This window comes from Arvicanthis niloticus, chromosome 7 (genome assembly GCF_011762505.2).
Source record: "Arvicanthis niloticus isolate mArvNil1 chromosome 7, mArvNil1.pat.X, whole genome shotgun sequence".
NCBI lineage: Eukaryota > Metazoa > Chordata > Mammalia > Rodentia > Muridae > Arvicanthis > Arvicanthis niloticus.
The window spans coordinates 77714188-77858366 of NC_047664.1; the positions used below are offsets into that span (position 1 = coordinate 77714188).

General features: G+C 44.7%; 2 protein-coding genes and 1 non-coding gene across 5 annotated transcripts; 2 read left to right on the forward strand and 1 right to left on the reverse strand.

The window, feature by feature from the left end:
* The first annotated feature begins 1331 nt into the window (after positions 1 to 1331).
* Spmap2l (sperm microtubule associated protein 2 like) lies at positions 1332 to 42900 on the forward strand. Of its 2 annotated transcripts, none has more exons than XM_034508701.2 (9): positions 1332 to 1935; positions 21390 to 21423; positions 25688 to 25753; positions 28969 to 29097; positions 34502 to 34639; positions 36038 to 36140; positions 39478 to 39609; positions 40846 to 41021; positions 41478 to 42900. In XM_034508701.2, the coding sequence occupies exons 1-9, from the start codon at positions 1461 to 1463 to the stop codon at positions 41590 to 41592; spliced, it is 1368 nt and encodes a 455-aa protein (XP_034364592.1). In that variant the 5' UTR covers positions 1332 to 1460; the 3' UTR covers positions 41593 to 42900. The 2 variants fall into 2 exon arrangements, with proteins under 2 accessions (XP_034364592.1, XP_076794818.1); XM_076938703.1 differs by lacking the exon at positions 1332 to 1935 and adding an exon at positions 16479 to 16717 and having other exon boundaries at positions 41478 to 41813.
* Positions 42901 to 64222: 21322 nt separating this feature from the next.
* On the reverse strand, positions 64223 to 90767 carry Hopx (HOP homeobox). Of its 2 annotated transcripts, none has more exons than XM_034509411.2 (3): positions 90442 to 90767; positions 71374 to 71530; positions 64223 to 65027 (listed from the first exon to the last, which is right to left on the reverse strand). In XM_034509411.2, the coding sequence occupies exons 2-3, from the start codon at positions 71515 to 71517 to the stop codon at positions 64950 to 64952; spliced, it is 222 nt and encodes a 73-aa protein (XP_034365302.1). In that variant the 5' UTR covers positions 71518 to 71530; positions 90442 to 90767; the 3' UTR covers positions 64223 to 64949. The 2 variants fall into 2 exon arrangements, with proteins under 2 accessions (XP_034365302.1, XP_034365300.1); XM_034509409.2 differs by lacking the exon at positions 90442 to 90767 and adding an exon at positions 71641 to 71767.
* LOC117713243 (small nucleolar RNA U13) lies at positions 68481 to 68584 on the forward strand. The gene has a single exon (XR_004607414.1). It is a non-coding gene; the product is annotated as a small nucleolar RNA U13 (small nucleolar RNA).
* Positions 90768 to 144179: the final 53412 nt, after the last annotated feature.

Below are 144179 nucleotides of genomic sequence, written 5' to 3' on the forward strand. Positions count from 1 at the left end.
AAAAAAGTAGGGAGGAGAGACTAGGGAGAGGAGGTGCCCTAACCAACAAGGCTACAAAAATCTTGGTATATTTCAGAAGTATCTCTATGAATAAATAGATGAACACACAACTGTACTGTTCACAAGATTAATTACATGATCAACAGGACTAATTTATCTGTAGTGATAGTCTAGGGGTCTTGGTCAAGTTCACTTAGCTCAGCAGTTAAGAGCACTAGCTGTTTGTTCTTCCAGAGGACTTGGGTTCAATTCCCAGCACCCACATAGCAGCTCACAACGATCTGTAACTCCAGTTCCAGGATATCTGATACACTCATACCAATGCATGTAAAAATAAAGTTAAATAAATTAAGAGGTTAAAAAAAAAAGAATTAACAGGCAGGAAAGTCTGCAGCAAAACAGACTACAGTAGACACATCACAAGCACCGTAGACTGAATTAGTAGTTGAAGAAAAGCATTTATTGGGGGCGAGGAAACACACACACACACACACACACACACACACACACACACACACAAGACCCTCTGCAGAGAGGGACTCCGGACTGGGGTCTTAAAGCCTCAGGACAGTTTTCCCTCCCTAATTTAGGGTTGGTCAGTTTGAAGAAAGCAAGGATGGTTGATCGGCCCAGAACTGCTGTGTGACACTTGAGCAGGTCTTGAACTTGTAGAGACAGTGTATCAGCAGGACATCTGTTGGTGGGAGATAAAAGCCTGAAAAGCTTTTGTCTCAAGTCAGGAGACTGAGGAAGCAGCCAGCCATCTTGGAAATTCACCACCTTTATTATCTAGTCATGGCCTCTCCCTATCTCACAGTCCAACGCCTAATCTCGGTTTTGATAGTGAGCCACAATGGTACACAAGAAGTCATTGAATGTGCATATGTATTTAGAACCTGTTGAAGTGTTTTGCTGTGAAGGCTTGCAGAATTTCATGTAAAGAAGCGGTTAAAGCTGAACACTATTCTGATAAATACTAAGCTTGGATCAAGTGCCCATTGATGTCCTCCCCTTCGCCACCTTCATTCCAACTGCAGAATTCTTACTGCCTTAGTGATGAGTGGTGGAATGGTCTTAAAAATCTCCTATCCACTCCCACGCTTTGTAAAGAGTCGGTGTTGGGAAACCTCGGAAACCTAACCAGTCAGGAAGCAGACTGGTCCCGCGCATTGAGTCTTCTCCCTTCACACCGGAAGCGGGAGCAGGAGCCCCCTCCCCAGGCTCTGTCTCCTGTGCTATGTCAACAGAGACGCACCCTAGGAGAGCATCATGTTTCCATAGCAACCAATGACCCGGCGCAGAGGCCGGACCGGCGGGGCGGGGCTAGTCGGCGGGGGTGGGGCTGAGTCTGTCCCAGGCAGGGCGCCGGCGGCCCCGAATCACACCTGTCCACTCCGCGGACTGAGCTTGGGCGGCTGGCGGAGAGTTTGAGCCCCGGGTAGCCGGAGCTTCTAACCGGAATGGAGGAAGGAGACTTCTCAGGTTCATCCGTGCGATCTGAGGTGACGGATGGGCGGAACACCACGACAACGATAGAAACACGCACAACCTCTGAACTCCAACCGAAGCCCCTTGTGCTCAGGCTCCTGGAGGTGCAGAATGGTGATGAGGCCAAAGCGGTTGGGGAGGAAGGACAAGAAGAGAACAAGGAAGCGTCCAAGACTCACAAATCCCATGAGGCCTCCGCATCCTTCAAGTCCCACAACTCCAGTGATGCCCGCAAGGTCAAGGATCCTCCCCAGCCCCGCAAGGCCAATGATCCCCTGGAGTCCCGCAAGGCCAGTGATTTCCTGTCCCCCAAGGACAGTGAGCTCTTTCAGTCATCGGAGAGCGAGGAGGATGGAAAAGATGACTTGTTTCCCAACGCAGTGATTACGACCTCCCCATCTTTGTTGGCCAGATACCTACCGCGGCTCCAGCTGGCTTCTCTGAGAGGTAGGTTTAGCCCTGACCCCGACGAAATCCAGCCATCTAGAACTCGGGAGTCTGCGCTAAATTTCCGCGTGTTTAAAGGAACGTGACGCCACCTGCTGCTTTGCAGCAACCTCCCTTTGCACTTCAAGGAATCCAAAGGGAAATCGACACCCTAATAATGACAGAAGCCACCACACACTTCCACGATTGAACCTAATGCTTGACACATACTAGGCAGGCATTCTGGGCCAGAAGCCTTTCATAATTCTTCGGTTCAGTACACCATTGCATCCTGCTAGGTTACACCTTAAGGTTTGGGGGTTTTGTTTGTTTGTTTTAAATTTTTAAAAAGTTTATTTATACAGTGTTTTCCTCCTGCATATATTCCTGTATGCCAGGAGAAGACGCCAAAATAACATCACAGATGGTTGTGAGCCACCATGTGGTTGCTGGGAATTGAACTCAGGACCTCTGGAAGAGCAGTAAACTTGGCTTAACCACTGAGCCATCTCTCCAATCCTTTGGCTTGTCTTTTAATAATTACTCTTACTCCCCAACCAAAGATAGATCCTCAAAGGGAGGATGTTTTTATCAGTGTCTGGTGCACCGGCCCAGGGAAAATCAAACATTCAGGGAACAAATACTGAAAGAATGAATGGAACAGGTCACCATCTGGTCAGACCCTCTCAAACGTACAAGATAACAAGGCTGACAGGACTTGAATGGAAACACCCCCACTGTTACCACTTGAGCTCACATCTGCTTCACCAGAGGCCGTTTGCACTGGACCAGCAATCCCATGTACTCCCTGTGGATTGCTTGGCAGCTGGCCTCAGTTCTATGGTTTATCACCTCAGTCACCCCTTACTACATCTCCCACCACTTCACTGGCTCTCGCTGGCCACCATACTTCTGACAGATTTCCAACCTTGGTAAACCGCAGCACTCCATATACCCTGAGCCCTTCACTCTTGCTATAAGAAGTTACATCATTGTCCTGATTGGTTTTATTTCAACCTCATTACTACAAATTGTACTGGGTGCTTTCTGGGGTAAGTTTCCCCAGGCTTTGACATGACTAAATGTATTCTTAAAAATTTTTTTATTTTTTATATATATATATAAATATATATATATATCTTCAGACACACCAGAAGAGGGCATCAGATCCACCATGGTGAGCCACCATGTGGTTGCTGGCAATTGAACTCAGGACCTCTGGAAGAGCAGTCGATGCTTTTAACCTCTGAGCCACCTCTCCAGCCCCCAACTACATTCTCTACTCTCCACCAACCTTCAATGGAAATTGTACCTTATATTTTAAGGTACCTTATATTTTAAGGTACCTTATATTTTATGAAGAAATAGATGCAATTGGTCACGAACTCACTTGGTTACCACCAGTTTGTTGGCCTCCTGACATGAATACTCAGAGTCTGCCTTTTCTCATCTTTCAGGAGAGACTTGTGCTTGTCTTTGATGAAGCCACGTTCTCCTTCTATGCCTCAGATTCCACTGTTTCCTGAAGAACTCAGTCCTTACGTCTGTCCCCACTCCTCTCTAGTGTCAGGTTCTCCTTTTCTGATGAATCACTCATACTCTTAACACACTCTTATCTTGAAATAACCTTTGACCCTATGCCTTCTTAGCTCCTCCCCCCACCCACCCATCCACCCACACACACATCCTCGGAACATCCACTTCCTCCTCTTTTTTTTTTTTTAAATTATGTATACAGCAGCCTCCTGCAGCCCTCACTTCTTCCTCTTATTTCCCTCTTGGCTACCTGCATAGGTCTCTCTCATCTCTTATGTCATCAATACTGCTGCCATGTACCCCATCCCTGTCCTGTGTGGGGGGACCCTGAGTATCCCTAGGATACTGAGCTACTGGATTTATCATTTTGATGTCCTCATTGGAAGGTTTTGCTCCCTCCCCTGCCACCTTAGGTCTCTCCTTCCCTCCCCCCACCCCAGCTCCTTTCAAGTGCTCTGCCATTTCAGAATCGGTTTGCAGCGCACTCTCCAGCTGCATCCTATAATAGACTCTCAATTCTTTGTCTCCTTTTTCCAAAATTTACTCAACAAGCACCTTTATCCTACTGATTCTACTGCCCTCTGGTTATGTGCTGCCGCTCCCTGTGTTCTGTTCTCTCCTTACCTGACCCTCCACAGCCCATTTTGTCCCTAGGTCACATCTAGAAATGTGTTCTCTTTCTGAAAGTCCCAGGCTGCCCTTGACTGGGATTCTCCTGAATCCTCTTTGTGCTGGGATTACAGACATATGCTGCTACCCTTAGCTATTTCTTCTGGGGACAGACAGAGAATACGAGAGGAAGCTAGACAACTGTGTGGACTAGTCTCTAAACTCATGACCTTGAAACTTCAAGTGGTCCCCTTACAATCTCGAACTACATTTCTAAATGTCTCAGAAGTCATTGCCAATGTCCACTTTCCTTATTTCCCTCTATCCCTTTCTTTAACACTGCGTCAACAAACATAGGAAACTGAGGCTAGAGAGTGGGAAAGAGGGCTTGTTGTATAAGTATGGGGACCTGAGTTTGGATCTCAGCACCTATGTCATGAATGTGGCTTTCTCCCCCTGTAAACTGCAGTGCAGGGGCCAGATGGGGGAGACAGACAGAAGGATCCCCCTGTGTCAATGGAATACAGTGGAGAATGATCAAACCCAATACCCAGCCATCCTTGCCTGGCCTCCTTGAGCAAATGTATGTGCATTCACATGCACACATGTGCACACACACACACATAAACACACACACACAAACACACACCTCACACTCATATTGTTTTTTTCTTGACCACAATGCTGCACCTAAAGAAACCCCTTTCTCCAGTCACCAATGGATGAACTGTCATTACATCTATTAATGGCTATTTGATCTCATCCCATCTAACTTTAATTTTTAAAAATTATTATATGTGTATGGATGTATACAAACGATGCATATATGTGGGGGTGTGTGTGTACCATGGTGATAAGGTGGAGTCAGAGAACTATTTTTCAGAGTCTATCTTTATGTGGGTTCTGTCAGGCCACACACCAGCCCCATCTAACCTCTCTCTGCTGCTTCATTTGGTCCTCTCTTTCCTGGACCATCCCCATTGGGATACAAATATTATACAATTACTGTACCTGAGAACTATCACAGACCTTTCCTCATCCCTGAGGACCCTTCCCTTCCAGGTATTACTCTATGTCTCTGCTTGACTTCGAGGGGGACCCCCAAAAATCTTCAAAGTAGTTAACATGGTTGCTTAAAAGTCATGATTTCAGTGTCCTCTTTTTCCGTTCTTTTTAAGAACTAGTTAAATTAAGATTTCATTCCCTCCACTTAGCCCAGGTTGCTTTTGTTGAGGTCACAATGATCTCTTCCTGCCCAAAGCATAGGTGAACCCTTCATTTGACACATTTCCTTTTGTCTCAGGAACCTGTCTTGTTTCCCAGAATACCAGCATCCCTGTTATCCTACCTCATAAATTCTTCATGACTCTATTTCCTTTGCTTGCAGTCATCTCTTCCCAGCCTTTAGGTTGAAGCCATGGATGATGGCTTAGTCCTCTCAGATTCTTCTAGAACTCCCCTTTATTCTCTGCATGATGTCATCGGTTCCATGGCCACATTGCCAGTCACTTTTCAAATTACTTACAGCTTTAACTTCTTCTTAGAACTCAATTATCTAGCGTTCCTGCTTGACTACCCACAGGAAACAAGCTCAGTGTATCAAAAAAAAAACCTTGACAGCTCTAAACCACAAATAAATCCTAAACTATATATTATGACTCTTTATTAGTATAAAAATTAATATTGTATTTTATATCGTCTATTACATTTATTGTATTATTGTTTTTATGTCTTGCCTAGTCATCCACAATGGCTTTCAGGTGGCCGTGTGCTTTGGTTCTTAGCCCTACCCTTCAGTTCATCGTTCACACAGGGGTCAGGGCCGTCTTCTAAAATATATATTACATGCAGATTTCCTGCTCCTAACCACCCGAGAGGTAGTTCCTTCCTTATGTGGCTCAATAATCTAAAGTCTAATTAGAGGGTCTCCAAACCTCGATTGAGCTAGCCTAAACATTAACCTGATTTTGGCTTTTGAGATAAATTTCCATTAGTTTAGGCTGGCTTCAAATTCATTATGTAGCAGAGGGTGACCCTAAATTTCTAATCCTTGTGTCTCCTCCACAGTGCTTGGAATTACAGGCACAGGCTGCCGTACTTGGTTTATGCTGGGCTGGAGATGGAAGCCAGCGCTTTGTGTATGACTGATGAGAGATACAGCTCCAGCTCACTAACCTGACCTTGAACTTGACCTGGCATGTCCTTAACTTTAGGACTCTCATTCTCCCTCCTACCTCAGAATCACGTCACCTTTCTTTGGCTAGGACACTCTCAGATCAAGTATTTGGTCTCTCCTCATACCAAAAATAATAATCTTTGATCTGCTAATTAAAAAAAAAAAAAACCCACACATATCCAACTCTAATACGTGTCTCTGTGTTTAGTTCTTTACATCATTGCACTCTCATGAATGTAAAACTTAATTTTTGTTGGATGAAGATGCTCTTTATTGACTTCTGTGTCAATGAAATCCAACGGGTCCTTTTGTGTCCTGGGTGTTGTAAGAAGATTCGGGGTTAATACCTGTGAGGGATGGAGAACAGATTTTGGTACCAGATATGCGTACAGTAGACACTAGTGCGAGTATCAGTAGTGGCTTATTTAATCTCTTGGTAGCATTTTATACATTTGGTTATTCCCTTGAGACATAGACCTCCTCATGTCCTCTGGGACAGCACATCCTTGTGAGAACAGGACTTAGGATGGGGGTGGGGGAGAGAGTGTCCAGAAGGTCACATGATGAGCCCCAGGAAGTCTGAGTCTGAAGACCAACATCAGGGTGCGGACCTGAGTTGATTGCCCAGCCCATAAGCTTATTATATATAGTGTTTGAGCCAATCCCAAGCTCCTAAATCCTTGGCCAATCGTATCTCGCCACATCATTACAGCGCTCTAATGAAAGCCCTGACTAATACTTAGAGGGGGGGGGGAGTATCATCACCTGTGGGGACTTCCATGAAATCGGGGTGGAGGGAGGGACGCCCTGGCCTCCATTACTTTTTTGCTGTCTCACACCAGGAGCCATCTTAGCTAATGCCCTGTGCTGTAGATCAGGACTGTCCGAGGAGTTGCAGGAGCCTGTGGCGCCTTGCTCTCCATCTTGGTTTTTTCCTTCACAAGGTTGACCCCCACATCGGCGTCACACCCTAGTTTGTTCCTCGGGCTCATTCACTGAATGCCCCCTGCATTCCCAAATTTTAACAGATACCTTCTTGATGCTATGTCTTATCTGTTCACTTAAAATAAAAATCTTAGTATGTAACGGAGACTGACCAGATTTCATAATCCTCCTGCCTCAGCCTCCTGGGGGCTGATATTGCAAGTGTGTGCAAGTGTGTGTTGTTCCAAGTATAGTTTTTTTTTTTTTTTTTTTTTTCTGGTGTTGAAAATAGTATAAGGTGCCTCAGACCAAGCTTAGGTCATCAAGCTTACATCAGATAACAATATCTCATGAGCATCTCAGCAGATATTTTATTGTTTTATTTTGACATAGAGTCTTGCTGCATCACCCAGACATGCCTTGAACTTGTGATTCCTCTACCTGGGCCTCCCTAGTAACTAGGATTATAGACCCGTGTTACCAAGCCCAGCAACAAGCTTAATGTTTCATATTCTCACTCTACTCTCTCTCCCACAATTCCAACTCATATATTTAATAGCCTACTGGACATCCACTCAGATAGGATATTGGTATCTCTATTACAAAGTACAGTACTATTATTTTCAGTCATTGATTGTGTGTGTGTGTGTGTGTGTGTGCATGCGAGTGTGTGATGTATTATGCATATATACACAATGCATATTGTGTACGTGCCAAGGCACACATGGGGAGGGTCAGAAAACAACTCTGTGGAGTTGGTTCTCCCCTTCCACCGTTAGTGGGTTGCTTGGATCCAGGTCACACCATCGGGCTTGCATCTGGTGCAGATGGCTAACCTGCTGCACCATCTTGCCAGCTCCATAATGTGCTTCCTGATGGAGTCTTCCTTCCCTCTCACCCCGGTTCTTCCCTGTGTGCTTTTCATCTAAGACAGTAGCACCTGCTTGCTTGAGCTAAAACAGTTTCCTGCTCTTCCCAAGTTCCTCTTTTTTCCTCACTCACAAAAACAATCATTCACAGCAATGCTAACCACCCCCTCTCCAGGGCTAGCGTTATTTCTCACCTGGATTCCTACTGTGGCTTCCAGAATCATCATCTTATTTTTATCCTCATGCTCTGAAGTCCCGTTGCCACCCCAGCTAGAGTAGTTATTTAAAAACCTAAGTGTTGTTCCATTTTCTCAGTCATTCCTGTGGCTTCCAATTGCTCTGAGAGTCAACCTCACAGCTCCTCCAGCTCCCAGGCCCCACCCCATCCCCCACCCCATCCTCATCCCCCATTACCCTTCTCCCCCCATCCCTCCTCTCCACTCTTCACCCTGTGTAGCTTCCCTGTCCTGCTTCAGTGTCTGCCTCATGCTGTTCCCTGCTGGAGCCCTTGTCTGCCCCCATCATCTCACAGTCAGTGTGGTGGTTTGAATATGCTTGGCCCAGGGAGTGGCACTATTAGGAGGTGTGGCCTGGTTGGAGGAAGTGTGTCATTGTGGGGTTGGGCTTTGAGAGCTTCCTCCTAGCTGCCCGAGGATACCAGTTTTCTCCTGTTTGCCTTCAGAATAAGATGTAGAACTCTCAGCTCCTTCTCTTGCACCATATCTGCCTGGACGCTGCCATGCTTAATGGCATGATGATAATGGACTGAATCTCTGAACCTATAAGCCAGCCCCAGTTAAATGTCCTTTATAAGAGTTGCCTTGGTCCTGCTGTCAGTTTCTGGCATTTGGGTCACAGCCCACATTCTGTAAACGTTGGAAAGCTCTTGTGTGGGAAGGTTGCCTCTGTTCGTACCTGAAGCAGATTTTTAGAAATAGCTTGATGAGTCTCCATAGAGTTTCTGGATCAACTTAGAAAACACTTCCTTAGGCTCCTAGACTTTTCTTGTCAATTCCAAATAACAATTTTTGTTCATTCTTATTTTAACATTTGGAATTTGTATATGCCAAGTATATTTAGGTAATATTTACACAAAGTAGTATAGACATGAAGCTGTATTTAGCCAGAATTTTACCATGTCCCTGCTCACTCAGTAATAACTCTTCTACCCAATGAACACTGTCTGTACCTATTTAGAAGGTGCTCTGTTGTGCCTGATGTACAATGAAGAATAAGGCACCTATCGAGATTCAAAGTGTTAGAACATATAAAGGGCTTCATCTACCATCAGATCACCTAACCATATAGCTATGACTAAAATTTATTAAATACTATATTCACATATAGGCTCTGGGAGGTGGGTGAGTGGCTATAATGTAGATTCCATTTTTGAGCTCCTAGCTATGTGGTTAGGGAGATTGGGTGTGTCGGTAGCAATAGCATATCCTTAGCATAAAAGGAAAGAGGACTGGTGTGTCTCACAGGACAGTGACTTGACTTTTCTGAGTTAGCAGACCACATAGCCTCCTTTTAAATAGAAGAAAAGGTAAGAAAAAAAAGCACACCCCAAAAGTGTTCCTTAAAGCCAGTCACCTGAAACAATGGCCTGAGCCTGCAGTGGTTCTCAACCTGTGGGCCACCACCCCTTTGGGATCAAATGACCCTTTCACAGAGGGTGCATATCAGATGCCCTGCATATTAGATAATTAATTACATTACAATTCATAACAGTAGCAAAATTGCAGTTATGAAGTAGCAATTAAATGATTTTATGATTGTGAGTCTCCACAACATGAGAACTGTATTAAAGGGTCACAGCATTAGGAAGGCTGAGAACCACTGACCTAGAGTATTTAACGTGGATTTAGGGAAGTGCTTTAAATAACATCTCAGAAGAGTATAGTAGGAAGTCACAGTGAGTGAGACCTTTCTCCTGCTCTCAGTGCCAGGGATCAAACCCACAGCTGGGCTGTCTCCTCACATCCTCGGTTCTATAGGGCAGCACTCACTATGTAACTATGTAACTCATGCTGGCCTTCGGCTCCAGAGCCGGAGCCTTCTGTTCGTACCTCCTAAGTGCCGGGATTACAGGCGTGCACTGCCACACCTTGCCAAGAATTGTCTAAATTTAAAACACTTAAAACTCATGGCTCAACAGATGAAAGACACATCACTAGACCCGACAACCTAAACTCAATCCTCAAGACCCGCATGGTAGACGAAACCAACTCCAGCAAGCAGATGGTTTGTTTTAGTACACACACACACAGACTCACACACACAGTGTAAATGCAATTTAAAATCTTTTAAAACGAGTTTGAAGTTTGTAAGACTTTCACAGGTCCAAAGGCTAGAGTCATACAAAAAGTACACATCTCAGCACTGTTCTGTTCTCTCCCAACTCTTCTCTGACGTTTTTACAGGGAACCACTAGTTTGCATATCTTTATAGAAACACAAGAACATTCTGTGCAAGTGTAAGGGTGATTTCCCGTTTCTTCCTCCATAGTAGCGCAGTACATGATTCTGCATTCTTTCTTCCACTGGACAATATAGCATTTCTTTCTCTTTTTTTGAAAAAAAAAATGCATATCTGCCAGGTATAGAAGGCAGAGGCAGGTAGATCTCTGAGTTTGAGGACAGCCTGGTTTACAGAGTGAATTCTAGGACAGTGAGACCCTGTCCAAAACAAAACAAAAGCATGTCACATCCGTTGTCTGATCCCTCACTGCTTTCAGGACCCAGCAGAAAAAAAGTCACGTATGACAGACACCCACACAGAAGCCATTGTCGCAGGTCTAGAAGCAGAATACAATTAGTGATTAAGAAAATGCGCCACACGCTTGCCTGTCTCAGCGTCTTATTGCTGCAGTGAGACACTATGGCCAGAAAGCAAGCTGGGGAGGAAAGGGCTCAGCTCACACTTCCACGCTGCTGTTCATCGCTGAAGGAAGTCAGGACCGGAACTCATATGGAGCAGGAGCTGATGCAGAGGCCATGGAGGAGTGCTGCTCACTGGATTGTTCCTCATGGCTTGCTCGACCTTCTTATAGAACCCAGGACCATCAGCCCAGGGATGGCACCACCCACAGCAGGTGAGGCCCTCGCCCATTGATCATTAATTGCTATATGGGGAGGCATTTCCTCAACGGAGGCTCCCTCCTCTCTGATGACTCTAGCTTGTGTCAAGTTGACACATAAACCCAGCCAGTTCAATGCCCAAAGGAGGCGATGCTTTTATTGTGGTTCCTCTTCCCAGGTGACTCTAGGTTTGTGTCCAGTTGACAGCTGAGCCTAATTGTGAGCACGGACATATATGTATTGCCACCAACTTATGTGCTATGCCGTCCACTCCTTTGAAGCTACTTACATGAATACACACAGGAATGCACCACAAAGAGATGTATCTGTTTTTAGAAATTAACAATTAACTGGAGGGAGGCAAGCACTGGTGGAGAAAGGAAAATAAAACAAACAAAAGCATAAGTAGCGAAGCCCAGCACAGTGTCATCTGGAACATTCTACCGCTGCAGGCACATACACAGCTTTCGAAAATACAGAAATCCCTTCTGTTCCTGGCACTTAGCAAATTTTCTTGGTAGAGTTCTTCCTTGCCTTGCCCTCCCTCACTGGTATGGATTTCTTAGAAGGCAGGCAGGGCCAGATGAAAATTTCTCCCATGTTGACATTTCATCTTCATTACCTTTAGCAAGGAATGACTGGGTCCCAAGTATTCGAGGGCCCGGAAGGCTCCCTCCAGAAGGTGGCAGTCTTGTCCACCGATGCCTCAGAGTCCCACACCATCGGCCTGTTGGCCAGCTGTAGAGACTATGCTAAAAACAATGGGGTTTGGTTCTATGAGGTAAAATTGAAACCTGGAGAGGGTATGATGGAAGCTGTACTGTTCTGATGGTCTCTGGGAGGAGGAAGAGCTCAGCCATCTTGCTCCAGATCCTTCAGCTGCACCTTGCTAGATCCCATAGAGCAGAAGCAAGCTCTCTCCAGGGTTGGAGGTCATCTGACTGAATCACAAAGCCCACAGGCCTTCCTCCTTGCTGTTTTCAGCCATGCTGTCCCCATGGCATTGCTGTGCCTATGACCCAATGACCCATGTCCTCCACAGGGCTTTTAGACTTTCTCTCCTGTAATGCTTTCTTAGAATTAATTCATCTTCTTCCACATCAGCAGGTATCTGGTACCTTCTCATCCACATTTCCTTCACACATCCCCCCCACCCCCCAACACACAGTTCAAGTATCAATTTCTCTAAAAGGATATTCCCAAACCATTCTTCCTAAAGTAGGCAACATCTTCTGCCCACCCAGCACATCATACGCATTCATCACTATCCTGGACCTAATTACTTGATTCTTGTCCATCTTTCTCTCTAGTGTATTAATCTACGTGAAGATGAGGCAGGGACTTTAGACTCCTGGGTTTTTTCTACTCGAAAGCTTGGAACAAGTGGATGAATGGAATATTTTATACGAATATTTCTGTTACCCTCTAGATTCAGGTGTCCATGGGGTGTTCTAAATATTTGACAGCATTTTGTTGTATCTTGAAGACAATCCGTTAGAGGAAGCACTATCTATGTGTCCACTTTACAGATGAACTAATTGGGACACAGGAGTTAAATGACTAACCAGAGGTCATGCACACAGTAACAGCGGATATTAAGCAGGGTAGTAAAACCCCATAGCCTTCTCTTCATCGTAACCATATTCTCTTCCTCACTTCATGGGGAAGTCCTAGGAGTGACCTAAGAGTAAAGATGACAGAGGATGAGCAGAAAGAGCCCGGCCTTATGCCATTGTAAGTGCTCAGTGTCATGGTTAGTGATAGTGAATCATGCCTAGTGCTTCCTTCCAGGAGTGGGACTTCTGCTTGACTGTGTGGTGTAAGGGTAGCAAGTAGAGTATTTCCTAAGTCATGTATAGGGTAAGAGAAATAAGAAGACACACAAAGCTGGAGCAGACTCTACAGCGCTGGTTCTCAGCCTCCCAATGCTGTGACCCTTTCATACAGTTCCTCATGTGGTGAACCCCAACCGTAAAATTATTTTCATTGCTACTTCATAACTGCAATTTTGTTACCATTATGAATTATGATGTAAATATCTGATGTGCAGAATGTCTGATATGCCATCCCTGTAAAAGGGTCATTCGACCCTAGGAATTGACTCCCACAAGTTGAGAACTGCTACTCCGAAGAGTCCAGACAAGTGATGTGGGATTCTGCTTGATCCCAAGTAGTCACTCTACTCCTTCCCCTGTCTGTCTCTGTCTGTCTGTCTGTCTGTCTGTCTGTCTCTGTCCCTGTCTCTCCCTCCTTCCTCCTTTCTTCTTTCTTTTAGTCTTCTTTTCCTCCTCCTCTTCTTCCTCCTCTTCCCTTCCTCTCTTCCTCCCTCCATTCTTCCCTCCCTCCCTCTCTCCCTCCCTCCCTCCCTCTCTCCCTCCCTCCCTCCCTCCCTCCCTGCCTCCCTCATTCCTTCTCTGTCTTTAGATTTTTGGTTTACAGATAAGGAATCTGAGACCTAGTACTTGGGACCAGCTTTCAAATCTGTACAAACACTTGTATTGACTGAGAGGACCGGCCTTGTGTGGGAGAAAGCCAAGAAAAGTGAGATGTTTCAGAGGCCGGGACCCATACTTTATTTGTGCTTCAAGTCGGCAAGCAAGAGGACAGACTGGATGCGTGAAGTCTTCCCTGCTGTTCCCAAAGAAACCCTGCTGCCCTTGAGTTATGGGGTTCTAGCTTAAGCATTCAGTTCTGAGAGGAGAAAGTCGGATACCATGGGAGAGAGCACTGAACCCACGAAGCAGGGAATAGGAATTTACTTTTGGCCTTAAATTTTTCTGTCTAAGGAGTGAGGTGGGTAGACTGGGGACCTTTATGGGGACCTTTTTTTTAAAATTTGTAGTATATGTATACACACACACACACACACACACACACACACACACACACACACACACGTTTTTGAGACAGAGTTTCTCTGTGTAGCCCTGACTGTCCTGGAACTAACTCACTTTGTAGATCAAACTCAGAGATTCACCTGCCTCTGCCTCTCGAGGACTGGGCTTACCACCTGGCCTATTTATTTATTTATTTGAATTTTTTCAAGACAACGTTCCTCATTTAGCTCTGGCTGTCCTGGAACTCACTCTGTAGACAAGTCTAGTTTCAAACTCACAAAGATCTGCCTGCTTCTGCCTCTTGAGTGCCGGAGTTAAAGGCATGCATCACCACTACGTGGCTTGGCTTGTTAATCACTGACTTACTTATTTAGTTTTTGGTGTTGTTTTATTTTTTAAGATAAAGTCTCACTACTAACTCAGACTAACCTCAAACTGGAACTCCTCCTGCCCCAGCCTCTTGAGTGGATACTTCAGGTGACCTATTTGATTTATTACTTAATTGAGGCCTTGCAGGGAGTTGTTTCCTCTGTACACACTGCTGCCAAAGTGTGTTGCCTATTTAAATATATAAGCTTTTAGAAACAAAATAGGCAAATGAATATTCATAATTGTCTTGATTTAGCTGTGCACATGAGACTAATGAGTAACATCATTAGAATTATTTTTCTTTTCCTGCTTTTTAAAAAAAAAAAAAAAATCCATCACCAGCCATAAGTTTCCTTGTTTGGAATTAGTTTTTGAAGCATTCAGACAATCATGCAGTGTGTGATACTCACGTTCACCTGCTACTGTCTCCTTCCATGAAGTACATGAACTCCGTGAGTGTAGGACAGGGACTTGTGGCCCCTGATTCATCTCTTTCCTAACTTCATGTCCTATTTTTCAAAATTGTTATCAATAAACCAGAGTCTACTTTGCTCATGGCCATGCCATCTACCAGCTTTCAGTCCCCAACTGCAGAATGATTACCACTCCATCAACTTCTGGTATCTTCTCTAATAGGGGTGGATTTGAGGCTCCTCCCCCATCCATGATGGGATTTTGACCGACTTGATGTGTTGGTCTGTGCCTGTACCCACAGCTGCTGAGTTGGTGTGTGAGATAGCTCTGTTCTATCCAGAAGCCAGCACATACCATCTCTCTACCCTGACTGCTCTTAATGTTCTTCCTGGGTGTTGGATAAACCAACCTACAACTGTTCAGTTACTTACATCTGTCCCTTTGACTAGTTTTAACTCTTTGTTTTAGTGTTCACCTACCACAAAAAGAAGCTTCTTGAACCAGTCTGACCATTTAACAAAACAAATGGTAGGTTCCCCTCGTGCCTAGGATCTTATGAGCTATGGGCTTTTGACCATGCTTATAGTATCAAGCGTGAAATAATTCCTATAGAAAAGGCTTCATATCCTCAGAGAGCAGCTGGCTCCTTCCATAACTATCAGGCCACTATTGCACTAGTGGGCGTGTATTGCCTGGCAGCTTGGAATTGTAGACCAGGCAGGGCTCAAAAAATATTTCTTATTTCTAGTATTTCATTTCAAAAGTTTTTTATTCTGCTCTTTTGTTAACAACCCTAGTGTCACTCTGAAAAGTTGAACACACTTTTTCAGGTCTTGGTTTGGGGATTTATGTTTGTTTGTTTTTAAAGAAATCCTTAAATACACAAAATAGTGTTATTAAAAAAACTTGTGCCAGGCAGTGGTGGCACACGCCTTTAATCCCAGCACTTGGGAGGCAGAGGCAGGTGGATTTCTGAGTTCGAGGCCAGCCTGGTCTACAGAGTGGAGTTCCAGGACAGCCAGGACTACACAGAGAAACTCTGTCTCAAAAAACCAAAAAAAAAAAAAAAAAACCCAAAAAACAAAAAAAAAAAACAAAAACAAAAACAAAAACAAAACAAAACCAACCAAAAAAACAAAACAAAACAAAACAAAACAAACAAAAAACAAATACATTAGGGAAGAATGAGCTGGGAATATCCTCGATGTTCTGAGTTTAATCTCATTTCACGAACTACCTCAAGAGTAACTTTTTGGAGCTGGAGAGGTGACTCATGCTCTTCCAGAGGACGGGAATTAGGATACCAGGGCCCAGCACCCAGGGCCAGCAAACCCTCAACTCGTGACTTGCCCTGGGCACCCCACACCCACTTCTGGCCTCTTTAGGCGTTTACACACTCACTTGCCCCATATAGATTAGAAAGTAAACTTTGAAGAAGAAACATAGAAATTCTGTTCACCTTTCCATGGTCAACACTACTTTAATCTGTGCCCTGCATGACGCCTTTAAGATCTCATAGGGCAAATTTTATGATGTCAGTGTCAATACTTGACCAACGGAAGGCGCTACCCAAACAAGCCCCGCCTTGCTCCCACCTCCTTCCCACCTCCTTCCTCCCTTGCTACCACAACCTCCCCGTCCCCCCACCCCCACCCCCCACCTCCCCCGACCCTGAGGCAGGGCACGACCTTAGACCTGCGCCTATGAAGTCACTGTGGGTGTCCTCTACCTGGCCGACACTGCTTGCTGCAGACAGAGATAGCTAAGCTCCACCACTCACAGCTTCTGGAGGCCCATGGCCAGGCGCCTCGGATGTTCAACAGTACCATCCTTCTCCATAAGAGCGTCCTTACCAAACAGTGCCAGCACATCTCAGACAAGGGAAGAGTCAACGCACCAGAGGCCACGGAGCCTCTCCTGTGTGCATGGAAGGAAAACGTAGAAAACCAAGACATTCACACAGACCTGCCCAGCAAAGTCCACAAACCGGTACAACCCTTGAACATCCTCCCGATTGTTTGAACTTTGATGATGTATGAGTTGTGGGTGGGCATTCAAATTAGGGCAAGGAGTGGGGTGTATGATCAAAATACAGTGTATACATGTACATAATTCTCAAAGAACTAGTAACATTATGTTATGAAAAAAAATCTGTCTATGAAGGAATAAAAACAAGAAATAAAACTGGTGAAGCCCTTGCAGCCCTCCAAAAGTCACCCCCATTTTAACGCAATAGTTCCCCTCTTGTCCGTAGGGAAGACATCCTAAGACATTCTCCAAGTGCCCGAGAGCAGACATTGTACTCAGTTGATGTACAGTATGGTTTTTAAAATTTATAATACCTATGATGAAGCCTGACTTAAATAAATTAGGTGTAATATGAGATTAAAACGAGAGTCTTACTGAACAATTGTAACGTGTTATAATGAAAGTTGTTTAAAATGTATGACTTGCTTACTTCTAGAAGTTTCTACTTAATATTTTCAGGCTTCGGTTGACCAGAAACCACCAAAAAACCAAATCAGGAATAAAGGGAATTTCTGTGTGAAGGAAAGCTAGTGTTTGTAGGGGCAGAATGTTGCATATGACACTGTGATGGGCGTTTCCATGTATTCTCTGGTTCTGTTTTAGTTTTTTTCTTCTCCCACTAGTGTTTGCCTCCCTCCTTAAATTATTAATTTTAAAAATAGAACATCTCTGTGGTATTTTCCTGTGTGTATTCATATAAGCATCCTCAAAAGTGTGGAAAACATATACACCTAAGTCAACGGAAATAAAAAGAAGGGCATGTTCACAATTCCATTTACAGTGCATTCTTTACTTTTTTAAGCTGTAGAAATTTAAACAGCATCTTCACTTACAAGTTTTGGAATGAACTATGGCTTCCATTTGCTGGATATTTACTGTTTAGGCGTGGTACAGCTCTTCTTGCATACAGTCTTATTTAACCTTCACTTACCTTGTGGACCTACTTCACCAAGTTACAGAGAGCAGGAGTCCACATGCTCAAGGTCAAAGCCTAGAGGCAGGCTTGGTTTCAGGCAGTCTGACTCCATAGCCATTGCTTTTAGCTATAACACAATGCTGTAAGAATCCCCAAGTCTATGGCCTTCAAAAATGCTGACACCTTTGTCCCATCACCAGAGATTGTGATTTAATTGATCTGAGATGTGGACTGAGACCCGGGACTTTTAAATAATCCCTCAGGTGAGTCTGATCTACAGACCACGTTGGAAATGATATAGTGGTGTTTTGCTTGGGACACTGCCTACCACTGGCCACTGCAGAGCTAGTCCATCCTGCCAGTGAACGAGGTAACCTTAAGGGAGTCCTTTACGAAAAGTGAAGCTCATTGAGAGACATAGCGTGAACGAGTAACGGTTTTGTTATGTGCTCCTGTGAACTGTATCTACAGATAATCCTTTAGGATGGAGTCAGCATTAAACTGGCATTGACCCGAGTGTCTGAAACTGAGAACCAGTTAGTAGCATAGGAAAAGCCCACAGGATGAGAGCCGCAGCTTCCGTGAATGGCAGCATCACGACTGTGTCGTAAAGCACCCTCTCCCTCTCCTTAGGTCAGAATGAGCCTAGCCTTAAAAGAAAAACCAGAAATGCCTGAGCGCCAGGGCCTGCCCCAGCCTTCATTGGAACAGGAACGGTACCAGGTGGGACACAGTGACAGACACAGGCCACAGACTGATGAACCCTGGCCTGATAATCTTACTATTTGTGCTTTAATAAGTGCTGATTTCTTTTCCCTTGGGTTCAAGGACCTTTTCTGTCCGGGCAAGAGGCTTGGAATTCTAACTCTTCATGAACCAGAGAGAAAACAAAGGAAAATTAAAAAAAAAAAAAAAAAAAAAAAAAGAAAGAAAGAAAGAAAAATCTTTTACACAGGCAACACATACAGACATATATACACATACTCTGGTCAGGGCTGACTGCTTGTCTCATCAACTCCACAAGTATTCATGCATACTTACGTACATGCACATATACCTACACACATATGTGTATACATACATATAGACAGACAGACATACACATGTGTACATTTGGTAGGTGGGGCTGATCCCCAAATGCCACACTTTAGTTCTTCTTTCTGGTCTTTTTTGTACCTTCTTAGACAAAAGTTCTTTAGAAAATTACCTCATAGATAAAATGTTACATAAAAGGGGAGTTACAGAAGGATTTCCATAGTAAGTTCAAAGCAGTGCTTCATTCTGTGAGGTCATTATAAGTTCACAGCCACAGTTTCACATGACCTTGCTTTATCACAGTGCACACCTGTGGCTCCATCATCCTTGGATCTAACCTAGAGTGAATGTATTTTCCTTGATCACAAGTTGGTCCCAAGCCCATTTGGCCTCTTAGTGTAATTATGAAAATTCACTATATTTCTTATTATGCAGCCTTTATTTGCTATTCTATGAGGAGTGGACACATTCTATTCTTGATTCTAACTTTATTATATCTTTCTGGCAAAACAACTAAAACCACCTCTTAAAACTTTCTTCCTAAAATTATTTTAGTTAAATCAGGAAATTCTATAAAATCATTAATTCATCTAAACAGCATTAATTCATCTTTATGTTGATCTTCAAGAAATCTGCCCAACTGGGTGGGCTGATGCCCAGGGATCATTATACTATGTAATAGTGATAGGAAAAAAGGCATATCAGCAGCGAGAAGCCATCCTTGGTGTCTTGGGACCTTGCCTCTCAGAGCTCACCCAATGTAGGCCTTGCATATGGGCCACCTCCAGGAAAGCCACCTGCTAGCCTCAGCCTCACCTACATGGCTCCTGACACTGAGTCTCATCTTTCTAGTTTACCAAGGATCTCCTCCACCAGGCTGCCACTGAGAGGACAGGTACTTTGACCTCCTCTGTTCTCTCCACATCCATCATACTTGCACATAAAAGCCAAAGCTGCAGTTGGCTGGAGCTTTCCTCTTTCACTCTTTCACAGTGATCTAATAGAGCCTTGGGTACACTAAAGTTGTAACTAGTAATTTAAATTACCATTCATATATACAAGGTGCTTTACATGCATGCACACCCATCAATTACTATGTATTATCTATGTCTGTCTGTCTGTCTGTCTGTCTGTCTACCTATCTATCTTTGATTTTTACACAGATCAAATTTACATGGATCTTTACATAAATTTTTACACAGATTTATTACCCTCCAGTATGAAAGACAGAAACTGAATCTTGCAACTTAATCTGATTGCTTAAGATCATGTAGTTGAACAACCAACAAAGCTGGCGTTGGAGCAGTATCTCCAGATGCCAGCACACACCTGCTCCCCTTTTTGGCAAACACTGCAGAGTGCAGAGTGTGCTCTCTCAGGGCCTTCAGATATGACTGAAAACTCTTCAGATGTGAAGAGACTCTGTCTGGAAAAGTCTGTCATTATGATGCCTATTTTGAAAGGTCTCCAGATATGGTGACCTTATAATCGACCACATTTTTCTACCCAAACCATGAACTTCTATGCATGCATTTTCATTTGCTTAATCAGGCCTCCTGGTTTAGAGATCTCCGGTTTACCAGTTTCTTACTGTCAAAGACATCACACGGAATCTTATTTTGCATACATCTTGGCCCACATTTGAAATGATCTCCTTAGGACACATGTCTCGAAACAGAATTGGGTCACGACATGTGAAGACTGCTGACTCACAACCCCGACTTACCCTTTACTGTGCACTAACTTAAAACCCATGCCCGCTGTGCACGGGATGTGCGACTCATTCACCTCCAGCAAAGAAACTGTCCTAGGTGCTGGAGAGGTGGCTCAGCAGTCTTCACATGTCGTGACCCAATTCTGCTGTTTTACTCTTGGTGCACGTTTCAGTATGGTTTTTGTTCTTACTTTTGTAGTCTTCAAATACTTAACGTTATTAAGCATTTATCCTTACTGTCTGACATTTATTGAATTTTCTGCTTCTTCTATAGATTTAAATTTTTTTTTACCCACAGAGTTAAAAAAATTGAAGTCAGCATGTAAAGCAATAGGCTGTAGTACTGCATCTGTGACATCTTTCTTCTTGATCCTCCTCAGTTTTCCCACAGGTCCATTTTCATGTCAGACTCTGACTGATAATGTAGTCGGTTGCCTCCTTTATCCCCTTCCTTAAGACTTCTTTTTTTTTTTTTTTTTCTACTATGGTTCCCTTTCTAATTTTATGGCAAATCCCACAGCCACACCCACATATAAAAATTAAGTATATGCATACGAGAGAAATGCGCTCTTGTCCTCATGAGTATCGGTTGCTTTGCTTAATACAATTCTGATTTTATTCATTTTCCTGCAAATATCATGATTTTATTTTTTTTTATAGCTGAATAATATTCTATTGGACACACATAAGGTTTAAAGTTTTAGATATTTTAATCTACTTGGTCAACTTTAACCCTAGAAAATTAAAATCCAGTGATTAAATGTTTTATTTCTTTTTTTTTTTCCAGCCCAGCTTTAGAAATCTTGAACCCCTTGATCTGTGTTCCGTGCATTTTAGTGCACGGCATGATGTATTCAACTCCAATATTATTTCCCCAATAGTTACTTTTGTGATCTCTTTTGATTTGTGACCTTATCTTGTATCTTTTATTCCTGTTGAATCTAATTTTTGCTTTTATTTTCTTTTAGCACACCCTGTTACCCGTGACCTTGTAAAGAAATGGTAAGACTGTGAGGATAATATTATTCTCATACCCTAAGTGGTGACCGGCAAAGTCAGATGCTAGACTCCTGGAGCAGAAACCTTGGGGCTTCTGAGGAGACTCCTTGTCTTCCCCTGCGACAGGCCCTTTTCAAATCACAGTTCCAAGGGGAAGAAGAAAGAAGACGAGCTGGGGAATGTAGCTTAATAGTAGTGTTTCCTTAAAACCAATTCACCACCAAAGTAAAAATGTAAGCACATAAGAAAGGGGCTGGAGAGATGGCTCAACACTTAAGAGGACTGGCTGCAATTTCACAGAACCCAGGTTCAATTCCAGCACCCATATGGCAGCTCACAACCATCTGTATCTCCATCTCCAAGGGATTTGACTCCCGCCGTCCCTATAGTCACACGGCACATAGACATACAAGCAGGCAAAACATTTATACACACAAAATCTAAAAAGTAATAAAACAGTAAACAGAGGAGAGAGACGCAGCAAGAAGTGACTGAGACCCCATGATTGGCACATTTCATACTCGACCTGCACTTTGTAGGGTTGTAGGTCCCCGCTGATAATCTTGTATCATGGACTGCACGAAACTGCAGGCAAGTAGATCTCAGTGTTCTTTGCTTCTAACGAAGGCACAGGAGCTAATGGAATAAACGAATACCTTCTGTGCAAGAGGAAAAAGGTGTGTGTGAGCACCAAATAAGTGCCCCATGAGGACAGACGCTAACTCCTGCTTTGACCAAGATGTAGTCTAGAATGGGAAGCAGTGGAATATTAAGGAGAAATACCAAGCATTTACAGCTGTAGTGCACATGGATGAGAAATAAATAATAATACTACATTGTAGTTTTATCTACTTTTTAAAAAAGGGTTAAAAGCATTCCTGTGTATTTTTAATCACAACCATTTCCAGCTATGCTTATTATTCAGACTTACTGTAAATTTTTCTATCTTCCGAACTTCTAGTTTCCCCCTTCTTTCTTTAGACAGTCAATATTCCTACCTTATTTGTGCGTGATGCTTTGCAGTTTAAAGATATCTTTTTGGGCTGGAGAGGTGGCTCAGAGGTTAAGAGCACTGTCTGCTCTTCCAGAGGTCCTGAGTTCAATTCCCAGCAACCACGTGGTGGCTCACAACCATCTGTAATGGGATCTGATCTCTCTTCTGGCCTGCAGGCACAAGTGCAGGCAGAACACTGTATACATAATGAACAAACAAACAAACAAATCTTTAAAAAATATTTTAAAGTGGTGCTTGCCTTTAATCCCAGCATTTGGAAGCTAAAGGCAGGAGGGCTATGAGTTTGAGGCCACCCCTGGAAACCTTGGCTGTATAGTGAGATCCTGTCTCAAGAACAAAACAAACAAAATGTACATTGCTCTAATCCTAATACCTGCTGAGCGCGAGCAAACTTCTCTGTGTCTAAACAGGCAGGGAAAATAATCTATACCTACTTTGTTGTTGTTTAAAAGATTTATTTACTTTTTATGTGTATGAATGTTTACCTGCATGTATGTGTGTGAATCACACACATGCCTATAGAGGCCAGAAGAAGGCACAAGATCCCCAGGAGCTGGAGTTACAGTCATGAGCCTCATGTGGGTGCCGGGAACTGAACTTGGGTCCTCTGCAAGAGCAACACATGCTCTTGACGGCTCGGCCATCTCTCCAAGTCCCCGGATCTACTTTTTTTTAATGGTTCAAAAAAATGTGAGGATTGGTTACAACTTTTTGCTGTTATTTATCACTGGTACTTGGCTTTGTTTGGTTGATGAATTATAGCCTCATTATGTATGGAAATTGTAGCATCCTCAGTAGCTGCTCATGTAATTTCTAACCACGTAGTTATTCATCCAAATGTATGTGTGGGTCCTGGGGATTAAACTCGGGTCACTAAGGTTTGCCCACAACTAACTTTACTCTAAACAATCTCTCTGGACATGTTTGTTTGTTTTCTGGCTTTTTTTTTCTTTTATTCTCTTTCATATTGCTAAGTAACATAGTATATACATACGCTATTTCATTTATGCATGAGTCTGTTTTATGCACCAGTGAGCATCTAACCCCAGGACACTATGGGTTGATAGAAAGTGAGTGATAACCATTTACTGGGTAATAGCCAGGCGTGGTCGTGCATGGGCCTGTAGTGCCAGCGCTTAAGAGGAAAAAGTAGGAGGATTGCCTTGAACTGGAGGCCAGTCTTGGCTACGTAGCAAGACCTTGTCTCAAGAAAATTATTGAATGAATGAACTGAGTTCACTGGCCATAAGAGACACTAAAACAGGCCAGTAAGATGGCTCAGTGGATAAAGGTGCCTGCTACCACAGCCAACCACCTGGGTTCGAACACTGGGATCCCCATGATGGAAGGACAGAAATGCTTCCTCCCAGCTATCCTCTGACCTCCACACATCTATCGTGGTCCGTGTACTACTTCATGTTTGTGTTTACACACACACACATACACACACACACACACACACACACAACCACTAGATAAACACATGTAAAAATTTTAAAGAGACCCCCAAACTACAAAAACCAGAAATCCACAGAAGGATAACTATTGGTTTAGAAAAAATCTGAGTATTTCAAAATGACTAGAAAGACACAACTCTCAACACATTAAAATGAGATAGAAGTGCCCATTACCCTAATATATTACATACTGTACCAATTCACTGTAACTACCACATAAAGAGGTACACACGTTATGCCTCAATAAAAATTGGCACAAGGAAAGTGGGCTTCATTTAAAAATAGTAAAACCCAGAATCCCCAAGGTGCTGGGATAATAACCTCTTAGGAGAACAGATTGGGTTTTAACCCTAGGTCCCCTAAGGTTTGTCACTGGCTGTCAGTGCTGGCATCCAGGGTAACACTGTATTGCTGCTCTGTTTATTTTAGGGTCCCCTTGTGGTCATGGGATCCTTGTTTGCACAACTCCTATAGCATAGCCCAAATGAGGCTCCGAGGACAAAATACTTTGTCAATAAAGAAAAACAAGCAAGAAGTTAAATCCACTGACTTGAGACAGGCAATCTGTTGTATGACTTTCAGCTTGTTCTCTGGTTAGATGGCTCAGGTTTCTGAGTGTTCAGCTTCGGGAGTTGCTAATTACCCATTGCCTCTTCCCACTTTCTAGAAGTGTGTCCCCATTAGTTAGTTCTGAAGTCCACATGTACAGTCCCTTCACCGAGTGTCACCAAGCCACCTACAACCGGATACACCAGCTATGCTTCCTTTCCTGTTGTCGAGTTACCCATTTTACCAAAGGAGTTTGTTCCTAGAGCCAGTGGGTCCTTTCCTTTGTTACGTATTCATGTCTTTATTGCGTATATATAATACATCGTATATCTTATTAGAAGTAACATCTATTTCTGTTTTGTTTTTCAAGACAGTTTCTATGTTTAGCCCTGGCTGTCTTAGAACCCAGGGATCCATCAGCCTCTGTCTCCTGAGTGCTGGGCTTAAAGGTGTGTGCCACCACCACCCATCTGGAAGCAAGACTTTTTTAGTCCGCAATATTTTAGCAACTTGGTATCTCTCAGGACAATTTTTAAAAAAGTATCCTTCACTTTTATAAAATGTCTTTATTATTATTATTCCCCTTTTTATTTTGAGATGGGGGTCTCCCAGTACAGCCCTGGGTGGCCCTAAACTCGCTATGCACACCAGATCAGCCTGCCTCTACCTTTGCAGTTCTGGGCTTAAAGGGGTGAGCCCCCAATGTCTCCACCTCCGCCCCTACGACCTCTGGCCTTCACATCCTTTCCAATCAGTGGTGCCTGCTAGAGTGCTGAATGACACTGAAGGTTTGATTTAGCGAATGTCACCATAGCTGCAGCAAATCCATCAGTGCAACAGCCAAGTTATGTCCTGAGAAGAGACAGGGGACATCTGGTGGCTATGGTGGAGATGGTAGAAAGGGGCTGGGTTTGTTTACTTTTTTCATTATGTGTAAATATCATTATGCAAATGTGAATACAGGTTCCCCTGGAGGCTCAGGTTCTCTGGGGCTGAATTCCCTGAAACTGGAGTTACAGGTAGTTGTGAACCACTGAACCTAGGTGCTGGTAACTTAACTCCCTGCAAGAACAGGGCACACTCTTAATCACTCCCCCAAGTCATCTCTTCAGACCCTCTCTCAGCAGCCGAAGGTGCCCCAAGTATGCACGTCCCCTCCCCAGAGAAAATGTCTTTACTAGGAGTCATCTGTTGTAAAAATATTTCTTAAGCATGCTCTGAATTAACTAGCTGGTATTTTTGTTAGTTTTTATTCTAGAAAAAGAGTTCAAGATCTTTCAAGACCGAAAAAGCAATGGGGAACTCCAGATAGGTAAGGCAATATTATATGGTTTTGTTTGCAATGACTGTGCTCGCCTCATCGATGACATAAATATTATTCTTAGTCAGTCATTACACCTGAATCTCAGGTGTAGCTGCCATCTCTTCTTACCTGGGTTCCCTTTGCCAATATTGTTAACCCAAGGGGACTCAACCTATGAAAAGCTAACCTTTGTCAGTGGTCCCCAAATTTGTCTGCATATTAGGATCATGTAGGGAGCTTTGATACTGATGAAAGACTGGATCCCATACCCAGAAATCTGATTAACTGAGTTTGGGGGTAGAGTTTTAGGAGTGTTCAGAAGCTCCCCCAGATGCTTCATATAAACAGAGTTTTGAGAAACACTGCCCCAGGGACGACTCTGACTCCCTTGAAACTCCTGCGTCCATCCTACAAGTCCACCTTGGCAGCCTCTTGGCACACTCTTGTTTAGACTCGAAGCCTTCGCCCAGGACATTCTCTGGGTCTCCAGCAGCCCAAACTGAAGTCTTTCATACTTGACTAACGGACTTCCTTTTTCTCTTCTTTGGCTCCTGAGTAAAGCCTGGTACGTTTTAGAGAAGTTTTAGATGTACAGGAAAATTGGGTGTAGTTACTCCTCTCCTCCGATCTTCCCTGCTATTCATTGTTTCTGTTAGTGTAGTTACATTGTTAATAATGTGCTTAATTGTTACAATTGAGGAGGCAACATCCATACATTCCTAGGGTTTATTTTTCATGTCCTATGGTTCTGTGGGGTTTGACAAATGCATAGTGGAAACCGAATAGTTCACTGCCCTAAAATCCACTTTGTGCTTTATTTCCTCCCTTCCCACTCTCCAAACCCGAAGCAGCCACTGAGTTCTTTCTGTTTCTGCAGTTTTGCCTTCTCTGGTGTGTCATACAGATAGAATCTTGAGATATGACTCCACAGGGGCTTGTTTGACTTGGCAAAAGACATTCTAGGCTTGTCCATGTATGTCGATGTTTTAAAATCTCATTTCTGGGGGCTGGAGAGATGGCTCAGTGGTTAAGAGCACTGAATGCTTTTCCAGAGGTCCTAAGTTTGATTCCCAGCAACCACATGGTGGCTCACAACCATCTGTAATGGGATCTGATGCCCTCTTCTGGTATGTCTGAAGACAGCTACAGTGTACTCATTAAGTAAAATAAATAAATCTTTTTTTTTTTTTTTAAATCTCATTTCCTTTCAACATATCCCAATGAACCCAGAAACACTCTTTTGTGTGGAAACCTCAGTTTATCAATGGACCTATAAAAAGGGTTGGTGCTAATATTTAGCAATTATGAACAAAGCTGTTTTAAAAGTTATGTACAGGTTTTGGTGTCTTTTAACTTGAGGTGGGGTAAGTGTCTGGGATTCAAGTATAGTTATTGAATCAGATGGTAAGTGTATACTTAGCATTGAAAGGGAATATAGGAGTCTCTTCCAGTGTGTCTGGATCGTTTTCTATTCTGATCTCCCGTGGATACGAGTCCCTGCTGTCTCTCATATTCCTGTCAGCTTTTGGTATTATCAGTATTTTTAGCTTTTTAGCCATTCTAAGAAGCTTGTAACCGTAGCTCGATGTATTAATGTGCAGATCCCTTACGACAGGATGTTGAACATGTTTTACAGCCTTCTTCGCTATTTCCTTTGATGAAGTATCTGTTTAAAACTCTTGACAAGTTTTCAGTGGTGGTTTTGTTATTGTTGTTGGGTGGGTTTTTTTGTTTTTGTTTTTGTTTGTTTTGTGATAGGGTTTCTTTGTGTAGCCTTGGCTGTCCAGAGATTCTTGACAAGTTTTAATTGGAGTCCTTGCTTTTTACTTAATCTCGAGTGCTTATTGTATTTTCTGGGAACTAGTCCTTTACCAGGTAAATACTGTCTTTCGGTCTGAGTTTGTCCTTTTATTCTCTCAGTGGTGTCTTTCACAGAGCAATGCTTTGATTTCAACTCAATTCAGCTTTATCGTTTTCTCTGTTATGAATTCTGTTATCTATAGACTAATTACCAAAGTCAGCATCTCTTGGATTTTCTCTTACTACTTTGAGACAGGGTTTCAAGTCTTCTAGGTTGGCTTCCAATACTCTATGTAGCCCAGGATGATCTTGAAGTCCTGATCCTTCTGCCTTCATCTCCCAACATCTCCTTCCACTCTGATGCAAACCTGCCTAGTTTAGGAAGTGATGGACTCCATTCCCAATTGCCACCCTTGCAGGCTGTGAGCTTTGATCTTGGCTGTTCACACCTTTTGCCTCTTCCTGTGGCACCTTCTCAAGGGCAACCTGTGCTGATGTCTCCTTTCTTCTTCAGCCTGGAACAGCAGGAATACCTGTTTCACAGGGCTAGTGGGACTAAATGTGGTAGGTGTCTTTAAACCACTCATCACCGGCCGGCACACTCAACACAGTAAATGTTCCACAAACGGTTGCAATTAACGTTATTCTGTTACCTTTTCATTGTATGACCTCCTGATACAGCATTTCACCCCAAAAGGCGTGGATGCTGGCATGCCCAACCTGATGACAATTATACTAACTCTATAGTGGCAAGACTGAACTATCTTATCTCTAACAGGTTCTTTTTAACCTATTAATTTTATTTAATTTAATCATTAATTTTATGATTATTATATTCTCTCCCTTTCCGTGTGTGTGTGTGTGTGTGTGTGTGTGTGTGTGTGTGTGTAGGTCAGAAGACACTTTGGGAGTCAGTTTGTTCTTTTACTGTGGGATCCAGGGTTCCAACTCAGGTTGCCAGGGTTGTGTGTCTATTGCCTTTTTACCAGCTGAGCCATCCCACTGGCCCAAGGTTACCATTTGCTCTTAAACACAGTAGACGAGGGTATCTAACTCCATTTTATTTTAATGTTCATTGCTTATTTCTTTCTGGTGTGCGGAAAATTATAAAAGTCTATGAGAGATGAGGATGGAGGGATGGCTCAGTGGGTGGGGGCACTTGCTGCTAAGGCTGACAACCTGAGTTTGATGCCCAGAACCAACACGGCGGAAGGAGAGACACAACCCCCGAGGTTGCCCTCACTTTCACATTCACGCCATCGGCATGTGTGTTAGCACGAATAAATAAAATGTAAGAAAAACAATTATAAAAGAGCGAGAATGTTCCTGAAGGCAAACTCATACAGGCATTAAGAGCCATCTTTGAGCTGCTTGCCGTCAGATTTTATTTAAAACTGTATTCTACCTTTCTGCCTCTTTAACAGGAGGCTGTTTTGGGGAAATCAAGATCCCATCCGCCCTGTGTCTGAGGCTGCTTTGAAAGCTCCGCTGAGCAAGAGGATCGAGGACCTTGCTCAGCCCAGGCTGGTCTCCCGACATTATGTCCCTAACAGGTTGGTGCCGGCATACCATGAGGGTGCTTCGTCAGGACTCCACAAGGAAAACAAACTTAGAGCCCGACTCTCTCATCAGCTGTAAACTGTTGAACTTGGAATCCAAACTTACTATGCTATAGGGTGGTATACTGTCTCATACTGTAAGCAAATATGAATCATTTCTATTAAATACTATAAAAACTTGTATTAGGACAAGGAATTAAGATATTTATGTCTCTCTCACCTTATAAGACTTGCAAATATTTTAATCCTTCCACCTAGTAAAACTTTAGTTTGCTCAAAATGATTCCTTCCCCTTCCTCCATTTCCTGTGCATCCATACTTTCCTGACTAGACAATTGAACGAGACTGTGAGGTCGGACCCCAGCCAATGGGGAAAAGACACAGACATCACATTAGAATAAAAATCAAATGCACTCCTGTCTCAGTGTGTTTGTGTTTTGGGCACTTCCTGTCCCAGTGTGTTTGTGCTTCCTGGGTGCTTCCTGTCCTGATGTGTTTGTGTTTCCTGGGCACTTCCTGTCCCAGTGTGTTTGTGCTTCCTGGGTACTTCCTGTCCTGATGTGTTTGTGTTTCCTGGGCACTTCCTGTCCCAGTGTGTTTGTGCTTCCTGGGCATACCCCTTTGAGCAAGAGCCTTGTCGACACTTCAGTTGGAATAGTGGTCTTTTTCTTTACAACCCCAAGCCTATTTCTAACAATACCACAGGCAAGTTTTTCAGGAACAAGATCAGCTCTAACAATAGCCTTGAAGATTTGCATTCTATTTCCTGATGCCTTGGTCTGTGTGGGCTTGTACATGTGTGCCTGTGTTATGTTCACATGGGGTGGGGGTTGCCTGTGTGTCTGGACAGAGGCCAGAGGAGGAGCTCAGGTGTCCTGTCTATCACTCCCTACTTTATTTTTCTGAAACTGGGTCTCTCATTGAACTTGGGACTAGGTTTGCTGCCAGCGAGGCCCAGGGACCTGCCTGTCTCTGCCACACCTAGTGCTGGGGCAATAGGCAGTGTAAGTGAACTGTCCTACCTTCTTAGGTGGGCACAGGACCCCAACTCAGGTCCTTTTGCAAACACATGCATCTTACCTTCTGTTTAAAGGATTTTCTTTTGAGGGGCTGGAGACATGGCTACGCGCTTAAGAGCACTTACTGCTCCAGCAGGAAGACCTGGGTTCAGTTCCCAGCACCTACACAGTAGCTCACAACCATCCTAAATTGTAGTTTCAGGGCATCCTACAACCCCTTCTGATCTCCATGGCACCAGGCATACACTTGATACACATACATACATGCAGGAAAACCACTTATACACAGAAAAAAAAAAAAAAAAACAGAAAAACTAAAGGTTTATTGGTTTTGTTTTTTCCTGGTCCTGGGTATTAAACCCAGGACATTTTCAGCAAGAGTTTCTATCATTGAATCACATATCCGGCCCCAGGATCTCTTTATAGTTAAGAAAACATCTTCTTAAGCTGTCTTTCAGGAATTCTTATAGAAGCTCTTAATTTTTCAAGTCAAGGACTTCTTTTATTTATTTTTTTAAGAAAGAACTTTTATCCTTTTGAGATTAACAATTAATATAATTACATCATTCTCTTTCCCTTTCCTCTCTCCAGACCCTCCCATATGCCCCAGCTTGCTCTGTTTTAAATTTTTGGCTTCTCAAGGCCGACAATAGACGTGCTGACATGGATGGAAATGGGGTGAAGTGGGTGGACACGAGGTCTCAGACCTACACAAAGAACTACTGGCAACTAAGGACCTGGAGAAATAGTCTTTCCCAGGAAAACATTTACCCAAATTGCTTTATGAGAGTCATTTTAGGAGTTGAAAGGATCTGTGGGATCTGTCCTCAGAGGACTGGCCATGCCCTTCCTCTTGCTGGTCTCAGGGGGTCTTAGATCTTTTCTGTCTGTGTTTCCGTCTTGTCTGCCATACCTGCTGCTCCCAAACAGCTTCTCTGGTTTCCCCCTGGGTGTCCTTCCCTAAACACATCTTCTTCTAAGGGTTTTGTTTCCTGACAATTGAGGCCTCCAAAATTTTATCTCTCTCTACTTACCTCAGGTTCACTGAATTCCCCGGATGGAGGTTGCCACACACAGCCCTTTCGCTCCACAGGACTCCTTCCCAATCTAATGTTGGCTGAAGTAGACTTTGTTTCAGAATGACATTTGTGTGGGCTGCACACATTGGTGTTTTTGTTTGTTTGTTTTTAAAGTTTCTAAACAGTTTTTCAAAATCCTCAAAGGAAATTATCTCATTTGTCTGAACAAGAGACTGTCAGTTATACATGGTTAATGTCATCTCTTCCAGCAAGTGGCATTTTCCCATCCTGTTTGTTTAACATATTATCACTAAATATAATTCAGCAAACTGTTGTGACATCTGTTGTAGGGACAAAGTGAGGTAAGACACAATGACTGTTTGGGGGGAGTCACCACCTTCTAGACATGCATTCAAGGTAAAACTATGACAAATCCATTTCTCTTCTGCAGGTCCAAAAGGAAAGACTCTGGAAGAGACCTGGAATGGGTTGAGGGGGAGGAAAAGGAAACCTTAATCTTTCAATCTCTAGACCTTCTTAAAAGTTTCCTAAAATTTCTTCAAGGAAAAAAAAAAAAAAGAATAGTTGGTGTGGTGGTACACTACTGTAATCCCAGGACTCAGGAAGCTGAGATAGGAGGATGCAGAGTTTGAGGCCAGCCTGGGCTACATAGCAAGACTTTATTTTTATTTTTTTAATTATATATACATTCACATATATGTAGCTTTCATCATTTATTTAGACAAAATAAATTGTTGGGGTTATGGTTTTGCCTTAACTGCTTTTTTTGTGTGTGTGTGTGTGTGGGGGGTTAAGATAGGGTCTCTATATAGCCCTGGCTGTCGTAGAACTTGCTCTATCTACCAAGTTGACCTCAAACTCAGAAAGCCACACCCCTTCCCCCTAGTGAGAGGATTAAAGGTATGTGCCACGGCACCAGCTAGTGTCTATGTTCTGTATGTGGCTTTCTTCTGGCAGAATCTCTGTCTGATTTTAGATATTTAAGGCTGAGTCCCCCACACTTGAGCCATTAATCTACTCTCTTCACAAGTTAGTGCATTCGTGCACCATCAAATTCTCTGGTCTAGGCCAGGTATGGTGGCAGATGCTTTTAATCCAGGCATTGTGGGGACAGAAGCAGGCAGGTAGGTCTCTGTGAGTTTGGAGCTCTATGAAAGACTAGTCTACATAGTCCCAGGCCATTCTAGGCTATGTAGTGAGACCCTATCTCAAAAATCAAAACCAAAAGACAATCTTTTTTAAAATATTTGAACTTAAGTGTACAATTGTCTACTGAAAACTTAGAAGAATTGAACTTCCTTCAATTCACTTAAATGTCCCATGCCCCTTTCAAATGTATGGCCTCATATATATGTGTGGAACAATAAATCGATGTGACTATAGCCCAATGAGCCCTTTAAAAGTTGTTCATATATGTTTTGTATTTAGGGCTGACATCTTGGAGTTGAGTAGCTTACCAGGGGGCTTGTCCATAAAGAAGATTGATTCCCCATCTCCTGTAAGCTCTTCATTTAGGGCTTGGGCTTTGTGACTTTTCCCCTATACACATTGACATGTTAGCTGGTGATGTCACTGGGAAGCTCTTGTTAAGGTTACCACAGTTTTGAGATGTCATGGACGGTCTCTCTGTCATATACAGAAGGCACAGCCTCACAGCAGACGGCCTGGTTGTCTGGTTTACACAGTCTTTCCTCTTCCATAGTGTCTCTTGAGCCCCAAGCTGGGGTTTCATTGTAGGTGTGGCAGTTGGGTTTGGGTTTGGCATTTTGGCCAGTTCCGTGATTGTCTCTGTTAGTTGCAAAAAGAAGTTTCCTTGGTAGAGGGGGAGAGCTGCACTTATCTTCCAGTGTCAGGATAAGGAGAATGCATTTCATTTTTGCTTCTTAAATCAGCCTTGTTCAAAGGGTTCTTTGAGTTCTCATATGACGGCCTCTGGTTTGTCCGTATAAGAGATCCTTGTGTCCTCTGTGTTGAGCATATAGGAGCGTATGAATTCTGTCAGTTCTAAGTCTCCATCTGATGGGATTCCATTCCTTATTCTCTTAAGTTTTCCTAGCAGTTCTACTGTCCTCAGCCGTGACTTGTTCCTTTGTGTTCCTCCTTTAAGGCCAAGTCACACAAGCCGGCTGTGGTGTGCGTATAGTCATCAGTGACATTTTGGTCAAATCAGGTTCATCTGCCCCTTTTTGCTCAGGAATCCTTGGTCTTGTTGTAACAGGGAAGGAAGTTCTTCTCTTGCTCAAAGGAGCCACCCTGTCTCTAACTCCAGACGGAGTGTGTGGTCTGCTAAGCTGCCAACCATCTTCAATGTTTCCCCGTCTAGTTCCTGCTTCCACTCCAGAAAACCACAAAAGGCAGAGTTTAACTGAGAACAGGCGAGAAGAAAGCCACTGGAGAAAAACCTGATGGGAGCACATGGTCTTCTAAAAGACAGTGAGCTACACAGCGTCCACTGCTGCACAGTGCTTGCTTCATCTTAGCGAATTCTTCTCTGGTGGTGGCCCCTGCCCCCTCTCCCACCTGCTCATCAGAGCAGACCAAAGTCTGAATTTGTAGAAATAGACAGATAAGGAGCTCGGCATAGTCTGTTGTCTCAGTTAGCGTATGGTACAGTCACCCAACGCCGTCTTCACGTTCTGTCACAGAAAGCTCGGAAGCATGGCCAGTGTAGCTTGGTGTGCACTGTCAACTTGACATTCTCTCTCATGGAGCACATCAGGTATGTCCACCTGAAGTAAGGATCCCCATGTAGGTTCACAGTCAGAGATGTCAGCCTTGCTCCACACCACTCGGACACCACCACTATAGGGCTGAGAAAGGGACATGGGGACAGGATACCCAGAAAGCAAGCCTGCAAACATGCCTACCTTCATTTCTCCCCTCCCTCCCTCTCTCCTTCCTTTTCTTCCTTTTTCCTTTCTTTCTTTTTTTTTTTTTTTTGCAATGGAGTGTTTGTATGTGTCTTGCCTAGCCTGGTTTCAAATGGAATCCTTCTGCCTCAGCCTCCAGAGCACAGGATTACGAGTGTGCACCACCACTCCTAGAAGTATTTGGCTTTAAAAAGAGCTAGCCATCTCCTTTCATCAGTATACCTTTTTATCCACTTGGAAGATACACAGGAAAACTACCTGTTTTAGAGTAAAATAATAGAAACTAACTGAAAACTTGACAGCTGTAACCGTTTCTAAAACAACGCACTTCTTCCCCGTGAGGAGAATTCCCCAGTAGCACACCTGTAAGCTTCCTGTCTGCTCTCCTAAGCCCGGGGATCAAGGCTGGAGAATACGGTAATGATTTGAATTCATATGTCACTGTTTTCTTCTCTTCTGCTACTTGCAGAGCTCAATATTACTACAGCTGTGGAAGAGAGTCTGTTATCTGGGAGATCTCTCCTCCTGCGCTGTTTACCCGGCCTTCCAAGCGGATCCAGAAGCTGGCCAAGCCCAACAGATTCAAAATGCAGTATCTGCCAAATAGGTGGAGTATCTTAAACTCTGCAGAAATCCCGATCTCGTTTGTTTAAGTGCCACAGCTCTAGTCTGCGTGAGTCTGAGCCTGAGTGGACATGGCTGTCCATGTCCAAAAGCACTGGGTAAAACTGCTGAATATCTGCAACAGGTGTGGGTGGTCAGAGGCCCGACAGCAGCAATCGCAGCTGACTGGGAGTGCTGGAGCAAAAATTCACAGTAAAGCTTCTCACTATTAGATAATTAAAGGAGTCTCTCAGCCTGGTATGATGCCTCCTGCTTGTAACCTACAGCATCCAGAAAAATCCAGTATACAACATAAAAGTTACAAAGCCACTATCCCCTGCAAATAGGCCCATTCGTGCATGCATTGCAGAATACTAGCAAGTCAAACCCAAACATACATTGAGCAATTTGTATCCTTGTCAAAAACCAGTTGACTAGAAGTGCAAACTTTTATTTCAGCCAGCCCTACTCCAGGTCCTAAATATCTTTATGCAATAACACACGATCACGATTGTCACCGTTTTTTTTAGTAGAATTTGAAACTGTGAACTGCTTTTGAATTTTGTTCTTCGTGTTCATGATCATTCTAGATTATTCTGGGTCTTTGTATGAGTATATGAATTTTGGTTTGGGGTTGATAAAAATACCCTCGGATTAATGCTGATTGTTGAACAGTGTGTGGATATTTTAGAAGCCACTTAGTTGTATACTTTGAAAGAGTAATTTTATGCATGTAATTATCTCAATTATAATAACAAAACCTACAGCTGTCTATCCTTAGGAAGTCACCACTTATTTGAGAAAAACTTTTTCCATGCTTAGTTTGTAGACTCGCTGATTGGTTGGTAAATCTGTGATCAGAGAAAGGGTGCACAGCCTGTGGTAACTGGCCAGGTGGCTGGGAGTTAAGACAAGGACTATCACACACCACACTACAGAGGAGAATGGTCCACAGAGCATCCTCAGTGGGGACTGAGGGGACTAATTATTTCAGGGAACTAATATGAGGTGTTGGTAGGAAGTGAGGTTTTTTTCTGCAGACAGTAGGCCAGAACCCATCCAAAATGAGACATATAATTCTAGGGTTTTTTTTCCTAGTGAAATCAAACTTTTGAGGAATTTAATCAGAATATGAGGCATAGAAGCAATGTCTTGGAATTTTGTTTTCTACATACAAGAATATTTGCATCCACTGTGACACATAAAATGTATCTCACACTGTGGATAAGTGAGAAACAGCAATCTGATCAAAACAAAACAAAAAAAAAAAAACCAAAACCCAGCCTCTCATGTGTGTGGGAAAAGAGCATGCGCACACCTGCAGGTTGGTTGTAGCAATGAGTTCTTACTGTTTTTCCAGCAAAGGTCACATTTTGTTTCCATTTGCATATCACCCCCTCAGAGAGAACTTACCAGGCACTCTTCATTTCTCTGATCCTTCTCCCCGGATTCTGCGACTCTCCATAGCCAAAGGCACAGACCCCAACTACATCCCTCCGAAGACTGTAAGTGACTGACCTCAGCGCTCAGCACTCTGTGCTGTTTTCTTCTTATCAAGTGGCCAAACACACGACAAGAGGCAAATTCGGGGAGGGTTTACCTGGGCTCGCCCGTTCGAAGCCTACAGTCCATCATGGCAGGGAGGCGTATCAACTGGTGGCAGCGGTATTGTAGGTGGAACTCCTGCCCTTCTGCCCGCCCCCTTCCAACCCCCTCCACACCCCTTACCCCCCATTCAGCGAGAACACAAAACAGGCCATTTTGAGAGTGCCAGGAATTGAACCCAGGTTCTGAACTCCATTCTCTGAGCAGGTTTTATTTCTCCAGTTCCAAATGAAGGGTTTTTTGTTGTTGTCTTTTTTTTTTTTTTTTTTTTTTTTTTAATTTTAATGTTCTAAGAATAAACACAAAAATCTTTATTTAAAGCCACAATCTTCACTCAGTTCCTCAATGATACATGTAATAGACCAAATTCTCTTAAATATTCACACTTAAGTATGCATCCAGATTTATACTAATAGTTTAAAACTTACTACAAATTATAAAAGTATCATTTTATTCCTTTATTAAACATACAGACTGGGCTGGAGAAGATGGCTCAGCAGTTAAGAGCACTGACTGCTCTTCCAGAGGTCCCGAGTTCAATTCCCAGCAACCACATGGTGGCTCACAACCATCTGTAATGGGATCTGATGCCCTCTTCTGGTGTGTCAGAAGATAGCTACAGTGTATTCCCATACATAAAATAAATAAATAAATCTTAAAACACACACACACACACAAACCAAGCAAACCAATAGAGAATAGAGCCATCAAGAGATAATTTTCGGTCACACTTTCGCTTACGTGTTGGCTGTTGCAGGCCTTCTGCATTCCACACAAGGCTTAGAATCCACTGACTTTCCGACTGTCGTGTTTTACTTTATGTAATTGACTAATGAGTGATTGTTTTAATCTGCTTTTGATTGAAAGGCTTAATTAAAAGCAGCGGTAGACATACTCCTTCAGTTCGCCTAGAGCCCTGTAGCGGACAAAGCTCTACTCATACGAGGTGCTTTAAATGCTTAATTAGGTCTCCATGGTGTTGAGACACGCACCATCCTCGGCCTGAATCCCAGCTTTGCCATCTTCTAATTATATAAACCTACACTATCAAGCCTCCAACGTCTTGGTGTTTCCATCAGCGAAGCAGGGATGGAAACAGTGAGCCAGGTGGGGAATACATTATTGAATGCATGTAAAATGCAGACACTTGACGACTTCCCCTTGTTGTCTTCACTTAAACAGCACAAGAACAAATTTGGAGGACAATTTACTACCCTTTCTGCCTGCGATTAAAGTGCTGTTTTGTTGCCATTGATTGATTGATACACCCCGCTTCGAACTCTTCAAACTTAATTTTAGACTTATTTTACTTTTTAAATATTAAATATTATTATGAAAAAAATGTTTATTTTATATTTATTACGTGTATGAGCATTTGCCTACATGTCTATATGTGCACCACTTACATGCTTGGTGCTAGCAAAGATCAGAAGAGGACAACAGATCTCCTGGAACTGGAATCATAGGCAGCTGTAACCACAGGTGTGGGCTAGAAATGGAACCCTGGTCCTTTATAAGAATAGCAAGTGCTTTTAACCACTGAATCAGCTCCCCGTCCCCTGCCTTCAAACTCAAATACAAGTAGTGTGAATAGACAGAGCTCATGATTTGAGCAAGTTTTCACAATTTAGATACTGATAAAGGACTCCCAGGTCTGTTGGAGGCAGTATCACGATCCTTTAGTTCCCTGGTGTCTGTGATCTCTGATTTAAGAGTTCAAACAGGACATAGAGAATACAGTGTGGGAGACAGACTGTGTTCTTAAATAAACTACAGTTTTGGAGTTGGAGGAATGGCTCAGTGGTTAAGAGCAGTTGTTCTTGCAGAAGTTAACTTCTACTGCCCACATGGTAACTCACGACCACCCATAACTCCTATTCCAGAGGACTTAACACCCTCTTGTGGCCTCCTCAGGGACCAGGCACACACAGGGTATAAAGACATACATGCAGACAAATACTCATACACATTGAAAAAAGAAAGAAGAAAAGAAAAAGAAAGAAGGAAGGAAGGAATGAAGGACAGAAGGAAGGAAGGAAGGAAGGAAGGAAGGAAGGAAAAATACAGTATACTTTCAAGGGCCGAGAACAGACTGTGGCCAAAGAGACCACTGTCTTTTATACTTCATGCAGGCTTTATTCTATTTTCAATAGTCTTTAGAATGAGCACCTTTTTCTGAGAGACACTGTCCTGATTTAAGAATTCAAACAAGCCAACGTGTGTCACTTAACTCTGAGGAGAGGCAGTAATAATAGTCTGTCTTTGGTCCACATCAGAGAGACTTTTGCTAGGTATTAATCCTATCAGGTTTATGGCTCCCAGATTCGGGTTTGGAGAGTTATTCATTAATGGCCTTCTGGCATTGTGTCTCTTCAGGGACAGAAGTAGGGACTCAGGTCTAATTCCTCTGATCCCTAAATGAGAGCCTTTCAGTCCTCTGTTTTAGTCTACTGACTATGACGGAGGGGTCATGCCCCAAAGCCCCACAAGCTTGCTGAACTCTTAACCAGCTGCCGAGCAGAGACACATGCGTCTGCTTTCTTCTTGGCTTTTACTACTTTTCTTACTTGTTCCAGTTAGAAGAGAGCAGCTTCAGCAAATGCCCTTCACTGTGGCGATATGTGATGTCAAAAGCCCCTTTCCTCAAAGGGTTAAAAAATTAGGACACAGTCTTCTCTCTGAGGTGTACACATGTGATACAGCCACCCCTTCTCTCGGCCAACTTCGTGTTTTATTTTTAATTTTTTTCATCACATCTATTTACTTATGTGTGGGTACACAGATGCATGTGAGCACGCACGCTCCAGCATGTGTGCAAGTGCCTGTGCACATGCAACCATGCCACGGCACACTTGTGGAAGTGAGGAGACAGCCCTATGGAGCCAGTTCTCTCCTTCCATCTTTATATGGGTTCTGGGGATGGAACGCAGGCCATCAGCTTTGTAAGGCAAGCACTTTTCCTGCCGAGCCATCTCACCAAGATCAGCGTCACCACGGATTTCTGAGTTAATCTGTAACCTCGATGGCTGTTTCTTCCATACCCGCCATGTAAAAATTAAATCTATGTATAGCTGGCCTAGAACCCATACAGTCCAGTTTGAGTGAGATGGAATTTGATCCTGTCCAGGATTACTGAAGGATTCCCACCCTTTCTGTTGAGTTATTGGAGCTCCGTCGAGAGCTTTACAATGCTGAACTGGGCGTGCACTTACGTACCGTTTTCTCTTTCCTTCCTAGATTGAAACCAAGATTTCCTTCTCTACCCTGAGTGCTGTTGCAAGTCCAAGGATTGTAGACCTGGCCCACCCTAGGATTAAGATAGAGGGCCTATGCTATGAAAGAGAAAGGAGTGAATTGCCCATCCGTCCTGTAAGCCACCCCGCCCCCCTCATCGGCTTTCTTTCTGATTGTTCCTAAGACGCTGTTTTGCTTCAACAAGGCCTAGGCCAAAATCATCAGAAGAGACAGTGTTGAAGGTGTCCTATAATGGGAAGGGAGGGCTAGCGACATGATGAGGAGGAAGTCGGAGGAGTTGAGGGCAAAGAATGTGGGCTTTGAAGTTATCGAGCTGGGTATGAGTCTTTGCTCTCCATGGGGAGGACTGGCTGGTCGCTATGCAACAGCCTTCTCGTTTTTTACCAATCAAGAAACAATATGGAAGGCATGCCTTTCAAAGTCAGACCAGAGGAGAATGGTCAGGCGACATGTATTCATTTGGCACCTATTAAGCAATAGGGCAAACAGTGTCCCCTGAGCAGTTCATACTGTAGTGGAAAAAGCAGATGATAGACGAGTTTGTGCTGTAGATACATATTATGAGGAAGATTAAGTGAGCCAGGCACGGTGAAACAAATGTGTTATCTCTGTGCTTAGGACACCTGAGGCAGGAGGATCTCAGATTTGAGGCAAAGTTGAGTTGTATTGCACGAGGCTTGTAAGACGGTCTCAGACAGACAAACAGGAAGATTAAATAAGTACTGTGGAGAATGGTCCATTAGAAAAGGTGATCTGTTTCTACAGGTCAGGGATCTCTCCATGAGGGTCTCAGTCTGAATCTAGAGACTCGGAAAATGTGTCTCAGCCAAGGCTAAGGAAAGATGTCTCAGGCAGAACTAGCAAGTGAAGAGGTCCCAAGGCAGAAAGAGCCAGAACAGAGGCCTTGTGTGGCTCCCAAGGGTCACAGTGTCCTGATGGGGAGGGGGGAAAGATAAGGTCAGAGATGTGAGGTTCCAATTTTATGGAGGTTCTGCAGATACAGGAAGGAACCTACTCCAGTGTCAGCAAAATGAGGGTTCCTCAGAGGAAGCTAACACCTGAGGGTGGTGTGCTCCAACTTAGCTTTAGAAAGTCCGTGCAGGGTGTGGGGCTGTGACAAAGGAGTGGGGATGGTGGAGGCAAGTTGCTCAGAGCCGTTTGTTCTCCAGCACCATCAGAGAAAGGCTGGGCTGCTTTGCCTAAGAGGGGAGACAAGGGGGTCAGCGGGTAGCACGACTGCAGCATTGCAGGAGAGAAGTGAGAGGGAGACGGGGGCACGGGGACTCCTGGGACGGCATTTGTGTCTTTGCTTTATTTGTGTTTGTTTGTTTGCTTGCTTGCTTGCTACAGGTAGCTCCTGCTGCCCTAGTTGCCAATCCTAGTGAAAGGACAATATTTCTAGCAAAGTCCAAACCTGTTCATGAAGATTATCAGCCTGTCCGAGACGCCCGATGGCCTGTATCTTATGCTGCGACTCATTCTCAGGTGTCTGACAGGATCCAAGAGCTAGCTAATCCACACATAAGGTAAAGTGAGATGGGAAGGGTTGGGGGCCTGGAAAAAGGGGGGGGGGGGAGTTGATATAAAGTTAAAAACAAAACCATAGCTTTTTTTTTGAAAAGAGCAAAACCTTTGGAACCTGACAGCTTGCAGACTCTAGATCATGCTTATAGCATCTTTTTTTTTTTTTTTTTTTTTTTAGACAGGGTTTCTCTGTGTAGCTCTAGCTGTCCTGGAACTCACTCAGTAGACCAGGCTGGCCTCGAACTCAAGTGCTGGGATTAAAGGCATGTGCCACCACTGCCCCGCAATGCTTATAGCATCTTTGACCCTTCGTTTTCTCATCTATTTAATGGAGGCCTTGAAATCTCAATGGGACGATAATATGCCCCTTCCTTAGAATGGGGGCGAGGGTGTGCTTAGGAAATGTCAATTCCTTTTCTGTTTTCCTCACATGTTGGTTTCTTTTTCTCCTATTCCAGGAGTCCAGCGCACCTTGTATATTACGACCCAGACGTCTTTAAAGTCAAGCCTTCTGCTTTGAAAGCACAGTGTTCCTCCAGGATCAAGGAGCTGGCGGAACCCATTGTGCGTTAACTACAGCAAGCCACCCAAGACAGACACGAGTTATGTATCTAGACCACGCGGAAGATAACTTTGTTCCCTGGCTTGGTGTCTGCATCTTACCAATCACCTCCCAAACATGAGGCTTCAAGAAACACCGCTGTGAGCGTCAGATAGCACTGTGTGTGATCTTGTCTTTACCAAGTTTGGGGACCTCACCCAGCAATAAAAGAGAAAGCAGTGCCTGCCTCATTATCCCTTCTCAGACTGGGATCTCAGTGCCCCGCCCCTTTCTGCACTGCACTGTGTTCCATCTCTCACGGGTACCCTTTGCTCTCCGATACCTCCTGAATTCTGTCTCCAGCCCTTCTCTACAAAGTCCTGGCCATCGAGGTCATTCTTATCACGGCCTTGTCTGTCTCCCTTCATCACCTACAAAAATGAGATACAGACAGCTTCTCTGGGTGGGATGAAAGGTTTTCATAGTTTTCGTTAGGGACCAGCTTACTTTAACTTCTTTACCGGTCTCTCCTGCCTCGCTCCACGCTCACAGCCGCTCACCATGAAGGAGAGAAAAGAGATATCTACATGGCATGCATCTATAATTCCAGCTACTCCGGGAGGCAGGGGAGGAGGGGATCACCTGAGCCCAAGAGTTCAAGAGCAGTGGGCAACAGTCAGTCACATGCTATCCCAAAAAGATAAATAAGTTTTAAAAAAGAAAAGGCTAGTGATGCCGTACGTGTCTGTTCCCAGCATTTGGGAGACAGAAGCAAAAGGATCTACTCCATAAAAAGACCGTGTCTTGGAGTGTGTATATGTGTGTGTGTGTGTGTGTGTGTGTGTGTGTGTGTGTGTGTGTATTTGTTTGTGTGTACATATTTGTGTGTATGTCTGTGTGCATGTGTGTATATATGTGTGTGTTTGTGTGTGTATGCATTGTTTTTAATAGCAAGCATAAAAAACTTTCTACCGAATTGTATCTGCTTAGAGTATTTGAATTTACTTCTTTCCATGTACCACTATTTAAAAATTTTAACTTTTATGGGACATACCTAGGTTTGCATGAAGACGAATTTACTCAGAATCTTATTTTACAGTGAAAGAGCTCCTGCGAATGGAAGGGTGTTGAGAGGCAGTATTATAGCAGTAGTTTTTTACTGTGTTTGCTGTCAGAGGGACCTGGGTTTGTACGCCTCCGGGGCCATTGACTGGGCTTTTGAGCTTAAACTAACTTCTTCACTCCCTATGTCTCAGTTTCATTATATATAAAGTAGGTCCTTCCACAGTGCTGTAAAGATTAAATAGAAAAATTCATATAATAAAGCATGAATTTGAATGAAAACGTACTGTGTTTGCTGGGAGGGAGGAACGGCATCATTAATACCTATGAGGAAAGTGGGTTGGGTTTTCCGTTGAGCAACTGTTTGTTGACTGTTTTTTTGACAAGGAGTGGGAGGTACAGCACAGCGAGCCAATCGGATGCCAGTTCTCTTATGGGAGGTTCAGCACAGCGAGCCAATCAGATGCCAGTTCTCTTATGGGAGGTACAGCACAGCGAGCCAATCAGATGCCAGTTTCTGCTCTTATGGCCTGCTCATCTCCATTACATCCACGTTACAAATAAGGGTAACACAGCCATAGTAATAACGCTATGACGTAATGTTGTGAAATTACAGAATAGAATGCTTCCGTCTCTTAGGAAAGTGAGGGAGGTTTTCTTTGAAGAGACAGCTGGACTAGAACCCAAACATTGAGTAGGGCCAAGTGATTGCAGAGTGGACAGCAAGGCATTCCACAGAGTGGACATGTGTGTTTCAGAGATGTATTGGAGTTTCTGGTCATCCTGCGATTTTCTTCCCTTTGGAGAGCTTCTTCCCTTTGGAGTTACCTTCAAGTTACTCAAGCTTTACACAGGGAGGGGGATGACACAGAGCTTGGGGTTGGGGGCAGCACTTGTCTAACGCGCAAGGCTCTGACCACGAACCCCATTCCCTATAATGTGAACAAATAAATAAGAGAGCTGGAGAGACGCTCCGGGGTTAAGAGCACTTGTTGCTTGCAGAGGACCCAGGTTCAGTGCCCAGCACTCACGGGGCAGCTCACAACTGCCTGTACTTCCAGTTCTACCATGTCTGAGCCCCTCTTCCGGCCACCTCAGGGAATGCGTGCACGAGGTCCAGTTCCGGTTCCGGTTCCGGTTCCAGTCAGGTTCCATATGTTACTGGCAAAGCCACCCACACATTTGAAATAAAAGTAAAATCTTTAAAAGAAAAAAAAAAAAAAAAACCCAAGTAACAAAGTTTATGGGGCTGGGTGTGGTGGCTCATGCCTTTAATTCCAGCACTTGGGAAATAGAAACAGAAAGATCTCTCTGAGTTTGAGGCCAACCCAGTATAAATATCAAGTTCCAGTTTACCAGGGTTATACAAGAGACTGTTCAAAAAAAAAAGTGACTTTTCTTCAAAGTGGCCTAGTGAAAGGATGGATATGTGACCAAGCCATCTGGGCCTAGTGGCCATTGTCCAAAACTTTGGGTCATGAGTAGAGGGCTGTAGGGGTAGGAGGTGACATCTGATGTGTTCCCACCTGTCACGATTGAGCGTCTCTTAGTCTCCTGGCCCTTGGCAAGTCCTCCGATTCAGGAACTCCCCATAGCCTTCTAGTAAATCCTTCATCACAGATGGGAGAGCACACCATAGGCTGAAAGAATGTCCGCATGGCCCTAAATGAAAGGTCTGTAAGATGTCAGGGGAAGCTGGGGGATGGGAGCCAGGCACTTGGAGCACCAGAGGTCAGGTCCACTATTTTAGTCTCCATCCTAAAGGCAATGGGAAGCTACTGAGTTTAGTTCATTAGAAAAGGGAACAGAGGATCTTTTGTCCTTTTAAGGCATGCCTGGACTGTAGACAGAGAGCGTACAAGGATTCTTGGGTAGCTTCTTAGTTTCAGCTCAATCAGTTTGTTATAAAAGTAACTCCCCGTTGTCCTTGGGTGATACATTCCAAGGCTCTGTGGACATCTGAAACTAAGGAACGTGCCAAACCATGTATATTTTTATATATACATGTATATATAAACCATATATATTTGTATGTATACTATACATGAGTAGATACGAGATAGTTTAATTTAAGATCATCACCATCACCTTCATCAACATTAATTTTACACAGGCTGTCCTGGAACTCACTATGAAGATAAAGCTGACCTCAGATTCATAATAGCTATCATTACAGCAGAACATTATAATGCAAACTGTTAGTGTGCCCCCCATAGCTTCATGCATAGTCCGTCATCCTTTTTGCGGTGGTATGAGATGGTCCCAAAGTCTCCATGACTAGACAAAGCTATAAGAACGACAGGCCTGTGACATAGCACTAGGCTACCATTAACCTTCTGCTATGTCAAAAGGGCATAAACTAGATCATTCTACATGTGTAGTGACACTTTTGGTTTCCTTAAAAACCACAGAAATATAAGAATATGCCTTCCTTTCAATCCCAGGTGTGGAATATGGGGCTACTTCAGCACCTGACTGTGACTTGCTTCATTCTCTAGCGGGGGCATGATTTACCAGTGGGAGATAGTTTCTGCGATTGTGTGACATTTAGAATTCTGGGGACATTTCAGAGGGCATACAAATGCTAGGGTCCTGCGAGGCAGCGAGGGTTATTGGCTGCTGGTTGGTTGCTGTTGGTTGAGGGCTGTTAAGTGGCCATGCACAAAGAAGAAAGAAGAAGAAATTAGTATCCTGATGGCGAAGATCAAACTTGCCCCAAGGAACGCGATGCCCCTACTCATCAGAAAGTAGTCTAATGATAATGTCACCCCTGCCCCTTTCTCCTGTATCCTTTTTTTCTCTCTTATCTAGTGTTAGGGGCTTGAAAGGGTGGGAAAAGAAAAAAAAAAGAACCCACAAAATAGCAGACGCTGGCTACACGCATGCAATCTTTTTCTTATTTAGTTAAAACTGTTTATCTTTTTGTTTAAAGGGAGCGTAGCACATATTCTCCTTAGCACATTTAAATCACATTTAAATTACCTGCCGCATTCTTGTATTTTGGGGAAATGATTAAGTAAAATTAGGATTTCCTGAAGACAAATACTCTGATACCCACAAGGGCAGTGCTAACCGACCTCATATTAAGTGACTTACAGATGGGTGACACATATGATTTACAAAGGTAAATCCCGTCTCAGGTCGGAGGAGAGGGGGATTAGGAGAGGTTATTTTGATAGTCAGAACAGCAGACAATGAGATACCTACAAACTGTTTATCTCAGGGATTCGCTAGTTAATAGCTTCAAAATATGACTGAATGCAGGCAACTGAAACTTTACAAAATGACGTCACAGATTACGGAGTTAGAATAAGTTAATGGAAAGGAAGACTGCAGATTGGCTTTGGCTCATCAAATGGGGAAACTGCAGTGGTTTGCCAGCTGTTGGCGGCTTTCCATGGGCTTGTGAACAGGTTTCTTACTTTGGTTAAAAAAAAAAAAAAAAAAAAAAAAAGAGCAGGTAATACTTCATTCGGGCCCCGCGCAGTTTACATATACCCACTCACAGTAAGGGCCTGTACAGTTTGAGTGGGGAAGCATGTGGGTCACGGCAGGACCTTCTCCCCAACCTTTGCTGACTCTTCTTGCCACCTTCAGAAGTCTGTGAGTTCTGAAGAGCCCATCTGAGGAGGTCCTGGCCCCTGGCAGCCTCGGCAACAGCTATCCCAGAGGCTGCCAGGAAAGGGCCTAGAGGCATCCATTCTTACAGACTTTGTGAGACTTTTCCTTTTCCACGTGGGAGGTGTTCCCGGTTGAAAGAACGTTTCCACTCACAGTGGCATGCGTCTGCCTGCTTGTTTGGTTCCTATAGCCAAGGTGTGTCCTGCTAGGACTTCCAGGATGATGGGCATTCTGAGTGGGATTGCAAGATAAGGTAGGCATGCAGCCAGGGATAGGGAAAGCTGGCTGCAGGGAATGGAGATCTGGGAGCAAGAGCCTTCAGGGTAAGAGGGCAGGGAGACACACCCAGATGCCAGGAACACAGCGCAGTGGGTAGGCAGCTTTGTGGAATGAACTGTACTGTGTAAGCTTGCAGACATTCTGTGGGACTTGGAGTGTTTGAAAAGTGCCACCCTCCTGGCTTTGGCAGACTTGAAACACAGCCAATGTCAGGGAGCCATTTTGAGACTTCTCTGGAATGAATGCCATGTGATTGGTTGGATCTAGGTTAAAATATAAATGACTGTATCATGTAACTTCAAACGTTAGAGGGAAGCAGTGTTTATCATTAATAAAGTGGAAGCAAGAATAATACTGTTATTAAATTCTGGCTCCCAAAGACCATCATGTAGCTTTGAAACAAAACAAAGCTGAGCTAATGGGTGGCTGAGGCACAGTGCATCAAAGCCACACTAAAGAATACAAAGATTTTCCCTCTTGGAGTGGTTTAGACCAAGAAGGAGCCCAAATTTAAATTCTCCTTTTACCGTGTCTTTTGTCTATCCTATTGTATGTTCCCCGTGGTTTGCGTGTCATCTGTTGTATGTGTCTGGTGTCAGTGCTGTCTACCTGTCTCAAACAAAAGGTTTTGCTCTATATGCATTGGGGCTGGCTTACAGTTCAAAGATCTAGTCCATTATCATCATGGCAGGAAGCGTGGTGTCACACAGGCAGACATGATGCCGGAGAAGCAGCTGAGAGTTCTATACCTGACTCTGGCAGGCAGCAGTCTACCTGTGCCTTGTGACACTGTGCCTTGCTTGAACGTCTGAAACAAAGCCCACACCTGGAGACACCCTGTTCCCTATAAGGCCACATCTACTCCAATAAGACCACATCTCCAATAACGCCTTACCCTATGAGTCTATGGGGGCCGTTTTTATTCAAACCATTCAAATTCAAACTATACAATTCATTCAAAGATTTTGCCAATTTTATTATTATTAATATTATTGCCATTTATCATTATTTATCAAAATTAATCATTGTTATTATTGATATCATCATCATCATCATCATTATTATTATTATTTTGGAGCCTGGGTCTCTATGTAGCCCTGTCTGGCCTGGAATTCAGCATGTAGACCAGGCTGGCCTTCATCTTATTGACCTCCCTTCTTCTGCCTCCTGAGTACTGGAATTAAAGATGTGCACCACCATGTTCAGAAAGATACTTTTTAACAGACCTCTAAACAGAGTTTTACAGGGAAAGAGACTGATGTACTGGTTACCCAGGATAACATAGGTTATTAAACAGGCTGAGTACCAGTAGGAAAACAGATCGAGTAGTTTTAAGTGGTCTCAAAGAATATTATTAATGCCAAAAGGTTGGGCAAAAGTACACGTTTCTGAAAGCCGTACATTTTTAGAAAAAGCTAATCCCAAAATACAGCAGCTTGGCTTTTGTAGCATGCACCAAGGGGAGGGCAGTGTGTGATATTTACGAGTTTTGAAGGGTCTGGTCTAAGGCAGACCTTTCAGGAGGAAGAGCTAATTAATATTAGACAAAGGACAAGATACTGCAAGGCGGGGACCGGAGGAGCCTTAAGAGAGCTGGCAAGGCTAATGAAATATTTTAGGATAGTAACAAAGGTTACTGGTAGTTTCATATTTGTGGGCAAGCTTCCCGGAGTCATATTTCTGAAGGGAAAAGTGGAAATCACGCTCACAGAGACAGTAAGCCGTGGGTGTCGTTGGTCTCAGTTCACATTCTCTCCACTTACCCTCAGCATTCCTGTGAAGATGAAGTAAGACAACGAGGATGCTGTAGGTCCAGTGTTTGTGCATGGTAAATCCTCACTGATTATTTCTATTCATAGTTATGGTCCTATCCAGATTCCATCTCTCTTACCAGCCTCCTGACGCTCAAAACTCCATCTCCAGAATTATTTTCCCATGACCTAAGGATTTACCTCTTTCAAAAATGCAAACACATTCAAAAGAAGACGTCTCGTTACATGTTAAAAACATTTGCACCTCAATAGAGTGCTGTTTACAAAATCCAAGTGGAGAGTCTAGAAACTTAGAATATAAGCCTTCCTAAGCCATTAGGAAAGACAGCACCAACAGTCCTTAAGCTGTCCTGGAGGAGCCTTGTCCACACCCACTTCGAGGCAAGACAAAGGACAACAGCACCAGACCCAGAGCCTCTGACTCTTACTTTTTTAAGATTTCTTTTTACTGGGACTGAAGACATGGCTAAGCAGCTATGAGCGCTTGTTGCTTTTTGCAGAGGACCCACGTTCAGTTCCCAGCACCCACATGGCAGCTTACAACCTCTGTAACTTCAGTTCTAGATGCCCCAACATCCACAGGCACTGCACACTCGTAGTGCACAGAAACACGTGCAAAGTACCCATAAACATAAAATAAAAATAAACAAATCTTTAAAACTGTTTAAGATTTATTCTCATTACTTTCTGTATGTGTATGGTCCTATGGTGGTTTGAATAAGAATGGCTCCCCATTGAGAAGGATTAGAAGGATTAAGAGGTATGACCTTGCTGGAGTAAGTGTGGCCTTGTTGGAGTAGGTGCAACATTAGGGATGGTCTTTGAGGTTCCAAAGCCAGTGGCACCATGCCCCCTGCCATGATGAGAATGGACTAAGCCTCTGAAACTGTAAGCTAGCCCCCAATTCAATACTTTCCTTTTTAGGAGTCACAATGGTCATGGTGTCTCCTCACAGCAATAGAACACTGACTAAAATATGACTCATGTATGCAGTTACCTACAGAGACTAAAGAGGGCATCAGAAGCCCTGATGCTATATGAAAGGTTTTATACTACATCATTTAGGGAATTGTGAAACCTGCAGGTCTTCAGGAAACACACTTTTATTTTTCCTCAAAAACATTTTCAAGCTGTGGTTGGTTGAATGTATGGATTTGGGACCCGGGATACTGGGGACTGACTGTATTTGCAAACCATGCAAGGTGACTACCTCTAAACTATGTGAGAGACTGCTGTAACTCACTTGTTAAAACAAAACAGCCAGTCTCATAGCCTTGGTATCTAAGAAGCAGCTGCTGCAGGATTCTCATGAAGAACATCATTTATTCTGCAGATTTAATGAGCTCTGCAGAATCACAGCTCAGACTGGATAGGTAGATTTCTGCAGCCTCCATAGGTTTCTACTCTCAACTTTCCTTTAGCCCAGAGGCTGTAAGTCCTCCGTGGGAAGTGGCTGGACAGGACCTCAGCATTGACAACCATGTATGCAAAGGAAAATCTCCCAAATAAGGACATAGCCCCTGAGAATCAGGCTGATTCTTGCACGACTCAGAGGAAACCCTGTTTAATTAATTGCTGTTGCCCAAGCCCTTGGGCCTTTCCATAAAGAGTGGGGTAAAGAAAATTTCAAGCATACATTCCAAAGGAGATTTAAAAAAAAATTATTATCTTTAAGATAAAGTCAGTTGTAGCTTAAAGGAGCAAAACATTCTCACAGTGTTTTTTAGATATGCGCACTTCAGTTGGGCTGGCTGGGGACTTCCATCTGCTGTGGACAAACGTTCTAAGCAATTCTGATCTGCTCATTTAAAGTAGTGTGGTATAAAATTGTGTTGTATTAATTTGTAAGCTTCTATCCATTCCTGCTGGCACCCAAGAGGCCCCCCTTAGCTTGTAAACTGTGACAGGCTTCATGCTCCAGGTCAGGACTCTGATATTTGAAAAGGGCTGAAACTTTCTGGGCTTAGTAGTCACTGCTTTGCTGTTCTGTTGCTGTTACTCCCTTGGAAAGATCATATCAATCCTAGAGAGATAACACTCCAGTAATGATGTGGCCAAAACTTCTGATGAAAAATGGGATTGTGAAGGAAAAAAAAAAAAATCCAGAGTAAATGTCTGATGTAATCAAATGTTCTGCACAAGGGGAACTAAGACTGTTCTCCTGGCTGGGTGGTGGTTGCTCGTGCCTTTAATCCCAGCACTCAGGATACAAAAGCATGCAACTCTCTGAGTTTGAGGACAGCTTGTTCTACAGAGGCAAGGCAGCTAGGGCTACACAGAGAAACCCTGTCTCAAAAGCAACACTAAAAACATTTAGTTCACAAGAGGGGAAAAAAAAATCAAGTTGTGTTCTAGTATTGGTTGCTTCTGTTGAAGAGCTAGGTCATTTCAAACTGTCAGAATGCATCCTTACACATGGTGAGAGAGTGCGTGTGTGGACTCTGCTAGAACCTAGAAATAGGGCTACCGTGTCACATGGATCCAAAGCCACTAGACTGTAAAATAACACACACAGCTGCGGAAATGCATCCCCTTGGCTGCTGATAAAGACTGGAGCATGAGGGCTGGAGAGATGGCTCAGAGGTTAAGAGGACCTGAGTTCAGTTCCCAGCAACCACATGGTGGCTCACAACCATCTATAATGTGATCTGAGGCCCTCTTCTGGTATGCAGGTGTACATACACTCATATATGTAAATAAATAAATTTTATTATTATTATTATTATTATTATTATTATTTTTTTTTTTTTTTTTTTAAAGACTGGAGCATAATTTAAAGAGATACAGTGAAAGACTGGGGGTGTGGCTCAGGGGTGGAACCTGGCTTCCCAGTACCAATAAATGATGCTTGGAGTCATTGGATTCCCATGATCTCTGGAGCGGTGTGATCAATAAAACCAAATTGGAGGTTTTCAGGCTGGAGGAACGAGGGAAGTGGGATGAGGGAAGGAGGGATAAGTAGAAGGAACACAGGTGCCTCGGTCCTTCTTAGGAGTAACAAAATACTCAAGGGAGCAAATATGGAGACAAAGTGTGGGACAGAAACTGAAGGAGGGCCGTCTGAAGACCATTCCACCTGGGTATCCATCCCATGTGCAGTCACCAAAGGTAGACGCTGATGTGGATGTCAGGAAGTGCATGCTGACAGAAGCCTGATATAGCTGTCTCCTTAGAGGTCTGCCAGAGTCTGACATATTCAGAGGCAGATGCTCACAGCTAACCATTGATCTGATTGATCAAGGGGTTCCCAATGGAGGAGTTAGAGAGAAGACTGGAGGAGCTGAAAGGGTTTGCAGCCCCATGAGGAGAGCAAAAATACCAACCAACCAGAGGGTCTAAACCACCAGCCTGGGAGCACATGGGGAGGGGCCCATGGCTCCAGCTGTATATGTAGGGGAGGATGGCCTTGTCAGGCATAGGTGGAAGAAGAGATCCTTGGTCCCATGAAGGCTGGTCGCCAAGTGTGGGGGAATTCGTGGGTGAGGAGAGGTGGGGGGGGGAGGGGAGGCACAGCCTCATAGAAGCAGGAGGAAGGGGGATGGTATAGGAGGTTCCTGGGCAGGGGGGGGAAATGGGGTAAGGGGATAAAATCTGAAATGTAAATAAAATATCCAATAAAAAAAAAAGAAAAAAGAAAAATATATATAAATATATGTATATATATATATATATATATATATATATATATATCTCAACATACACACCACACACACACACATACACACATATATATATATGAAGACTTTTAGAACAATGACTGCTCAAAATGATTCTGATGGACACTTGGCCACTACACAAAATGTACAACACCAAGAATAAAAACCTCAACAACTATGAACTTTAATTAATAACCTAACCATTTTGGCTCATCAATTACTTATCAACTGTATTTCACTAATGTAAGATGTTGTAGGTTTTGCCTAGTTTTTTTTTCCTCTGTAAACTTACAACGTCTCCAAAAAGAAAAAGAAAAACAAACAAATCTAGATTTTTCTTTTCTTTTCTTTTTAAGTAAACAGGCAGCAAAGAACACTGGCTGCATATTACTCCTGGGGAAATCTTGAATCATCCAACCAGGCCGAAACAAGCTTATTTGCAAGGCATAAAGATTAAGAACCAGATGTGAAAGAGACTTTGTATCCATTGCCAAAATCACTCCTTTAAGTGACTCCCATGAGTATCCTCTCCACATGGGCAGATGAATCAGTTTTACCTTTTAGGAACCGTTCCAAGCCTCCCTCAGCCTGTTTGTTAAGTAAACAGCGTATCTTAGCAATTCTCACCATAGGATTCATTCCACTAACAGACATATGTGAAGCTACTTAAGAAGCTGCTTTAAGTCATGACAACTGTATGGTGATTCATGCTTTTGAAAGCAATGGTAAGATCAGCATCGAGAAGCATGCATCCTTTTGATCTGAAGCAAGCGTTGCTTTGCTGACATACCTATGCGTTTGCAGAGAAATAGATAAGTCTATGGGTCCTTCTCTGTGGTGCTGGTTTGGTCAATCCAGGAGACTTTAGCCTGGCTAAATACCAACCTCCTGCAGCCCTGGGACACCTGCATCCTGTTCCTTCTGGCCACCAGACAACTTCCAGGTCTTGAAACCTGGGCACAAACTATGAAAAACAGGACTTTATAATTCTTGCTTTCTGACTTTGAGCCTTTTCCTACCCAGCTAGTGGGAAAATAGCTTCATATTCTTCTGGTGTTCCAGAAGTCTCCTCAATGCCAACATAATGTGTGGAGGGAATCGGGGGCTGGCCTATGGAATTAGGAAGACCGTTAGTCCTGGTCCACACTGGTTACTGCTGAGATGTGCTGTCCCCTCCCTGTGTTCCTGTTACGTCCTCTAGCTTTCTCGAGTTCTCTGCCCTGCCTGATATGTGGGATGTGTGACAGCTGTCACCAATCCTACCAGCCTGCACACAACCGCTTCTCTCTGGGGTTTTCTACCCTTTGTGTGACTGTGCTGCCAAGCCAGACTTCATCATTCTGTTCTTAGAGCCCACGCCCTCTCAGCTCCCTTTTCACTCCCCGCTATGGATGTCTGGTCCTAGTCTGGAAATGACACAGATTCGCTTCCTTTGGCCTCCTTCACAACACCTCAACCCTAGAATACTCGGAATATTTCAACTTTTGGAATCAGGAGCAAAACCACCTCCAAGCTGCACCCATTTCCTCTTGCTGCGTTCTTTCCCTGAGAGTTGCTGGCAGGGCTCGGTGGGAAGAGAAGGAATGGGAAAGGGAAAAAAAGGAGGAAACTCACACTTCAAAGGATCACTTGGCCATATATTTTATAATTGGCCTCTCTGTATCTGCAGATTCTGTAACTACAAATTCAACCAAACAGATGAAGCCATGTGGTCAAGCCTGGACTCTACATGCATATCCAACATCTGCATCTGTGCTGGACAGGCACAGACCCCTTTTGTGATTATTCCTTAAACAGCTATTTATAGCACTCACTTTGTATTAAGTGTTTTGAATAATCCAGAGGAGGTTTTAGGAATATGGGAGGATGAACATGGGTTGTACGCGAATACAACCATCAAGCATCCATTGGCTCAGATATCCACATGGAGCTTTGAAACCAAGCCCCATGGACACTGAGGGGCAATTGTATTATCGGTAGCTTTTTTTTCTCCCCTGGTAAATTTTAAGCTCTCTAGTAGTAGGGTGTTGTTGTTGTTGTTGTTGTTGTTGTTGTTTTTGCTGTTGTTTTTCTCAGCCTGGTAGAATTTGAGGTATGTTTCTTGGTGTGTCGCTCTCCGATGCCTTGGTCAGTTCTGAGTAAAGTTTAGGATTATCCCATGGTCAAAAGCCACACACTTGCTGCTAAATCCTAAGACTTTCCATCCCCGGCTCTGCCAACTATTGCATTCTTGGTCACCTCTGGAGACACTGGGTACCTTGGAACAAAAACTTCACCAGACTCGATGGAATTTTAAAACTGTTTTTTCATAAAATGGAAAGATTCTAGTCCAAGCCATTAAAAGGGGTGGCAGATATTTAAAAAAAACCACAGTACTGTGAGGAGGGAATTCGAGAGCTCACAAAGCATATACACCTTGAGCACAGGCACCAGATGCTCATCTTAGAGTCCAAGTGTGCTGCTTGCTGATGTCCTTATGTGAACTTGGGGATTGCTAAACAAGTGAACCCCCCCCCCCAAAGGTTGAGATGTGAAGCAGGTAAGTTTGGATGGGAAGAGGTGGGGATGGGAGGAGAAAAGACTGCAGACTCCCAGTGGGTGGGGATGGATGTGATTGTTAGGAGCTCACCCTGAAGCTCAATTTTGCCCAGTTCAGCCCTGCTCCTGCAGAGGCAATACTCTGGAAACCACTGCAATCTTTTTTTTTTTTTTTTGAGAGTTGTTCCATGAGAGCATTAGTCATTCCATACTCAATTGGGCATGGAGCCCAAAGCTGCATATTTATACTGGCATACAGTTCTCTGGGATTTCTGCTCACTCTGGGGGACAGAATCTCATGGTCCAGGCTGTGACCCATCACTAGGAGGAAAGAGTATCTGCTTTTTGCCCGGTCTTTCCACCACTCCTCACCCAGGGCTGCCGGAGTTCTCCAGCGCTTCAGCACTAAGCCTTTGAAGGTTGTTAATGCTTTTCTTCTAAGACTTCTAGCACCTTCCAAGGAAAGCATGATATGTAATCTTAACTTCACCTAGACAAACTTCTCTTGCCTACTGGGAATGGAGAACAGGAGAGTTGTGTCATAGGCATGGCCCCTGCACCTTCTAGTTAAGAGGCTCTGGGATGTATGGTGCGACCTGCCTAGGAGACACCACAAGGACATCTCAGCATACATGAGATAATGTTCTTCTGCCCTTCATACCTCTCAGTGAAAAGGGCTGAGGTCCTAACTCAAGTGTTCTACACTTCTGCATGGTCTTTACACTTTGTTCCATTCTGATGCTGCACACAACCCAGAGGAGCAACTGTACCAGTCAAGGCAGGGAAGGAACATGGGCTTTGTGTACTCAGCTTCAGTACAAAGGCCAGAGGCTGGGTGAGTCTGTGTGGTGAAAGCCTCCCTCAGCCCCACATCTCAGTGTCCAGCTCTGAATCTGCCACACTGAAGCCGTTCCGTCAATGTTTACTGAAATTAAAAGAAACTACATTCAATCTACTTGTAGCCTTTGGGTATCACTTACCACAACCCCAAATAAGTCTCAGGCTCCAAAGAGATAAACTAGTGTTATTAAATGATATAGATGTCCCTGGTGTTCTGAAGTTGGATTTCTTCTGTTGTTTCTTCTCCAAGGGCACAATAAGAGTGCAGAAAGCAGATTAGAAGGTCCTTGACCTCAGATGCTACGTGCCTTTTATGGGATAACTATTTTGTACCAGGAATAGACAACGCAATGGATTGCTTGCGAGAGAGGATGAAGGAATGAGCAGGAATGGCTTGGTTCACTCAGCCAGCTGCTCAGGTCCTGGCAGAGTCAGCTCCATCTGGGGCTGTGTTAGAGCCACCCCGGCTGGTGCTTTTCCTCTAGCAGGGCAAGTCCAGTGCTCTGAATCAGCTTCCTGGTTAGCGTTTACCACACCCAGCTGCAAGAGCTCGCAGGTTGCTGCTAGTGTTTTTGAACTCTCTTCGGAGATGATCTATGACTTCTTTAACCAGCGGCAAAGTCTCAAATGATGAGTAGAGTTTCCATTCATTAATGCTGGTGCTCCCTAAATGACTCAATAAAATAACAAAGCAACAAAAATTAAAAGCTATTTCTCTATATGGTTAAATAACATTTCTCCATGGGGCTTGGTAGTGTTCTGCCCGCTCATCACCTGAGAGCCATGGAGGGAGCCACAGTGTCAACCGGCCAGACCCCCCAGAGCTCCCAGGGACTGTACCACCAACCAAAGAGTACACATGGAGGGACCCATGGCTCTGGCCACATATGTGGCAGAGGATGGGCCTGTTGGACATAAGTGGAAGGACAGGCCCTTGGGCCTGAGGGGAGTCGATGCCCCAGTGTAGGGGGATGCCAGATGGGGGAAGACAGGAGTGAGCGGGTAGGTGTGGGGAGCACCTGCACAGAGGCAGAAGGAGGGAGGATGGGATAGGGGGTTTCAGAAGGGGAGACCTAGAAAGGGGAAAACATTTGAAATGTAAATAAAGAAAATATCTGCCGGGCGGTGGTGTCACACACCTTTAATCCCAGCACTTGGGAGGCAGAGGCAGGTGGATCTCTGAGTTAGAGGCCAGCCTGGTCTACAGAGTGAGTTCCAGGACAGCCAGGGCTATACAGAGAAACCTTGTCTCGAAAAACCAAAAAAAAAAAAAAGAAAGAAAGAAAATATCCAATTAAACAAAAAGAAAGGAAGGAAGGAAGGAAGAAAGAAAGAAAGAAAGAAAGAAAGAAAAGAAAGAAGGAAAGAAAGAAAGAGGAAATTCTGATTCTGACCCTAGTGGACCCAGAATCTCTACGGTAGGCTCAAGACCAAAAGCAGCTTTGAAAGCATCCTTGTGATTCTATTCTGTAGCCAAGTTGGGCATCACAGACCTGGAGCTTCACAGCCTACAGGTTGTACCCATTATGGAAATGATTTCTTAGTTTGGTTTGTTTCATTGTTGTGATTACTTTAGACAGGGTCTCATTATGTAGCCAGGGCTGGTCAGAACCTTCCTACATAGTCCAGGCTGGTCTGGAATGTGTGAGCCTTCTGACCAAACTCACTGAGTGTTGCCATCACAGGTGTGTGCTATTGTGTCTGATAAAGTGACCACTCTTGCTTCCTGTCTGCTACTTCCTGTCCTCTCCCAGCATTGTAGTGCTCACGGCTCACAGAATGGGTCCCTTTGCTCCTGCCCATTCGTGTTCTAACTTTCATGGGGAATTGGGATGTTCAATTATTTTGGAGGACCTGAATCTTAGGCTTTCCCTTGCCTCTTTGGATTCAATCATTGTGTTTCAACTGTGGGCCAACATTCATTTGTTCTGTGTTAGAACAAAAGTTGGGGTCCATCCAAGTGGGCTGGAACCCTCTGCTCTGCAAACCCCGGATTTTATAGTTTATGACATTCTAGGCAGAAATGCAAGATCTAAAGAGCCAAGAACATGCTAGTGCAAACACATGCCTGTGCGTCCTCTTTAATGATCTGACTCACACACCGTGGTTTGTTTAACAAGGCCTAACCTTGGCCTCTGTGGTCTTGGCCTCCGGTGTGCTATGTCCTCCCTTGCTAGCTTCTTACCAAGCCTGTTGGCTGCCATGTCTATAGTTTGGCATATATGTGTGGCTGAGATGACGGCCCAAACCACAGGGCCCTAGTCAAATCCACCCATTAAAGAAGGAACTTTTCTTATTCATTCTTCTTCAGAAGTCAGAGCCCGTGGGTGGAAAAGATTTGATGGAATAAAAACCAAGAAATCGGGAGGGCAAGGAACAACATGGAGAACAAAGTAGGCGTGGCTTCACTTTGAGGGGGTTTAGACTAATAGGGAGCTGTGCTTGCTGACGTTGGAGGACCACATAACAAAATACCTGATCCTTAGCAGCTTAGACAAAGAAAAACGTATTCGTCTTGCATTTCATCTCAGTTAGGTTTGGACTGGTGGGAGGATGGATGCTCTGTTCATGTGATCATCCTGGGAGCCAGTATCCTTTGGCAGTCTTCTGGATCCACAACACTTTGCCAGCAGACTAAAGACAGCCAGGAGATTGGTCTCTGTATGCAGGAGTCGGGAGGTAAGCCTTCTATCACTGGAGTGAATACACAAGGATTTATAAGCCAGCATGGTAACTATCGTAGTACTCAGAGGAAGGGCTCACCTGATAATACACGGGATAATACACGGAAATGAGGTCTACTCTATGTAGATGACGAATCTGGAAGAGAAGGATGTCTAAACTGAGGTTCCAAAGCATCTTTGTATGTCTTTTTTCTTTGCTGATGGGATACTTTTGCATGAACAGTTTCTCCAGCCTTACATTATTTTAGGTTTATTTTATTATTTTGTGTGTTGGTATTTTAAGGGATAAGAATTGAACCTGGGGCCTCTGGAGAGCAGCCAACATCTTCACCACTGAGCCATGTCTGCGTGCCCTTTCTATGATCTTAAGGCATTTTATTAACCTTTAGGAAACAGTAGCTTTTCCCCCTGAGCCATTCCCTGGTTTAAGAAGCAACAATGTTGCAAATGACTGCTCCTCTCATTCTTTAACTCCTCCTTAGGAAGAAAAAGGCAGTTTTCTCCAGTTATCAAACAATTGAATGTCCTAGGAGGATGGGCCCCCAGGAGCATGCTGTCTAAGAAAACCATGGTGGTCCTGGACGCTTTTTGTCCATTTATCAAATATTCAATAAGTTCCTACTATTAACACTAATTTTTCTGATTTGCCAGCTATAAGTATGGAGATGGGCACCTAACCCGATGCCTAACAATGAGAAGGAAGGATAAAAATGATGGGGAGATGCTTGGAAAGGCTTTCTTTCTCTGATAAAATAAGTGAAGAGATGTCTAATGAGGAAGCTGGGACTTTTCCTTGTGTTTGCACACTGACTACTGAGTGCAGGAAGCAGTGCTTGGAGCTGAAGCTATTATTGTGTGACCATAAGAAGAAAAGAAGAGTCTCAAGAACCTGAGTTGCCTAACTAAATCTGGAAACCCCTGCCTCCGTTGTAAAGGAAGCAGGAGTCAGATTTGCCATTCTCAGCTAAGATAGTCACTCGTAGTCAAAGCAGTCTAACAGACATGCACTATTTGTTTTCATTGTCTCTTTTGGGTAAGAATGAGTAAATACATCCATAAAGGAAGATAAAAATTAATACTTGGTTTCACTCCTGTCTTCCTTCCATTTCTTCTCTCTCTCTCTCTCTCTCTCTCTCTCTCTCTCTCTCTCTCTCTCTCTCTCTCTTCCTTCCTTTAAACCTATACCCACCCCTAAGGATTTGAGATCATAGTACCTATACCTCCCAAGGATTCTTCCTCTTAGGGGAAATGTCAAATTCCCATACAGAAAGATTAAATAAAAAGAAAGAAAGGAAGGAAGGAAGGAAGGAGAGAGAGAGAGAGAGAGAGAGAGAGAGAGAGAGAGAGAGAGAGAGAGAAAGGAAGGAAGGAAGGAAGGAAGGAAGGAAGGAAGGAAGGAAGGAAGGAAGAAAAAGAGAAAAAGACAGGAGTGAAAGGGAGCGTCCATCTGGAAGAAGAAGAAAGAGAATCTTCTACGTTGCTGCTCTGAACTCTACGGATGATTCATCCGGACTATGAGTCAGCTCATGGCTGTTTGCCGTTCTTCTTAGATGTGCTAGCTGAGTTGAGATTCAAATCTATGCTTCTTATGTTTTTGCAAGCTGAGGCAGCCGACTCTTACCAGAAGCACAGGTAACCTGAGTCTAGAGGAGCAGCCTCTTCAGGCAGGGCCTCTGTGTTCGGCGCATGATGAGAGGAAGGAAGCAGATCTTACGAACTGGTTTCCTTGTTTGCATGCTTGTTTATAGAGAGCGACACATCACAGCTCCAGGCCTCATAGCACCTGTCTGGCCTATGTAAGCAGTGGTTGCTCTCCTAAATCCTGGTCTGACATATTCCCTGGCCAGTTCTTCTCAGCACTCCATCACAGGAAGGAAGTGCAAAGTTTCCCTGTATTTTTATTATTCTCATGAGTAGGAGGCTCTAAGGTGGGAGGAGTAAGGAAAGGAAGAGGAGGAGTAAGGAGAGGAAGAGGAGGAGCTAGGAGGTGAGGGACAACGAGAGAGGGGGACATGGAGGCTGATGTTCACGTCTCTCTAGCAGTCAAAGGTAGTTGGTATATCTAGGCTGGGTATTGGGTTACACCTCTGATTGTATGGGCATCTTGTTATTGATCATTACCAAATTTATAAAGCCTTTAGGTAATCTAAACAGTAGAGTCTCATTTGTACCGAGCCCGTGTGGTTGGCAGGATGGTCTGGGCAATATCCAGCCTTGCAGAGACAGCGTGGAAGATTGGCAGAGCCATCTCTCACGCTGGCATCTCGTGGGTGGCAGGGCTGGTGTCTCTGGCCAGCCATTTCTAGCTGCTGCGGGCACATGGCCTCTGGCCCCTGAACATGGCGGCTGAGCTAGGCAGAGCCGCTGCAGCTTAGACAGTCGGCCTGACTGGTGGCCGTTTTTAAATAATTACTTCAACACTCATGGTTGCACATCATTTGGGGATTGAGTTTAGGCAGGGGTACATGTGAAACAGTTGGTATGAGGGGGTTTTGTTGTTGTTGTGAATCAGTTCTAATGCTTTGTTTTACTACATGAAAATCTGTGTGTCCAGATGCTGAGGGTCTCTGCACCCAATTGATTTTTGATTAATCAATAAAGTTATTAATGGACAATGGCTGAGCAGGTGGATAGAGGCCGGACTTTTAGGATTCCTGAACAAGAAACGCAGAGGAGGAAGGAGAAGCAGAATAACCATGATGGAGAAGCAGAAACATGAGAATTAAAAGTTCACTGACATGTAAGAATCTGGAAAAGTGGCCCCAGGGGCCACTCCCCTGATTGGTTCTGGGGTAGCAGAGATAAAATATAGATTTAGAAGTATTCAAGAATGTTGGAGGTGAGTGTGTGCTAACCTCAGGTAGGTTTGGAAGTGCCTAGCCTTGAGCTAGTCAAGGCATATCAAAATATAAAGGTTGTGTGTGTGCATAAATATTTATCACAACATTTTAAAATCATTTTCATTTATGTGCATGTGTGTGCCTACATAAATTTCTGTAGGCCACTTGCATGCTGGTGCCTTTAGAGGCCAGAGGGCAGTGGATCCCCTGAAACTGGAGTTAAAGGCAGGTGTGAGCCACTTGATATGGGTGTTAGGAATTGAACCCTGGTCCTCTGGAGGAGGATACATACATATACATACACATATACATATATGTGTGTGTTTGTCTCCACACATACATACATACATACACACACACATTCCTAAATATATAAATACAGCTTGCTCAGTCCATGTAATGTTACTTGTATGGGTATTTTGTTTGTGTTTATTGTGTGACTGCCTGACATTGAATAATCAGTTGGGGGGAGGAGCTCTTCCTTGGGGAAGACCATTTCTCCAGCTCTTAGTATCCTTAGTTGCCTGTAGTTCTTTGTCAAGGGTTGAGGCCTTGTGAACTTGTCCCCTTCTCCCTTGCTCAAGTCTCATTTAGGCAGCCATGTTGTTGAGACGTCTTGGGTCTTAGATTCCTTCATATTTCTCAGAGACAAAAATCTCATAGCAGATTTCCTATTCCTCTGGCTCTTACAATCTTTCTGCACAATCTTTCTCCACCCACTTCCTTGACTTGTGTTCCCTGAACCTTGGATGCAGTTGTGTTTAGATGGATCAGTAGGCACTCTAACCAGGAACTCTTGAGGTACAGGAGTTCCTAATGTCTAGTGGATCCTGAAGTCAAGGAAAGCCAGAGAGAAGCATTGTGAAGTCCCTGAACCCAGCACTCAGGACTCTCTCTGGTTCCCTTTGGAAGTAGCCGAGAAGTTGCTGAGTCAGCATTCCCTCTTTTCTGACTCTTGTCTTTCTTAAAATGTCCAAGTAGCCTAAAGTTCCCAGGACCACACTAAAGCCACCCAGCATCTTCCTCTTCTCTCCCTCCCTCTCCTCACTTCTTCCTCCTCCCCACAGTTCACCACTACATCAAGCTGTTTTCTCTAAACAAGAGCCAATCTCCCCCACCCCCCACCTTAGGAAGAATCTCTTCAATCTCTCAGGACAAAGGAAGGGTTTAAACTGCATAGCTCCTAGTATGTCTCCATGTATGTTATCACCCCCCATACATTGCAGTAAAACACTAAGGTTCATAAGAGGTTCCCTGTGGGTGGTGGGATCCTGGCTGCATTGCTGCTTTTCGTTTTCGGTGTTTGCTATCTTTGTTTCTGAAGTCAATGTCACTGGGTCAAGGCAAAGGACAGTGTCTGCTGCACACGGCTCTTCTAATCAAGAAATGTGAAATTGTTCCTTCAAACCCTGCCCCCAGGGTTCCACACTCTGACATCTCATCAAACCTTATGTAGCAAAACAAGCCATCTCCAGTCTTCTCCAAGACTTGTAGGGAGGATAATAGTTGCTTATTGCCTTTTTTCTTTTTAAAAAAATGCATATTGTTTTTACATGTTACAGTTTAAAAGAGAAGAAAAGGCCAACTCAAGTTGATTGGAACTTGCAACAAATTTACTTCTGAAGTGATCTTGTTGCCCCCCCCCCTCCCCCAGCACGTGCTATTCAAGGACTCTGGATGCTTGGGTGGTAGTCCTACCTAGCAAGACATACTTTGATTAACATTTCTGGTCCTGAATTGTTCTTGCTTACAGCATGGCTCAGATGTGCTTGAAAGATTTCTGACCTTTGGCCAGTGCGCTGGCCTGAAAGGTAAAGGTGATTGCAGCCAAACCAATGACCTGAGCTCATTATATGGTGGAAGAGGGGGAACCAACATCTGAAAGTTATCTTGTGAGGTTCCCAAGAGCATGGTGACCACCCCTACACACACACACACACACACACACACACACACACACTAATACATAAGTACACATAAGTACAAACTGGTTTCTGACCCAATCGTAGACCTTGTTGAAATCCCTCTCACTGCCCTTGGGCAGATCTGACCATGTCTGCTCCCCCATAGTCCTCTTGGCCGCTCTTCTTCTCCCACCATGAGCAGACAGCATCTAGGAGAATGTGTTGAAAAGGAAAACTTGTTCTCCATATGCTCTCTCTCCGTCATGTGTCCCCTCCTGCTTTGTCCCCGATTTTGCCCTTCTTGTTTTCCCAAAATATGTCGAAATTTAGCCTGGGTGCTGATGGCTGCTCAGAACGCTGGTTACAGGGCAGTGCGCCAGATGCCAGGCCATTCTGTTTAGGCTCACAGCTTATTTGTGGTTCATAGTGTATTTGTTTACAGAGGAACTGTTTTAAGGTAGAGGAAGAGGAAGCTGGCCAAAGATGTTTAATAGGATCTTGTAAACATTTGTATTAGCAAGGATTCTTGGTGTTCTACTCATGGGCTCTACTTTAAAGAAATGGAAAGACTGAGCCAGCATGGTAAGTGAGAGTACAGAAGTGTGGCCAGCATCACACTCGGATGGTCTAGTATGAATTTTAAAGGACCTTCTCAATCTCCATCCTTTCCTATTTTCTTTCCTTCCCAACCCTGATTCTGCTGCTCATGCTACCCACTTCAGCCAGTGAGATACAGGAGGAAGTTGCCAGAAAGCCTAGCTCTTGGCGGTGGAAGGCAAGAGGATCTTAGTTCAAGACCAACCTGGGCTACATAGTGAACCTGTCTCAAAACCGGTCAATCAGCCAACTAATCATTGTAAAGCATGTAGACAGAATGACCTTAAATCCCCAGTGACTTTATGGAGTTACTCCAACAGCCCAGAATTGCCAACCAGCTGGTGAGCTGATGCCTTTGTTTTGTTTTGTTTTGTTTTTTCAACACAGGGTTTCTCTGTGTTGTAGCCTTGTGTGTAGCCCTGGCTGTCATGGAACTCACCTTGAAATCAGAGTTCCATCTGCCTCTGCCCCACAGAGTGCTGGGATTAAAGGTGCAGTGTGTACCACCACACTGGGCTCACTGCTGCCTCTTTAAAAGTCAAGCAAACCAACATCCCCTGTGTGTCTAATTCACCGCAACCAAGTTACTCTTTTGTGTGATGGGACACACAACCACTCTCAAGGCTATCACATGCTGAGATAGTAAATGGACTGAGGTGGGGGTGGGGTTGAAACAGTGTGGCTCATGGGGGGAGGGAGGACCCCGGAGTCTGCAGGTCAGATTTTGCATGTCTCACAAGCTTACAGCTAATACTGATGGGGTAGATCCTGGACCACACTTGGAGATTTGGAAAATGAAGGTTCTTTCAGCCCTTGTCTCTTCATAAACATCCTATTTTGCTACAGAAAGAAAAAAAAGACTCCATGAATTTTCAACTTAAAGTTTTTTTATTTAGAATATAATTTTTAAGACAAAAAGCAGTTCATTTTATTCAGCAAAATAAATTTAATAAGTTCATTTAAATAAGGTAAATTCTAGACTGTATTTTTTTATTTATTTATTTTTAATTTTTTTAGCTACTAAACTAGCTACTCTGTAGCTGCTAAGCTAGGTTGCTTTCCAAGGTAACATAGATGTAAGAGAAGGAACTGTTTATATATATATAATTCAAATATACAAAATTTGAGTGACTCAACTGCACCTGCGTTCTCATTCAACCACCAGTGTGTCAAGTGAAGCAGAAGGAAAGGCACAGGGAAGTGGACCGAGGAGGTGTACCCCTGCCTGTTCTATTATCTTTTCAACAGAAGCCAGACAGCTCTGAAGTGGATGGTACGTGTGAATTGTTACTGGAAGGTGCTGGTCAAAGGCGAACAAAAAGTGTTCCCACTCATCTTTCATTAAAATTCAAAGGGAAATGCAAGCCACACCCCATTCCCAGTCCAACCAATGCTGTACACAGAACTGCATTAAAAATGCTTCCTATTATTTTTTTTTTTTTTAGTTATATACATTTTAAAAACACATTGTGTTAAATAGCACGACAACAAACAATGAGACATTCAACACTGCACTGAAACATCAAAACAGCCTGGGTAAGCTGAGACAAGGAAGAACAGATGGAGTTCCCGGAGCAAGCTCAAGGGCCTGGCTCCCTAGTCCGTTACAGATCTGCATTCCGAAGGCAAACCTTCTGACCGCCGCCACTCCGCCAGGCGCTGCTTAAACCATTTCTGAAAGAGAGATGCGAACAATTATCTATCACATACTGAAAGGTCAAAATGTTTTATTTCATCCCTGAGGAGACTGTGTGGTCCAACTGGGAAGGAGAGACGCAAAGGATGCTGGGATGGTTCTCGCACCATGACGCCAACCTTCCCTGCCTCAGGAAGTTCTTCATCTGATTCCCTCTCTCTCCTTTGGGTCTCAGCTTAAACCAGACCACTCTATTAAAAGCAGGCTCTCCTTATTTTCTGTTATAGTACTTTGCCAACGTCACACGACTTTCAACCTCATTGCTTTAATTGCACGAACAATCTTCTGGAATGGAAGGTCCAAGGAACCCCCGGGCTGTCATCTTACCGCCATGGCATCTTTAAGAATCACGACTCATCGGTGTTTGTTGAATGAATAAAAGGAACGGAAACAACACCTTGATGCCCCAGATGATCTCTAGTCTCTGGGTTTACTATCTTATGACTGGTGCTGACATAAGCACAGGCTTTGCTCATCAGCAGTGTTCTAGTAAAATTTTGTTCAGTAAACAACTCACAACTAAGCACTAAATGACTTTGGACCACGACATGTTAGGGAATCCACGGAGTGGACTGTTGAGCAGAAACAGAAGGTGTGCAGTGGGTTTACCCATGAATCAGAATTGTCTTGCTCAGTGTCATCACTCAAATATTTACCCCTAGCCAGTGTCAACACCGATTTCTGAGAGACGTCAGTGAGATGCTTCTAGGTTGGTGCTAAAGGAGGTTCAAGACATTCCTATAAGCTTTATTTTGTTTTCTTGTTGTTGTTGTCTTTTTTTTTCCAGGGCTGAGGACTGAACTAGGCAAGCGCTCTACCATTGAGCTAAATCCCCAACCCCTTCTATAAGCCTTAAAGTGATGTGGCACACACTAAACAACCAGGCTTGCCTTTACAATGTTACTTCAGATGGAGGGTCCTGGGACTAGACTACCTCTGAACCAGGTCAGAAGGAAACTGGGATTTGAAGAAACCAGTTGGAAGAGGCCCTGATGCAGAAACAGAAGCATCAGGTTCTATTCTCCGGGAAGATGGGATGGAGTTTCCCCTTGAGCCTGACACCTCACATGCCGTGGGGTACATCCATAATGGTCAGGTTATTGTAGCACTGGTCTAATTGATCAAACTGCTGGGATAAGTGAGTGGTGTAGGCACAGGCAATGGTCATCTCTATTGTCACTGACTAGCGGCAAGAAGCCCCTCAGAATAGTATCAGTCACTCAGCTCGTCTGTAGAGGATTCGGTCAGCTTTGGTGGCCTCTATTGTCCTTTGTGCATTTCTTAAGTCTAGGGGAAGGGGGAATGAAAGGGCAGGCAGTGAGGAAAAAAAGACAGTAGTGCTATGATATAGCCACACTGGGGTGTGCTGTATTACACAGAGATGTACTACAGACAGAGGTGGTCCGCTGGGAAACATCTATTTGACATTCGCTTTCAGCCTCACATCAGTAGCTGGGCCCTGTTGGAGAAGAGCCTGGGCTCTCTGTGATCTAAGGAGTTAGAGAAGAGTTTGAGCATAAGCCCAGAAGAATGTGAACCACAGGACAGAAGAGCCTCTAAATGGCAAGTGCTGGCGACAGGGTGTCTGTCATTCAGGACTGAGAAAGTCTCCCATTAATGCTTCGTGGGCTGAGCATGGGCTGTGTGAGGACACTACCCACCTGCAGACCCACGTGCTGAGCCTCGCCCTGGCCAGGAGCAGCTGTCTTCCCACCCTTATCCTGATGGTGGCAGCAAAGTAAAGCAACAGAAAGCCAAATGGTCTGACCACCAGAGTAAAACCTGCTCTGTAGGACTCACTCTTGGAAATAATAATAATAACAACTATTATTATTATTATTATTATTATTATTATTATTATTATTATTATTATTATTATTATTATTAATTTCTCCTCCCTTTTCCTGTTACTGCTTTTGAAACAGGCCCAAGTAGCACAGGCTAGCTTTGAGTTTATTATGCATCTGGAAGAGCTTGAACCTCTGATCCTCCTGTTTCTACCTCTCAGACACTGGGGTTACAGCCATTCACGGTGTCTGGTTTATGCAGTGCTGAAGATGGAGCTTATGACTTGTGCATGCTAGGCAAGCACCCTACCAATGAACCCCATCCGTATGGGCATCACTAATCTTAAGGAGAAGAGAAGGCTCATGTAATGTTGACTTCAACCTGACTCTGATTGTGAAGACTGGGCACATTTTCTTCTTTTAATCTGTATGTGTGGGTCTGGCTTGAGAGCAGCTCGGCACCAGCTTCATTAATGAGGTGACTGTGGGGGTTTCAAAGCTGCAAGTGCTGATTAAATAGGGTTTCCAGGGACTAGAGTAGAATAAGTGGCAGCCTTTAAAGACTAATTAAAACCTAGAAAGGAGGAAAAAAACCTCAGTTTCTATCAGGACTCATATCAAAGTGGTTAAGCTGGCCTCATTCTAAAGAGCCACCCGCACCTTCACATGCAGAGTATTGAGGGGTTATTACCCAAAATAGCTTCGACCTGGACCACATTTGTGAATTTGTAAAGTACAATCTAAATGCTTAATAAATTGAGCCCTGGCACTGAGGGTTAGGAGGAGGTGTGAGAACAGCTCAGCTGTTTTCTGGGGGAATCTTTCAATGAAGATTATATATCATAACTCAGCAGACAAGATGCTAGTGACAAAATGCACTCTCGCTAGCTTCTTTCCTGTCTAGCCCTGGATCTTGCAGCTTCTGACTCACATAAATACTAATTTTCCACCTGGCTTTGTCTGTCTCCCTTCTTTGTTGCAGCTGTCCCCTGGGAAAGACATTGATTCTGGCTTGCTCATGAATGGGTGCTCTCATTACCCGTTCATTGACGGAAACGTATTTACTTCGAGTGAACACATGATAATTGGACACTGAGGTAGGGAAGGCTTGGGGCAAAACAACATTGTTCTTGCTCTTTTCTCTTAACAACTAGCATTTCATTCATTTCAGAGGGAGACCTTTAGAGGTCTTATCCCACTGATAAAGCATCCAACAACTGAAAACACTGGATTCTGGGAACAAGTCCAGAACATCAAAAAGAGATTAAAAAAAAAAATACTGGGAACTTCTTCAAGAACCAATGCCAACTACACTGTACTTAAGTGTGTGTGTGTTGCGTACGTGAGGGTATATGAAGAATACTGTATTATTCCAGCCTCTCGGGGTGAAAAGGAGGGAATGTTCCCAGCCCCCTTTATCCTTTACATTGACTTCCAGACATTAAAAAACACAGGGAGTGGGATTTTGTAGGATTTCATTTAAATTAAACGTAGGAGACATACAGAACACTAGTGATGAGAAGCTCCTTTGGGGATCACAATAATGCAAGTCAAGTTCTCTAAGAGGCTCTCACTGCACTGGGTTCCTGCAGGTGCCTCCCCATAGCAGAGACTTTCATAGTAGGGCCGTTACAAGTTCTACAGATTCGTCTGTGACTCATCAACAGGATGACTGGCTTTTCACACCAATTTCTGAGATGTGCCTCCCTCGAGCCTTATAGGGATGTTGGTATGTTACCTAGTTCATGGACAGTGTGGGGAGAAAAAGAAAAGGAGGTCCACAAAGGTCCCCAGCCAGAAAGCTTCTCCTCCAGTCTTTCTCACCTTTGCCACAGTGTGAACAGCGTGAATTAGTAACTATCTCTCAAGAGTGGATGGTGCATATCTCTTTTAGTAACACAATACTTGTTTTAGGGAAAGAATGTGATGCTGGATGTTGTAATATCTGTCTGTAATCTCAACAGTCAGCAGGCTGAGGCAGAGGAGTTGTAGGTTCATGCCAGCTTGGACTACATAGGAAGACCCTGCCTGTCTCACTCTCTAAGAAAGAGAAAGGGCATGCATGGGTCTATCTCTGGAGGTGGCTGGATGGGAAGGGGATTCTGGCATACGTGATAAATCTCATTTTGTCTGGAAGAGGACCACACTAGAAGGGAGAGCGTCAGGGGCTGTGCTGACAGTAGAAATCACAGATTGGGAAGAACTTGGCCTCCACAAATTTCTGTTAAATATCCTTAAAGACCTGCTACAGATGAAAGCAATTGTTTTGCAATCTCATTACTGGACTTTGTATCTGCAGGACTTTTTTTTTTTTTTTTTTTTTTTTTTGTAGAAGACATCTTTTAAAATGTAAATGTTAGAGTAGCTTACAAATCACCTTCATATGCCAGTGCTCATGAAGGTGGTGCGTGGAGTTAGGAAGGATGGGGAGATGGGACTTGGGCAAGAGAGGACAGGGCAAGCAGAAGCCTTGTTCCTGAAGCTTGCTCTGCTGAGACTCTGAGCTCTGGGTTCCAGGCACTTTCCTGCAGGTCTAGACAGGAATGTGAGGGTAAGCTGAGCTGCAGCAGATCTCTGGAGGAAGAAGGTGTCGGCCTGTGGCAGGAAGAGGAAGCCAGGCCCTCCCATGAGGCTGACTCACCCACACCCACTCTTGTCAGGCTTGAGAATGGCAGAAGAGGGGAGACATAAGAACTGCTATAGGCATGACCCCTGTCATGTAGATTTCTGCACTGTTTGATCCTGACCACTGAAAGGCAGAGAGATGCCCTTTCTTCCAGCCCATGCTAGGTTACATTTCAATTCTCTAATAGCAGGTAAGTCCAGAGGAAAGATCACCAATAGCCTGGAATGAGCATTGCTTAATGCGTGGGTAAGCCGATCTTTCTGCCCTTCCTTCCCCCATCACCCCGTACAGCTGTTTCCAACCTTCCTCTGCAAGAATGGATAGGGGATAGGATGGAGAACGGGATGGAGGCCCAGAGTCTACAATTCGGAGGCAGGCTGTGCTCTGGCTTCAGTTTTAGTAACCTGAGCTCTCTGCATCAGTTCCTTTACTGAGCTGACGGTGCTTTCTCTCTTAAGAGAGTGACAAAACTAGCAGAGACTCAGCAAGTATCTGAAACAATGTATAACAGTTATCTATCACTCCAAAGGTCAGTACGGGACCGGTGGCACAGCTCAGTGGCAGTGTGCACTCAGCATGCTCAAGACCCTAGCTTTGATCTCCAACACCACAGGACAGAGACAAACATGGCGATTCTGCTGACTCCCTAGTTGGCACTGCATCCGTAACAGCCAGTAGTCTAGTTCTTAGACATGACACACATCTCTGCATCATTAAATATAGCATGGGGTTTAAAATGCTAATGCTCCAACAGCTTGCCTTTTGATGAGTTGCAAGAAATATGAGCTTTTAGACTTGGGTTACAATAAATCATCTTCTATTGGGTTCTGATTCTGGTTAAATGGCCTTTCTATTTGATCTGGGACCTATGGGTAAATTCTCCAAGTTGTCCCGGCTTAGCAAGGATCATCTAGGACTCAGGGCTCAGGATATTGGTTCCAGTATCCCAGGGAGCACTCATTACAAGGTTTTAAGCTTTAACTGAGCAGGGTGAAGTGAGGACAAAGCCCCTCCTCCTCCAGTGTATTAACTGGAGGGATAAGAATATCGCAGCTCAGGGTAGAACTGAACGGTGTGAAATGCTTTGAGAGAAACAGGATCGACTCCCAAATAGTTTGTCATGCGGAGCAAATCATCTTTCCACCACCCAAAGGGAATAAGAAAGAAGTCAGAGGTTAGACTGGACTGAAGGGAGGGTTGGCTCCAACACTGCGCCAGGCGGTACTGCGATCTCTGCCCTAAGCAATTTTTCGGGATAATGGGATAGCGAGGGACAGACAAATTATCATCATGCTAGGGGGTCGGGTACTGCGGCCATAGTGACTGAGGGCTACCTTCTTGGGAAACTCCAGAGAATGACTCTAAAGCTGAACCTGGAGGTCAGAATCTGAGCATTAATAAAAACAGCAACAAAACCTGAACCTGAAGGATGCCAGTGTGCCGGTTAGGTGCAGCGCCGAGATGTGGCGATGTGATGGGACCAGCGATTTAACGTCCCTGGCAGGTCCCGTCCCCCACCCCTATCCCTACGCCCGCACAACACTACCCTCGCCTTAGTTTCGTCTTTTGACAAACCCAAGGACCGAATTTACAGCTGATCGCTAACGTCCCTTTAAAAAACCGTGACAACCCGGATGAGAATAAACCTTCCTGAAGCACAGCGGGGAGAGTTAAGAGCTGGGAAACCGAAAGGAAAGCAGGCGACACGCTCCCACTACAGGAGGAGAAAGCAAGGGGCCGGCGGCTCTGGGAGGCAGTGGAAACCCAGAAAGAGGATGGTGGTGGGTGGAGGTGGACTGGGCGCTCAGAAAGCTGCGGAGTGATTTAGGGACTGAGATACACGTGATGGAGGCCCGCGGGAGGCGCGGGGACCCGCCAGTACCCGAGGATGCAAGAGGCTTGGGGACTCACCTGCGTCTCCTCCTCCGTGAGACCCGCCTCGGCCGCGATGAGGCACAGCGTGGTGGGGTCCGGGTACTTGTTGACCTTCTTGAAGTTGTACTCCAGGATCTCCAACTGGTCCTCCGTGGGGCCGCTCGCGGTCTGCGCCGACATGGTCCGTGCGCGTCTGCAGGGGAAGCAGATGCACCGGGTGAGCGAGGCCCGTCTGCCCCCTCCCACCGAGGCGCCCCGCGCTGCAGGAGTTTGGGGGCCTCCTTCCCCGGGACCGTCCCCAACCTGGCTAAGGATGGAGAGGAGGAAGAAGACGCCTCCCGCCTGCTACTCTGAGGGGACAGTAGAGGAAGCGCCTCAAGAGCTGTCTCCGGAGATCCGGAGCTGCCCTAGGGACTGAGGACACACGAGGGGCTGGGCTCGAGTCTCAGTGGGCACGCCTCCCGGGCCGCCACACCCCGCCTCCGCTGCGGGCTAGCACGTGGGGGCCTTGCCAGGGAGCGCTGAGCACCGCGCACTTTGGGGAAAGATGCCCACTGCACAAGTTGGAGAAATGGAGACCGCACTTAAAAACAACAATACCACCAATAGATATATACATTCCCCCCGCCCCAGCCCCGATTACAAAATGGCACGTGCTGTAGAAAATCTGAAGTATATTAAAATCACAGAGGGAAAATTCAACTGCCCGAAAATAACGGCTATAAAATTGTAGATGATACTTCACAGATATTTCCGATGTACATGTACAGAGATGGAAACGGTAACACAGAGGCAATGATTTACGATTTGCGGCCGGGTGGTGGCGTGAAGGAGGCTGAGCCACCAGCATGCAGAATGCACCTAAACCCCAGATTCCAAGCCTCCATCCCAAGAGCCTACCTGCCTCACTGCGTTCTCTTGTGTGTGGGTGATACCTTTCAAAATCTATCCAATTAAACAGAATCAAAAACAACTGTCATTTAAAACCTTAGACTTCTGCACAGAAAAATAGGTCCACCTCCTAGCGTGTCTTCGCTTTAAAGACAGATATTGTTGGAGTATTGCGACAACAACCTTCCTGTTGGGTTCTCACCACACCAGTGTAGCTTCAGACGTGGGGCCAAGAAAACAACCAGGTGTGTTCCCTTGCTCCCTGTTGAAAACTGGGAGGTAAAGAAGGCTGGTCTTCAAGATATTCTTGGCCGTAGATTCTGTACAGGCTTAGCCTTAGCTGATGTAAGAGCCGAGCAGAAGTGTGGGCATCACTCTGGCTTGTTAACAAACAATTGCAGAAACCCCCAGCAGAGTCCTGAGCCGGTTTTTGATGTGGTTTGTGCTTGGGGGTGAACTCTCTGTGCTCGGCTTCCAACCTTGTCACCTGTGACTTACACCTCTTACTTCCTAAATAAAGGTTTTTACCTGTCCTCTAGTTCCCTTGAGGAGATTTCACAGAGGAGGAGAAGCCTTTTGACTACGCGGGACTGGGGCTCAAAGCATTTGCCAAGTCACCAGCAAACCATTTTCAGGGAACTAGATGTCCCTCTAGTTAAAATTTGTACCAAGGATCCTCGTCTCTGCACCAAGGCGATGGAGAGTCCGGGTCAGAAATGCCTTCCCTGTTAGCACCCCCCCCCCCCATTTCTATGACACTCTCTTGAAAGTCATCTCACAGTCAGGGACATTGAGGCAGAGAATCCAAAGATTTTACCGATTTCAACAATGGCCAGAACTCTAGAGTGGAAATACTGAGTGTTGGTTCCAGGCCAGTGGTGTGCTAGCCCCCTTACAGTAAGTAAGGCAGTCTGTCTTCAGATTAGTAGGAGAAACTTAGGAGGGTAGCAGTGTGAGTGCAGGGAAGGGCTTGTCGCCATTTTCAAAGGGAGTGTATCTAGTTAGACACTAATCCCAGCCTAAGCTGTCCACCAAGGCCACCACTGTTCCATCTGTCAACTGAAAGGACATAGCAGAGGTGACAGCTGCCTCTGGTTTTACTTCTTGCCCTAGAAAGGTTTCTACCCATTCCATTTAATACGGTCCTGCTGGTTCTTCCACCAGAACCTCTGTTGAAGCCCTTTGGAATCCTCAGGCCTTCAGAAATATCACACTGCAGCAACGTGACCTGGACGTGTGCACTATGCTTTCCCAGTTTTTTGTAACTGCTGATTATATATATATATATATCATGGGTTGCTATGCAGGATCAAGTGCATTTTATTTTATTAGATTTCTGTGGTTTTCGGTTACCAAACTGAGTGGGGTTATATGGGGGAGGTCCTGGTTGATTTTAAAAGATTGCTACGGTGAGTTGGTGGAGGACCACTGGCCTTGGTTGGCTGCTAAGGAGACTGTGGGAGGGTCCTTTGCCAGCACCTAGCTTTCTGTGGGGATGCAAGAGCTCTATGTCAGGTTCTTTTGTTACTGCTCTGCAGAGCCCCGCACTGTTATTTCAGCCCTCCCTGGTAGGCAAATGTTTGCTGTTGCTCTGTTTCTCTCTTACTGTATGAATCAAACCACCCTGGTAACATTGGCCTCGTAAAGGTTCTCAACCGGTCCCAGTAAGGAAATAAAGTAGCCATTGAGAAGTTTCTCTGAACTTAGTCTAAACAGTTTCAGATACAAAGAACTGAGAGCTATTTGGAAGCCCTGTAAACTTTAATCTTAACACCAGTGTTACTGCCGCGGTCGCTCACATCTTGTGAAACACCTCGCAGAGCAATGTGTCCTGTCATTGCGGTTTTTCTTTTGGGGTTGGGGAAGTCATTGCACAAGCCTTTTCGAGAGTTCAAATGAAAACCTCTGGCCTTTTTTCTAAATCAGTTCCAAAGCCTGGGCTGACCGTGGTATGGCTCAAACAGCTTTACGTCCCTTGAGCCCGTGGTCCTTTGCTTTGAACATATCTACCTATATTAACTAGCTCATACAAAGTGCTATGAACTCTGTAAGCTTTGGCTGCCTTCTTAAACATCCCCCTCTCCCAGAATTATGACTTCTCCGTAATGTTACCAATACTCGATCAAGAGAGAAAGAAATTCTCCTCACCTCCATAAACCTATTCCAGTGGTTTGGAGTTGGCCACGGGAGTAAAGCAGATGGATTTTTTTTTTTTTTTTTTTGCCTAAGACAGGGTCTCATACTCGCTATATAGTTGGTAAAGATTTTGAACTTCTGAGCCTACCTACCATCTCTCTCTTTCTCTCTCTCTCTCTCTCTCTCTCTCTCTCTCTCTCTCTCTCTCTCTCTCTCTCTCTGTGTGTGTGTGTGTGTGTGTGTGTGTGTGTGTGTGTGTGTGTACCTGTGCCCATGTGTGCATCCTGGGAGTGTACCCAGGGTTGTATGCATTTTGGATAAGCATGCTACCAAGTGTGAGCTACATTGACAATCCAGGTGAATCCCTGCTCAGGGACATCTCCCAGTTTTCTTTGCCCATATTTTTCTTGTGTTCACTGTGAACTGCCTGTAAGCAATTGACTCTGCAAACATTTTGTATTTTCCCAAGTGAGAAAAAAACGCTGTGTGGCTACTTTTCCAAGAGAAGTGATGGGTCTCTGCTTTGGAAGAGGGGGATCTTCCTACTCACAGATTACTTAACTACCGCTTTACAGAAGATGAAGGGGGTTCACCCAAACTTTCAGTGTCTCTTAGAAACTAACAAAAAGGCAGACTGTGTGGTGGTTTGAAAGAGAATGTCCCCAGTGGGCTCATACATATGAATGCTTGGTTTCCCGTTGGTGGGTGGCTTAGGAAGTGTGGCCTTGTTGGAGAAAATATATCATCATGGGGTGGGCTTTGAGGTTTCAAACACCCACACTAGACCCAGTCTCTCTGTCTCTCTCCCTCCCTCTTCCTCTTCACCCCTCCCTGCTACTGCCTGCCACCAGGATTTAAGTTCTCAGCAACTGCTCCAGTGCCATGCTTACTGCTACATTCCCAACTATGATGTTCATGCACTCAGCCTCTGACACTGTAAGGAAGCCCTCAGTTAAATGCTTCCTTCCATAAGTTAGGTCATGGTGTCTTCTCACAGCAATAGAACAGTAACTAAAATATTTGGGGCATAGTATAGCTCAGTGGGTAGGACACTTACCTAGCACGCACAAGGTCCTAGGTTCTATCTCTAGCCCTAAATGGAACAATTGAAAAGAGAAGGCAGGATATTCATCTGCCCCTACATTCCAGTACCCATGACAGAAACGCCAGGAGAAGAGGTGTTCTTTAAAACAGAAGCCTTGTTACCACTGTCCTGGAGTGAAGAACAGTCATTGTCAAGCCTTGCAAAGTCTCAGGATCATCTGTGGCTATATCTAGGACTATTCTGCACCCCCCCCAAATGAGAACCACATTTTACAAACCCAGTGTGGGAGAGACAAGGGTAGTGTTCCAACTATGGTCATCTCTTACTGAAATTAACTGTGAGCGTTTGGAAACTCTTAGGGCTCGGCTCGTCTACCTGTTCTTGGCTCTGTGCCGTCTCAACGTCTGAGTAGGCAGTAAGCTGAGATGATTTTAGGGAAGTAAGTTTGAAAGATAAGTTTTAGTTTTTAAAAATAGTGTTATTTCTTTGGCAGTTCCAGGGGTTCTGAAATCCACCTGGGGTTGCTCTCTAGAGTGGTTACAAGGGCTGGACCTGTTGGCCTACAGGATGTACAGTTGTTTCTCTTTACAGGACATTTACATCAACATTTTCTTCCAAAGTAAAACTCCCCTGTGAGCCACAGCATCCTGCTTCTCTGCCTCTTCAGCAGCATTTGTGCGGTCCTTAATGCTTGCCAGAGCCTGTGCACTCTCTCTTGTCATCTGTGAATACAATCTAACCCTCTCTAAGCTATTTTTATCTCCAGCTTCTGTGACCCTGTAGGGTTAAAGGCCCCATCTGATGACTATTTACTGTGTGAAAGCATTTCCTGTTCCAGCCCAGAAGGGATTGGAAGTATTTTCCTTTTTAGAGTGTGGACTTTGTCCCCAGGCTAGCTTTGTGGCTTCCATTGATCATCAGAACAATGATGATCGATGGCTGGAAAGCTAATTACTAGGAATTCTCATCCCTGACTGCTATAAGTCTGACTGTTTTGCTTCTCCAGAGCTCTTGGAAGTCAGAAGTTGATTTTGCAATTTAAAATGGCTTAGTGAATTAAACAGACACACACACATGCACACACACAGACACACACACACACACACACACACACTCCACCACAACAATCAAGTATTAGTCCCCAGACGCGCACTCCAGGTCAGATGGAAAGATTCAGAAGCAGGGACAGAGACTGGGTGAGATTATTAGGCCGTGGAATAAGCAATGGAGATCATGGTGTGCTGAGATCTGGTTTTCTGTTGAGGTCATAGTTACTCTCAAAGCCCCCTTTTTGAAACCATAGTATAATTGGTCTTGTTTTGCAGTCAAGAAACATTAACTAACTTGTCTGCGGAGTCAGGGGAAGGCCAAACACTCTGCCTCTTATCTTAGTTTAGCTACAGGAAAGAGAAAAGGCACCTGATGGTTTCATGAGCATCAGGCTGATTTATGCCTCTAAATATAAGCTCCTTAAACTGTGCGGATATCACAAGTTACAGGCCATCAATGAATCATCCACAGAGTCTGTGACACTGTTGTAATCATCCATCACCTTTGGTGAAGAGTTAGTGTGGTGAGAACGGAAGATCCTTGTCAAAGTGACCCGGGCCATTGCTGACCTACTGGGTTCTCCAGCCTCATTCCCTTGGCTTCTGGGATGACGTTCACATAGACTTCTCTGCCTTTCTTTTTAAAACTCTTGTATTTACTTGACATTAATCAAAAGGGATAATGGAATGTAGCCCATTAAAACTTTGTTCTGACACCATCTGACATATGAAGAAGCTAAAGTTCACGTCTCTTGGAGATCTTGTCCAAGTGTATCCTGTAAGACAGGAGATCCTCTTCTCCTTTGACCAGTGTGACAGCTACAGCACAGGCAGAACCACTAATTCACAATGACGGGAATGCATGCATGCAATTCTAGAATATGCATCATATGACTCAAGGCAGAAAGACTGAGGTGACTACCTGAATCCATGCTGTCTCATCTGGTTGCTAGGGACCACACCAGGAGCCTCATGCCTACAAGGGCGGAGATGACATCATGCTGGGGTTCTGATATTTTGGACTTGCCATAGAATTGGGCATCTGTCATTGAGTCATCCAGGTCTTAAAAATATGAGATGCTGTCTTTTTCTTGGTTAGTCCTACATTTTCTGATCGTTCAGAAAGGTCCTGTGCTGTTCTCGATTCAGTTTGCTGTTTCCCAATGTTCTTTCTTCACATTTGCTTTCTTCTGCCTTAGAAATCCTACTGCTCTCAGAAATGGGAGAGGACTATGTTGGAAATGCGCTTGCTCTCAGATTTGAGGAACTGTGTTTGAATCCCCAGAACCCATGTAAAAAGCCAGATGTTGTGGTTAACACTTGTAATCCTGGTAATGTCAAGAAGGGAAGAGGAGACAAGGAAATCACTATGAGCTTGCTGCCTGATCTACTCTAGTCTACCTGTGAAGTTCCAAGAAAGGAAGCACCTGAAGACTATATAACCTGAGATTGTTCTCTGACTTCCACATGTACACACACACACACACACAAAACATGCACATACACATGCATGCAAATGCACACATACCAGTTTCAAAATGAAATTTGAGTTAATGTAGTTTTTAAAAATGTTCAAATACTTTGACATCTCAAGTGCTACTCAGTGGGAAATACTCTGTTCACTCCCATAAAGAGGAGACACACACACACACCTTACTCAAGCCAGTGCTGGGGTAACCTCCCTTGCTGTGTTCAAAGGCATTGCTCACAACTCTAAAGTGTGTCTTGTGTGGTTAAAGGGATGGAAGCTAAGAGTTCAGCAAGGTATGTCCTCATTAGACACCAAGAAAGAACCATTTATAATTTTCACTCTTTCTGGGTTACAATCTCTCTTTTTCAGCCTCTCAAGAATAGTAAAGCCCAATGCTGGAAATTAGAACCATTCCTCAAATGCTGAGGCCGTAGCTTCAGTGTGAGAAGATGCTGATGGGTGAGCTGGCGAGCCGGGTGAGGGTCGCTCACCTTCAGATTACCTTCTGTCTGTTACACATCGCTTGTGCCTTAAGTTGGCTAGCCAGCTACTCTAGTCTACCTTGTGAAGAAATAGAGAGTGAATTTCTGCTCATTCCCCACCACCATCTCCTCCTGGCTTTCTCTTTCTTCCCTGAGGCTACATTCATAGGATGGAGAAGAGGCTTGGGGGAGGGGGATGGATAAAAGTGCTGACTGACCTAAGTTCTATCCCCAGTCCCCACTTTTTACCCCAAAGGCTGATGTGGTGACATACATCTGTAATTCCAACAATTCCATGGCAAGATAGGAAACAGAGACAGGAGAATCACTTGGGTGCTTCAAATCTCAACTCTTTTAATTGACAGAGTGGAGCCTCAAACTCAGGAAGCCTGACTTCCCCACTTACACCCTTAACTACCGCACCATCTTTCCTCCCTGCTGAGTAGCGGAGTGAACAGATGGCCATTACTGGGGAGTTGTGGAAAAGGCAAAGTAGGGTTATGTGAAGCCACAGGATCATGTGCGAGGCCATGTCCTGTCTGCCTGTGGCATGACTCTTAGTGAGCAGACACAGCCTTGACCCAGCTGGACAAGCCAGGAAAATGAGCTCAAACCAACAGGCTCTCCTACCTCACATGCTCTTCTCTCATTGGTGCAGATATAGCTGAAAGACGCCACTGGTGAAGAACACGGGCGTACAAACCAGAACAAGTTGCAGCATTCAACAGAACAGAGTGCAGCTTACCTCTGGCAAGAGCAGCCGGGTGTACTTGTTGCTGTCACATCATAGATTCGACATTTGTGTTGAATCGATTGTGGAAGTTCCTGAAACGTATGTTGCTATGGTTTAGATTTTTCTATATCCTCTTCAGAAAACAGGAAGGCGTTATGAAAAACTACCAGGGGGTGGGGCAGGTGTCTGGGAATGGCTTCCAGCCGTGAGGCCATCTTTAGTTGATCCTTAACATACAATTCTTCTCACAGACACCGGGTGTCTTTTCATTGGGAGCCTGCTGACTGCCTGGCTGTTTCAGTCTCGTGTGTGGAGTCTGGGGGAGTGCCAAAGATCGTAGGAAAGCTTTAGGCTCCTCTGAGCTTGCTGGGAAGCAAGTGATGAGTTCAGCCAATCTATCTGGGAATAAACGGGCAAATGAGGGTGATGTGCACGTGTGAGCAGTCGAGCGGTCTGCCTTTTATAATGATGTTCATGAATTCAGAAAAGTTTTCTCCAGAATGAATATGAACTGTAGATAGACTCCCAGGCTAACAACTAGAGAAGAGCTAAAATGCAACTATAGGTGTAATTACTACTATCAAAGAAGATTATCCTGTCAAAATACCCCAGTGAAGCCATTTACTTATTTGGAAAGCAAATGATTTAAAAAAAAAAAAAAAAAAAAAAAAAAAACCAACCATTTTAATTAGAAACTGGCTTGGGAAATGAGGCTTTGATTCAGATATCAATGGGACTTGCAATAAACTTCTGAAGATTTGGGGGTTTATAGCACAATTTTGATTACGCCAGTCCCTGAAATGTTGTCAGGTGTTTTGTGAATTCTTATTGGAATTTATTTTCACTTCGAGAAGTATGACTTTCCTTCATCCTGACATGGAAACGTAATAGTTAAGGCTGTATTGCATCACCAATGGAAGAGAGCAGCAGAGGGGGAAGAGAGTAGACACGGGCTGCCTGGGACTTGATTAATTATGCTGTTAATCATGGGTGATAATGAAGAGGCCAAGTATTGCCAGATCTACTATGGCCTTGGTGGGGACAGAATGATATCGTTTCTGCCTCTGGAACAGGGCCAGCAGGCATGGGCCTCTATGAGTGTTCATGACTGCTGTAGGCATAAGGATTGTTTATATAATAGTGTGCATATTTTATGTTCCTCCTTCATGGAATGTCCTCCCTGCTAACATTAATGACTGTTAACATCAAAGACAGCACAAGTCCGAGAAGCAAGGGTGTGGCTAATGTCTTAGCAAAATGGTAAATACTGGGACCTTCGGGAAAGCCCTTAAGGCTATGGAAAAGAACTCTAAAAACATGAGTTTAAAAAATATATAATGCAAAATATAAGGATACAATATTAATTATAAAGGGCTTCATGAATCTAGAAGAACAGAGGCAGCTACACTATAAGCCAGTTTGACAGAAAGATACAAATGCAGGCAGATTCCTGAGTTCAAGGTCAGCCTGGGACAGAACTAATTTAGGTCCAGGTGTGGTAAAAATGGTAATTTTAGGACATGGTCCCACTGAGGTAGCTTATTGTTTGTGCTTAACAGAAGCAGACAGATCTCTGAATTCTTTTGAAATGTTAAAAGAAAATGTGTGCTTGCTGTCTCCTAAGAATAAAGGTCATGCTATGCTAATTCTTAGGCTAATCGAAAGGGAATCTGGAGTATTCGACTGGTTTAATATGTAAAATAAAAGACTGGGCAAGAGGTGAATTAGCCAGAGAATTTTTTTTAGAATAGCAAGGGAGAACTGTTTGGGAGAACATGCTGTCTCAAACACTGAATAGCAAGAGAAAGCTGTCTAGAGACAGAGCTGTCTGGAGATCTCCAGAAAAAGCAGAACAAAGAAAAGGCAGTCTGGAAAGCTGTCTCCAGCAGAGCACAGGCCACCAGCTTGGACCCACGATTTGACTTTGAGTCATTTGTTTTCACCATTCCCAGGCACCCCTTCTCTCAGAACCCCTCTCCAAGCCAAGGCAGATCCTCAGCAAGGGATCTTTGTATTTTCCTTTCTTTCTCATCCTACCTAAGACATCCAAGAGAAAGGCACAAGTTGCAGTTTTGTATCACATTCTCTTAGCAAGCCAAGTGGCACTATCAGATAAGGACAGCCTGGATGAGGGTTCAGGGCAGGCTAGAGAAAAGCAGAAACTAGGGGCCTTTGACTATGTAGCATGCATTACAGAGAGAACGCTCATGGGTTTGGACTGGATACATTGTAGAGGACACATTTAAATCCTCCTGACTGAATGAAAGGATTAACTAATGTGGACTGGTGAGCAGAACACTGACAGGGAGCCAGAGATCAATTCCCTTTTAAATTCTCCTCCCAGTTCCCATAGGAGCTTGGCTGTGTTATTATTTGAAACTTGGTTTTCTTCACAGTAAGGTGTATCTAAAAACTCTGCTCCTTGTTTGTATGCCCCAGTGATCAATGGTAATGAGATACTCATGAAGCGACTCCGAATCGTGTGAGATGACACACATTTCCACAGGACTGGAACTATGTCTTCATCCACAAAGACAAGGTTTGGGGCCAGAGAATTCTGGGATGATATCTCTTCTAAATTCCTGGTGATCTGAGTAGTATAGCCTTTGAATGGCCATACGATGGTCTTCCTCAATAATAGGTTACTGGTGCCAGTAATGGGAGAAAGAGGCCTAGTCTGAGGCCTACAGAGGCTTTGATTTGATGACTACACTGTGCCAAATTCCCACTCCAGAGGACGACTCAGTGGCCAATGGGACACCCTAATAACTTGGTGCCTTTTAATATTCAACCTGTGAAATTAAGGCAGCCATATAATTTCTCATCTAAGCTAGAACACATGTGTAAGATGGATGCTTTTAATAAGCACAGCTATACAGTAGGCCACAGTGGACACATCCCAAGCAAACTGGGGCGTCTGGCCTTCTTATTATCTGTCAGATGTGTCACTTAGGTAGGGGACAGGAGCTCCTTGTCTCTGATGCTTTTCGGATTAGCAAGATGTAGGCCACGGTAATGAGGATGAAGCCGGCTTTAACCCTTAGAGAAGCTTAAGACTGAAGGTCTGTGGTTAAAGGTAAGTCGATATTCCATGGCTTCACATCTCCTGAGCATTTGCTTCTTTTGCAGTTTATAGACTTTTGTCTGGGAGGAAGGGAAAGACTGGCTCAGGGCCTCTGCTTGCTGTGGGACCGAGAGCACAGCATGCTAAAGCTTAGTAAGGACAAAAATCCATTACATCAAAGAGTCAGTCCTGCCACCACATAGAAACAAAGGGCCCAAAGCATTCCATCCCAGAGACTCCCACCGGCATCCAGGTGTTCAGAGAACTTCAGATCAGAGAATTTTGAAAAAGGAGATACTTGTGCAATACGAAGACGGATCAAATTTCATCTTCACAAATACTCGATGTTTGATGCATCAGAGATTTTCATGGAACAAAATTCTCGTATTCCCTGAAGAGAACTATTAAAGCTAAAAATATTTGTACGACCAAGGTTGGAAACAAATAACAAACACATCAACTTTCTGCAGTTTGTAATGAAAAAAAAAAAATTGTCCCGAATACAACAAAAGGGCAGTCAACGAATTTCTTTATATGTTTTGGAGTATATTACTAAATTTGGTTGCTCATTTAATTCCCAAATTAAAGTGGCTTAGAAAAGTATTAATTAGCTTCATTAGATCACTAGCTTGCAAGTAGGGTGATGAATTTTTCAATGGAAAGTATAAGGGAGGCCAGAGTAAACGCAAGTGACAGAAGTCAGTCTCGTAACTAAAGACACATAATAAAGGTCTGGACTGTGGAGAGTGAAGCCGACGAGCCTCTCGTGTCCTGGAGCCGTTCAATCACAGTTTTCACTTTCAAATATTAAAATTAGAATATCTTTCTAAAAATGCCCTCAGTCTTATCGCTTGACCCTGAAGATGGTTGTGCATTTGTAATTCTGGAGATGTGGCGCCGTGATTTATTGATCTGTTCTGAGAAGCTGTATAGTGGTTCTACAGTATTTTTCCTCAACCCAAATTACATGGTAAGAAACAGTAAGTAGTTAGGGGCCTGTAATGTCGAAGGGATGACTATCAGGTGGTTAGGGCTCTGTCTGCATCCCCTTAGGCCATTGCACTCTGCCTGAAGGAATCAAGGATGCTCCCCAGATGGTTTGTACATTTTAAAAAGTCCAGGGGAAACTCTTTGACAAAATGGAGTTATCAGTTAGTTCAAACACAGTTTAATCAATTATTACTTTTTATGATCCAAATACCATCCTTACTTTATGACCATGATTAGGCAACAAAGAGACCGGCACCTTGTACAATGCCAAATTATGCCAAAGTCCAACTACCCAAGCTGCCTGTTGCCAGGATACTCAGTTATATGGGACTTTTTTTTTTTTTCACAGTTGAGCTGCTTCTATGAACAGGTGTTCAGCTAGTGGGACAAACAGCAGATGTAAAGCTTTAGCCTAGTCATCACCAGGAAACCTAAGAGGACAGATATACTAGAAAGTTCTGCTTGGGACAGAATGCTGAACCTAGAGTATTTCTCTAACCCTCGGACATGTTGCAGAAAGATACTAGGTGGAGCCTCAGGGAATCTGAACTTTGGGCTCTATAACTTCATCCCCATGGGACTTTGAACAGGTCACACTTGGTGTGGACCTCCACACCTTTAGTTGCTGCCACCCTATCCCCAGTTGTCTCGGGTCATTTTTGTAGGATTCAGTGAAATCTCTACGAACAACAAACAACAAAGACTATCATAAATTCAAGGTACAGATCCAGCTTTCCCAATGGCTCAAGATACAATGCTAGGTAACTGAATGACATCAAATTTTGAAATCGTTAAATGGCAAAATAATTTAAATATTTTTTTTTTACTCAAAACAAAAGGATGGACTGACTTCTTATAACTTTTTTTTTCTGTCTAGAAAACCTCTGCCCCATATGGAAATAGGAAATGTTTCTAGAATCTATTAGAATGACTGTCACTCAGCTTCTTATTAAAACACTAGGGAAGCACCTAGTTGTATATCATGTGTCTGTTTCTTCTAGTGGGCTCCACATTCCATGCAGCTTTAAGGAAACACAGGAATCTAACATCCCCTAGTCTCTTAACTGCCAGAAACTAGTGTGTGAACATACAATGAAGGATCATTACAGAATCATTTGTGGGGACTGGAGTCAGGAGAGACGGCCATGCAAGCTGTCAACACAAACTATGAATACACAGTTACAAATCTATATTAAAAACAGAAGCAGCAGACATAGTGCCTGTCAATAATACCAGCATTTGGGAGACTGAAACAGGAAGATCTTGAAACCAAGGTTAGCCTGTGCTATGTAATGAGACCCTGTTAGGAGAGAGAGAGAGAGAGAGAGAGAGAGAGAGAGAGAGAGAGAGAGAGAGAGAGAGAACAAAAGATAATCATCAGAAATAAGGATTTTAAAAACAGTTTTGAGTTAAAAACAGGAAAATCAGGAAACATAATATGTAAGACCTAAGGAAGGGTCTTGTGAGTATGAATCAATGGATGCCTAGTGTTTATTACTTTATTTTATTTTGTGTGTATGGATGTTTTGCCTGCATGTCTCTCTGTGCAGCATGTATGGATCTGGTGCCCAGAGAGGTGCCCAAGAAGAGCTGGATCTCCTAAAGCTGGAGTTACAGACGGTTGTAAGCTCCTGTGTGTGTTCTGGGGATTGAAACTGAGTTCCTTGGAAGAGCAGCTTGTGCTCTTAACTGCTGAGTCATCTCTCCAGCCCCTAGTTAACAGATGCCTTAGTCTTAATATAAGACCGAATTAAACAAACAAATGAACAAAGACGTAACAACTGAAAGACTGGCGATCAGTCTGTTTTCCAGACCTTGCCTGTGCATCTCTCTGTACCTTCGGATTCATCAGGGTGCGTCATGGCATACAATGTAATGTGCTTTGTGCTGTGGCCCCACACTCATCCCTGACCTTGAATGTTTTCCTTGAAGGTCAGAGTGAGCAACTAGCCGCTGGCTCCCATGCCTTCCAGCAGCAATGAAAGGAATTTTAGGCTTCTCTTAGCCAAGCTGCATAGCACTTGGTCCTCTTACGGCTTCTTACAGATCTGTCCCTGAGGCTGTCTAGTCATCCAGAAGCTCTTTGGAGTCTGAACTCTGACCCAGATTGAGCGTGCAAATGAAAAAGAGCCTCTTGCCTCCTTCCCTCCTGCGTCAGGATTCCCAGAATTCTCAGCTACCCCCCCCCCCCCCGAAAAGGATGAAGATTGAAAGGGTTGCTTGATGAAGTTACAGGTGCTTCAGAATCACTAATTTTATATATATATATATATATATATATATATATATATATATATATATATATAAAATTTCACTCCCAGCCACCAGTAGACTAGGAAGTTAGACACTGTGGAGGGAGCCTAGACACTAAGGAGAGCTGTTTATGTAAATTTCCTTAGGGAGGAGCCACACACGCAGGAAATGGAACTACATCAACAGAGACTACATTATGTAAGCAGATCTGTGATGACCTTAAGAATTCCAGGAAATTTCCATCTAGATTCATCTAGATCCAATGGCCAGCATGGCTCTCATTAGTTTCCTGCTTAGTGGTCTCTAAGATTAGAACTGACTCCAGGTCTGTCTTGGAGTCCGTTCCTTTGTTTCCACCGTATGAGGACAGACCCATTTAACTGCATACAAACTGGCAGGGTTTTCATGTTTGGTCACATTTTATGAAAACCACTTGGGTAAGGTATAAGAAACGGGGACTTCCCTATGTCGGATAGTGCTTCACTTGCCACGACCTAGTAGTCACCCAAAACAAATAGACTAACTCAACCTTGTGAGGAACAACCCCTAAGCCCCCTATGTTTATTCTGAACTCCTTTTGTTGGGATGATGTATATAGCAGTTCTCTTCCTGTCAATGTAGGTACAAAGCTTCCTTCACAGAACCCGCTAGCAATGGATGTAAGTGCCACAGCACAGACAAAATTGGGGGGTGGGGGTGGGGGATGAGTCCCTGAGGCTGCCTGACTGAATGCTAAGATCCCAGAGAAATTAGTTTGCTCTCTTGAACTTTCATGGGTTTTATTCAAAGAGGATCAGATAATTTATTGCCCCAGCCAGGTATTTTCAACAGGGAAGGGAAGAGGCAGTTATTTATAATCCCTTGTAAGCCTTCGAGATGGCCCAGGCAGTCCTTGCTGCCAAGTCTGACTATGTGAATTGAGTCCTCAGAGCTCCTTATAGCAGGAGACAGCTTCAAGGTGTCTTCCAACCTCCACACACTGCTGTGGCATACGCCCCCCCCCCCCACTCCCAACACACAATAAACACATGTAAGAAAAATAATACATTTTTAAAATTCAATTAAGACTTCTAATCTCCGGGTCTCAGTCCTGGCTTATTGTAGCTGAGAAAGTAGGTCCCAGTGCCTCTGTGTTCTGCTCTGCTCTGTAGTCTGCACTGTCTTCTGCCAGGGTTAGTCTGTGCTGGCGTCTGTAGAAGACTATTCAGGAACTTTCTGGGCAACTGAAAGGGATGGGCAAACCTACACCTGCATGGTCATACCTCACTCATTCCAAATTTCACACATTCTTGGGCTCAAAAGCATTAGAATAACAAACCTACCTAGGTTCTAACCGAAATCCAGAGGTTGTGAGCCAGGAGACTATGGCACTGCCACCAAGACACACATCTTCCATTGTATAGTGGGGTTCATCTGTATCCTTAGCAAGCCTGATCCCCACTAGCATGTTCTGGATAAGCAGGCAGGAAAGTGCTCCTTCCATTCTGATTTTATCTGGATGGGCTGGTACTCTGTGCATCCCACCAGGCCACAGGCCACACTTCTAGTACCCACTGCCCTATTCACTCGGCATTTTGGAAGTCTGAAAAAAAAATCCATTGGTGTTCAAATAACTTAGCCCAGGCTACACAGCATAGCCATTAAGAGCAAAAATCCAAGTGACCTTTGAAATAAGCCATTCTACACAGGATTTGGAAATAACTGAAGGGAGATGTATTCAAAGAAAAGTCATCTAAGGAAAAAAGTCTGTCACTTCTACACACAGGTTTTGCCAGCTGTGTGAACTCATTGCTTCTCTAAAAACTCTTTCTCATGAACTGTAAATGGCAGGATGTAGTTCTGGCTACAGAACAGCAGTGGTACCCAGTGTTGGCCTACTGCCCTGATGCTCACAGCCTAGTCTTTTCTGAGAGGCTACATTCTGCGGCTCAGTGTTGAGTTCAACTTCACCTCTGTTCAGAAAAGACAATTTAGCAAGACCCATTCTTAGACGGTGACTTAGACTGAAAACCTATAATCTTGATATTTTTTTCTCTCAGTTGTTTAGAATTAATTCTGACGAATAGGGATTATATATTTTTACCTGAAAGTGATTTTCCTAATTGCTAGCTTTAAATTAAAGTGCTAATTATATTTATATAGCATTTCAAAGCTGGCCTAATGGTACAAGCCTATGATCTCAGGACTCAGGAGGCAGGGGCAGGAGAATCAGGAGTTCAAGAGCAGCCCCAGCCACATTTCAAATCTGAGGCCAGGTGGGCTACTACACAAGACCCTGACTCAAACAAACGACAACAGCAGCAAAAATAAATAAATAAGGAAAGAAAGAAAGAAAGTTCAAAGTACTCTCAGATAGGTTATCTTGTTAGAACGTATTTAATGAACCAAAGGTTCATTAAGCAATTACTGTCTATTAACATCATAACTTTGATTGGTGTGCCAAAGATAGGTAAACAAATCCCTGAGAGAATGAGACCTTAGAAATAGCACAGATGGTCGAACTGTAAAACAGAGGCAGCTAGCCAGGGCAAGTTCAGTGGCCAGGGCAGGTTCAGTGGGGCCCTGCAGGCCCCATCCCCACCCCCACACCAGCACCTGCATCCACACAGGTGGGAGGAGGAGGGGGAGGATAGTGGGAATGACAGAAGTCAGGAAGACAAATGTCACCCACTCATGCTTTTGCCTGGGAATATCAGGAAACCTAGTGTTTCCTGGGGGGACCACTAGAGGATGGTGCAGGAGGATTGCTGTGAGTTTGAAACCAATCTGGGTTTCAAAAACACCAAAAGGAAGGGGAGATGAAAACATCCATCACTCAGATGGATCTCATCTGCCTCTCGGGAAGCCCCACACCCCAAGCCTCTTCTCCAGGCCACCATTGACCCGTCTTATCCCACTGAAGATTGGTTCACACATAACCTCTGCTGTCTCTCACCTGTCTTCCTCTTACACACCCTTGTAACTTGTATCTCCCCTTGTTCCCAGGCCCCAACATTGCTCAGAGAAACCCCTCTTGCCTGGAACAAGACCTTTACAAACATCACACTCGGCTTGGCTTCTGTTTGGTGGTTAGAAAATGCCTGCTGCAGTGAGGGTGTAAGCCCATCCCCCTACCTGACAAATCTGTTAGCTCCTTCATTACTGACTTTAAGCTCCTTAAACACAAAACAAAAGAAAACACACACACACACACACACACACACACACATACACACACGCATGGCACAACTCTGATTTAGCATTCATGGACTTCCCATGGATCTAGAAACTCGATTCAAAATGTGTGTTAGAGAATGAATTCCGTTAACAGTTGTCCAAAGCAGAGGTCAGCCTTGAACCCACACACACCATCAACAAAAATGGACTCGGTTTGCATATGTGTGTGTGTGTATGTGTGTATGCATGCATGATATGTGTATATATATATATGTGTGTGTGTGTAAACTGTATATGTGTATATATATATATGTGTATATATATGTATATATGTATGTGTATATGTATATATGTGTGTATGTGTATATATGTATATGTGTATATATGTATATGTGTATATATGTACATGTGTATATATTAGTGTACATATATAACACTAGTAATCAAAGAAAAAGAGGCTATCAACTTGGGAGTAAGGGAGGAGCATGGGAAGGACTCAGGGGAAAGGGCTTGGAAGGGCTGGAGGGAGGAAAGGGAGAAAAAAATGTAATAAAATTCTATTTCATGTAAAAACATATTAAAAAATAAAAGAAATAAGATCTTTTAAAAAAAATGCGTGTTGGAGTTGAACTCAAGTGAATCCTGTGCATTCAGGTAAGCCTGGTCTACATATCCAGGCCAACCCAAGCTACATAGTGAAACTTGGTCTCAAAAAAACTCCTTGGGGTGGGGATGGTTGATGGGTTGATGGTAAACACCTGGGAAAGGTCCCAGAATTGCATCACACTCTAAAGGTTGTTTTGTTTTGTTTGTTTGAAGCAGGATCTTGTTCTGAAGCTCTGCTAGCCTTAACCTCAGAGCAATTCTCCTGCCTCAGCCTAGTAAGCGCTGAGATTACAGGTAATCATGTAAGCCTCTCAACCTAAACAGACAGACTAGGTCCTTGGTGTCAGTTTGCCTCCTTACTGTGCTGTGTGCATTTTTGCAACACAGAAGTTCAGCCCTCTGTGAGCCAGTTTCCCTCTTCTCTCTCACCTACCCAGCCTGTGGTTTTTTTCCTCAGTACCTGCCCTGGATATACAACCCCTGCGCTGAGACAAGCGACAGGGAACGGCTGGCATCTGTCTTCAAGGCCTTTTCATCTAAAATATGTGATACCCCCTGTTCCGTTTTATTCAATGACTCTTCCTCCACCTAAAAATTGACCTTGAATACCTGGACACCATTTGAACTCAAAAATCACAAAACTCTACTTTCTGGAAATGCCAGAGGGGCAGCGTCGTCTCTTTTCTAGATCGCTGTTTTTATTATTGTAAATATACGGGAGAACAAGACACAGGAGCATGTAACACCACAAGTTCAAAATCCAGACACCTCTCCTCAATGCAGATATCGAGTCCCCAAACACATACCAACACAAAATACATATTTTAAACGCTACTGTGTTTAGATAGCAAGCTGAGATACAGAGCGACGGTTATTGGTATTTAAATGCTGAAATGATACAGAACAGTTACCCGGGTGATGAAAACAGAAAGAAACAATCAGTAAAACAACCATGAGCAGCTCTCTGCTTCCCTGATCCAAATTCACCAGGATCTGGCGCACACCTTTTGCAAAAGACCTGGTTTCTCACCCCCAGCAGCACTCTGACTCCAAGCCACGGGGTGGGGGGTGGAGAGCAGGCAAGAGTGTAAGCGTTCATTTTCCCCCTCTTTGATCTCCACCGTTTTCCAACAGAAAAGCAAATGTTTTAACTCTATCATTTTGCGCTCATCTCTAGGCAAGTTCATTCTCCGCATTCAAGGCTGACCGACCGTAGGAAGCTACTTACGTGGAAGACTGGGCGAGCTCTGGGCTGGGGAGCAGCGGATGCTGGTACCTGCCGGCTTAAATAGCCTGCTGGCTGACTGATCACGTTTATTTACGCCTGGGAGTGCACGCTCAAGCAGGGACCTGAAAAACCTGCAGCGTGGGCAGGCGGGAACCACTGAAAGTCGCCCGACCTTACGTCTGTCCTGGTTAATCAGGTTTGATGCTTAGGCGGTGACTTCTGAGAGTCCGGTGAAACTTTTCATTCAGCCCTGTGCCCTTAGCCACCAAGATCTCCTGCAAGGAAGGTGCTGCTGAGAGACGTGGAAGAGCAGAAGGCCCCTGGCTCTTTCCCCAGCTTCCTTATTTGGACTCCGGGTAGATGTTGCCTCCTCTCAAAGCTTTGGTCTGCCAGGCTGAATTCACAACTCTGTGGGCAATGCGCCAAACCTCAGCGCCTGGACCAACGCCCAATTAATGAAAAGCTGTTTTCTTTTGGACACAGAATGTACAAACAAGGAACAACTAAAGCAGAGGGCCAGGCCGGTAGGAGACAATTTTAGGCTCCCTCGAACACTCTTCAGTTTTCTTTCTGCATTTGCTCTTTTTAAATGAAATTCCTATCTGAGGGTTGAAAGATTCCCCTGCTGAAGCTCCTTTTGAAAGGCAGCGTGTGAGCGAGGTTGTGGGAAGATGGAGTCAGACAACAGGGGCTCCTGTGACCCATGATGGAGATGCTGGAGTATGGATGTGGGTGTAAGGACCCCAGGGGTCCAGGTTTATTTTTGTTTTATTAGCTAGATAGGCTGTTGGCAGTTGCAGCAATGAACCCGCGAGGTTGTGATTTGGAGAGGGAGGAGGAGGCGACGCTGGGCCACTGAGATCATCTATGGGAGTATCTGTGTATGTAGCACAAAGTAGAGCCTTCCCAGGCACTGGTCCTATGTGTCTCACCTGCCTGCAGAAAATAAAGCCCACTTGATTCTCCTGGGAATTGGAATTACATTGAAAGAACAGCAGAGACTGTTGAGACATCCTGTGTAGGAGACAGCAGAGACCCAGCCAGCCCCGCTCCCAGAGGAATTCTCGAGCTTCCTGTCTCTTGGCTCCTTCATTTCTAACTCTTCTATGACCACATCTGGACGCTTGCCTTCCAGGTTTCTTTACGACGTGGTCTACGTCTCACTGATCTCCTGACAACCAGGGCTATAGTAATGGTCATGTAGGTGGGGGGGTATAGCTCAGGAGTGGAGCTCTTGCCCAGCGTGTATGAGGCTCCATGTTTGATCCCAAGGAACAAACAAACACAAGTCTTCCTGGGTGATGATGTCAATCTGGATCTAGACTGATTGTGTGCCAGGCTCTGTGTGGATCACTTCGCAAAGTTTTCCTCCTCTGTCAAATCCTCGAAACCACACTATGAACTGAGCTCTTTCATTGTTTAACCTGTTGATGTGGAAACTGATACCAGAAAGAGTAAATAGTCTTCTCAGTGCTACAGTATGTGCCGGCGATGAAACTGAATCCAGATCTGATTTCAGAGTCTAGGTTCACATTTAGGAATGGCTCAAACTGATATTTAGAAAAGTTGCCAGGGAATCTTTTCTTTTTCTTTTTTTTTTTTTTTTTTTTTTTTTTTTTTTTTTTGGTTTTTCGGAAACAGGGTTTCTCTGTGTAGCCCTGGCTGTCCTGGAACTCACTCTGTAGACCAGGCTGGCCTCGAACTCAGAAATCCACCTGCCTCTGCCTCCCAAGTGCTGGGATTAAAGGTGTGCACCACCACCGCCTGGCCCAGGGAATCTTTTCACTTTGTCTCATTTGCCTGCTCATCATTGGTCTTCCAGAATGTGACTTTCATAATCACAGTGACCTTGTGTGCTTTGTTTGTCCTTGTCCCCTAACACCTCGCATTGTGCCCAGCACATAGTAGGTCCTCAACAAACTATGTGTTATTTGCTCCATTTTTAAATTCTTTGGGAACCACACAACCCGATAGATGGGCAACAGCAAAGACTCATCTTGGTCCAGGCATGCTTGTTTTGGTCGTGTGTAATATATTGGCATCAAGCTGTTTCTCTTGATCTGACTGTACATCAGATATGGCTGAAAGCATGAAGCAGTTTTTACATCATGTGAGAATTCTGAAGGCATGTGGTTTCAGTGTTCAATGATACAATGTTCTTCCCTAAAACCCTCCATTTTTTTTTCTAGTTCATCTTGTGATGCCCAGTGCAGCAGTGTTATCTCCTGTCACAGTGGTGAGGTGGCTACTGTAGCTCTGTGCATTGTAACTGAAGAAAAGCCATGGGCTTTGTTTGTTTGTTTGTTTGTTTGTTTTAATTCTATGTATTCCTTTGTTGGCCTAGAGGAGAAAATTTTCCAAAGACCATGTGCAGACTTCTACTTCCACACCTGGGTCAGATGGCTACAACTGTAACCAACTCTATCACTTGCAGGGAGGAATGCAGGCAGGCAGAGTGACTCATCTCCCACGGAGAAGATTCACATTATCTAGGCAGGCTGTTCTGGCCATCTATCACCATAAGGACTCCAGGGATCATGGCTACCAACAATCCTGTCAACCTCGGAGATGGTTTAAATGACAATCCAAGCTATATTCCTGCTTGGACACCAGAACAGGCAAAGGAGAACAGTCTTCTCTCTGTCAGTTCTCTCTGGGATTTATTTTATATCATTTTATATTATTCTTTAATGAGAAAAGCATTTGTTACCTCCCAGCAACTTAAGACTATTTCAACGGCTCCCAGACAAGGGAAGATGCTGGCCACAGTGGTCCTTTGAATGGATCTAGGTCTTTGTAGGAACACTGGTCCCCAGAGACCAGCATACAATTGTCCGGTATTCTTGTGGGTCAGATGGAAGGCTGGTACTGCTGCTGGTGTCTTAGAACCGTTCCAATACTCAACTGACTATGAGAAGATGGGGGAGCAGGCTCTGGTGCTTTGAGTGCATTGTCCTCCTCCTTTGTTGTTTCAGGGGGATTTCATAGGCAACACTTTGCCTCTGCCTGCAAGCTCCAGCCACCAGTGGGGACACATGGTTCTGTTCTCCTGGTAGCTAGCAAGCTGCAAGGGAGCTCAGGCAAATAGGTTGTCGTTTCCTTTTATTTGCTGAGCAGATCTGCTCCTTGCTGTACACATCTGAACCACTTTCTTCATGACCACAGAGAAAGGGGGGAAGAATGAGTCGGGGGCCCCAAAGATGAGGAAAGACACCTGGGATATGGTCAGTATTAAATACTTATTTGCTGAGTTACTGGAAACAGGTGGTTTCTGGAAAGGAAGAAGTATGGACTTTTGAATCACACAGATTTGAGTTCAAGCCTCACCATTTCTATTTACCAACTATGTGATACAGGAAAACTTACAAAGCTTCTCTTGGCCTATTTCCTTATAGACAAAGTATGAGTGATGATATTTATTGCATAGATTTATTATAAATACTAATAATTATATATTAGCATTATTATATATTAGTATATATAGTAATAATATATATTAGTACTTAACAATGATACTAGAACATAATATATTTAATAAATATATTATGAATAAATATTTACGACCTGCCTATAGTTGTTTCCAAGGAACTCATGTGAGGTAAATGTCACGTGCTTAGGTGCCACAGTAAACATAGTGACAGGACCACCTAGAAAACAGAGGGGAACAGCTCTGCTCATCTTGCCAGAAGCTGGAGGGCACTGATTGTCAGGAAACCAGTTGAAGAATGGAGAACTTCTAGAACCAAGGAGGTGTGGGGCAGAGTATTAGTTCTTGGGGGAAGACTTCAAACAATTCAGTGAAGGATGTAACCCTCTAGATGCTCAATATTGACCCACACTAGGAAGCACCTCTGTCTAGGAATGGAAGCATGCCCCTCAGTGTTCTACCCCCAAGCTATAAACTTGAGCATGGAAAGGCTGGCAGCCCTGATGCTGTGTGGTGATTTTCTGATGTGAGGGCCCTCCTGGGTCTGACCTGGCTGGATCAGTGTGAGGAGCAGAAGGGAACAGGCAGTTGACACTGTATCTGTACAAAGAGGATGGAGACTGGGTAAGGGGAAAACATTTTCCTTGGCTCCTGGAAGAAGAATTTCCCAGTTCCCTGGTGGAAAGAAGGGGAGTTCTAGCAGTGCCCTACATTGATTCTTGGTGACTTGTGGCAGTCACAAGAACAATAAGTCATCCTTTCTGTGAGCCTCGTGTGCTCAATCCCAGGTTTGGGTTTCATCACCTTATCCCTACTTAAGACCTGCTTGTTCTCCTATAGTATGCTAAGTCAGCTGGTGCCTGGGAGTTGGGCGTGGCTGCCTAAAGCCACACATTGCAGTAGGTGCCTGGGTGAGGCTGTTTCACCCAGGGTGGCCTATGGCTCTCCTACATGAGAACCAATGTTCCCCCAATACCTGCCCCACTGTCTAATGAATGAGGAGGTCTTTGTCATACTACTCATGAGGTTGGTTGGGGGTGGCAACTGAGTGAACGACCTCACCCCACTGGTGAGGAAGGTACAGGGAGGCCTCACTCTGCATACCCAAAGCCTAGCTCCACTCCCCAGTTCCAAGGTTTGCCTGCTGCTGCGGCAGAAACTGCTCAAGAAGCAGTATGGTGACATTCTCAAAAAGGGTGGGGGTGGTGCCTTACTAGGAGACCTCCTTCTCCATGAAATTTGGGAGGATACAGCAAGTGGGGGCCACCCAGCCTGACTATAATCTCCAAATGCTAGGAAGGGCAGGGAGCGTGTCCCCCACCCACTTCTGAAATGTCAGGGATGGGACCTGTGTTCTCAGAAAACAGCGGGCTGGGAGCTGAGGAGAAAACAAACTGGGCACCCAACCTGGGCATTCTGGTTTCGCTGTCCCATGCAGCCTGACAAGCCGCTCGTGCATCTTAGAGCAGTCAGGCTGGGCACAGTGTACAGAGATTCCTGGCAACAGATTCTACCTGCTTAGGACATGTGATGTTTGTGATTGGTTTTAGTTGGTGACAGAGAGTAAAAGAAAGAGAACCGAGCTAACAAAAATGTGAAGTTTGAAGACTAAGCTAAAGGAACATTAAAATGTTTGATCCAATAGAAAAAGGCAGAAAAATTACTTGAAATTGTATATTAGCTGAAAGAGGTCCTGATTCAAAGAGAGGGAGCCTTTTATCCCACCCTCTTTCCCCAACCCAGAGGCACTAAGGTAGACTCTGGTATGACTCCCAGAGACTTTCTTCTGCCCTTTGTGCCTTGGGACCTTTGTCTCAAACTTCTGTCCTCTAAGGCGAGCTTGTCGGATATGCATTGGTACAGAAGAAGCACTGTCTCTCTGGCAAGGGGAAGACTGAGCTAGCACAGGACTCAAGAGTGTGGTCCTCCAACTCAGGGCAGAGGGAGAAGGGATCAATGTATAAGCATAGCCTTGCCTCTCAACCATAGTCTCTTACAGACTCCTGGGAGGAACTGCTCCCAAACCCCCATTTCTCCCAACAACCTGGCCTTCCTCTGGGGCTTCCTGTACTTCCTAGCATGCAGTGATAGACAAGACAACATGGCCAGGTGAGAGAGGCATGGGGGGCTTGGGGGCGTGTTGAGGGCATGTCTGGGGGCCCTCTCTTAATCAGGGCTCTGTCCCAACTGCATCCTTCTCTCACAAGTTTGGTTAGTACCTGACTTTTCACTATGTCCAGAGAGACACCTGGAAATAGAGAACCCTTGTGGTTAGGAAGAGGGGGAAGGAAGAGAGGAAAGAAGAGGGGAAAGAAGAAAGGAAGGAGGGAAGGTAAATTATCCTTGGAAAATGTCTAATGGTTCTGATCTCTGGTTTGGGGAGGATACATTTGGTCAGAATACACTATGGTCAGATGCTGTTCAGTAATCCAGTGCAGTTCTGCTCCATGCATTCCAGCGGAAGCTTGCCTCCTCCACACTCCTCTCTCTCCGTCTCCTTCCCCCCTCCCTCTCCCTCCCCCCCCCCCACCGTCTCATAATGAGGGTTTTTTTTAAAAAAGATTTATTTTTATTTTATTACATTGTTGTTCTGCCTGCATGTATGTCTGTGTGGGAGTGTCAGATCCCCCGGATCTGGAGTTATAGACAGTTGTGAGTTGCCATGTGGGTCCTGGGAACTGAACATGGGTCCTCTGGAAGAGCAGCCAGTACTCTTAACCACTGAGCCATCTCTCCAGCTCACTCTCATCTCTTGAGTCCCTGGCACTGGCATTGCTATTGGTAAGGATTTAGAGTCTCTTCTAGGATGGCTTTCTTGTATTGAAAGAGTTAAAGATGGAGTCAAAATGTAGATCAGCTTGTTCTGTGCTTCGGGTCCTAGGAAACTACCTATCTACAAGATAGATATGATGAGAGATCAGGGTAGCGTGACCAAGCGCTGTAAGTACCAAGAACTAGAGATGGATTAAATAGAGTTTGAGAAGAGTTCAGGTCAACGTGCCCGTGTACCCTGGATACCAGAGAAAAATTGAATAGGGTCTGATCCTTAAGAGAACATAAAGATATTCCCCCTGACCATTTGTTGAACCTGTCACGGGAACTGAACACTAGACAAGTACTTTCTATAGACACTTAATCATGACCCCCCCATCCCCCCTGGGCTGTGGCTTTTCCCTATAAAAAGCCCTTCCTCTTTCCAGAAGGGGTCGTACTTCATTACTTGCTTCTGCGTAGGACAGGCTGGAAGTGAGACCTCAACTTTTTTGAAATATACCTCTTGCAGTTACATCAAGTTTGGTGTCTTTGCAGTTATTGGGGTGGCTGCGAGTTCCCAGGAACAGGGAAGGAGTTCCTTCCTTCCTGTCAGGCCTTACAGTATGACATGTTACATAGGTGGTGGCGCATGCTAGTAAACTGAACTCCCATGTCTCCTAAACTAGCCTTTACAGCGGGCTCTGAGGAATTAGCAGTTTGCTGTTCTGAGCTGACCTTGCAAAGCTGACACATCTGATTTTGCCCTCTGACTCAGAGAGGACTCTAAATTCTTCCAGGTGCTCCAGTAGACGCCCCCCATCTATCTCTGAGCCAAGAGCAATTTACGGTGGTGTTTGGGTTCCAGAAAGGGTTTGGGCTTTAGTTAAGCCAGGGTGACTGCCCCGGCCCGCGGGGATTCGACGAGACCTTAGGGAAGGGGGCGAACGAATGAAAGGACAAGAGACACAAAGAATGAGAGCAAGTCTGAGGTTCTGATCAAGCTCTGAAACTTTAATTTTGGGGGCAGGTTATAAAGACACAGCAAACCGGGAAGTTTGGGTGAGGGTCATTGTTTAGGGCTATCTTACTATGGAATCCTTACTGTCTAAGACCTTCCCACTGTCATAATCTTATCACCCTAGACCATCCCACTGTTATAATCAGCTCCAAGGAAATGCCAGACGTTCTTTAGGTTCCTGGGACCTGAGACCTGTGAATGTCCTTTCTTAACCTTGTACTGACTAGACTTTGTAAAACAGCAGGTAATTTCCTGGGCTTGGCTCCCGGCAGGTGACCACATTCTGGCTTTTCCCTACAACTGCCCTGATTCTAGCACTGTGAGTCCTGTGTTGAGAGAACCCTTGTCTGGTAACTGTAAAACCGTGAAAGCACAGCATGGTTTTTGGTCGAGCACTGGCTAGAGATGGCCGGAGACCCAACAGGTTGGAGACCTCACAGGTTTTCCTGTAAGGGATGGCATATATTTCGCCACACTCCCAGACTCTAGGTTCTGTTTGTTTGTTTGTTTTTCAAGACAGGGTTTCTCTGTGTAGCCCTGGCTGTCCTGGAACTCACTCTGTAGACCAGGCTGGCCTCAAACTCAGAAATCCACCTGCCTCTGCCTCCCAAGTGCTGGGATTAAAGGCATGCGCCACCACCGCCTGGCAACTCTAGGCTCTTGACATGAGGCCAAAGACCTCCATCTTAGGCACGTAGGACAGCCCTTTACAGCCCCTCTCAAGAGGTTTGGGACCACTGGTCATGTAGTACACGTACAGGATGTGACTACAGGCCGCCGAGCCTCAAGAGATCTCCATATTCGTGAGATACCTAAAGGCCAGAGGGCGTAGCCAATTAAACATTTCTTCCCAGACCCTCCTCTTCCTCGAAAAAGGTATTTAACCTCAGGCCCACCCTGAGGATATGAGGTATAGCTTCATCCACTTTTCATCATGACAATAAAGATCTTAAGACAATATCTTAAGACCCTGAACTACCTCTAGTCTTTGGGGTCCACCATGGGGAACCGTGGAGAAGGCCTTCAACTACCAAGCTGCCTCTAATCTCCACCGAGGACCTCTGTACATTCCAGCCACGGAGGCTGTCCACTCAAGTGAGCTAGCCAAGCCAGCCACGACCCAGCCAAGCGAGTCGCTGTGACCAAGAGTCTCATTTCCTCACAGGTCGTTGCAGGAGCTCATCTTCTCCCCCTCGTCCCTTTCAGCCGCAGGTCGATCCAGCCCATACACCCCATCCTGGTTCTTCTGCAACCTCTCAGCGGCACCTGAGAGCCCAAGGGCTTGAAACCAATCAATCCCCGGCTGCCTCCCGGGGATCCCCAACCCAAGAGCTCCAGCCTCCACAGGAATTCAGCATTGGGCGGATGCTGGGCTGTGAGAAGCCTCACGGTCTGGGCCTGTAGTCATGCCCTCTACCTGTGCTACATGACTGATGGCCACAAACCACTCTTTGGGAGGGCCTAATAGGGGTGTTATCCTATGTGCCTGAAAGGCACACATAGATGGAGGTCTTCCACCTCGTGTCAGGGCCTGGAGTCTGGGAGCATGGCAAAATACATGCTGTCCCTTACAGGGAAATCTGTGAAGTCTCCAACCTTCTACATCTCCAGCCATCTCTAGCCAGTGCTCAACCAAAACCATGCTGTCCTTTCACAGTCCTACAGTAACAACTCTCCAAGCCTTTGACCATCTGTAAAATGAATACAATGATAACCTTAGTTTTTAGGGACTATATTAGCCAGGATTCTCTAGAGTAACAGAATATATTTATAGGCTGCAGTCTAGCTAATCCAACAATGTCTGCCTGTGAAGAGAAAGACCAATGGATGTCTCAGCTGGTCTTGAGTATCTGCTGGAATCTGGAAGAAGTAGACTCTAATGCCAGGGAAGGACTGGACTTGCCAGCAAGGTGACAGCAAACAGGCAAAGAGCAAAAGCTTCCTTCTTCCATGTCCTTATAGGCTTCTAGCAGAAGGTGGGGCCAAGATTAGAGGTGGGGTTACCCAGATCAAATGATCTAGATTAAGAATGTGTCTTCCCAATTCAAAGATCTGGATTAGAAGTGGATCTTTCTACTTCAAATTAAGCAAAAATCCCTCATAAGTATGTTAGCATTTCTTGTAGACTCTGCCCCACTGTTACCTGGCAATAGCCAGCCAGGTGTGCCTGACTCAGTATAAAAGGAGCTGCTTGTCCCCCCACCCCCACCCACCCCCTGCTCACTCTCTTCCTCTCTTCCCCCTCTGTCCCTTCCCTCCCTCTACATGCTCACGGCTAGCCTCTGTAGAGTGAAAAATTATAAAGGCCATTTTATGAAATATGTGTAGATTTTTCGCCTTACAGAACGCAGAACTGAAAATAAGATTTCAGGCCTTCACATTCCAGGTGAAGGACACTTGCTGGATTACATTCCTCAAGCCTCTTCCACCTATGGGTGGGAGAGGCCCAAGGCAGGAAGGCATTCCTGACTACAGATAAAGATGCTGCCACCTAGGTGGGACTATAGCCGGAAGATAGTTAATCTGAAATAGTTGGTAAATGGCAGGATAGGACACAATAGCATGGAAAAAACCACATTTTTGAGAAGAATGAGTGTGCAGAGTGATTTCACATGACTCTAGATCATTTGGGCTAGATTCCTCTGAAATGTTCCACTGTTATTGGTTACCCCTCCCTTGGTCTTCCCAGTGCTATGTTCAAAATTTGTAAAACAACCAATCATGTGTAAGCACGCAAAAATGCAACCATTCATGTGTAAGCGCGCGAAAATGCCTTCCTTCCCCCACCCCATGCTATGAAAGACCCTTTAACCCACCACTCGGGGCCAAAACCCTGCTCTTGGAGCTAAAGAGCTTGTCGTTTTGACCGCCGGCTCTTTCCCTAATAAACCTCTGCTGATTGCATCCAGGTATGGTTTCTTGTGATCTTTGGGTGGTCGCGATTTCCGGAGGCTTGAGGAAGGGTCTCCCTAGTATGGGGGTCTTCACCTCTACTTCTCTTCTCTTCTCTTCTCTTCTCTTCTCTTCTCTTCTCTTCTCTTCTCTTCTCTCTTCTCTCCTCTCCTCTCCTCTCCTCTCCTCTCCTCTCCTCTCCTCTCCTCTCCTCTCCTCTCCTCTCCTCCTCTCCTCTCTTCTCTTCTTTTCTCTCTCTGCCTTTCTCTGTTTCTACTACCTCCTCAACTCCCTTCCTCATATTCTAAATAAACTCTATTCTATACTATACTCATCATGTGACTGTTACCTCATGGGGAAGGGATGCCTCAGCATGGGCCCGCAGAGGCACCCCCTTCCCCCAACCTTAGAAAGGAAATAGAGGAAAACACACAGAGAGACAGAGACAGACAGACAGACAGACAGAGTCTTTCTGTCTCCATTGGAAGGACTTGATGTCTCCTATCCCAAGTGCATTTTTTGACCTTTTCCAAATGGAGGTGTGAGGAAAGCAGTGGAGAATTCTGGAAGCACTTCAGGAGGCCTCAAAGGTCCCAGCAAATGCAGAGAAGTGGATTAAGGGCTCTGCTGGCCCTGTGATTATCTGATTATGTGTAAATGGCAGAAACAGCTGCCTGCTAGCAGAAGTCACTTCTAACAGCTACAGCTAAGGAGTCTCAAATGAGAGATTATCAACCCCTTTCTTTTGGGCTTCTTTGTTGCCCCTTGGCTGTCGTCTGCAGAGATTCTTAGCTAATAGCCCCGTTCTAAAGGACTGTTTCCCAGTGACTACTGCTTAGTGGCTGAACAAGAAAAAGAAGTTAGTGTTTTCTAAGAACTCCCTTACAAGGCATTCAGTACCAGGGTGGATTTCACAGGCATCTTAATTCCTGGCTGGAAATGCAGGGAGCTGTCTTGGAGACCAGAAACAGCAGGCAAAAACTCTGTAAACAAAAGAGGAGCAAGGGGATTATTTATTCAAATGTCCTGATAGAAGGAGGCCTATCAAAGATGCCATAGAAAACAAGCCGCAGGCAGCCAGGGAGTGTGTCAGAGGGATCCGGGCCTTTTCTAAATGGAAGGAAATGACCGGGTGAGGGGTGAGGGGCACTGGTCTTCAATTATTGAGCAGAGTTCAGAGCTGTGTGCCAAGGGCTGGGGAATTATTCAAATGGCAAACACCTTTACCATCACGGCCCTCCCACCCCATCACAAATCATTAGAATTAGTGCCCAATTCCCACTGAAACTTGAAGCCTTTGAAAGTTGGGAAGCTCAGTATGCAAGACTCTGGCGCCTCCTCCGTTAATGAACTTGTTCTTGTCCATGACAGCTGATGACATAATCTTGCATAATTAGAGCACCTTTGGAAAGAGTTAGAGGAAAGAGACTCCCTAATCTATGTAAATTTACTGATTTACATAAACTTTAATGTGGTTAGGAATTTTCCCTCCTAAGGTACCCCACTGATGGTTGCATTTGAAATGGACAGGGTGGCTGGTTGCCAACCAGAGTAACATTGACAGCTTTAGCCGGCACCAAATTGTTCACCAAACTCTGGGGGAATCTACAAAATAGATGTTCCTAGGTTACCAAATCACCTTCCCCCCGCCCCCCTTGTGCTTCCTTCCCATCCCTTTTCCAAGGAAAATTAAATTCTGAAACAGTTGATTTGTAAAGTCGGGGAATTTAATTATCAGAGCAATGCGTTAAGGCAGGACTTGCTACTGCCTCCTGCAAATGAGACTTCAGTAAACAACGATTGTTTTATTACTTCTCCTGGGCTCTGTGTGTTAAGATTTCAGAGAGGTCTCAGTAGGGAGATTTCAGATCTGGTGTCACATAAATGGCTGTAATGAGAACGAGTGAAGAGGAGCCCAGAGGAATGCAGCCTCGCCGGGCACCTCTGCCTGGTCCCAGGTCTTTTCCGTGAGGTTTCTCTTAGATGTCCTTTGAGCTTCTTCATACTATGGTGAGCTCAGGTAGTTAAATGCTCCAGTGCTTAAAGGCTGCAGGTTCCATCCAGGCGACAGCTGCACCAACATCTAGGGCCTGGCCTTAGAAATCATCCGACATCACACCAACAACATTCTGTTGATTACCAGCCGTGCCCACATTACCTCCCAATAGAAAGGTGGGTCTGGAAGGAGAAGTTCTAGAAAGGCAGGTCTACAAAGAATACAAACTGTTGTGCCCTCTCTAGAAAATGTCATGTGATATGCCATAGGTGTGAATCAACACAACATTCTAGGGGAATTTTTCTATTTGAAGAAATTATGTCAACCTCTAAGTTCAAGGCCAGCCTGCTCTACTTAGTGAGTTCCAAGGCAACCAGAGCTACATAGAGAGACCTTATCTCAGAAAGAAAGTGAGAAAGTGGGGGGGGGGGGAAAGAAGGAGACAGAGAGAGAGGAAGAAGAAGGAGGAGGAGGAGAAGAAGAGAACAAAGAGAGAAAGAAACAACAAACAAAAGATAAAAATAAAATAGGAAAAGCACAGTTGTATACACCCAAGTATGTACAACTTCTCAAGAGTGAAAGAATTTCCTAAACATTGATTCAAATCCATTTCCTTTGAGCATTTACAGTGGGAAGGAGAAAGGACAGACATATCCAGCTACCCCTTAGGAAAGCCACAAATCTTTGGTTTCCTGTCCCAGCACTTTGCTTGGCGTTTTCCAATTACCAGCCAACCATCAGTCAGTTCCTGTTACATCTTTTGAGATATGAGATTCTTTTTTGCCATTTTTAGCCAATAAAAATAAAGCAAACGGCATCAAGGTGACCCTGGGTGAGGTGGAAACAGGGGCAGACCCAAGTGATAGGCACTTTCTGAACCAAAACTGTCCTAGGACAGGCTGTGATGGCCACTCTTCTCCTCCTGGAAGCCACATGTTATATTTGTCATTGCTTATGTCCTGAAGGAACAGAGGCAGAAGGACATGGTCCCACCTGGGAGCAGGCTTGGGTTTCAGTGCTCCTGACACTCTGGTGCGTCCCAGAACCTTAAGGGAAGAACCTTTAAGGTTCGACCTCTGAGTCAGCAGATGGTTGGTCTGGTCTATGTGGGGTGCTGAGATCTGGGTGACTTAGGTCACAGGACAGAGGAAGTGAGGCAGAAGCTATTCCTTCTAGTGCATCAGAAATGAGCTATCTGGAAGTCTCTGTTGAAAGCGACCTTTCCAGACTGTTCTGAGTGTTGCAAGGTGCTTTAGGAAAGAATCCCACACCATTTAAGTGGCTGCCTCTCCCTAAAAAGCTGGAAAGCCCCACAACCCTCTCTGGTACTTACAAAGTTCTTCTCCAAGGAACTCTGATTGCCACGTTCTACCTATGCTTGAGTGCAGGGACATCACTGGCATACAAATCATGTTAGGTAAAGTGCCTCTCCAGACTAGTTTGACACTTAGGCAGGTCCTTGAAGCAAAAAGCAGGCTCCAAAACACATTCCTCTTCTATAAGGTCATGCTTACCCTGTTCCTGCTTTTCTCTGTCAAAGCCCATCAAACTCTGCAGAAGCAAGCCAGAGAGGTGTGCTTCCCTTTGACTGTAGGGTGCTCCTGTGGAACCCTCCTTCTGAACAAGAATGCCTGATGGTTTCATATCAAAATGCCATCTTGATGTTTATACTTAAGTTGTAAGTGTAGGGATTTAAGAAGCTAGGTCAATTATAGAACCCACCTAAAGGCTTGGGGAGCCTTTCAGAAGGGGGGGGGGGGCAGAGGAGTGTAAGAGGAATAGGGTGTCTGCTGTGAGATTGTATCTCCTAGAAATGTCAGAACTTGTACCCATGATACCTCACCGACATGAGTGCCTAAACATGACCTGAACAAGGGCACCAACAAACATGTTAGCATGGAAATGGAGGAGGAGGGGCTTATGGGACCTCAACCCTAGACTGTGTGATGAACCAGCTGTGTGATTTACCATCTTAGGCATAAAGGCCTTCTTATAGTAAAGACAGACTAGGTTCATGCCTGTTTATGGTTAAATCTCTGGGAGGGGGGGTTGTTTGCTTGCTGTTTGTTTGTTTATTTGTTTGTTTGAAATGGAGATTCTCTGTGTAACAGCCCTGGTTGCCCTAAAACTCACTTTGTGGATCAGGCTGGCCTTGAGACCCTCCTGCCTCTGCCTTCCAGGTGCTAGGATTAAAGGTATGTGCCACCATGCCTGGTTTTTTAAGTTTCTGTTTCTCAAAGATAGGGCTATGGCCGGTCTGTAACTTCAACTACAAATGAGCCTGCACTGCCTCTTCCAGAAAATGGCAACCATGTCTTTGTTTCAAAAAGTTGTTTATAGCCATCTTGCCATCCTACCTTTTTTTCAGAGGGTTGTTATGACTACTTGTTGTTATGACTACCTTGTTAGAACCACCTTATCATCATGTTTTTGTTTCAGGAGGTCATTATGACTAACTTCTTACTCTTATGTTCAACTCCTGTAACCCTGACAAATCCTGCATTTGGAAACTCCCTACCATTGAGCTTTAAAAATCTTGACTTCCTCACACCTAAGGCTGACCTTGTGAATCCCACCTTGGGGGAAGGCGGTTTATGTATACAAATAAAAAAAAACTTGCTTTAATTAATTCATCCATGATGATTTGGGTCAGTGGTCTTTCTCCTTACATCTTTGGCATTGAGAAAAGAAGTAAGTATAGGCAACTAAGAAATACTGAGAACAAAAGAAATAGTCTTCTTTAGGGAAGAACATACTGATTGGTTATTCAATACCAAATGGTCATCCTTGAAAACATACATACATACATACATACATACATGTAACATTATACAGACTGAGCAGGTTGTATTTATGTGTTTAGTAATATATGTATATGTATGTATAGTACATACAATATGTGTGTACATATATATGTCAAAAATTACAGAATGAAAATAGGCCACAAATTTATAAAGGGAGCAAGGTGGGCTACACGGGAGGGTTTAGATGGAGGAAAGTGAAGTGAGAAATGATATAATCCCCAAAAGTAAAATCATTAAAAAAAAAAAAAACATCTTTTTGAAGAATTTAGATCAATCTTCATAATCAACTTAAGGAAATTTACCCTATTTCTCATTTTATCTTGGACAGTGGGAGTCTCAGAGTCAAATTTGGAGCTCACTTTTGCTGTGCATTCAGATTATGTTTTTCAATTATAAAACTGTTTTACCTGGTTCCAGATTTCTTAACAGAATTCTGTAGGCAAACAACAAACATATTTCTCTCAGTATGGAGACTGGAAAATCTAAGATCAAGGTTCTGCTGATATCAAGGGAGAGTCCATGGACAGTTCTTCCATTATGCTCCATATGGCTAAGGAGGATTGAGAGTTCTCCAGAGTCTTTTTCATAAGGATGTTCCACCCCTAGGACTTCATTATCTTCTGATGGCCCCATCTCCAGGCATCACCACATTGCAGATTAGATTGTCAGCATAGGAATTTTGGATAGACACAAAACATCCAGGATACCACAAACACTTATACACATACAACTTTTGTGACTTACCCATATTGTCAAGTCCTGCATGGCCAAGGAAGGGACAACATGATACAGTTCCTGTCCCTGGAGCACAAGTGTTGACAGTTGCTAAGAGTAAAGCTTTTTTGTATAATAATGCACATATTTTCATGTTCTTCCTTCAGGAAATGCTCTCCCCATTAAGGTTAATAACCCCATGATAATTAGAAACAGCATGAGTCCAGAAGACTAGAATGTGTTTCTTAGCAAAATGGTGAATGCTGTGACCTTCAAGACAACCCTTAAAGCTGTGGGAAAGAACTCTGAAAACATGAGTTCAAGAATATATAATTTCTCAACTACGCAAAATATAATGATGCAATATGAATTGTATGAGGGGCTTCATGAACCTAAAAGAACAGAGACAGCTGCACTAATGAGCCAGCTTGTCAGAAAGATATTAAGAGATAAAGATATTTAGGGAATGATCTCAGGGCAAGATCCTGAAAGGTCCGGGACTCCCCAGAAAGGAGGTCCACTTAAGTCACAGGATAGCATGCACCCAAAGGACACACGAGAGACTGTCTTGATGTAAAACACATGAGGTGGTTTATCAAATCAGAGCTCTGGGCCAGCCCATATCCCCATATCTCACATAGGGGATAGAGGGACTGACCTCGTGGCTCAGGGGTCTAGCGCTTATATATGGGCAGGGTGGGGAAAAAGCGAACTTTCGCACGGGTACACAGGATTGGTTGTTTTACTTTTTTTGTTTTGAACACTAGTAGGCCGTACCATGGGGGCAGGGTGTAGTTCCTCCCTTGGCCAGTCAGTTTCTGGGATGTTCTTAACAGGCCTTTGTCTTGTAACTCCCGCTCCTCTGTAACTAATTAGATGGGCCCAAACCTGCTGGCAGGTGCTTTTCTGCCCAAGGTCTAAGGTGAAAAATTTACACATATTTCATAAAATGGCCTTTATAATTTTTCACTCTACAGTCCCACCCAGCTAAGTTTATTGTTTGTGCTTACAAAGACTCTGTCTAGATTCCTCAGATCAAGGTCAGCCTGGAACAGAGCATGTTTAGGTCCAGATGAGGTAAGAATGGTAATCTCAGGATGGGATCCCACCCAGCTAAACTTATTGTTTGTGCTTACAGAGGCAAGCCAATCTTTGAATTCATTTGCCACATTTAAAAATGTGGCAAGAATCAAGGGGCTAAAGTCATAAAATGCTGATTTGTGGGATAATCAAAAATGAACCTGGGGTACTGACTGAACTGATATATAGATAAAATACTAGGATTTGATCTATAAGAGCTATGCTATCCATACAGCTGTCTGGAGGGCCAACTCAAGCAGAAGACAAAGTTGTCAGCTTGCACCATCATTGATTTCAAGTTATTTCTTCTGCCACTCTCAAACATCCCTTCCTCAGGACCCCATTTCCAAGCTGAGGCTGGTCCTTGGCACCATATTGTGGATGTGAATATGTGTATGAGTGATTGTGTGTGTGTGTGTGTTACTGGGGACCAAACCCAGGGCTTTATTCCATTCAGGCAAACACTCCATCTACTAAGCTATATCCCCAGTCCTGCTTTCCCATATCTTAATTCTTTTATTTTTTTAAGGACTTCTTATTGTCATGAGCTGCCTCAATTTTTTTAAAACACAATTTAAGCACAGTTTTTCTAATAAGATATACCTTATAAATCAGTACCATAGGCAACCTAAGAATGTCCTTAAAATGCCTAAGTTTGTTTTACCCAGAGGCTATCCAGAGAACACTGATAAGTAAGTAGTTCTGGTATTTAGAGAGAACACTTCATCTCCATGCCCAAAGTTAAGATAATGAAATAATTCTTTACAGATTGTTGAAAGCCACTCTTCTGAGCTTCCAGAACACACTTCTGTACAGCCATGTAACCCCACCTGGCTTCTGGATCTACTCTCTCCTGTGCTCTTTCCAGGAGCCAACAACCAAGAAGGATGGACAACACTACTTCCAGGCTGGAGGTTTGGGGTCATAAACCATTCTTTAAAATGAAGGGTTTTGTTGTTGTTGTTGTTGTATTGTTGTTGTTCTGGTTAAGATGGTTTAAGATGGACAGTAGTGGCACACACCTTTAATCCTGGCACTTGGGATCTGCAAGAGACCGGCAGATCTCTGAGTTCAAGGCCAGCCTATTCTACAGAGGGAACTCTGCTCTTCTTCCCTGTGAGCATGGCCACTAGCTTTGCTGATTGATTCAAGTACAGGGTAGTGGTAGAGAGTGCAGACTATGATGGTGGATGGCTTGGGCTCTAGCCTCAGCTCAGCCTATGTACACCCTGTGTCCTTGGCAAGTTCTGTGCCCACAGTGTGCCTCATTTCTTCACGTTTGCATGGGGGTAAGAATAGTATTCTTGTAGGATGGCTGTATGTATGAGTATCATAGACCTTTATATCCGTAGAGTCTACATCTTCAAATTTAACTAGTGATAAATCAAAATATCTTTTTATTTTAAACATTCGTGTATATTAATTTTATTACATTTATATTACTTTTTTGTATTATATTATTGGGAGCTCATTTTTGTTACTGTCAATATTTAATAAGTGGGCTGTGCAGGGTGACCATCTAAGCTGTGGTGGCTCTACTTAGCTCAGCCTCCATGCAGCGCAGCCTGAAGCCAAGTGCTCCACAGCTGGAATCAGCCAGCCAGAAACACCACAAAGGCCCTGCTACCCATGAGATGCCAGCATGGGAGATGGCTCTGCCAATCTTCCACGATGTCTCCACAAGGCTGGGCTGAGCCCAGACCAACCTGCCATCCATGTGATACCTGGTAGAAATGAAACTCTAATGGTTAAAGATTATCCAATAGCATTATATATTTAGTAATGCTCAAATATCAAGATGCACACACAATTGGGGGTATTTCCCAATTAACTAACCTAGATAAAAGTTGTTACCCAGGACTGCTCTCGATACATGCATGGTCATCCACGGCGCCTGCATCTCTCTCCCATCTACATCTCCTTTCCCTTCTCCTCTTCCTCTTCTTCCTCTTCCTCTCCTCACTCCTCCCACCTTAGCCCCTCCCAACTTGTGGGGAAATTTTCCCGCTACACATTTTATATTATATTTTTGAAAATATATGTATTCTCCCTCGTGTGTGTGTGTGTGTGTGTGTGAGTGTGTGTGTGTGTGTCTCCACGCATATGTGAAGAACAGAGGACAATTTGTAGGAGTTGGTTATCTTCTTTCCCCTGTGGGTCCTGAAATCAAACTCAGCTTGTCGGGCTTAGTGGCATCTTTACCCACTGAGTTCTCTCTCCTGCCCTCAGAACATTTTTAGTTCTATCTCCCCTGAACATGAATATGTTCCTTAAACAATACAACAGCTATTTAGAGAGGGCTCACATTGTATTGGGTAGTATAACTAATCCAGAGATGGTTTTAAATGTGCAGATGATGAGCTCACATTATATTCAAGTATAATCCCACTGGGCAGTGGTGGCGCACACCTTTAATCCCAGCACTTGGGAAGCAGAGGCAGGTGAATTTCTGAGTTCGAGGCCAGCCTGGTCTACAGAGTGAGTTCCAGGATAGCCAGGGCTATACAGAGAAACTCTGCTGGGGGGAGGGGGGGAGAAAATCAAGTACAATCCCAATTTACTTTGGAAATATGAGCACGCTCAGATTCTGATAATTGTGAAAGTCATAGGACCACCCTCACTACCACAGATAGGGCGGTGACAGCCTATGTAAATCATTTAGATAACTGTATACAGTGAGCAAGAGAGACCAAATCTTTTAAGTTCAGACTGCATTTTTGAGAACTTGAACTCAGGTAAACTAACAGACCGGTACCCAGCATTAGTTTCCAAGTTACCCTTCCCCCCCCCCCCCCCGTATTTTTTTACATGCTTGCCCCAGGGAATGGCACTATTAGAAGGTGTGGCCCTGTTGGAGTGGTGTGTCACTGTGGGTGTGGGCTTTAGAACCCTCATCCTAGCTTCCTGGAAGCCAGTTTTCTGCTAACAACCTTCAGATGAAGATGTAGAACTCTCAGCTCCTGGGGCTAGTGAGATGGGCTCAGTGGTTAAGAGCACTGACCGCTCTTCTAAAGGTCCTGAGTTCAATTCCCAGCAACCACATGGTGGCTCACAACCATCTGTAATGGAATCAGATGCCCTCTTTTGGTGTGGCTGAAGACAGTGACAGTGTATTCATATAAATAAATCCTTTAAAAAAAAAAAAAAAAAAAAAAAAACCTCTCATCTCCCCTTGCACCCTGCCTGCCTGGATGCTGCCATGCTTCCTGCCTTGATGATAATGAACCTCTGAACCTGTAAACCAGCCTCAATTAAATGTTGTCTTAAAGAGTTGCCTTGGTCATGGAGGTGTCTCTTCACAGAAGTAAAACCCTAACTAAGACACCCCCCAACAAAACCCGAGCCTTTCTCCAGTTTCTAGGCTAACCCCAACATGACCTGCCCAACAAATCCAGTGTTTCCAGGCTAATCCCCAACAAGGCTGCCCCCTGCCTAACAACCACCAATGCAGAGGGAAGCAAAAGGTAAGTTTACCGTTTGACTCCCAGTACCAGCCAATTATGCTAAAGGCCATAGTAGCTCTCCAATTGGATGCTTGCCAGGCTAGAAATGCTCACCCCTTCCTTGTTGCTTTCTATAAAGCCTTACCGCGATAGATGTTCAGGGCTCCTCTCCACCAAAACCGTCCTGCTTGTCAGAGGTGGGCTGAGGGGCCAGAGCTAGCTCAAATAAAGACCCTGGTATGATTGCATCAGATAGGCAGATGAGATTTCGATTTCGTTTGATTAAACAAAGATGATGGTTTCCCTCTATTTGAGCCTCCTCCAATAGAAGCATCTGAGAAGAAAGCAAAGCTGAGTTTTACAGGTGTCTCTGGAGGACACTGAGGGGCTCCGTGGATACAGAGACCTTACAAAAGATTGGGGTAAATGCAGGCCTCCCTGTTCCAAACAGTAGGCTCCTACCGTCCAGGCTACCCACATCCTGGCAGCTGTCCTGGTGACTCCCAGCTCCCGTGACACCTCTCACATCCCTGTCATTCCATCAACACCTCATGCTCATGCTTGACTTCAGATTCTCATTACCTCATGTCCAGATCATGCCAACAGCTTCTACTCTCCCACCGCCCTGCCTGCCACACCTCTCTCGACCACCGCTGTATGTCTAAGTAGATACTGCCTGCATCTTGTCTCCTGAGTTCACTGCTCAGTCTTCGAGGGACTGCCCACTGTCAGTTGAATACACTGCAGCTTTATATACCCACATTCACTTTCCTTCTTCCTCTGATGTAATTGCTAGCCGTTCTCTCAGGATTCCCCTGTGAACAGGATGCTTGTTATTTCTTAACCGTGCTGCTTCCTTTCCTCACCCACTTGACTCCCCATGCCAGGCACATTGTTTGTCCTCTAGTCTTCTAATGCTTGCCCATCTGTCATCATCTTGCTTGGCCCCATTCCCACTGATTCCTTCCCTGACAACTATCCTTATCTGAGTGAAACCAATCACGTGTCACCTTCTCCACTGCCTCATATTGTCAATGAGCCTCTTGTTCAAGCATGAGCTTGGCTTTCCTGATACAACATGAATTTCCTGTAGTCAGAGGATTAAAGACAGGTGACTCAAGGATTGGGACAAGGGGAGGTGTGGGGACAACATGGCATTGGGGTTCAGATATCATACAGGCTGTATTTTAACTACCAACTCTGTGACCTGGTGAGATCCCTGATCTTGAGACATACTGACTCCATGACAGGCTTAAAATTCGAAGTTCAGGAGACTAGGCCTAAGTCTCTGTTTCCAAGAACTGGGCAAATGTAGGCAAGTCCAGGCCTCAGAGGTGCCCCACCACCTGGCCTGAGACAAGGACAGTAGGTCAGCAGCAGTTTCTAGACCTCCTCAGCAACAGTTTCCAGACTTCCAACCCCCAAATACCAGCAGTGGTCCTGGAATGCCCCTAGAGATAGATCAAAGAGATTAAGATAGAGGTCACCTACTGATCCTGAGAATTCCCCTAATGTACTTTAAATCAGGCCTTCAAGCTCACTTCAGGATCTCTGTCTTTGTAGATAGTAGACCCCAGCATGCTGGACTTCTGCAAAATAAAACACTCTTTGCGTTTACGTACTATTTGAGTCAGGGATAGCATTCTTCGGTGAATCACGAATGCTTACAATTTTTCCATGACTTTATCAGAAAATGGGAATAATGACCAAGCCCTCCTTGTAGGGCAACTATGAGGATTATAATTAGTATGCAGACAGCCCTTAGATTGGCACGCACACGAAGTTCACTTAATTTATTATTTCTTTCATTATCAAGCAAGGTGAGAGGGTTTGTCATGGGCTAGGTACCACATAAGTGACTTTGTTTAATTCCTGAAATGGCCCAGTGATAAAGTGGGACTCTGCTCACAGTAGAGATGAGAAAATCTGAGGTTCTGAGAAACTGAGCCACACGGCTGGTAATTAGTTCATCCTCAGCCGCTGTGAGTTCAAGGACCATTGCTTCCTCCTAACCAGACAACAGGACCCTCCTGATGCAGAGAAAAGGGCTTCTGCTCCTTCGTACCCTTCAGTATGGCTTAAGCTGCTCAAAGCACGTTTGTTGTGGAATGACCGACAGACTTCTTACAACACCAGATCAGCAAGCCCTTTGTGCTCCTCTGCTGAGATTCCTATACGTCCATCACTGTCCATCACTGATTTCCTTCTGCACCCTTCTCAGACCCCCAGTGTTTAGCTAGGCAACCAGCCACTGGCAGCAAAGGTTATACCTGGGGATGGTAGCACAAGCCAGGAATCCTAGGGCTCAGGAGGCAGGAAGATTGTGAGTTCAAGGCCATCTGAAGTACAGAGTGATACTGTGTCAAAAGTTTGGCATCTAGCCTGGTTGCATTTACTCAGCTCTGCCATAACAGGACATAAGGAGTCGAGGACAGCACATGAAGGAGGGTGGCTAGTCAGATCTGTCCTGTGAGCTGCAGGTTGCTGCCACTTGGCCTAATATGAACATGCCATCGGTTGACTTGATTAAAGATGCAAGGATGGTTAATTTTGTGTGTTAACTTGGCTGGCCCACAACTGGCCGAGATATTTGGGCAAACCTTATTCTAGGAATTTCTATGCAGATGTTTTTCAATGAGATTGATTTAGTTGATTGTGAACATAATGGGAAGGCCTCTATTGCCTTATCCAACCCACTGAAAGCTTGCTTGGCCAAAAAAGACTGGCTTTGCAGATAAGGAAAGAACTCTCCTGTAGACTGCTTCAGGCTTATCCACAGCACTGGATCTTTCTGGATGCACAACAGACTATCTTTAGACTAGTCTGTGTGCGTTCTTCAGGTTTGGACTCAACTTCTGCAACCCTGGGAGCCAATTTCTATGCACATACACATACACTGGTTTTGTTTCTGTGGAGAATCCTGAAAGATATGACGTAATGCTCCAGTTTCCCTTGTGGCAAGATGTGCCAGGGAGATTAAGATCTGGCCAGTGGGATGCTCTGGGGCAGCTTCCAGGAAGTGGTGACCTTTGCCCTTTGGCCTGTCATCTCCCCTTTACTCTTCCTGCTGTTTGGAAGGCAGATGGCATGGCTGAAGGGCCGCTATGGACTACAGCATAGCAACAGAGCAGAAATCTAAAGCAGTCTAGGGTCAAGGGACCATGAAGCCCTCCAACCTGCCCCATGCCTTGAAGTCCTCATTCTAGGAGAGAGCGGCTCATGAGGCCCAGGCTGGACTTGAATTCCATATGTAGCCAAGGATGACCTTAAACTCCTCCTTCTCCTGCTTCCGTATCACAGGCACGCACTTCTTAGCTTCTTAGCAGGGCTTTGTATGAGAGAAAAAATGTCGGAGAGCCCTGCTATTAAGGTCACCAGCCTCCATATCCAGATAGCTCTGCAAGCTTAGTGCAAAATGGAGGACTCTCTTTCTCAGTGGGGCTTCCCTTTCTCTACCTGACCCTGTCTGGAGAGTGTCCCTGAGCACAGGTGCCTGGGCTTGTCTGAAAAATGACGTTGTGCAGAACTCTCTGCAAACACTGCACAACTCAGCACACAAGTCCCACTCTGGCTTCCTGTTCACATGATAATTCAGTACTATATTGTGACCAATCAGCCCTTCCCACCCTAGTGATAGTTAGATGCTATGTAACAACCAATCAGCCCTTCCCACCCACACCCCTAAAAGCCCTTGTATACTCTATCCCTGGAACAATAGAGTAGACTTTCTCACTGTACAGGTCTCCAGAAGTTCTGTCATACTCACAGACTTCCAATCCTGCTTCTGCTCCCTTTGTCATCTCCCGGAGGGTGGTCAACAACCCCTCTGGGAGAAGATGGACTCACATAAAAATACAGCCCACTAGTTAAAAGTAGAAGTATAGAAGTAGAAGGAGGGGGATGAGATAAGGGGTTTGGGGGTGATGGGGAAAGGGGATAACATCTAAAATGTAGATAAATAAATTATATAATAATAATAATAATAATAATAATAATAATAATAATAATAATAAAAACAACCAGATAATGGAGCTGACAAAAAAAATACAGCCCAGTCTTATTTAAGCTACATTTAATGTCCCTGCCCAGCCTACGTAAACCTTAATGGATGCAGTGTTGCCTCTCTAGAGCTGGGAAATGGCTAGCCTTCCCTCCGGTGATCATGAGCAGCTTCAGTGCCAGTATTTCCCAAAACGTCTTTTGAGAGGAAACGACCCAATCTAAGTCTTTTCCGCTTTGAGAAATCTCCTTTCGTAAAAAAGCAGAGTGAAACAGGGCTGAAGTGTGGGCGAGAAATAGATCCCTCCTGAGTAGGTGTGAGGTAGATCAGAGTATAACCAGACCCGAGGACAGTAGTGCTCACACCCTGGGGATGCTGGACAGGATGGAGAGTCACTGCTCCCACACTCCTTCCAGGGAATTACTGCATTGCTGCATCAAGAACGGATGTTTCCAGCTGTGTGGATCTGAATCCCTGCCTCAGATTAGAAATACATCTGGAGCTGGCTGTGGATGCTTTTGTCATGACTCAGCAATTTGTATTCAGTCCTGACCAAGATCAGTTTTTTTGTGCACCCACAGCTTAGAGGCAAGGAAAGAAGAGAAGGCTGAGCAGGTGCCTTAATCACCTTTCTCCTGCTGTGATAAAACACCATGACCAAGGCAACTTATAAAAGAAAGGGCATGTGGTTTCCTGATGTCAGAGTAAAGGAACAAACAGTGTTAATCCCATGAATCAAGAAAAAGCACTACCACAAGTTTTGAGCCAAATATGAAGCAAGCTTTATTAAATAAACACTGACCAAGACCATGGGTAAGGCCAGGTTCATACTCAGAATTTTCAGAGTATGAAGCCACAATATATCAGTCAGGGGCTTATAAAAGCAAAAGCCACAAGGCTGTGTACTCCCTACCTTTGTCCAATCAGAGCCTAGCATACATCCTGACATACTTCCTGCCTACATGTGATCAAGCACACATCCTGTGCAGTTGGTGCAACCAAGCTTGTTCACAGAAGTGAACATACTAGGTTGTTATCTTACAGGATCAGCCCCCAGCATTCCAGGAAGTTATCTGTCTTTAGGTAAGTGGAGCTTACAGGTTAGAGGCATGCAGGTGGTTTTGCCTTGTAGATCTTCTCATTGACCAGTAAAACCTGCCAAGTGTCTTATGGCAAAACCTTTCACTAGTTAAATCTTGACACATGATGCCTGGAAGACCTGTGGCCATTTTGTTTGTTAAGGGTAATGAAGAGATCAACTCAGGAAACTTTGGAGAATTCCACCAGACCCCTCCTCTCCTGGAATACAAAGGTCTTAGAACACTTAGGCACCTCTCCTTTCCTGAAGGAAGAGGTTAACATTCCTCAGACCACAGGGGGTAGGACCCAACCTGGGGAGGGAGCGGGCAGAGCACATGGAAAACAGACCCGCAGACAAGGGAAGGCCCTGCCACCTCATTCCCTAAAGACCAATCAGTTTAAAAGTCACATTGTTCTGCCAATCATATTGTGCCTAGTTGCTGTTTCTCCATGCAACACCTGGAGACCGTATAAATGTCCACTGAACAAGCTGCATGGGATTGCCTCTCCTTTTGGATGCTGGATGACCCCAGCATGCTGGAACAGTAAAAATTCCTCTTGCTTTTGCAATGTCTGTGTTGTTCACTCAGGGGATCGCCCGTAAACTGAGGCTCGTCAGAGTCTTACAGTACCACAGTTAGCACAAGTGAGGGACTGGTGGATCCCTCATGAGTTTGAGGCTACCCTGGTCTACATAGTGAGTTCCAGGTTAGCCAGGGCTAAGTGAGACCCCGACTTTGCTGTGGGAAATAAGTACCTACTTATAAGCACTTTGTTTTTCTGTTCCTTCCGGAGAAAGCTTCCAGCCCCAAATTCTTCCTGTTACATGTTCTGAACTGTATTGCTCACTGGGTCTAAGCCATCCACATCAAAACAAACCTACGTCACTTTCGCCTACATGGTCCTGTCCCATTTTCTAATCGAAGACAAGTTGGAGACAGAGTATTGTTTCTAGTTCATGGAAGATTACACAGCTGGGAAGTATGAGTTTGAAACCTGGTTCACTCTCTATGGCCTTGGGCAAACTACGTAACTTCTCTGTGCATAGGCTTCTTCGTCCATTGAGTAGGGATAGGGTTAAATAAGTTAGTACCCATGATGCAAAGGGCAGTGTCTTTCCTACCATAACAATCACTAAACAGGCATTAGCTTTTCCACCCTCCTGCCCAGAAGCATACCCTTCTGCAAGGCAGTTTACTATGCTCTCTACCCACCGTTTCCTTTGCTAAATATTCCTGGGAATGGCTGAAACGTGAGACAAGTGTAGTCAGTCTGGCCTCTTGCTAACCGGTATACCACAGAGCCATCAGAAAAGAAATCTGATTAACAAAATGTGACTTTTTGGGTTTGGGTTTTTTGTTTGTTTGTTTGGTTGGTTGGTTGGGTTTGTTTTGTTTTGTTTTTGAGATAGAATCTAACTATGTAGCTCTGGCTGACTTAGAACTCACTCTGCAGACCAGGCTGGCCTCAAACTCAAAGAGACCCACCTGCCTCTGCTTCCCAGTGCTAGGTGTGCACCCACCCCTGTACCCCAGTGGACACACCCTCTTATTCATGGGGGATTCAAGAACCCTAGAGGATGGCAGAGACAAAGGAAGAACCACATTGTATATGTTCTATGAGTTTTCCCATGGATACCTAGAAGAATAAGTTTAATAAGTAAATTAAGTACAGCTCAAGATCAACAACATAAACTCAATGTGGATCTAAATCACTGTAACACCACAGAAGGCCCGAGAGCTGAAATGTCTGGGGACAACGTAAGCGCTGATGCACAGGGATGAGGTACACTGCATGAGAAAATAATTCACATCCAGGGGCCAGCGCTCCTGACACTGCAATGTAAAGTTCACTACTTATTTATTTTTAGAGTTTTCCATTTAATACTGTTGGAATGTGGTTTGCTGTGGGTGCATAACACACACCGAAAAGCTTGTGTGTGTGGCTTTTGTACCAGAACAAAGCTCTGAACACTGCAAATCCTGCACCTCCTCTATTCGGAGGCATAGGTGGCAAGGACTCCTGTAGGCCAGGTCACTAGTCAGAGGCAGAAGCTCCACTGACCAGCCCACAGCTCTGATATTGTCCAACTTCCTGCCTTGTGCTCTTGCTTTCTCTTTGTGTTCTTGCTTGTGTCTTCAGCTTTTTCATGGAGCCAAGAGTCTCTTCTCACCCTCCTCTCTGGGAGACTCTTTGTTCTGTCCCAGTACCTCACACCATGCTGGGCTACCTCCTTTCTAGTGTAAGGGTCCATGATTCACCAAAAAATGATACCCCAGACTCGAATAGTATGTAAAAACAAAGACTGTTTTATTCTGCACAAGTCCAGCATGCTGGGTTCTCCCATTACCAGAATAAAGAGTCAACCAGGTAAGCTTGCAGGCTTGATTTAAAGGACATTAGGGAATTCCAGGGTAGGTAACCTCTATGTTAATCTTTGGGTCCATCTCTACAGACATTCCATTACTGGGGTGTGGGGGCTGGAAACTGCTGCTGACCCATTGTCCTTGCCTCAGGCCAGGTTGGCGGGTGGAGAGGAGCAGCTTCTGAGGCCTGGACTTGCCTGGAATTTCCCAGTTCTTGGAAACAAAAATTTAGGCCTAGTCTTTTTAACTGGCAGTTTGAAGCCTGTCATGGAGTCAGCCTAGCCTGCTCACTAGGACTACAGAGACCTCCCTCTTTCCTCATTTGCATACGCTTGTCAACCAGATAGGCTTTCAGCCATGAATCTGCCCAAATCAGCTTAGATGCTGCCAACTTCCAAAATGCTTTGGGCAAAGTTAATTTTTACAAAAATCATGTATGCCGGTGTGTTTTCATTCCAAACCAGACTGCCCAGGGCTTTTTGTTCATTTGTCTTTTTCTTTCCTATGGGGCTAAAGATAGATGAGGATAAACAAAAATCTTTCATTTTTATGTGCAAGCTGCTAAGGGCCCATGTGCTGTTACCTAAGCAGGGGAAGAAAGCACAGACCCGTCAGGAATCATCGGAGGTTTCTCTGGCTCCTAAGGACTCAGCTCTCACCATCTGGTACTTGTCTGAATAGAGTTGTCTGGTTCTGACTGCTAATTGCTAATCCAAACTAGAATTGAGAGAAGGTTCTAGAAATTAGTCAGCTTATCTCTTAGCAAAGATGCACCATTGAAGGACACTGGCAATGACTAGGCCAGAACTGAAGCATTAGCGCTGTTCTCCCAAGATAGAGATGCCATATCCTATGTGAGTCTGATGCACAGGCTACCTGGCTGGAGATGCAGGTCTAAGGATGCTGCTGTTCTGGGGTTGGGTGGTAGGCGGTAGAACTGGTATCTCTCTCCCTTCTGAGTCTGTTGGAGCGGCTGAAGTCATGGAAACATTCTTTCTACTTCTTAAGTGTTGCTCAGTGCCAATTTTTGTTTGCCAACTTAAGGGCCAACTCAATGCCAAATTATGAAAGTCCTGGAAAGGGGTCAGGGACAACTATCCCAACCAGACAGTTCAAGTGACAAATGCTGTTCTTACCTACCCGCCCCCACCGCCTTCCAGGAAGATTATGCAATAACAAAACCAAATTCCCTGCTTTCTTCTTCCAGGCTCACCCCTTTATTCACAAGAAGACAGTAGCCCACAGAGTAACAGTTGTTCATAAAGTCTCTATTCAGCCCTGCTTGTTTGTCCTTGGCCCAGGGTTCAACTAATGAGTTCCCACAGAGCACAGGCCAGCGGGGGAGGCAGAGATCACAGAAGAAAAAGAGTCAGCTTCCAGGTTTCCTGTGGATTCCAGAATGTGATGGAAAACCACGGTGTTTCTGGATGAATGCTGTCGAACACAACGGTGACTGTTTCACTGTTGCTCTGGGTCAGGCTGGCCTGCCTGTGGGTCTCCCCCTCTGAAAGGGGCTCAAATGAGGGAAGCAAAGCATCATCTCTTGTCACTTGAGTCTGTTCTCCCAAAGCCCTTTGTGTCAGAGTCCTTTCTAGAAACTTCAGAAGGAGACAAGTTAGCCATCCTGAGACTTCACAGCAACCCTCAGCTCTTCCCTTCATATGACCCCCAGCCTGCCAGGTTATTCTGGCACACCACACCAAAATGTGTTTGGGATCTGTACGTATGTACGTGGAACATGAGCGGGACAATCAGCGCCCACAGGATGAACTTCCCCATCAGGGACCCCCTCAGCTCTGCTCTTAAGGCCTTCCAACTTGTTGATTCAAACTCACCCTGAATCTAGGATGCTCCCTTAACTAAAATCCATGTGATTCGGGATATTTCTTTCATGTGTATGTATGTGCATGCATATATGTGTGTTTGCATTTATGTGAGCACGATATGTGTGGGCAGATGCCCCTGCATTACACATGTTTCACATGAAGGTCCAATGTTGGTGTGAAGGAATCTGCCTTGATTTGAGGTAGGGTTTCTCACTGAACCCAGAGCTCCTGGGACGTCTAGCTAGCCAGATTGTCCTGGGAACCGGGTCTCTGCTTCTCAAGTGCTGGGATTACAGACAGCCATCTTACCTGCCTGGCTGTTTGTATGGCTGCTAGGGACCCAAACGCTTATATTCATGTTATACCAAAAGTGATTCATCCACTAATCTATCTTCCTACCCCTGATTAGGGATTTTAGTCACACACATAAAATATCTTCACTGCAACCCCCAGACTAGTGTTTCGGTAACTGCAGACTGTAACCTAGTTGAGCTAATGCATGCAACTTAGTGTCATCAGCCTAACTCTGTCATCCATAGCTGCCCTGTCCCTTGGCTGGAGCCTCTATATTTTGCTCCAAATTGTAGCTAGAGTCTCTTCACTTGTCCCCTGCTTCTTTTCCTGTCCTCTCTGCCCCACCCCTGCCTCTAGCTGTTTTCAACTGAGCAGAGTGAAGAGTTGTCAGGTAGAGTGCAGGCAATCAGCCATGGCTCAAAAACCCTTTCTGGGGGCAGAACAACAGTTCCCTAGAGATACCTAAATCCTAATCCATGGAACTATGGCTGTGTTACATTCCCTGGTAAAGAGAGAGAGAGAGAGAGAGAGAGAGAGAGAGAGAGAGAGAGAGAGAGAGAAATTTATAGGGGTGATTGAGGGCCAGCTTTAATTTGAGATTGTCCTGGTTTGTTTAAGTGGCCCACTCTGATCGTACTTGCCCTCTTGTCCTTAGAAGCAGTTGAGGGGACTGGGGAGACAGCTTACAAGCCTGGTGACCCAACTTCAATACCCAGAAGCCATATAAAGGTGGACAGAATCCCAGCACCTGGGAGGCAGAGGCAGGCGGATTTCTGAGTTCGAGGCCAGCCTGGTTTACTGAGTGAGTTCCAGGACAGCCAAGGCTATACAGAGAAACCCTGTCTCAAAAAAAAAAAAAAAAAAAAAAAAAAAAAAAAAAGTGGACAGAGTGAAACAATTTCACGAACTTGTGCCCTGACCTCCACACACACTTTGGCATCCGTACTCCACCCCTCCCCTGTCATGGGGGAGGAAAGTGGATTGCAGAAACGTATATGGGAAAGACTTGCCACTCTATGTTGACCTTGAATATGGAGAAAGAGGGCCAGAAGCCAGCAGCAAGGGGAAGGCAACCTTAGTCCTCTAAGCACTGTCCCCAAATGTCACTAGCAAGACAAACAAGTAGCAGCCAGATTCTGGCAGCCTGTTGAGAAGGTCTTGAGAAAGTCTTCAAAACATCATATTTAGTAATTCCTGGAGATTTTACACTCCTCAAGTTCCCCCTTAACAACCAAGAGGTTTTTTTTTTCCCTTACGTTTTTAATACAGAATTTCTAATAAAGCCACCGGGGAAAGTGTGTGACGCCACAAATCAGATTAGATTTTTCTACACTGTATCAGGAAGTAGCATCCCAGATGCCTTTGGTATTGGTTAGGAATCTTCTCGCAACAAATGCAGTCACATCAATGGCTTCATGTTGTCTCGTAAGGACTACTAGTCTGCAGAATGACAGCAAACTTGCGTTGTGTCAGTCACAGCCTTGTGGTGATTTCCTGAGGCAGCTTCAGAAAACACACAGCACTCCAATGGCTTCCCGGTAGATGCAGAGCCGAGACCCAGCTCCCTCCAGTCCTTCCTCGCTCTGCAGTGGTTTCCTAGCAGCCTTCCCGCTTCCCTCACACCTGCTCCACTGGACCGCAGCCACATCAGGAGGAAGTGACGTCAATACGCCAATCAGGAGTCAAGATAATAGCGCTTTAATGTAGCATCGAAGTTAATGCAAGTATCTGTGGCAAACAAACATAAAATATTGAAAGGACGAGATCCAGCTCGACCTGTCTTCTTTGCCATCTCTCGCTCTGACTGTTGCGGCTCAAACTTCCAGCCCCCACTCCCATAGTTCCTTGGTCCCCGCTCTGCACTCAGATGCCTACAAAGCTTTCTCTCTGGCTGGCTTCATCGCAGTTTTGTTGTTACACTTTTCTTTTTTTTTCTCTCTCTCTCTCTCATCATCATCACCATCATCATCATCACTGAATCTCTCTCTTGTGTCCTCTGGCTTCCAAGTGCTAGGATGATAGGTGTGCACCACGGCACCCAGCCTCAGCTACTTACTGAATCTTTCCTGACCATTTGCCTAAAATCATAGTGCCCCTCACCAGCCCCCTGCAACGTATTGTTTTCCCAGAAGGATGAACATACCTAATATATTATTTCATTTATTCACTGCTCTGTTTCCAGATATGTCACCTAAAAATCATGCAACATGCCGCAACTGTTCAGTAAGCATGTGTGGAAGGAAGAAAGGAAGAAGGGAAGGGAGGGAGGGAGGAAGGGAAAGGGAGGGTATAGGAAAAAAAAGGGCAGAATGTAAAGCAAGAGTCCTTTGTCACGGCCTGTGTGTGTATGTGTGCGTGTCTACATATGTGCTTGTGAGTGTGTGTGAGAGAATGTGTGTCTGTGTATGATTATGTGTGTATATCTGTATGTGAGTGTGTGTGAATGTGTGTGAGTGTGTGTATTTGAGTGTGTGTGAGAGTGCATATGAGTATGTGAGTGTATGTATGTGTGTGTATATCTGTGTGTGTGTATATCTGTATGTGAGTGTATGTGTGAGTATATGTGTGAGTGTATGTATGTGAGTATGTGAGCGTATGTGTGTGTATATCTGTATGTGAGTGTGGGTATATCTTATGTGTGTGTGTGAGTGTATGTATGTGAGTGTGTGTATATCTGTGAGTGTGTGTGTGAGTATATGTATGTGAGTGTATACGTGTGTGTGAATGTGTATACGTATTATGAGTGTATGTATGTGAGTGTGTGAGAGCATATGTGTGTGTGTCTGAATGTATATATGACAGTGTGTGTGTAAGTATGTGTGGGTGTGTAAGGAAGGACTTTCTCACTGCATTACTTGAAGGCAGAACTCCCTGAAGAATAGAGTAAACTTTAGTTTACTTGCAGAAATATTAATTTATGAGCAAGCTTTGTTTCGTGTTCTCTCAGATTAACTGGCAGATGTGGACTGGCCCCGTGCTTTCTTTTCAGGAATTAGTTAAATGCTGTTTCCACTGAAGCTCCAGGAAAGTTTGAATACCTTGTGGCTTGTCTCAGATCCAGTGAGATCCAGTCTCATTGCAATGTTGGCTTTAGTAATGCCTAGAGGTTATGTTCTACTCAAGTTATGTTCTACTCAAGTTGCCCCTCAGCCCTAAAAATTCAACTTTCATTCTCTCTCTCTCTCTCTCTCTCTCTCTCTCTCAAACCTATTTTTCTCACTCTCTCCCTTTCTCCCTCCCTCTTACTGAGGACATTTTAGCAAAGACACTTTAAAAGTCAGTGATGTTTTGTGCTGTAGAAGAGATGGTGAGACTGTGTTCTTGTAAGAGGTTGTTGAAGAGGCAAAAGTGTCTGAGCGGATTCAGAAAACCACGGGCAGACTGTGCAGTGTTCCCTCTGGTGTTAAAAAGCCGGTCTCCAAGTCTTTAGTTATGTAGAAGGAAAAGGTTCTAACTGTGAGTATCTTGGATCAGATCCTGGGGGGTCGGGGTGGGGAGAGATACTGACAGAAAGGTGGTGAAAATGAATGGCCAGGAGTATAGTTGTACTGGCTGATTTTATGTGTCAAATTGGCACAAGCTGGAGTTACCACAGAGAAAGGAGCCTACCTTGAGGAAATGCCTCCATGAGATCCAGCTGTAAGGCATTTTCTCAATTAGTGATCAAGGGTAGGAGGGCCTATGGTGGGTGGTGCCATCCCTGGGCTGGTGGTCCTGGGTTCTATAAGAAAGCAAGCTGAGCAAGCCAAGGGAAGCAATCCAGTAAGCAGCACCCTCCATGGCCTCTGCATCAGCTCCTGCCTTGAAGTTCCTAACCTGTACGAGTTTCTGCCCTGATTTCCTTTGGTGATGAACAGCAATGTGGAAGTGTAAGCTGAATAAACCCTTTCCTCCCCAACTTGCTTCTTGGTCATGATGTTTTGTGCAGGAATACAAACCCTGACTAAGACAATAGTGAATGGTGATGATAGTAGTTTCTACATCGTGATTAATGTGCCGAAGTCATGACAGATGTCAACTTTGAGGGACACTCAGAATTCTCATTCTTGCTTCAGCTTTGAGCAGGCTTAAAATTATTGTAGAGGAAAAACTTAAGGCTGAGCTGGAGAGATAGCTCAGCAGTTAAAAACACAGGCTGCTCTGCGGAGAGTCCTGGCTCATTCCCTGCACCCACATGGCAGCACCCAACTAACTGTAACTCCAGTTACAGGCGATCAAAGCCAAAGCATCTGAGGCCGCCAGGCATGAACATGGTACACACACATGCAGCCAAAAGTTCATATGGATAAAATAAAAATAAATAAATCACTAAAAAAAAGTTTATATTAAAAAATAGAGTTCAATTCCCAGAGGAAAGTAGAAACAGCAAGTACAATAGGGGTCAGGAAAACTGGAGTCAGCTTGGGAACCTCAGGGTCACATCTACGCTTTAGCTGTGCAGCGCTGGCCGGGACACTTACTTCTCTGAGTTCCAGTTTTCTGTGAATCCATGATGCTAGCTAGGAGGCAAACCAGGACACTGCTAATGTCGTCATGGGTAATGAGCCAGGATGGTGGTACAGAACGAAGGGGAACCAATCCTGCCCCTGAGCACTGGATCCCTAATGGATTATGTTCAGCTCTCAGCATGTGATTGGTACATTTAAAATAAAAGTGTGCGTGTGTGTGTGTGTGTGTGTGTGTGTGTGTGTGTGTGTGAATGTGTGGGCACATGTGTTTGAATGTGTGCATGCATGTGTGCACACAGGTGTATGAGCATGTGTGTGCACACGTGTGTGTGTGAGTGTATGCGATTTTGTGTATGTGTGGGAGTGTGTGCACATGTGTGTGAATGTGTATGCACATGTTTGTGTGCACATATCTGTATGAGTGTGTGTGCACATATGTGTATGCGCATGTGTGTGACTGTGTGTACATGTGTGATTGTGTTCACATGTGTGTGAATTGTGCACATGTGTGAGTGTGTGCACATATGTGTATGAGCATGTGTATGTACACATGCACATACCTGTGTGAGTGTGTATGCATGTGTGTACACATGTGTTTGGGTGTATGTGCACATATGTGTATGAGTGTGTGTGAGCATGTGTGTACATATGTGTGTAAAGGTCAGAAGTGATGCTAGGTGTCTTTATCTTCCTCCATTGAGCTCCACAAAGTTTTTTGAGATAAAGTCTTTTATTAAACCTGGTTCTCACCAAATCATCTAGTGTTATACTTCCTCCAGCAAGAAAAAAATCTATCTGGACAGCACCATTACCTAGGATTCAGTGTTCAAACCTCTGAACCTCTTGGACCCGTCTCAGCCCACCCCCACAATCTTCAATAACTGCAAGAAAGAAGATTTAACCTGTGGACATGTCTTATGTAACCATTCTTATATTAAGCGGTGCTGGCTAATTGCAATTTGCTCCACTGACAGAGAATTAGATGGCAGAGTGGCATGAGCAAGGCCTCAGGCCTGGTCTCTACCACAGCTACAAAACCGAGAATGACTCTGAAGTATGAAGTGTGTAAATCACCACTCATTCTTAACAGTGTTTCTGATATCTGCGGTGTTAATCGTGGGGCAAAAGATGTGATTACCTAATTAAACCCTTACTATGTAGGATTAGGTTTTCCCCTGAAAGGTAATACAACATTTCAAACTTCCATCAACACTGGATATTAATACGTTTAAAACACGCTTACCTTTGTTAACTTTTCTGTTGCTGTGATGAAATATCCTGACAAAAGCAACTTAAGAAAGATGTCTTCTGGCTCACAGGCAGTCAGGATGTCAAGGTGGCAGGAGCTGAAGCTTCCGGTCTCGTGGTATCCACTGCCAAGAAAAAGTGTAGTGCACAATAGAAATCTGTGGTGGGAGACACTCGGTCCAGGGCCCAGGCATCCTCAATTAAACTGACCAAGAAAACCCCAGGCAGGCACGGCAGGCCAACCTCATCTAGACAATCATACACCTTTTCCAGGTGATTCAGGAAATTAGCAGTCAGCCCAGCATGCTGGGGGAACACAATTTTTAGTGTTGTTTTACATCTTTTCTCTATAAAAAGTTTATTTCCTAATGATTAAACACTGCACACGCTCGACAAGCACTCTGCCAACTGAGCTGAGCTGTACCACTGATGCCTTTGAGTTTTAGTTTTGAGACAGGAACTTGCTATGTTACTATGTATCCACTGGTGGACTGGAGCCGGTACAACTCCTAAAAGGCCTTGGTACCAAGTCTAGTTTGCATTCTCAGGCTGTGCGCTAAAACAGGGGTTTTCAACCTGTGGGTCACAGGGGTTACATATCAGATGTTTACATTATGATTCATAACAGTAGCAAAACTACAGTTAAAAGTGGCATCGAGAATAAGCTTATGGTTGGGAGAACCACCGCAACAGGAGGAACCATATTAAAAGGTCACAGCGTCAAGGTGGCGGGAAGGGGGAGGGGTGAGGAGAGGTGGTTCCCGACAAGCCTTTACAGAAGCATACATGACAGTCAGCTGGCTGTTGAGGGCAACAGTCCATTGTTCCAGCTACTTCTCCAGGTCATTCAGCTCTACTCAGCAAGTGAAGTCATCATGCTTGGCAAGTAGGCAGTACAATCACTACCTCAGTATCTAAAAATTGGTCTTTTCTATCTTATTTTACTTCGACATATCTGAGCATACACAGGTAGAATCGTTTGTGTGAACTTTACAGGATTTACAGGAACTATACAGAATTGAGGCTCCTTTTCTTGCCTGAGTTTCTGCCTCACATCTAAGAAGGGTCCTGCCCTGTAGGTGACTGACATCGAGAAATCTTCTTATTGACTTGAGAAGAGCAGCACAAAGAAAGAGGTGACCACGCCCTTCAGGGTACATCAATACCCTGCTTTTTGTCAAACAAGTTTCAAATGCAGCAAGAGACACAGGTGGTGACTGTATAGGTCAGGTGTGGAGGTGCACGCCTATAATCCCAGCTCCCCGAAAGCCACAGTAGGAGGACTGAGAATTTAAATTGGGCTATAATCTCTCAAAAATTCTGTGCCTCTAATTATTTGTGAAAAAGAAACATCTTTTTACATATTTATTCTATTGCATTTGCATTTTTATGACTTCCATTTCTGCCTCTTATTGGTGTCTCACTTGGAGTTTGTGGTTCTCTCTGGGTGGATTTTTTCTGATGTTACCTTTGCTAAATTTTATGTCATATCTGCTGAATATTTTCTTCAGTCCATTGCTTTTTTATTTGACTTTGTTTTCATTATTGGCTTGTGGCTCACAACCATGTTAGTAAACATGATTTCAGAGTGAATGAGGATGGGATGTGTAGGAGGAGCTAAGGTGGGAGGAGTAAGGAGAAGGAAGAGGAGGAGCTAGGAGAAGGAGAGAGATGAGAGGTGGGGGGGACATGGAGGCAGATGTTCACTTGTCTTTGGCAGTCAAAGATAGTTGGTATATCTAGGTTGGGTATTGGATTACACCTCTGATTGCATGGGCATCTTGTTATTGATCGTTACCAAATATATAAAGCCTTTGGAGATATATATATATATATATATATATATATATATATATATATATATTTTTTTTTTTTTTTTTTTTTTTTTTTTTTTTTTGGTTTTTCGAGACAGGGTTTCTCCGTGTAGCCCTGGCTGTCCTGGAACTCACTCTGTAGACCAGGCTGGCCTCGAACTCAGAAATCCGCCTGCCTCTGCCTCCCAAGTGCTGGGATTAAAGGCGTGCACCACCACTGCCCGAGCCTTTGGATAATCTAAGCATTAGAGTTTCATTTGTATCCAGCCTGCATAGATGGTGGGTGGTCTGGGTAATGCCCAGCCTTGCGGAAACAGCATGGAAGATTGGCAGAGCCATCTCCCACACTGGTGTTTTGTGGGTGGCAGGGCTGGTGTTTCTGGCTGGTCGTTTCTAGCTGTGTCGCTCATGTGGCCTCTGGCAACTGAACATGGCAGCTGAGCTTGGCAGAGCCGCTGCAGCTTAGATAGTCGGCTTGACCAGCGGCCATTTTTAAATAACTATTTTAACAGGGATGTTTCACTGAGATCTTGTCCCCATTGCCACTCAATATCCTTTTCTTGAGGACTTTGCAGTGAGAGCTGGAGACGGAGGCTCAGTGTCACCATGAGATCATCTTTGTCATGGTGACGCATTTTACCCCTAGTTGAAAGGCCACATATGCCCAGCGGTGGTGGCGCACGCCTTTAATCCCAGTACCTGGGAGGCAGAGGCAGGAGGATTTCTGAGTTCGAGGCCAGCCTGGTCTACAGAGTGAGCTCCAGGACAGCCAGGGCTACACAGAGAAACCCTGTCTCGAAAAAAACAAAACAAAAAGAAAGAAAGAAAGAAAGAAAGAAAGGCCACATAGGACATAGCTGTTGTATCCAGAGCCAGCTTGGCAAACTGGCTCCAAACTCAGGAATGTCACACATAGGTGACATCTGTTGCCATGACAACCCTGCATACTTTCTTGGAGCCCACTCCTCACACTCACCTGGGAACCGCCTATGTCACAGCATTGATAAAAGGCGACCTTTCCTCTCTTTTCTCTCTCTCTCCTCTGTCCCTGTTCCTTTCACATAAACCCTCTACCACATGGAACTGCTTTGGCCTGGTGTGGTCTATCTGGAGGCGAGCTGCCATCCCAAACACAACAATAGCTGCAGGCTCTTTATCCCAGCCCTGAGGTCAGGTTCACTGCCCAACTTCCCTGACCACATAGATGGTTCTAACCACACTCAGGCTTCTGACAGAAACTCCAGACTGTGGGCAACTCTGGGGCTCATCCAAGCTGTCTCTGTCCATGTTGACCGCACATCATTTTCTTTCAACTCTCCCGTACAAAGCTGAGCGTTGGGGGTCTCTGGAGGCCTAAGAAGGAGCCTCCCATTCTGTGGTTGTCTTCCAAGAAGGTGATAGGGCCCTCAGAGAGATGAATGTTTATGGGGGGGGGGAGGGGAGTCAGTGGGAGTGAGACGTGAGGAGACCCTCAAGAACAACAGCTGTCATGATTAGAGAGCATGACTGACTTGAGTATACCTGACACAAGGGCCTCTGCCTCCTCCTTGGGTAGCTCTGGGGCTGGCGGTCCCTCACAGCTATCCTGATTGGAGACAAGGGGGTACGCCTCTGCTCTTTCACACTGAACATCTTTTTTACTGACTGTCTCCAGGAAAGACCTACAGTCTTGGTGGAGGCCACCCATGACAGAGATTCAAGTGAAACTCAGCAGGGGACACCCACAGAAGTTAGAGGGAGTGACCAAAGTGGCCTGCTCACTTCTGGCCTGCCTTGTGCCCCAGCCCCTTGAATATGCTTTTTACTCCTCAGGCCACTGATTCTGTATCCAGGCTGGGAGATTTGCCTGGCTTTTATTCTCTCTCATAATGTATTGTGTTTGTCTCTGGGCCAGGGATTATCAGACCTGTAAGCCTTCTTTGTCATCCAAATTCTGCAGTATCATCCTGTTCCAGAGACAATGAAACAAAATGCCTTGCTGCCCAAATGAGGGACAGAGGGACAACAGAAAGCTCCAGAACAAAGCTTCCACACAGTACCCTCCGTGGAAGCCACAGGCAGTGGGAACCGTCCATGTGATGCCAACCACCCAATAGGATGCTCCGCTGACTCTTCCTGCCTGGTGAGAACATGGGGAAGACAGAATTCACAAGAGAGCTCTAAGTCACACATTGCTGAGGAGAAACATTTAGAATTGCCAGGAAATGAAGTCAGAAGAGAACGGCGAAGTCTTTATACCCAGCAAAAGGGAGTATGGACCTCCTGGATGGAATTCGGTCTCCTTTCTTACTACAGGAGGACAAAGCACTCATTTGTCCCTCTTTTTGCACTTCTGTACTATCCACTGTGTGAGGGTTTAGATGTTTCACTCATAAGCAACAGACCTTCAGCAGACATAGAATCTGGCAGCTGTAGGATTACAAAAAAGTATTTTATTTGTAAATTATCAAGTCGTGGCTCTTAAGAAGTCCAAGAAACTAAGAGAAGTCCTGGCTCCAACTAAGGCCATGGTATAGTTTTCTGGCTGACACGAGTTTGGGGGGTGTGATGGCTTCAATGATGGTGACTCCCACGGACTTGTGTATTTGAATACTTGGTCCCTAGTTGGTGGGACTCAATCTGCCTCATGGTTGTAGATCAAGATGTGAGCTGTTTCTTTACTCTGCCACTGTAGATTCTAATCCTCTAAAACCATAAACCAAATTAACACTTCATTTTATAAGTTGTCTTGGTCATTGTGTTTTACTGCAATAGAAAAGGAGCCAAGGCGAGGACGCTGCTGTTCAACTGTGTACCACTCCTTGTCTGCCTGTGTAACCAGCGGATTTTCACTGTGTACCACCCCTTGTCTGCCTGTGTAACCAGTGGATTTTCACTGTGTACCACCCCTTGTCTGCCTGTGTAACCAGCGGATTTTCACTGTGTACCACCCTTTGTCTGCCTGTATAACCAGTGGATTTTCACTGTGTACCACCCTTCTTGTCTGCTTGTATAACCAGCAGATTTTCACTTGTCTTTATTAGTTTGTTTGACCGACAATGTGACTAGAGGCAAGCCAGCAAGGAAGCTCACAGCATAAGCAAAGAAGTGCTGGTGTTTTGTTGGTGTGTTAGTGACCTTGCTCAATGCTGTGACAAAATATATAACCAAAAGTAAGTTGAGAGGAAAGCTTTATTTTGGGTCACAGCTGGAGGGGATAGTCCATCGCCGAGAGGAAAACAAATCAAGAGGCAGGAGGCTCCGTGGTGCTTGTCTGAGAGATGAACAGCTCCTCGCTTCTTCGTACCTTAGTGAAACAGGAAACACAGAGAGTAGACAGGAAGTGGGATCAGGCTATAAAACCTCCAAGCCTTTCCCCAGTGACCCACTTCCTCTAGTGAGGCTCCACTTCCTAAAGATTCCACAGCCTTCCATAAACAGCAGCAGGAGCTGGGGACCAGACGCACAAATGCTTGTCCGTGGGAACATTTCACGTTGAAATGAATATAGTCGGGAAGAAAGTACAGACAGAAGATGAAGTGCTGGGGTGGAGCCCAGGGTTCATACATGCTAGGCAAACACTTTACCAACCAAGCTAAATTTCCAGTCCTTGACATACATAAAAGCACTGAGTGTAAGTCCGGATAGGAGACCTTGAGAAAGGAGAAAAACAACTGGACTTCTGGTCTCCTAGAACTCTCAGTTTATTCTGTGTATAGAGACTCGGCCCTGCACTGTTTGTCTATTCATATATTCACCCACTCACTTACTCATTCAATGAACTTCCTTTGCATGTACAATAATAGATATTCACTGGAATTAAAGATAAAAAGTCTCAGCCCACCACGCTGACTTATGTTTGTAATTCCAACATTCAAGAGGCTGAGGCAGACAGACTGCCACAAGTTCAAAGCCAGCCTAAATTATATAACGAATTCTAGGCCACCATATCTACAAAATGGACCTTGTCTCAACAGGCAAATACTGGAAACACAGATTTCCGCCTTCAAGGAGTTCATATTATTTCTATAATGATGAACATGAGAGACATCGGCTCTGAGTGGGTCTACAAAACACTTAGGCTGAGTCTTACAGTTGGACTTAGAGTTCACCTGGTTACAAGGTCAAGTTCCAAGCCAAAGTGAAAAAGCCAGAGCATGGCAGGACAAACTAAAGATCATGTTACCAGAGCAAGCATTTGTAAGCACAAGTAGGTAGAGATGGGGCTGAGACGGAGCCCAGGGCCTTTCACAAAGGGCCATGCATTTACCAGTGTGGACACTTTTTCACTTTGCAGTGTGAGCCAGGGCTACATCATCCTTGAGAAACGTCACCTGAGGTTAATTGCTGAGGCATTAAAACTGGATGGAAAGTCAGACTCAGGATCAATGTATCACCTGGTAAAATAATTAGAATCTTAAGAGATGGTAGAGCATAGATAGGTATGCAGACAGCCAGTCTGTAACACTTGTCAAGATGTGATGAAATTGCCGGGCAGTGGTGGCACACACCTTTAAGCCCAGCACTTGGGAGGCAGAGGCAGGCAGATTTCTGAGTTTAAGGCCAGCCTGGTCTACAGAGTGAGTTCTAGGACAGCCAGGGCTACACAGAGAAACCCTGTCTGGAAAAACAAAAAGAAAAAAAAAAAAAAAAAAAAAAAAAAAAAAAAGATGTGATGAAGTCGGGAAAGGCCAGGAGGGAATCTGGTCACATTCCATCTGGGCAGATGATGGTTACTTAGGACAGCAGATTATGGTTGTCAGTCCCTGTGGGAGGTTGAGGTAGGAGGATCTTATGTTTTAAGGCAGCCTGGGCTATCCAGAAAGCCTCTTTTCCCAAAATAACAGCCTATATAAAACCTGGTTATAGTGGGGGAAACATGACAAAGAAGGTTTGGAAAGGCAGGAGAGAAGGAGCAGAGAAAACGAGTTTCCTCTTGGTGGTTGGGAATGTCCCAAGCATTATAAGAGACACATGGGTGGACAGGTGGAGGTACAGCCAAGAATTCAGTGCATTCTGAGCTATATATACATGGGGATTTCACATCACTGGTGCTGACAAAGGGGTCACTAAGCCTGAAGTCACTCAGGGGGACAAGGTATATACTATGAAGAATATGCGCCCTTAAAGGATGTGTAGTAAAAGTTACCCCAGTCAAGAACTTAGAGGAACAATCAAAAAGATAACAGTAACACCAAAATAAATTCTAAAGGATGTGAAGGGTATCTCTTATTAGTGGTATGTCTACATGCTACAGACTGAGCACGCTTAATATGAAAATCTGAAGTCCCAAATGTTCTGAAACCTGGAAACTTTTTAATATAAGATAGCAGAACATAATATTTCCTGTACAAATTACTAAAACATATTATATAACATTGCCTTTAGACTGTCTATACAGAGTATGTGAAGTTAATGGGCAGCACTTGTAGGCTTGAACACTAACATCTCTTTGGCTATGCGAATATTCCAAAATATATAGAATAATAAATCTAAAACACGTCTAGCCCTACGCATTCCTAAGAGATACTCAACATGTACACAGAAGCGTCCAGCTCCTCGTTGTTACGTGAATAAATAGACAAGAGACAACCATCACAAAGATAAGCAGGCATTTCCAGAAGGTACACATTCACGTGCCGTGAGAAGGCCAGTGATACATGAGAACTGAGTGTTCCAGGCCAGCCCACACAGGGACAGGAGGAACCGGGGCAGCCTCTGCTGTCACGTCCTAAAGGCTCTGACTGAGTCACCATCCTCCCAACACAGACCCAGGGTTCGCACAGTGCCAACTGGAGGAGGTCCCTTCCATAAGGGTTCTCAAGTACAGCCCTCACCACCTCCATGTCCTAGGGTGGAACCTCTGCCCTCACTCAGTTCTCATGCTCTCAGTAGGGTTCCTGGTTGTGCTAATTACCCTCTGTGGAGTGACAAAGTCCTTCTAGTTAGTGCTTTGAAACAATGCACCTTTAAAGTTATATATCTATATGTGATATTAAAATGAGGTCTTGGAAATAAACAAAAAAAGAAAGGTTATGGTTTAATAACGACACGTTTGGGTGTCTGGTTGACAAGGAGTGGATTGTGCTAGTTAGTTTTTCATCGAGTTGACAAAAGATAGGGACTTTGGGAGGAGGAAACTCCAATTGAAAAAATGCCCCCATCAGTCCAGCCTGTAGGTAAGTCTGTGAGGGCATTTTCCTGATTACTGCATAGATGAAGAGGGCGGGGAGGACCCAGCCCACAGGCGCAATACCAACCCTGGGAAGGTGGTTCTGGGGTTGCCTACGAAAGCAGTGTGAGCAAGCCAATGAGCAAGCATGTCTCCCTGCTCTCTGCTCTGCCACCCTCAGGGATTAGGTACCTCCAGCCATGGTTGCCTTTGGTTGTTGAGGTGGTTTGAATAAGAATGGTCCATCCCCGTAGTCTCATATATTTAAATGTTTTATTGCCTAGTAGAAATGTCTTGGGAGAAATTAGGAGGTGTGGCCTTGTTGGAGGAGGTGTGTCACAGGGGGTAAAGTTTTGAGGTTTACCTGTGTTGGACCAAGTATCTCTCCCTCTCCCTTTCCCTCTCCCTCCTCCCTGCAATTCTGTTCTTCTTCTCTGCCTCCATCTTATGGATAAAATATAAACTCTCAGCTTCTGCTCCAGTATCATGCCTGCCTGCCTGCCACCATGCTTTCCAACAAGATGATCAGAAATTAACCTTCTGAAACTGTAAGCTTTAAATTACATGTTTTCTTCTATAAATTTCCTTGGTTATGGTTCCTCATCACAGCAATAGAAACAAACCTGGAACAGGCGGGATCTCCTTCTAGTAAGTAGTTGTTGGGAGGACTCAGTTCCTCCTTGAAGGCTTTGGTGCTGTGCGAGATACTGGCCACAGGCTGTCCTTAGTTCCTTAGCACATAGTCCTTTTGAACGTGGCAGTAATGAGAGGCAGAGACAGAGACACAGAGACAGAGGCAGATAGTGAAAGAGACAGAAAGATAGACAGACACAGAGAGAAAGAGAGTCTTGGAACAGGGCTGATATCATAGCATTTGTCACTTAACCATGGAAGTGACACCCTGTCATCACTGGTGTATTTGATTTGTAGATAAGTCCAGCCCATATTCTTCAAGGAAGGCTCATATAAAAGTGTGAGTGTCCAGAGGTGGCAAGCACTTTCTGGCCACTCCACAACAACACATTTCAGATCTCAGGGCCCTTCATCTGCTCACTGTCCTTTACAAATATGCCCTAAAACCTAGCTCGGGGGAGTTTTTCTTCTCTCTAAATTCCTTCTTAGCTCCTAATGTATGGGTTGGCTTTGTCTTCTGGACTTAACTCTGAGCTACAGCACTGTTGAGCTCATGGCCTGAGTTTAAGATACAAAGAGTCGGCCTGGTGGTGGTGGTGCACGCCTTTCATCCCAGCACTTGGGAGGCAGAGGCAGGCGGATTTCTGAGTTCAAGGCCAGCCTGGTCTACAGAGCGAGTTCCAGGACAGTCAGGGATACACAGAGAAACCCTGTCTTGAAAAAAACAAAAAAAAAAAAAAAAAAAAAAAAAAAAAAAAAAGATACAAAGAGTCATTCTGGAATTTCTCCCCAAATAATTAAGAAATATTTACATTTTAGTTGTTATTATCGTCGTGTATGTCTGTGTGTGTATGTGTGTGATGTGCGTATGATGTGTGGGGACATTTACAAGCCACAGCGTGCATGTGAAGGCCAGAGGACAACTTTATGGAGATTCCAGGAATTGAACTTGGGTTGCTAAGCTTACTGGCAGGCATCCTGAGCCACTCTGATGGCCCCTAAGCAAGAATATTAGCCCTTTCCTTCCTACCCCTTTCTCTGTAGGAAAACATGGAAGCAGCAAAGCCAGAATCCTCTGTGGAGAGGAAGGAAAACTGACATGAAGCTACTAATCTGTCTCTATCTTATTCCAGGAGATTCCTGTCAGAGGTGCTACATCCCATCGTGCACAAGGCTGCCTGCCCCAGAGCTGAGGACAGGGTGTGGCAAGGCAATTTCCGCTTCCTTCTCTATCTGCCTCATCCAGGACTTTATTCTGAAAGAGTGAGTTAGAGTTGAGCACTTGAGGACCAGTAACCAGGAAAGATCCTCCCGGATCTGCATTCCTAGCCACCATCTTAGGTCCCTCCCTTTGCCTCCCAGACTAGAGCCGTCTCCTAAGTCCCATGGGTGAGGTGAGCAGAGCCTCTCTCAGGCTTCCTGTCCATCCCTGCATCCAGCATCCTCTTTATAAACCCTGTCATTTTCCACTTCAACTGTCCCTTTTGTTTGTCCCCCCACTTCTGCTCCTTCCGCCACAGTCCACGTCACACACCATTAGCGGTGAATCACCCAAACTGTCATGGAGCTTTTAGGGTCAAATCTGGGCCTTGGAGGCCCTTACCAGCTAGGCTTTGACATCCATCTTCAATGTGCCGATTAAAGAGATGGGTAATAGTGAAAAACACAGAAGAGATTTGTTCCCAGCGGCCACCTGGAAAGAGAAACAAAGATTCAGTGACCTCACCCACCCATCTTTGAAATCCTGACTTGAGGTCTAGATTTAATACAGGGCACAAGGTCAGCGAGACTAGGCACTCCTGGTTAGGGTGTGGACCACTTATCATTGATCTGCAAGGTGGTTTCTGTCATCATACCTGTGAAAACTCTTCCTAGGTGACAAACCTTTTCCTGAAAGACAAACAACCCATCTAGCTGGCCCCGGCCCCACCCCCACCCCCTACCACCACTGCCAAGGAGACTCTTAAGAAAGCAATTCCAATTCCTTGGGGTCTGTTTCCTCAGTTTTGAGAGATGAAGTGAGAGGCACAAGCGTCCCTCTTCCAGGATGGCTGTATAACCACCACACCTGACTACACACGGTCCTACTCGACACTGTCCCATCTCAAACCAGAGACCCACTGCCCACCGAGCACTCGCTGCTTCTTTCTCCCACCTTCACACCGACTTCAGTCCTTTCTCTGACGCCTAAATCTTTCATTTCCTTCTGCTTGCTTCTCCCACCCTCGCCTGCTAAATTCCAAGTCCACATGACAACGCAGGCACGCACGCACACACGCAAGCATGCTCGCGCAGCCACCGTCACCCCTCCAGATGAGGGCAGATGTCATGACTCCTCCCCTGTCTCATCAGCACATCACCGATTCACTTTCTTTGTGCATATTTTTCCTGCGCCCGAATATCCACGGACCACTCATTGACTTAAAAGTAGGATCCTTGAGAGCAGAGGCGTCTTCTCACTCAGCTTTGAATCTCCCATGTCCCGCAAAGAACCTTGAACCTGTAACTCATTCAACAGTCAATAAACAGCTGTTGATTTGAAATGAACTTTCCAGGGCTGATGACGCTCACATCCTAACTTATCATTTTATATCCTTCTGGTTTGCTTTTTAAGCTTTTCCTTTATCTTATCGACTTGGTGGTATACGATATTAGCTATTTTACTGCTCTTTCTTTTTTTTTTTTTTTTTTTTTTTTAATTTTCAACCGACGTACAAAAAAAAATCAAGATACCAGTGGGCTACTATGAGATACATGTGCATGTTGTACAATGGTTAAATCAAGTTAGAGATGTCTATTCTACGACTTTATCATTTCTTTGTGAGAAATGACTCCCCCAATCCTTCTTACTTTATGAGAAATCCTTCTTACTTACAGACCATGCTCGATCTCCATGCTATGCAGTAATACCCCAGAGCTTCCTGCTTCTAACTGTAATCCAGTAGTCTATCTCCCATTCTTCCCCCATCACTTCACATGTTTGTTTGTTTGTTTTTTTTTTCTGGAATACTAAGAAATGGTGTAAGACACATTCTTTTGTGGAGAGAGAAGGCAAGAGCAAAGCATGGGGGAGGCTCTTAACCCAGGCAGTCGTGGTCAACGGCATTCCACAGCTTGAATTTCATGGAGCTCTTGAGCATGCCGTCTCTGGGTGTTACCTAGCGAGAAACGCCTTCAACCAACCTGGCTTCATGCTTCTCAGCTTTGTCACTCATCGCCGAGAGAGAGAGAGAGAGAGAGAGAGAGAGAGAGAGAGAGAGAGAGGCACAGGACATCATCAACAGGAAAGACAGTTACATAATCCAAGCTGAACATACACTCAACTCCTACTAGGAAGTCAGGCACTCAGCTAGAGACTGGGGATAGAGATGACGGAGACCGATGTGGCATGAACACCTCCCAAAAAATCCCAGAAAGAGTAGCTGCTGACGCTGCCAGACCACTGACCAGTACCAGGACCCAGATTAAGCATCGTAGACTCACTAGCTCATTTAATATTATCTCTGTATAGTTTCTACCATTGCCCTTATTGTACAGATGGAAAAACGGAAGCCCAAAGAGCTCATGTATTCTCTCCTGGATAAGCAAATAGTGGAGCAAGTGCTTAAACCTAGGGTCTGTGACTTGAGACCATTCCGAGATCCACAGACTCTGCCTTCCCAACGGGCTTCTTTTCTGATCCACGGAGAGTCTTAGCTCCCTTTCTTGTTCCCACAGGGAGACAGTAGGTGAAGGTACATATGACGTAAGCACTCTCTGGCGGTTGCATACGTGACTAGAGTAATCGCCTCTGCATTTCCTCAGCACTCCTCCACCCGCAATACACTCAGGCTGAAAAAGCCCGAGGGCAGAAGCTGTGTCATACTGCGCATGTGCACGTTGTGATCACCCCTGCACCGGTAACATTCCCCTACCTTGCAACCCTCACAGGCCGAAAGAGCCTGTAGGCAGAGGCTGGGTCAGCTTGTTCACATGACTTACAGGCATTCTCCATCTCTTCCTCTGTCTGATACTCTGACTGTATGTCTCAAGCTCTGCTGTGAGCTTTCAGAAGCCTCAGTTCTTCTACAAAAGAGGCAAGGTGCAAGCAAGTAAGCCTTGAGCCTATCGCGTGTTCAGCCAGGCTCACAGACAGAACAGTAGAGGCGTGTATAAAACAGACTTAGAGAAGGACCTCACCGGCTTGCAGAAGACCTCATCCCACTTCCGTTTTGTCCCCTCATGTGCTAGTTGGGTATACGGATCCTCACGTGACTGGGATTAGCTCCTTTGGGGACTTGCATTATTATTTCTTTTCAAAATTCAGCTTCTTGGAAGATGTCCTTTACAGAATAGAGCCTCTTGCTAATAGAAGTTCAATATCTCATTGGAATCCTTGTGTATTGCTGATAAAATATGATCTAGTGTAGACGCTGTGGAAATGGCACACAAGAAGTTAAACAGAGCTGGATGCGGTGGTGCGTGCCTTTAGTCCCAGCACAGAGGCAGAGTCTCTTGGAGTTCAAGGTCAGCCTGGTCTACATAGTGAGCTACAGGCCAGCCAGGAAGACACAAAGAGACCCTGCTCCCCCCCCCCCAAAAAAAAAAAAAAAAAACCATAAAAATAATTAAACCGGGAGCCAGGTGTGGTGACACATGCCTATAATTCCAGCACTTTGGGGCTGAGGCAGAATGATTCCAAGTTTTATTCAAGACTGGACTTTGTAGCAAGACCTTCTCTTTGAAAACTGTATTACATGTATTTGTTTGTTTGTGCATGTGAGTGTGAGCACATTCCAGGGACATGTGTAGACATCAGAAGACAACTTGCAGTTGCTGTGTGGTCCCAGGGATTGAATGCAGGTCACCAGGTTTGGTGACAAGTACATCTGCCTGCCTGCCTGCCAAGCATCTTGCCACTCCCCTCCCCCTGCCAACGATTACTAAAGTCGTACATTTCATGAAAATAGAGTGAGTTTCAAGCTAAAGTGGCTAGTCCAAGGTCACTCAGCAAAATGAGGACTTAGGACAAGAGCTGAGGGCTTTTGAAGGTCTTCCCTGGGACGTGCTGAGCTCACCGCCCTCCAGAATCAGGTTACACAACGACCTTTGACCCTTGTCTGATGGTTTGCCATCTTAATTCTGCCTTCCCTTCCTGACTTGACACTTTCTCATTTTGTTTGGTTCTTTTAAGATGGGGTCCTGATTTGCAATCCAGGCTGGCCTAGGAGTCCTTATCTGCCAACCTCAACTTCCAAGTGCTGGGAATTGGGCAAGCACCTCCACCCTCTGTCTACCTGGATTTTCTTGTGGTCAGAGCAGCAAGATCTTCAAGGCAAAGCTCCAGGGAGACAAACCCCAGTGGAGAGGGCTCCAGTGGGAAACACACCTTCTCCAGTGTGAATGGGAGTTTTTCTGTCTCCAGTTTTCTTGGCTCTCAAATTTTTGAGATTTCATTCTAAGTAGAATTCCCAGCCCCAGGTTGGCTGCTCACATTAAACTGTTGTTTTCCCATGTGTATCTCTCCTAAACTTGCTATTTGTTGCCATTAGATGTTCCTGGCTGCCATCCACCCAAGGCTCTGCCCATCTAGCTTGAACAGTGCCTCCATTATAAGAGAAGCATGCCCCAGCAAGCTCCAGAGGTATGTCCTGACCAACTGGAGGGAGGGGCACAGCCTGGGAAACAGGTGGTTTCTCCAGCAGCAGGAATACCTTGTGCTTCACCGGGCTCAGCACATTGGAGGAACCACTCAAGTCTCCTTCTTCATTTCCTCTTCCCATGCTGCCAGACAGAGCTCAGCCTGGATAAGAAAGCAGAGAACAGTACTGAGCACTAGGAAAACCCTCTGACAGCTGAGATGGACCTTCTGCAGCTCAGGCAGAAGGTACCCCTCAGAGAAATGATCTTACTTAACTGTAGGAAAAGGAACCTTCATAATCATATTACTTTCATAGATCTACAGAAGGGTGAGGAGGCCAAGAGAGAGTAATAAGTAGGAGATGAACCTGATCAAAATACAGAGTGTACATAGGGCAATGCCATAATAAAACTCATTGTTATGTATAATTAGTACATAATAATAAACGTCAGAAATTAAGTCAAACCCTTAAAATTGCAATAAAGTGAAACAAACATAAAAAAGAGAAACTACTTTCTCGTCTATTTTCTTTTGAGACTCATTTTATGTGATGAATATATGCTAATAAAATATTTTATCTGCTTGATAAAATGACATTTTTTTCTCTGTGTACCTGCTTCAGGATAGACAGTGATATGTCCTACCATCACACCTCTTTTCTGTTTACTGAGCTGGAGCTGGGCAAACATTTTTCTCCATTGGAGACGACAGCACAGAGGAGAAACCTGAGAACTGTCCATCTCCAGTCTCCTCACATCTGCAGCAAAGATCAGGCAATGGGACCTTTAAGTTAAAATCCAGACTTCCTTTTCTGTCTCTCCCCCTCCCCCCCCCCAAACATAGTAATACAGCAGGTTTCAACTGGGAGATATCTACCAGGCTCTAAACAAATCTACCAGGCACAATTTTCTTCTTTTGCCGAAACCTCAATTAACCTAATTAAGGCTCATCCATAACTCTCCATTGCCCAACCCCCACCTACAGAGGAAAACTCAGCTCACTGCCCAACTGTAACCCAGAAAAACAAAACCTTTTATGAGAACTCAAAGACCTCAGGCCCTGTACAGTTACCACCTTTTCACTGGAATCCACCACTGGCAAAGAAAAAGGGAACTTATGCAAGAGATGCAAATGTGTCCCAGCAGGCAGGACGGGGTTCCAGCCCCTTCTACCTCAAATACGATAATGCCAGCGAAAGTTTTGAACAGTTCGAATGCTGGGTGTTTGAGGACAGTACTGTGGGGAGCCGACAGAAGGCGGCTATTATCCTTGCAGCCATCTTGAGCTGTATACCCTGACAAGAGACTTGATTACATCAGCCTACAACAGCTGAGCACACTCTGATAACATCTTGCTTTAGATACCCAGGATCTTCCCTTGGGTATGTGAGACTTAAAGCTGTGATTTAGAGCGAGACTTAAGGGCATGACTTAGAGATCAGATTTAGAGACAAGGCCTAAGGGCATGACTTAAAGGCGTGACTTAGAGGCGTGGCTTAGAAGTGAGACATATAAAAGGCGAGAGGCAGACAGAAGAAAGCAACAGATTATTAGGCACTAGAGAGTACAACTTGGAGTACAACTTGGAGTAGGAATTAGGCATTGAGGAAGAAGACACTTGGACTAGAGAACTCAGAAGAAATTATTATTAGGTATTAGGCACTTGGCACTTGGAGGAAGAACTTGGAACTTGGAGGCACTAGGGATTAGGAACTAGGGACTTGGAGAGAAGAAGAGAGACTGAAGAATAAATGAGATTGAATCACACTCTGTCTGGTCTCCATTCTTCGCATCCATCCTCACTCTCTCTCTTGCTGAACCCTGACCTGCAGACTGGAGCAGCTTGGGGCAGTGCAGGCTCTAACAGTTTAACCCCCAAGGCTTTTGGCAGTGCGGGTCCAACACTGACAGAGCAGTCTGAGACATTTTGGCCCCCAAACGTGGGGTAGTGCAGTTCTCAACATTTTTGGCACCAAACGTAGGGCAGCTCGGGCCGCAACACAGTACACTGGTTTTTAGGAGCATGTGTGTGAGTCACTAACAATGGATGGTTGGCAGAAGCTAATGCAGATGAGATTCACTTGTCGGTGCCTCATCAGGGACTCTTCTAGAAGCCCTAACAAGGTGGCCCTACCCCTGTGTCCTGTGATACAATTTGAGAAATAAGATGCACATAGACTGTACTTGGTGGTCATTGTCTCTTTTGACCGTTCATCTGTTGAGCAGTGATGAATCAGTAACGGGCATTCTGGGTTAGGAAAAGATGACGGAGCGGGTTGGGGACTCGCTGAGATTGGACTGAGTGGCTGAAATGCTTGCTTATCCAAGCCACTCCTGTGTCTGGTTAAGTTAGCACCAGGCTTCCTGGAACGTGCCTAACCCTACAAACCAAGGCAACCGGTGTCAGAGTGTAAAGGTGCAGGACGAAGGGCAGGACCAGAATTGCAGTACGGACTTGGTCTGGGAGAAACAGGATTTGAAAGGACAGTGCTGAAAGCTAACTTAGAAAGTTCTATTCGTCCTTCACATTCCATTAATACCACGGAGATCAGTTCTCCTGGATGCCCAGGGGAGAAAGAGGGTTGATGGTATGTGTACACAATCATTCACTATAGTAACATAATCGAAAGATAGCATTTATTTTTCAATAGGAAATTCACAGAATAAACGTGACAGTCCCCCAGCTGCAGCCATCCCTGTTGCAATCTTCCCAAACAACAAACTTGGCTGTGGGTGTAGTGCCAAGTTCTTTGCATCAGGTTAGACCACACGAGCTCTTAGCATGTCAGATTGGTTGACGAAAGGCATGGGACTTTGCCTCAGAGGAGGACACACAGCCGAAGAAGCAAGCAAGGACACCTGTGTCAAAACTCCTGGGCGAATCTAGGAGCAAACCAACATAATAGTATAGATATGACCTCATGACATAATCGGGTCATTCGATACAAGAAGCGATTTTAAGTTTGGTTTTTGTATACCTTAAGATTGAATTGATTTCATATATTTTCTTAGAATTATTAATTGTATGGATTTCTAAAAATAGGCACTGAAGCAACTGAATAGTGAATACTCATTCACTTCCTGCCTTGAGCCTCTCCTACCCATAGGTGGGAGAGGCTTGAGAAATGTCTGCATTTTTCCTGCTCAGGTCTAAGGCGAGAAATCTACACATATTTCATAAAATGGCCTTTATAATTTTTCACTCTACATACCCAGCATCAAATAAGATGTAGGAGAGCTGGAGAGACAGACAGCAGGGAATAACACTACTCTTCCGAGGACCCCCATCATAGCTCAACTGTGATGGAACCCCAGTTCCAGGAGATCCGATGCCTCTTCTGGCCCTCAAAGGCAACCACCAAGCATGCTCCTGGTATACAGACATACAGACAGACAAACCACCCAGATACATGACATAAAAGAGTAATAATTTTAAAACAAACTCCACAGAAACAGAACTTTCCTATGTGGTCTAGGCTGGCTTTGAACTTGCACTCTGATCTGATCTGTGACTATAAGCATGCACTGCCATGCCTGGCTCTGTTTCCTTCTTTCTAGCTCAGCACCCCTTCAGAGCTCTGTTTCTTAAAGGGAAAAGAAACTCCATTATATAAAACTCAGGCTTGTTGAAGACTGGACCACTCCTGCCTGTATTTGGTGCTGTGTGTCTATCATGCTCTGCCTGGTTATAAACACGGCCCTAACATCTGCTCTCCTTACAGCTGCTGCCTCACCAAGAGCCCTAAACCCCACAGATGCTACTCCAGAGCCCAACACCTGCCACCTAAGACAAAAAGAAGAAGCTGAGACTCTGCCAATGAAGGGCTTCTCGGTAATGGGTTCCTGGCAGTTAGGAACAGCTAAGGATGCCAAGAAGAAGGGAGGGGAAGGGAAGGGAACTGCAGATAGGATCAAAGTAATTGCCTCTTAGGTAAAAGCTACAAAAAGACAGCTCTCAGAGAAGATATTAAAAGATTCATCAGCACAGCATGTAGGAGACTAAGATAGAATCTGGAAGCTAACCTGGGGTACACAAGTCGACCATGATTTTTTAAAAGGAGAGGAAAGAAAGATTTGTTACACATCTCGCCTTCAGGTTACCACTCATTTTTTCCAAGATTAAAAACAACA

Excerpts from the sequence above, each read along its gene's own strand:
- Hopx (XM_034509411.2), bottom strand. The coding sequence starts at position 71,517 with ATGTCGGCGCAGACCGCGAGCGGCCCCACGGAGGACCAGTTGGAGATC. Across the intron at positions 65,028-71,373 it reads TCACGGAGGAGGAGACGCAG|AAATGGTTTAAGCAGCGCCT; the intron begins GTGAGTCCCCAA and ends TCTCTCTTTCAG.
- Spmap2l (XM_034508701.2), top strand. The coding sequence starts at position 1,461 with ATGGAGGAAGGAGACTTCTCAGGTTCATCCGTGCGATCTGAGGTGACG. Across the intron at positions 34,640-36,037 it reads ATGCAGTATCTGCCAAATAG|AGAGAACTTACCAGGCACTC; the intron begins GTGGAGTATCTT and ends TCACCCCCTCAG. Across the intron at positions 36,141-39,477 it reads ACTACATCCCTCCGAAGACT|ATTGAAACCAAGATTTCCTT; the intron begins GTAAGTGACTGA and ends TTTCCTTCCTAG.